This window comes from Phocoena sinus, chromosome X, assembly GCF_008692025.1.
Source record: "Phocoena sinus isolate mPhoSin1 chromosome X, mPhoSin1.pri, whole genome shotgun sequence".
NCBI classification, from domain to species: Eukaryota; Metazoa; Chordata; class Mammalia; order Artiodactyla; family Phocoenidae; genus Phocoena; species Phocoena sinus.
Window position 1 is genome coordinate 43,465,655 of NC_045784.1, and position 112,855 is coordinate 43,578,509.

At 49.2% G+C, this 112,855-nt stretch overlaps 7 protein-coding genes across 21 annotated transcripts; 2 read left to right on the forward strand and 5 right to left on the reverse strand.

Annotated features, from left to right (window-relative positions):
- Nucleotides 1–3,220: 3,220 nt before the first annotated feature.
- KCND1 (potassium voltage-gated channel subfamily D member 1) lies at nucleotides 3,221–8,743 on the reverse strand. Its single transcript, XM_032619913.1, has 6 exons — nucleotides 7,488–8,743; nucleotides 5,607–5,769; nucleotides 5,421–5,504; nucleotides 5,234–5,332; nucleotides 4,712–4,962; nucleotides 3,221–3,628 (listed from the first exon to the last, which is right to left on the reverse strand). Exons 1-6 carry the CDS (start codon nucleotides 8,606–8,608, stop codon nucleotides 3,400–3,402), a joined length of 1,947 nt encoding a protein of 648 aa, XP_032475804.1. The 5' UTR covers nucleotides 8,609–8,743; the 3' UTR covers nucleotides 3,221–3,399.
- Nucleotides 8,744–11,924: 3,181 nt separating this feature from the next.
- On the reverse strand, nucleotides 11,925–32,657 carry GRIPAP1 (GRIP1 associated protein 1). Of its 4 annotated transcripts, none has more exons than XM_032620328.1 (26): nucleotides 32,585–32,657; nucleotides 30,457–30,523; nucleotides 30,254–30,315; nucleotides 29,249–29,275; nucleotides 28,250–28,357; nucleotides 25,524–25,674; nucleotides 24,507–24,691; nucleotides 24,264–24,311; nucleotides 23,528–23,559; nucleotides 23,377–23,424; nucleotides 23,138–23,237; nucleotides 21,752–21,829; nucleotides 21,448–21,540; nucleotides 20,581–20,715; nucleotides 20,100–20,195; nucleotides 19,657–19,869; nucleotides 19,412–19,525; nucleotides 18,557–18,634; nucleotides 18,377–18,472; nucleotides 18,192–18,248; nucleotides 17,986–18,085; nucleotides 15,961–16,091; nucleotides 14,718–14,840; nucleotides 14,467–14,560; nucleotides 13,481–13,635; nucleotides 11,925–12,473 (listed from the first exon to the last, which is right to left on the reverse strand). In XM_032620328.1, exons 1-26 carry the CDS (start codon nucleotides 32,624–32,626, stop codon nucleotides 12,381–12,383), a joined length of 2,526 nt encoding a protein of 841 aa, XP_032476219.1. In that variant the 5' UTR covers nucleotides 32,627–32,657; the 3' UTR covers nucleotides 11,925–12,380. The 4 variants fall into 4 exon arrangements, with proteins under 4 accessions (XP_032476219.1, XP_032476217.1, XP_032476216.1 ...); XM_032620326.1 differs by having other exon boundaries at nucleotides 24,264–24,314; nucleotides 32,585–32,629; XM_032620325.1 differs by having other exon boundaries at nucleotides 32,435–32,594.
- A 16,115-nt stretch (nucleotides 32,658–48,772) lies between these two features.
- On the reverse strand, nucleotides 48,773–60,317 carry TFE3 (transcription factor binding to IGHM enhancer 3). Of its 3 annotated transcripts, none has more exons than XM_032620120.1 (10): nucleotides 59,997–60,317; nucleotides 57,608–57,721; nucleotides 56,330–56,568; nucleotides 55,403–55,648; nucleotides 55,220–55,324; nucleotides 52,903–53,020; nucleotides 52,489–52,545; nucleotides 52,236–52,311; nucleotides 51,100–51,247; nucleotides 48,773–50,615 (listed from the first exon to the last, which is right to left on the reverse strand). In XM_032620120.1, the coding sequence occupies exons 3-10, from the start codon at nucleotides 56,546–56,548 to the stop codon at nucleotides 50,172–50,174; spliced, it is 1,413 nt and encodes a 470-aa protein (XP_032476011.1). In that variant the 5' UTR covers nucleotides 56,549–56,568; nucleotides 57,608–57,721; nucleotides 59,997–60,317; the 3' UTR covers nucleotides 48,773–50,171. The 3 variants fall into 3 exon arrangements, with proteins under 3 accessions (XP_032476011.1, XP_032476009.1, XP_032476010.1); XM_032620118.1 differs by having other exon boundaries at nucleotides 56,330–56,633; XM_032620119.1 differs by having other exon boundaries at nucleotides 56,330–56,633; nucleotides 57,608–57,778.
- Nucleotides 60,318–72,409: 12,092 nt separating this feature from the next.
- CCDC120 (coiled-coil domain containing 120) lies at nucleotides 72,410–87,073 on the forward strand. Of its 8 annotated transcripts, XM_032620884.1 has the most exons (12): nucleotides 72,410–72,638; nucleotides 76,508–76,671; nucleotides 79,932–80,068; nucleotides 80,200–80,290; nucleotides 80,433–80,566; nucleotides 81,232–81,372; nucleotides 81,727–82,030; nucleotides 82,377–82,439; nucleotides 82,740–82,914; nucleotides 83,046–83,144; nucleotides 84,480–85,394; nucleotides 85,895–87,073. In XM_032620884.1, the coding sequence occupies exons 3-12, from the start codon at nucleotides 80,015–80,017 to the stop codon at nucleotides 86,007–86,009; spliced, it is 2,091 nt and encodes a 696-aa protein (XP_032476775.1). In that variant the 5' UTR covers nucleotides 72,410–72,638; nucleotides 76,508–76,671; nucleotides 79,932–80,014; the 3' UTR covers nucleotides 86,010–87,073. The 8 variants fall into 8 exon arrangements, with proteins under 8 accessions (XP_032476775.1, XP_032476771.1, XP_032476769.1 ...); XM_032620880.1 differs by having other exon boundaries at nucleotides 79,932–80,031; nucleotides 84,480–87,073; XM_032620878.1 differs by having other exon boundaries at nucleotides 79,932–79,974; nucleotides 84,480–87,073.
- A 417-nt stretch (nucleotides 87,074–87,490) lies between these two features.
- On the reverse strand, nucleotides 87,491–90,668 carry PRAF2 (PRA1 domain family member 2). The gene is made up of 3 exons (XM_032620487.1): nucleotides 90,138–90,668; nucleotides 88,774–88,991; nucleotides 87,491–88,342 (listed from the first exon to the last, which is right to left on the reverse strand). The coding sequence occupies exons 1-3, from the start codon at nucleotides 90,314–90,316 to the stop codon at nucleotides 88,203–88,205; spliced, it is 537 nt and encodes a 178-aa protein (XP_032476378.1). The 5' UTR covers nucleotides 90,317–90,668; the 3' UTR covers nucleotides 87,491–88,202.
- A 120-nt stretch (nucleotides 90,669–90,788) lies between these two features.
- Nucleotides 90,789–96,018, reverse strand: WDR45 (WD repeat domain 45). 3 transcript variants are annotated; one of them, XM_032620486.1, is made up of 11 exons: nucleotides 95,915–96,018; nucleotides 94,399–94,470; nucleotides 94,196–94,270; nucleotides 94,002–94,106; nucleotides 93,026–93,131; nucleotides 92,808–92,902; nucleotides 92,231–92,310; nucleotides 91,910–92,118; nucleotides 91,731–91,790; nucleotides 91,502–91,647; nucleotides 90,789–91,255 (listed from the first exon to the last, which is right to left on the reverse strand). In XM_032620486.1, exons 2-11 carry the CDS (start codon nucleotides 94,451–94,453, stop codon nucleotides 91,146–91,148), a joined length of 1,041 nt encoding a protein of 346 aa, XP_032476377.1. In that variant the 5' UTR covers nucleotides 94,454–94,470; nucleotides 95,915–96,018; the 3' UTR covers nucleotides 90,789–91,145. The 3 variants fall into 3 exon arrangements, with proteins under 3 accessions (XP_032476377.1, XP_032476375.1, XP_032476376.1); XM_032620484.1 differs by having other exon boundaries at nucleotides 91,731–91,832; XM_032620485.1 differs by having other exon boundaries at nucleotides 91,731–91,832; nucleotides 95,924–96,017.
- Nucleotides 96,019–108,423: 12,405 nt separating this feature from the next.
- LOC116747076 (cytochrome c oxidase subunit NDUFA4-like) lies at nucleotides 108,424–109,993 on the forward strand. The gene is made up of 2 exons (XM_032618902.1): nucleotides 108,424–108,429; nucleotides 109,648–109,993. The coding sequence occupies exons 1-2, from the start codon at nucleotides 108,424–108,426 to the stop codon at nucleotides 109,909–109,911; spliced, it is 270 nt and encodes an 89-aa protein (XP_032474793.1). The 3' UTR covers nucleotides 109,912–109,993.
- Nucleotides 109,994–112,855: the final 2,862 nt, after the last annotated feature.

The window sequence follows — 112,855 nt, forward strand, 5'->3', positions numbered from 1 at the left end:
CTCTGTCAGCAACCAGCGTCTCGCAATAAGGTTGGTAAAATTCCTGCTACTGAACGGATGGAGAGCTACAAGCTAATCCTAGCTGTACCCCTTCTGAGTAATATCTGGCAAGTCATTTAACACCCACCCCATCCTCAATTTCTACTTCTCTGTAAAATGGCAATGATAATCCCAATTTAAGGATCAGAAGTTAATGCTTGCAAAGCGTCTGGTGCTGTGCCCGGCATCTAGTAAGTGCTCAATAAATTAGTCTGCACTGCAGTGCAGTGGAAAGAATCCCAGGCTTTGGAGTCAGGAAGACGTCAGTCCCAGGCACGGTGGACCATTACCAACTGTATGACCTTGAGGAGGTCATTGTGTCTCAAATTTGAGGTTACCCATGTGTAAAACGGGAATGATAATGCCTGCCCAGACTACCTCAGGGAGTAGTTATGGAGTTGAGATGAGCTCATGAACCGAGAAGTTGTTGTGAGAGGTGAGGGCTCCCTGCCAGTCTTAGGAGCCAAGCCATATACAGGCCATCAGAAAGCTCTTCTGAGTGCCACCTAAACTTCTTCCTTCAGATGCCAACCCTAGTTGAAGTTCTTCCCTGAAGGGTGTTGGTAATAAACAGACTATGGTGGTGTTTTCTGCTCATGAGACTTAATGGGAGGAGAAGACTCACGTTTACTGGGCTTATTGTGTTTATGACACTGTGCCAAATGCCTGTGCACATTATCACATTGAATCTTCTCAAGACCATCTCACTTGATCCATGTATCCCACTCCCTACTCAATATTGGTCCAGCACTACACATCTAAAACTGAACTTATGATAATAATTGTAGTTAACCTTCACCAAGTACTTACTATGTGCCTGTTGCTGTGTGCTCAACAGCTTTGATGTTCCCTTTGACAGTGAATGAATGGCACCCCCTCCAGCCTTTGCCCAAGGCAGAAACCTGAGAGTCAACCCTGACTGCTCCCTCTTCCTCAACTCCCACATACCTGTCAATCCTAAATCTTGCCAGTCCTATCTCTGAAATCTCTTGACTTTCCAACTCTTACTGCCACTATCCCGTCTAAGCCACTATCACCTGCCAACTCGGCAACTGCAAAAGCCTCCTCACTGTTCTTCCTGCCTCCAGGACTGGTCCTCTATAACCCACTCCCCACAGCCAGAATAGTCCTTCTGAAATACAAAACTGGCGATGACTTTCCTGTTTATAAGCCTTCAGAGGTCCCCATTATCCTTAGGATGAAGTCCACATCTGTATCATAGCTTCAAAGGCCTTTTGTGATCTGGCCTACTTCTACATCCTCACCCTCGTCACAGTCTCACACTCTCCTCACTAGCTGTGCTGAACCCCTTCAGTTTCCCACGGCCCTGAGCTGGCGCTCTAACCTCCAGGCCATTGCACATGCTATTCCCTCTGCCTAAAACATTTTCACTCTTTTGTCTTTTGCCTGGCTAACTTCAACTCATTGTTCGGCCAGGTTAGGTTCTCTTGCCATCTATATGCTTCTGTAATCCACTAATCTTGGTTCTACTACACTATATTGTAATTGCTTAATTGCCTTCCGTGCTCACCTCTGTAGATCAGAGATGATGTCTACTTTGCCCATTTTTGTACCCCTAGGGCTAGCACATGATATGCAGTTAATAAATATTTGGTGAATGGATGAATGATTATTTCACAGATTAGCAACCTGAGGCAAGAGAAGATAAGTGATTCTCTCACCCAGGGACTGGAATCCAGGTCAACCTGAATCCAAGGTCTGTCTTCTCTGTGCTCCACAGAGCTCAGTTACACTAGTCTAGTATATCCAGTAGTCCAGAAGAGAGAATACAGGTAGGGGACATCCACAGGGAAGGGGAATTCGCCAAACTGAGAGATGCTTTTCATCAGGGTTCAGTTCAGAGCTGTTTGCTGTCAGGAAGCCTGGGTTCAAGTCTCCTCTAACCAAGCGTGTGCTGCTTTGGGTCTCAGTTTCCCCATCTGTGAGTGAGGGGGCTAGAGCAGATTATGTCCATGGGGCATGTCTCAGGACCTCCTAGCCTACCTCACTGGCTGCAGATTCACCTCTTCGACCACCCTCTTTCATTTCTCCTAGATCCCCATCTTCCAAAACACACCAGCAACCATCCACCTCCCATACCTTTCCCCTAACAGCCCTTCTACTAGTTAAAAGGAATTGAAATTGGAGTATTTTCAACCCCTCCAGCCCAACCCAGCCCCCAAACCCACAGAGCCAGGAGGTGCTCATCCTTGTCTCTCCTCTCAGGTTTTATTGACTGATGGAAACTACATCTTTGTCAGCCACCAGCTCCACAGGGACAGTGCTGGGGACAGGGAACCTGAGATGATGCCAGATTTCAGCCTGAGAGCAGACAGAGTTCCTGAAGGTGACCGAAGAGGGAGAAGAGAGAGGGATATGTGAAAAGGCATTGTGGGGGAGGAGGAGGAGATCAAGAAGTTCCTCCTGCCTCCTCCAGCTCCCAGAGCTCAGGAACAACCCAGGCCTCAGCCCCTGCCGCCTCTGGACTCCTGCCCAAGAACATGGAATCAGCCCATGATCTCCAAACACAGCCCAGCTCTCGCCAGCTGCCAGGCTTTTATCTCAGCCAGTCCAGACTCCAGCCCAACCCAGGAAGGAAGCAAGCCAGAGAAGAGAGAAGGAGGAGTAGTTAGAGGTGGCCCCTATGATTAGGGCAGATGTAAATACTGCAGCAAACTGGGCAGAGGCTTTGCATAATGTCACAGCAGCAGCTGCTATTGCTAGAGTTTGCTGGGGGCCCAGTGGAGGACGGGGTTGCGGGGACCCATTTCCAGCAGCCAGGGAACGGGGGTGGTGTTTGTGCTATCTGTGTGTGTTGGGAAAGGCAGCCTGACCCCTGAACCAAGGTCACTGCTGAGGCCACAGCCCACGAAGCCTGTGGTTGCATTCCAAGCTTCGGAATTTGAGAGTTGTTGGGCCCGGTGGAGGGTGGGGACTTCTTCTAGAGGCCAGATCAGAAGTGAGGGTTCTCTTCTATGAACCCCCAAACCTCCGCAGCTCAGCCAGAGAGAAGAGGAAGTTTCACCTCTTCTTCTTGGGCCAGAACTCCTGAGGGGAGGAGCATGCAGGAGGCCCGCTTGGGTAGAGGGGCCAGTCCCAGTGTGCTGGGGCAAGGAGGCTGGGGGCCTGAGGAAGCCCAGTGCTTCACCTCCCACAGGGAAAACTGTCTGGGGTAGGGGAAGTTTCCCTTTCCCTGGCTATTTCCCCACCAGGTGGGCCATTCCATGAAACTCCATTGCATAGTTCTCAGTGGGGGGCAGAAGGGGTCCCCAGGCTGCTCTTCTCTGCATCCCCAAAATATGGCTTTGGAAGGGAGCCCCCAAGAATTGGGAGAGCACTCTGGATGGGCAGGCCCGTCCCTCATAGGGAAGAGATCTTGACAGTCTTGGGAAGGAGGCAAGGGGTACCCAGGCTGGAGTTCCTGAGGGTGCTGCTGGCCCCACTGCCACCACCGCCAGGGGAGGAAGGTTGGCTCTCATCTGGGGTGTTGGCAGGAGGGGTGGGGATACTGATGATGGCAGCCACGAAGTCCCGGCTGTCGCAGTTCAAGTCAAGGCTGTCATGGGGCTTGGCATTGAGGCTTGAGCGGCTGTGGATAAGGGTGGGAAGATGGAAGGTTCTTAAAAAGTCATTTTAATACTTGCCACGGCGATCATGACATTTACTGAGTGCCTACTAGGTCCCTGGCACTGTGCTAAATGCTTCCCCTGCACCCTTAATTATGGTGGTGCAGAGTGAGGGCTCTGGAGTCAAATAGTCCTGATCCCACCTCAACCACTCTAAACCTCTCTTCTCTCATCTGTAGCATGGGAATAACAATGTTTTCTACCTCACAGAGATGTTGTGGAGATTAAATAAGATAATAAATGATACAAAATGCTCAGAGTAGTGTCTGCAACATAATGAGCACACACATAAAAGTGTTATCTATTGTGCTTACTCCTTGCAGTGCCAGAGTCCTCACAGCAGTCTACTGTAAGATCTACACAATCTGGTCCCTGTTCCTTTCTGATTTTACCTCCTACCACTCTCCCCCTCACTCACTCCACTCTACTTACAGAAGCTTCCTGGCTGTGTCTCTAACATGCAGACCCATTCCTGCCTCAGGACCTTTGCACAGGCTGTTTTCTCTGCCTGGAAAGCTCTCCCTCTAGGTATCCACATGGCTCATTCCCTCTCCTTCTTCAGATCTCAGCTCAGATGTCACCTCAGCAAAACCTTCCCCGACTACACTGTTAAAACTGCATCACACACTGTTCTACACTCTCTATCCCCCATCCCTGATTTATTTTTCTCCTTGGCACTTAACACACTGCATCATCTGTGTATTTGTTTTTTAACTGTCTCATCTCACTAGCATAGAAGTTCCATAAGGTCAGGATTTCTGTCTGTTCTATTCACTGCCAAAATTGAACTAAACTCCTAAACTAAAGTGAATTCCAAAATGCCCCAAATTGTGCCTAGCATACAGGAGATGCTCAATAAATGTTTATTGAAAGTACAAATGAAAAATGAGGAGTTCCAGACAAGATAAGCCCAAGCTTCCAGCATGGAGGAGTTTGGGTTTGAGCTTGACTTGCTAGGAGGCCTGGAGTCATGAAATCTCAGACCCCTTGGTCCAAGCTCTGAGCTTCCCCGGGAGAGGGGCTGCACAGCAGGTCAGCATGCTTACCTCTGAGGGGCAGGGCTCCTCTGCAGCCCTGCCAGCGTGTCCAGCTCCTGCATGCTGCCATGGCTGACCGAGGCAGTGGAGTTGGCAAGGCGGATGGCACGGCGCTTGGCTCTGCGGGGGCAGCAAGAGGATAGCAGGCTGCCAGGCCCCACTGGCTGGGAGGACACGGAAGTGCTGCGGCTGGTGCGGCCACCCAGCGAGACAGCGCCCAGGGCCTCACTGAAGGTTAGCTCATCCGTGAACTCGTGGCACTGTGGGCAGAAGGGAGGCATGGTCACAGGGCACCACAAGGAAGCTGACCTCACCCCCAGGCTTTTGCTTAGGCCATTCCTTCCTTTCTGTAAGTCGCTCTCTCTTCCCTTCCCTTGCCCATCCTTCAAGGCTCAGCTCTACTGGGGCCTCTTCCAGGAAGCCCTGTGTGATTTCCACAATTAGTAGTGAGCCTCCCATCCCAGGAGGGAGCTGGCTTGCTGGCAAAGGGACCCCCTTCATTCTGCCACACCACCTCTCATTAGGCCTCACCGTTGTCTTCTCTAGACAATGCAGCAAGTGGTGATGTTGCTGCTCAAAAGCAGAACGGTTCCTGACACACAGCGCCTGTTCTCCCCCACTGCTGCTGTCCTGGAGTGGACAGAGCAGAGGGATGAGGTCAGCACCTTCCCCCTCCCGTCACTGCTCACCTCCCACCCCAATCCAGGCCCCTCTCCACCTCAAGACCCCCGTTCTGCTTGTACTGCAGGAAGGCGTTGGTGGTACCACTCTTTGCCAACCGGATCCTTGCCAAGCGCACCTTCTACAGAGAGAGGAGGAGATAGAAGGTCAGGTAGGCAAACATAAGAGTAGACTGGCTTGGGGTGTGGGGAATAGGAGGTACTCAGATGGAAGGCACAGTTACCTGCTGTGCTCGGCGCTTGTCAGCACGCTGGTTCTGGTGGTAGATGCGGCTAAAGTTGGACACAATGACTGGCACAGGCAGAGCAATGACCAAGACGCCACTGAGTGAGCAGATGGATCCGAAAATCTTGCCAGCAATGGTGCTGGGCACCATGTCTCCGTAGCTGGGGCCGGGGGAGGTAAGCCAAGGTCAGGAAAAATACCCACCCACCCCTCAGTCCCCCACTGCATCCCATCCAACTTGACTCACTCTGCGACCCTGGCCAGGCACTCAAACTCTCTGGTCTCAGTTTCTTGCTCTGCAAAAATTGGGGAATGACCTCTCTGGCCACCAGTGGGGGTCAGATGAGACATGGGCCCTCAGCCCCTACTGTCTGCTGCCCCCATCCAAGCCATGCACCGGGCATCTGAGTCAGCTGGAAATCTATTAATACCAAGCATAGGGGGGAAGGAGGAAGTCAGAGGCAGTAAATATAGCCTCCTGGAGAGAGAGTCCCACCACCACAAGCCAGCTAAGGGGCTCTGAGTCCTGGGAGCAGTGCTCTGTTGGTTTTGCTTGTGTCTGTCTTACCTTCTCTAGGTAGCACCCCGTCTTATTCCCCCAGGGGGAAGCCTTGAAACTGTCCTCATATAAAAAAATAGGGGGGAGCCTTGAAACTCCTCCCTCCCTTCCTCCATACCACCCCCCCTCCCATGGAGATGGAGCAGAGCCAATCTTACCAACTTGTTTGGTTGGGGGTGGGGGGAGTGAAGCTCAGCAAGGTTCCATAACTGATTTGCTCAAAATCACACAGCATACTCTTGTTCTAACCACAGGACCAATCAGATCCCCTCCAAAGAAACGCAGCCTCTGCAGTCTTCAGCCTCTAGGCCTTTGCCCCCACCCCCTGCCCCAGGATGCCTCTTCCTTATTTCTTTACTTTGACTCATTTAAAAGTCTCTCCAACTTGGCCATTTCTGGCTCTGTGATGTATCATCTCTCTCTGTGTCCTCAACTATGAGACATCCTCCCAGGGTTGTTGTGAGAACTGAATAGGATAAAAGGACATCAAAATACCCAGTTCCAACCTGTTCTCAGTGCTCAGTATTTGTCAATACAATCCTGAAACTCCAACCAGAGTTAATTTCTACTTCTTAGAAACCTCAAGTCAATTTTTCTGTTCTACTACTAAGGTCCTGAGTAATCCCAATGTATCCGTTCAACAGATACTGAGCAGCAACTGCATACCTAATCCCAGTGATAGGAATTTAGAAAAGGACCACAGTTATCTGCCCTAGACAGTGTCTTTAAGAACAACATGAGTTTGATGATTTCATTTGATGCGTTTATCCCATTTCCTCTCAAGGACTGGCAGTAAAAAAAAAAAAAAAAATGATGCTGAAAATATCTTGTTCTGGGGAAACATCAAGGAATCACGGAGCCACAGAGGTAGTGCCCCACACAGCAGATGAATCTAAAGGGTTGGGAGACATGGGTCCTCAAGATGGAAAAAGGGGTGATAGAAAGCGAATATCTATTTATCCTGCACCAGAAACATTCAGATAACTTTCATAACCATGATGTCACTGAATCCCCTCTGGATGTTGAAGGGATCATCATTTCTCATTTTGCAGAGGGGAAAACTAGCCCAGAGAAAACAAGGTCAACAGAAAGAGTGCAGCTAAGACCATCGTTGAACCCAAGTCTCCTGACCTGAAACTTAAGGCATTGTCAGAGCTGGGAGGGATTTGGAGATTAATCCAACTCCCTCACTTTTTAAAGATGACCAAATTGAAGTTCAAATAGAGAGAGAGAGATCATTTATCTAACCTTTTTAATTTTACAGAAAAGGTGAGTGTAATTGACTGATCAGGCAGCTCCCCACACAGGGTCTGCACTCACCCAAGTGTGGTCATGGTGACAATGGTATACCAGAAGGCCGCGGGGATGCTAGTAAAGTTGGTCTTGTTTGTGCCCTTCTCGGCATAAAACATAACAGTGGCGAAGATGATGATGGCCATGGTAAGGGAAAAGAGGAGAAAGCCCAGCTCAGAGGCACAGCTCTTGAGTGTGTAGCCCAGAATCCGCAAGCCCTGTGAGTGCCTGGAGAACTTGAAGATACGGAACACCCGGAACACCCGCAGGGTGACAAAGGCGCCCGAGACATCTTCGTTCTTGGGCACGAGGAGCCCAATGTAGTAGGGCAGGATGGCCACCACGTCGATGAGGCTCATTACACTCCGCAGGAAGCGGCAACGGCTAGGGGCCGCGAACAGCCGCAGAAGGTATTCACCTGTGAATATGAGTACACAGGCCGTGTCCATGCAGAAAAAGGCCAGCGGGAAGCGCTCGCCACAGGGCTGCTCCCTCGGGGGCCGCCGTGCAGGGCCGTGGCACGGAATGGTCTCAACCACGTTGGCGATGACCGACACAGCGATGAAAAAGCCGGTAACGTAGTAGAAAACGAGGGCTGCGGTGCTCGTGTGTGGGTTCTCGAAGGCCCGCCAGAGCTGCTGCCGCAAGGAGCTGCCAGCCGGCAGGGATGGGCCGTCCCCGGCCTGCTCGGCCTCCTCGTCCTCCGCCAGGCGCTCGGCGTTCTCCTTCTTGCGGTCCCGGTACTCTTCGAGGCAGCAGTCGCCCACGAGCTCAGGCACCAGGCCATAGAAGGCCAGCTCTTCGTCAAAGGCCTGGATGCACTCCTGCCGTGGGCAGTGCAGTCGGCCCGTGCGGTAGAAGTTGAGCACGTGCCGGAACATGTCTGGGTCGCGATCAAAGAAGTACTCGCCTGAGTCGGCGTCATAGAAGAATTCCTTTTCTGAACTGCCCAGCAGAGTGTCTGGGTAGCGGTCGAGCGTGTTCTTCCAGGTCTCAAAGCGCCGTCCGCTCACGTTCACCACCAGAACCTCATCCCCTCGAGATGCCTTCACCCCCGGCGCGGGGGGCAGGCGCTGCTGGGCCAGGGGCAGCCAGCCCACCGCGGCCGCCCGTGCAAAAGGCAGCCATGTGGCCACGCCTGCTGCCATCCTGCCACGCCCCAGGCCCACGGAGACGTGTGGGGGGGGGGTTGGCCTTTAGGAGAATGTAGCTGTCTCCAGGATGGTGGAGGCTTGGAGAGGCCCTGGGCCACTCGCACAAGGAAACTGGGGGTGTCTAGAGAGGCCAAGAGGAACCGGGAGGAGGACCTAGAGAGATGGGCAAGGGCTTGGGGGCCATGTAGAGGGTCTAAGAGGGACCAGGGCGATGTCTTGAGGGAGTGAGAAGGGGCTAGGGGACATGGAGAGGAGCAGAAGAGGAGTGTCTAGAGGTGCCAAAAAGGATCCGAGGGAGTGTTTAGAGACTGAGATGATTCTAGAGGGGTCAGCACTGCCTGAGAGGTATCTGGGGGTGTCTAGGATGAAGCAAGAAACACTGGGGAGTTGTCCACACTCTCAAGGGTTCTGAGGGAAGGAAGAAGGGACTGGAACCGCTTAGTGGGGTTGGAGAGGGGATCGGGGCATCCGGAGGGGTAGAAATGGAACCAGAGGTGTTTGCAAGAGGCTGAGAGTGTCTGGAGGGGGATTCTGAAGGAACTGAGAGAGGTGAGGAGGGTTGTCCAAACTCTCAAGACTTCTGGGGAGAAGATAAGGGGGTTGGAGCCCCTTCGTGGATCTAGGAAAGGGGTTGGTGCATCTAAGAGGTGGCTACAGAGCCAGGAGTTTGTAAAGAGGCTGAGAGGTGTCTTGGGAGTGCCTAGAGCTGCCAAGAATAGCCTGGGGGTGGAGTGTCCACACTCTACAGGAGTTCTGGGGAAGGAAGGAGAGGTGGGGCCCCCTAGCGGGGCTGGAGAAGGGGGTGGGGTATCTAAAGGGTTAGATATGGGGCCAGGTTATTTTTCAGAGGCTGAGAGGTGTCTGGTAGAGAAGGGTATCCAGGGGGGCTGAGAAAGCCTGGTCCACCCTCTCAAGAGTTCAGGGGGTAGGGATGGGACCTGGAGAACCCCTCAGGGCTGGGACTCAACTGGAAGGAAGTTGGGCATAGCCCCAGAGCATCCAGAGAATCAAAAAAGACTAAGATAAGAGGAAGACGGGGTCCCCCTCAAAATGGGTTGGAGGGCAGGGTGGGGTGTTGAAAGGGAGTTGGGTGTGTCTGCAGGGAGGGGGGCTCCTGGGCCTTACAGGAGCCCAGGAAGGCCGGGATCAGGCTGCGTCCCACTGTTGGGGGCTGGTCTGGGGAAACCACACCCCGAGGGGCTGGTGGTATGTGCTGGGCAGTGGCAGAAGCAGCAGCGGCAGCAGGACGTGAGGAGGAAGAGGAGAAGCAGCCACAGCCAGGCCTGGGAGAGAAGGCAGCACAGGCAGGAGGAGGGGGCTGGGTCCCTGGAAGGAGGCTCTGGAAGGACAAGGTCCAGTAGGACTGTCCCAGGATGGGCTAGGGCCTGGGGGCTGGACCAGGGAAGGACAAGGACAGCACTGTTGGTGGCCCCCTCCCCCTCCCCATAGGGCCGTCCTCACCTGTGTCCCCGCTGCAGCAGCAGCAACAGCGGTGGGGCTGGGGGTACCAAACACCGGAGCTCCTGCCCCACTCTGCAGAGCTGCCCAAGTTCTCCACCTCCTCTGGCTCTCTCTCCCCGCCCCTCTGAGCTTGCCGGGAGATGGAGAGGCAGGGAGGGGCCTCGTGGCTCCCAGAGCCCCCTCCCCTAGGACTGCCTGAGAGGGACCCTGGGGAGAGTCCGCCTCCTACAAAGCTGGTTGGGCCTCAGTCGCGTCATCTGGAAAATGGGGGTGGCAGGGAGCTTTGCCAATTCTCCCCACCTCCTTCCTGGACTCCCCCCTCTTCCTGCCCAGATCCTACCCCCTCTGCCCCCAGGGGCCCCCACCCCCACCCGTCTGAATCAGCAGCACTTAGCAGATCCGATCGATGGGGAGGCGTCTGTTAATGGCCCCAGAGCGGGGAGTGCCACGGGGAATGATGCAGCGATGTGTCCCCTCCCTGCCCCCTAGGCTGGAGAAGGGGGGGTGGGGGAAAACTGGTGGGGGGGTGTTTTTCTAGAGGCCAGGCCCCCAAAGCTGCTCCCCAGTGGTGCTGGAGGGGTTAGAGTCCTGCTCTAACCAAGATTGCTGCCGTGGGACTGGAGCACTGTCCTGTTTGCGGATGTGAAACGTCGGGGGGGGGGGCGGTAAGGGGAGTACAGATGGGGACAAGCCAGGTCCCACCTCCATAGCAGGTTCTCCCCCAGGCAGGCCCCACTCTGAGGTGCAGTCTCCATCATCTGTCCACATCCAGGAGCCTCAAATCATGCCTCCTCCGCTAGAGGGCTCTGCTCCTGGGCAGCAAGAGCACTGGGTACCAAGTACCTCAGGCATGGGTGGGTTCAAGCCCCAGCTGTGCCACTGACTTATGTCCTTGAGCAAGTGACTTGCATTGTTTTTCTCTTTGTCGGATGGAGAGTTACCCCAGCTTGATAGTGTCTTTGGGAGCAATAAATGGAGTGATGTGAGAGGGGCATGGCACACAGAGGATGCCTTACCTTTAACAATTAAAGGTGTGTGGTGATGGGGGAGCAGTAATGCAGGGCCAATTTTTGCCTTTCAGTGGACTTATCCATCCATGTAATCCTCCATTTGCTCATCACACTCCTGATTTGTCCATTTGTCCATCCCTCCTCCCACCCACCACCCACTTATCCATCCATTCTCCCCCTCACACAGCCAATTACTCTGTCCTTCCCTCTAGCCACCCATCTGTCCATTTAGTCATTAATCCACCTACCTATTCACTCATCCATTTGTATATTCACCCCATCTACCCCTACCCATATGGATCCCCCACCACCCAACTATCTGTCCATCTATCCATTGCTCTATCATTTATTCACCTACTCTTTACTCTTCCCATTAGCTCATCCATCTATCTGCCCACTCATCCATCCACACATTCCCCTAGCCATCCATCTATCCATTTATACCCCCACCTATCTATCCTCTACCTATCCACCTAGCAATCCATTTGTCCATTTATTCATCCAGTCACCTATCCATCCATTTATTTCCCAACCTATCCATCACCAATCCATGCAACCTTCTACTTATTTATCAATCAGTCCATCCAACCACTTATCCATCCTCCCATCTATCTACTCATCCATACCCACACCCCATACACATTCACCCACATACATATCTGCAGATATTTCTGCTCCATTCAGTTTGAGAGGCTGGTCAACAGTAACTGGAGACAGGCTGGGTGAGGGTGGGGGAAGGAGAGTAAAGTTGCAGCCAGAGACCACCCTCCCAGTTCCAACGGTATAACCTCCCCACCCCCAGCACATCCCTCATGGTTGGAAAGAATCAGAGCAGACAGTCAGTGGGTGGGCCAGTCTGGCCAGATGGTATTTTGGCTGCACAGCTTTTACACACACACACACGTTGCTAGAACGCTGAACATGGACCGTGCCCCACCCAGCATCCCCAATCCCAAATGCAGAGTAGCCAGGCTTCCAGACATAAATTAAAAAATAAAATAAAATAAAAAAAGAGTTGGTCTCTGGGAGGGAGAGCTCATGCAGAGATGAAGGCAAAGGCCCCTGGGAGCCAGGGCCAAGAAGGAGGAGAATCCCTGCCCCTCCCCTCAGGATTCCCCACTCCCCAGGGGCCTCGGCCCTAAGACAGGGTCACTAACGCCAGCCACCAGGCCTCCAACCCCTTTAATGTCCAGTCTCCCAACCTATCTGATTTTGGCGCTGGCCCCCATTTTCCCACCACAGCCCAAGGGAATGGCGGGTGGGGAAGGGAGGGAGTGGGTGCAGCCTGCAGGTCTTTAGCTGGCTTCTCCCGGCTCTAGGTCTGGGTCGGGGGACCCCACGCACTCCTTGCTGAGCCGCACAATTTCCTGGGACAGAACTTCCATGTCCTAAGAAACAAATGAGCCATCAGGAGTCAGAGAAGGTGGCAGGCGATGGCACGCTCATCAAGCCTGGGTGTCATCCTTCTCATCCCATCAATGCCCAGCTATGTCTAGCCTGAGACAGGAAGGTATTTGGAGCAGCTCCCAGAGCTCCCAGCAGTGGGCTGGGCTCGGAAAAGGTGTGTGTGGTGTGTGTGAGGGGGTGAGGAGTGCCTGGAGCTAGGGATATGGACATGGGAGTGGATCATCTGCTCTGTGTGGTGAGGCTGGAGGACATGACCCCTACCCCTGCCACCTTCTTGTCTCTAAATGGTGAGCTTGCTTCTTAGAGGCAGGGGCCGGACTTGCATCCTTTCTGACTTCCCCCAGAGATGGGGAAATACTTGGGTGGCAGGATGGGTGAGTGGACACGTGGGTGGATGCATGGGAGATCCATGGTAGGCAAATAGGTGGAAAAATGAACTGTTCAGAGGACAGATGGAGGACAACAGGTAAGCAAGCAGGTCGCTGGGTGGGTGGGTAAAAGGTAAGACAAGGGGTGACTGATGAGTAGGTAAGAGAGAGTGATGCATCAGGAAATGGGTGCAGGGGACTTCCCTGGTGGTCCAGTGGTTAAGACTCCACGCTCCCAATGCAGGGGGCCCGGGTTCGATCCCTGGTCAGGGAACTAGATCCCGCATGCTGCAACTAAAGATCCCATGTGCCGCAAAGATCCGGTGCAGCCAAATATTTAAAAAAAAAAAAAGGAGATGGGTGCAAAGGCATGGGCAGATGATTAGACGGGTAGCAGGGCAGATGGACAAATAGTAGGTGGGTTGATGGGAGAGTGGCTGAATGTGTGTATGAATGGATGAGTGGGTGGGTGCAAGGATAGTGAGTAGGTTGACTGGAGGATGGGAAGATGAGGGGGAAGGAGTGCTTGGTGAATGGGGTGTGTGGAGAGGGGACTGACAGATGACCCAGGGGCTATGTGGCTGGAGAGACAAAGGGGTAGACTGGTAGGCCACACTTGCCTTGTGCAAGTGCATATTCTTGGTGAGCTGTTCCTCCAGCATGTTCTGTAACTTCTTGTTCATCTCCCGAAGGTTCTCGTCGCCTGGCTTCACTAGGTCTCTCAGGACGCTGCCCAGCCCACTACGGTCTGTGTGGCCTGCTGCCACAGACACATCTGCAAGGGCCCAGGCTGAGAATCACCCCCTCGGTCGAGCCGAAGGAGAGACAGAGACAGAGCAGGAAAGAGGGAAACAGAGAGTGGGGGAGAAAAATGGGGGGAGAAGCCATCTAATGGAGGAAGCAGAGGCTTTGCCATGTGAGACCTGGCTTCACTTACTAGCTGTGAGGCCCTGAGAAATGGGGTTAGGAACTAACTCATGGAGCTGGAAAAACACATATCTGTATGCAAAGCACAGAGCACACAGTCAGCTCTCAGCAAGCGTCAACTGGTATTATTCTGATTGATGAGGAAAAAACAGGGAGAGGAGAAGATCTGAAAGAAGGGAACAAAAGAAATAAAAATGGGGGATGGAGAAGGAAGAGGAGAAAGGAGGAAAGGGGAGGAAGAGCGGAGAGAAGGACCCTAAAAGGGATATGCATCCAGAGAATGAAAATTTCCAGAGGTGGAACCATTTAGACAGGCAGTAGGAACAGTGAGACAAGATGAAGGGGGGATGGGGCAGAAAGAAGAGAAGGGAGAGAAAGCAGAGGAAGAGACCCAGGGAGGAGAAAGGACAATGGGAATGACGGAGAGACACTAGAGAAAGGAGAGTGGAGAGACGACAGAGACTCAGACAGGAGGGAGGAGCCGAGACAAGAGATGGAATACAGAGCAAGACACACAGGTCCTGGCCTGCCTGGCTCTTCCCTCTAGCACCTGTGGTCTCGGCAGTAACTTTGGTGAGTTCCGTAAGGAGAGGAGAGAAGCCGCAGCTCTGGACACTGGGGAAGGAGGGGGGTAGGTGAGGGGTTGGACGAGGGGTGAGGGCTGGGGAGGGGCACTGACCAATCCGGCTGTCCATGACATAGGTCTCGATGATGGCGCTCTTCCGGCAGAGGTCCTCTGCCATGGACGCACTGCTCACCTCCAGGTGCTTCACCTGCAGGGTGGCCCAGCCCACCTCAGGCCCTCAACTGTGCATGTTCACCCATGAGGAGGGGCCTGGCCAGATATTGCCCCACCCCCACCCCCCACTCCTGCCACCCCGGCCTCCTCCCCAAGGGCAGGCCAAGAGGGGACGAGCAGGCAGACAGCACCTTCTCCTCCAGCATCCACTTCTCCTGCTGCGTCTCTGCCAGGCGCTGAAAGAGCTCAGCCACTTCCTCATCTGACAGCTCTGCTGGCCGCGGGGGCTGGGCCTGTGGGCTGCTGGATAAGGACTGCGGGGAAGAAGGCAGAGAGGCCAGCCCAGGCTTAGTGCCGACACCCCAGATAGGATCAGGGGCTGAGAAGGAGAACCAAGCCGGGGTGGGCTTTGCAACTGGGGCTGCAGACAAACTGCAGAAAAGCCACGGCACCCTCAGAGACTCTGGATCCCCCTTTGCCTTTTAAAGGGGGAGACAGGAACCACCACACCATAGCCTTATTGAGACCATGAAGAGAGAGCCTGTAACAAATGAGCTCTCACTTCCAGTTGACAGGAAAACTAGGGGAGAGAGAAATGAGCTGAATGATACCACTAGGAAGCCAGCAGGGAAATCCCAAAGGTGGGACATTTTCTTCAGGTCAACTGGGCTGGTCTCTTCTACAGGTTGATGTCATGAAAAAAATGGATCACACTAGATTCAAGAGACTTAAGGCACATAAAGCAACCAGATGCAGCAAATGTGCTCTGAAATTGAATGCTGGTTTCCATAAAACCAGCAATAAAGCACATTTTGGGACCAACTAGAGAAATCTGACTAAGGTCAAAGTATTCAAAAAGATGAAAATTTACCAAATTGGGAGGGTAGAGATCAACAGGTTACTTGTAATCTTATTTAGGTTTAAAAAAAAGAGAGAGAGAGGTCTAGAACGGTATGAACTAAGGATTTATAGTGGTGATCTCTGTATGGTGAAGATGTGATTTCTTTGGATTTTTTAAAAAAATCTTTGCTTGTGTTTTTTAAACTTTTCTACAATGTATACATACTACTTACAGAATGATAAAAAGGTCATTTCCAAATAAAAGTGTCTGGCAAGGAAGCTGACACAAACAATAAGTGATAATTATGAGTTGGAAAAAAGGATCTCCCACGTGGATAATGCACCTACTATGAGCCACATATTTTATAGCACCAGGAAAGGTGGAATTAGCCCAAAGATGAAACAGAGGGTCAGAGAGAATAATTTGTCCATCCCCCATTTAGCAATCTGAATCCAAGTTGGTGAGCTTGAGGAAAAGTTGACAAGAAAATGTGTGTGCTGGGCCCAGAGTAGAAGATGGCTGCAGGGGAGGGAAAAAGGAGGGCCCAGAATTTGGGTAGAAGCTGGGGCTGTAGGTTCTTCCCCGCCCCTTACCCTGGCTGGAACAGTCGAGCTCTCCTTCTCCCGCAAGATCTCGCGGTAGCTGAAGGAGGAGATGCTACTGCTGTCCCCAGTCTGGGTCCGGCTTGGTGAATTCATCTCTGATAGAACCAGCTCCTCGAGCCCTGGGCAGAGAGGGAAGAGAAATCTGAGCCCCAATCCCCCAGGGTCCCAGGGCACCGACTGGCAAGAAGAGGCAGAAATAGATTTGACAGAGGTGGAGAGAGGCAAAGAGACACTCAGGCATGGCTAACAGTGGAAGCCGACAGTAGGGTAGGGAAAGGCAGAAACCGAAAAAGAAGCTGCCTCTCTAGGCAAACACACACCAGAAGTGAAACAAAGGTGAAGATGGGGAGAAAGATGGACACACATGGGCATAAAGTGGTGAATGCACTCAGAGTCAGGGTAAAGACAGCTGAAGAGGGCAGAGGGGCACCCCTATGTGCAGAGAGAAGACCCCAGAGAGACAGCAAGCCAGAGCTGATGATAGAGGCAAACAGAGACCCTGGCTAAGGACACTAGTCAGAGCAGAGACAGAGAGAGAAAAGATGGCGGCAGACTCGTAGCCATGCACCTAAACCTGAATTTCACCTAATGCACGGATAGAATGTATGGCACACAATTTGAATCTGTTTGTTGATCTGTACACCAATCTGTAACAGAACAGAAATAAAAGTCCTCCCTTATAAAGAGAGGTAACTTCAGGAGACTGAGTGCCTCAGCGAGACATTGATTTGGTAAGAGATACACCCGTTTTTGCCATGTCACTTGAAACACAGCCACTAAGCTTGTGTCTCTGTTCTTGCAGCTGCTTCTGGGTGTCAGGGAGGGGGGCTGACACCACAAGCCAAGGATCTCCAGCAAGAGCAGGATGGCTGTGGAGGGACAGGGAGCACGTTTTCTCTCGTTTGTGATATGGGAGATGCACCAGAGCCATCACTGCATCTTATTTATTTAAACATATTTAAAGGCCATTTCTTTCTAAAAAAAAGCCCAAGGCAACTCAAATTTTTCTGTTGTGTCTTCTGCCTTAAGTGGCAAAAATAACATGGATTTTAGCTGCATAATGATCACACGGTAGTGTTGCTGCCTGATTGTAAGTCTGTCTCCCTAGCTCAACAGGGAGCTCCTAGGGGACTGAGACTTGGGCGGGCCTCCTACCAGGGACCCTGGATGTGAGCGAGAGGGCTCAGTCCATATTTATAGAATGAGAGAATGGATACAAGAGACTTAGAGACTCTGGGTGAGGTGTGGGAGTATATGATGGATAGTGGGGAGATAAACAGAGACACAGATGAGAGAGAAGAGAGGCAGAGATAAAGGAACAGGGAGAAGAAAAAGGCAGGAGGAGAAAAGGAGAGAACTAGAAAGAGAAAGCCAGGAGAGAAAGGCAGATACAGAGATGACATGAGGAGGCAGAGAGAGACAGAAACAGAGAAGAGACACAGCAAAAAGGAGAGAGAGACACACAGAGAGATAACGCAGAGAGAGATAGAGGAAGGAGGGACTTCCCTGGCGGCGCTGCGGTTAAGAATCCACCTGCCAATGCAGGGGACACGGGTTCGAGCCCTGGTCCTGGAAGATCCCAGAGGCCGCGGGGCAACTAAGCCCATGCACCACAACTACTGAGCCCACGTGCCAAAACTACTGAAGCCTGCGTGCCTAGAGTCCGTGCTCCGCTACAAGAGAAGCCACTGCAATGAGAAGCCACTGCAATGAGAAGCCCGTGGACCGCAACAAAGAGTAGCCGCTGCTCGCCACAACTAGAGAAAGCCCACGTGCAGCAACGAAGACCCAACGCAGCCAAAAATAAATAAATAAATAAATATATTAAAAAGAAAGAAAGAAAGAAACAAAGGTGGCACAGACGCAGAGAAAGGGTAAAAGACAGACAAAGTGCAAGAGGGACAGAAGACACAGGAGAGCCCTGCAGAGTGAAGTATAGGAAGCAGCCCCAGCCTTCAGACCCAAGCTCTGCCTCCCCACACTTCAGCCTCCCCTGCCATCCGGGCCCCTCACCTGAGCGGCTCTTGCTATTGGTGAGGATGTCCTGCAACCGCTCCTGCAGTTTATCCGCCCGTTTCCGCTCCAGGTGCAGCTGCCGTTTGAGGTCCTTGAGCTGTGGGGAGCGGGGGAAAGATAGGGGCTGAGGCCCGGTGGGCCCACAGGTGGGGGTGGCCGCAGGGCAGGAGTGGGCCATGCTTGGACACCTTTCCCCATCGTACCGCAGCACTGCCCTTCTTCTCCAGGATTCGCTGCCCATCCACCGTGTCCTTCACCTCCTGTGGGATAGAGAAAGCACAGCTGGTGGGTGCCAGAATGGCTGCATGCAGTGTGCTCCCTCCCTGCCCCATTACTGCATGCTGAGGCCCAGGGTGTGTTGAGGGACCCGGAGGGACCAGTGGGTGACCTGCTTCAGGCTGCTGATGGTCTTCAGGTGGCAGTCCCGCTCCTCCTGGGCCTGTTGGAGCTGATCCCGCACACCCTGAAGCTCCTCTTCCTTGCTCTGCAAAGCAGAGGGCAGCTCAGGCCGCAGCTTGGGAAACCTCAGTCCTCCCACCAGAGAGGAATGCCATCATGCAATGGGCACCTTCAGCTCGCCGGCGTGCTGCTCCCGACACTGCTTGAGGGCTTCCTCTTGTTCCTGCTGCTGCTGCTGCAGAGATTCCTACAAGACAAGTCCCAGGTCTGGCCACGGCCCCCCCAGAGGACGTCACACCCCCCAGAGGACATCACACCCAGTGAGCGGTGTGAGGGATTGCAGCAGGGCCCCTGCGTATGCAGAGAAGAAACAGAGTGTCACGTTGAGGGCTGCGCCATTCACATCGAAGCCCAACAACATCTGCATTTACATCTTACTTTACTTAATAAAACATAACGTAGCGCTTACTGCACACCAGGAATGTTGTAGGGATTTTATATATATTAACTCAGTTTATATAACCCTCCCATAACACCTAGACAGCCGGTATTATTGTTATCCCTTTTTTTACGGATGTCGAAAACGGGCCACAGGCAAGTTATTTACTTGCCCTGTCTGGGCTAGAAAGCAGCCCAGACAGGATTCAAACCCAGGCAAACAACTGGCTCCAGCATGTGTGCTCTTCACTGCTACGTGACACTGCCTCTTGTGTATTACCATGAGTTTTCCAGAAAATGGTAGTAAAAGTTCTGGTTGCATCAAAATTAGAATTATTATATTATAATAATCTTCCGACAGAAGTACAATTTCAGAAGGAAGAGGTGCCTTTTCAAATTTGCACATCTGACATTCTGCCCTACTGATTGATGGCCATGGCCTGATCCCCTCCAGAGGGCTGCTGTTGAGCCAGGGGGCGCTGTGGGGATGCCCAAGTCCAGAGCCTCAGAAAGTTCCAGGGCCTGACCACTTCCAGTCCCCTGCTTTGACATGCATACCCCCCAACCAGCCTCTGCACCAACTCACCTCAGCCTCCTTCAAGCGCCGTTCAAACCAGCCCTTGGCTCCATCCATGGAGTGTACCTGAGCTTGAAGTTCTTCCACTGTCTGCTGGAGAGTCTCCAGCTCCCGCGTTCGGGCCTGCAAGAGGGCAGAGCAGCAAGGGCCAGGTGGAGGAGCGGGCGCCTCACTCACGCCATCCCCTGGCCCATCAGCAAGGCTACGCTCCCCAGGTTTTAGACGCAGAGAGGCATTATCATCTGCCCACCCACCTTCTCCTCGCGGATCTGCCCGCGCAGCTCCTCCTCCTGCCGCTTCTTGTCTTCATGTAGCTCACGGAGCTCACGCTCGTAGCGGGCGCGCACCCCCAGCACCTCCTTCTCATGCCGTAGTCGGACTGCTCCCAGCTCCTCCTTGTGCTGGGACTTCTCCTGCAGTGTCTCCATGGCTAGCTCATCCAGCATGGCCTTCCGCTTCTCAGCACTCTGGCACCCAGGAGAGGGGGGCAGGAGGAGGTCAGTCAACCTCCTCCCCCGACACCAAACAAGGCCCAAGGAACAAGCCGAAGTCCACCTCCTCCCCATCCCGCCTGAACGGCTAAGTCACTCACCCGTCCTCATGGAACTGGTCACCTTCTGTGCCCTCCCATTCCCGTGGGCTTGCCCACATCACCTGTCCCCCTGCAGACTGGGCCTCCCCCTATGGTGTTGCCCACCTTACGAGCCTCCTGTAGTTCCTGGGTCAATTGCTCCTTCTCCTGCCCGAGTTCCTGAAGTTGTTCCAGCAGCCGACTATTGGCTCGCAATGACTCCTAATGTGGGGACAAAAAGGGTGAGTTTGATAAACAGCCCCCAGGAGGTGCTGCTCACCCAGGACATTTCTGGAAGAACATCTCCCTTAACCCTGGTAAAGTGGGTGATGTTCTGTTTCTAGATGAGAAACATGGCAGAGGCTGCTAGCTGCTCCCCAGCATTCACTCTCCCGCTATTATTCCGGTTTCTATCCTAACTAACTGAAGAGGCTCAGTCTCAAGTGAAATGACTTGGTCGAGGACACACAGGTGCTAATAAGTTCGGGAGTCACACTGGAACCCAGGTCCACCTGACTCCATGGTCTTCCCACAGCACCTCATGGGAAACTCCACTGAGCCAGGACTAGGGAACTAGGAGGAGACAGGTCAAAGCCAGAGGCGTCACCTGGAGCTGGGAGTTGAGGTCATCTTTCTGTCCCATGAGGTCCTCATACTCAGTCTGCCGCTGCTGCAACTCAGCTGTCAGCCCAGCAGTCTGTTCCCGGAGCATATTCAGTTCTTGGGTCTTTGCTGTTTGGATCTGGAGAGAGTGGTGGTGACGGAAAGTGCAGTGAAAGGGGCCCCAGGGGCCAGTCACTGGGTGTTCCAGGGAGACAGGGAGAGAGGTGAAAGGAGAGCCAGGAGTAGAGAGAGAGTATTTCAAAGAGAAAAGCAGTGAGAAAAAGAGATCAACAGGGGATTGGTAAGTGTGGTATATTCATACAATGAAATAGTACACAGAGAAAGTAGAACAGATCAGTGCTACATATGGATAAACCTCACAGATATAACGCTTCAGGAAAGAAGCCAGACATAGATTGGGCGTCTGATTCCATTTACGTGAAGTTGAAAAGCAAGCAAAACTAATCTATGTTGCTAAAGGTCAGAGGAGTGGTTACTTCTGGGGAAGTATTGATTGAGAAGGGGTAAAAGGGACCTTCTGGGGTGCTGAAAATGCTCTATATCTTCATCTGGGTGGTGGCTATATGGAGACAGATAAATATACAGACAGGGATAATTCACTGAGTGTACACCTAAGATTAGTACACTTCTTGCAGTCTACTGGAGAGAAACTAGAATGCAAAAAAAGCAGGGATGGATGACCAGAGAGAAGAGGGGTGGAAGCCAACAGAAAGGAGAAGCTGAGAATGAAACAGAAACAGAGGCAGGAGAACAGCATGAGGTCCAGAGGACGTTGCCCCAATGTGGATCAAAAGCAGAGGGAGACGGGGAGCTGGGGAGGGATCGGCGCAGGCTCCCACGTGTCCTGTACCTGCTCCAGGGCAGCCAGGCTAGTCCTCAAGGCATTGTTCTCAGCCAAAAGTCCTTCCACTTGTTCCTGCGCATCCGCACTCTGGATGGACACCTGGCCCCACCCCCACAACGAGTGAGAGTGGGTCCAGAACAGGAGGACAGGACCTACCCGCAGCCAAGAAAGAAAGGACACACATACACACACCCACGAGAACGACGACCAGGGGAAGCAGGACCCTGGGGCCTTGCCTGCCTGTACAATACCCACTGAGGCTGCCCCCACCCTCACCCCCACCTCCCTGAGCCCGCTCAGTACAATGTACCTGATCTTGTAGGGCTCGCAGAGCTGCCGCATGCTCCAGGAGCTCCCCCTGCCGCTGATCTCTCAGCTCTGCCAAGCTCTGTGGGGACCACGTCAGGGGAGCCCATTCCAGACCTCAGCCTCCCCTGGGGTACATATGACCACACAGACTCCCTCTCTGACCACCTGGCAGCATGCTGCCTAAGTACTTGAGGGCCTTGGACTACCCAGCCATCAGAGATCTCAGGCTCACCCAGACTCTTGGTCATTATCCCCAGGGGCCTCACACACCCCTGTATCCCAGTTCTAAGCACCTCAGAAACCACCTAGGCTCCTGGGGATTTCAAATTCACTCAGCCCCCATCCATAAGATGGTCTCACACTCAGCCAGATTCCAGCTCAGAGGCCCCAGGATTCTCAGACACACTCAACCCCCAGGGACTACAGCTTCACCCAGATTCCTGACCCCAACCCCCAGGGGTTTTAGACACAGGCAACCCCCATGTCTCTAGTTTCCAAGAGTCTAAGACCCACCCAAACTCACCACCCCAGATCCTATAGATTTCAAACTGATACAAGTGTGTAGTTTCCAGCTCCTGGTGAGGTCTCAGACTGATACCACACCTGCCACTCCTGTCCCCAGTCTCTGGGGATCTTCACACCCAGCTTTACCCAGACTTCTGTCCCCAGCTCCTAGGGGCTTTAGTTAGACCCACAAGCCATCATAGCCCCCAATCCAAGGGACCTGAGACTCACTCACTCTAAGGGGAAGGCTGGAGGCTTTAAAGTCACCCAGCCGCCAACCCTTAGGAGCCTCAGACCTACCTAGACTTTTGCTCCAGTCGCTCGATGTCTCAGACTCACCAGTTTTTTATTCACAGCCCCCAGGGACCACCAACTCACATGATCCAACTTCCTAGGTGTCTTAAGACCCAAACCAGCCCCCAACCTCTGAGGGCCTCAAATGCACTCAGACTCCAGGCCCAACTGTCTTACCCTTGAAAGTCTTATATCCACCCAGCCCCCATAGGTCTCAAAGTTACCCAACCTCCAGGGAGTTCAGACTCACTCCAAACTCCTGGCCCCAATCCAGTGACCACAGATTTCTCCAGATTCCTGTCTCTAATCCCCTGGAGTTTCAGATTCATCCAAACCTGTGGCACATAGGCCCCTAGTCCTCAGCCCCGCTGAGATCTTTAATTCATGCAGATTCCTAGTCCAACTCCTAGGGCTCTCGGGGTTCCCTAGTTCCCATTTTCCTAGCTCCTAGGGGGCCCAGGACCCATCCAGTCCCTATATTTCCAACACAGGAAATATCAGACTCCCCAACTAGCCTCTGTAGACCTCAGAGCTCCCCGGACTTCCAGCCCTGTCCCTATCCCAGTGATCTCAGAACCCAACCCCTTACCTGATTGGCAGCCTCAAGTTCCTGCTGCAGCTTCTGAGTTCGAGCCAACTGGGCTTTGAGATCAGCTTCCTTCCGCTGTTGTAACTCCTCAATCTTGTTCCTGGGGGTGATTGGTGGGAGGGAGGGGCACATTGACCACAGACTGAGGCCCAGTCTCCCAGCCCTGCCCCTGTGATCTTCGGTTAATCCTGCTGGGCACTGCCCCATTATCCACCAATATCCCCAACCCTGGTAGTTACCGGCTGTCATTGAATAGCGTCTCCTTTTCTGTCTGCAGACGGCAAAAACTGGGCACAGAAAGACAGACATATATGGGTCCATTCCACAAGTCAATCCCCTCCTTAGTCCCCGCAAACCCCTTCCCCCCAGCTCTGGAAGAAAGAAATTTACCTTTCTTGTTTCTTTTTCAGTTTCTCGGCAAGCTGGAGTGGGGGAGGAGGGTACAGACAAGTGATAAGAATGAGAATAATATTAATAAAGACAAAAATTTACTTCATGTTTACAGACACTTCCTACTAAGTCCTTTATAGAAACTGGAATTTACTTTTGTTACCTCATGGAATCCTCAAAACAGTCCTGAGAAGTGAGCACCACTGGCTTTACAAATGGGAAACTGAGTCTCAGAAGGGTTAAATAATTTGGTTGCACAGCTGGTCGGCAGCAAAAACATGACCTCTACCCAGCTCCTCAGGCTCCAAAGCCCAACATTTATGCCTCCGACCTATCGACCGATGGCCATGTCATAGAATACCTAGGCTGGGAGGCCTGGAAAACAGGATCATGATTGGCTGCCTCACCACTGGGTCTCAAGTTCCTAAGATAAGAGCCAGCAGTCTATAAATGCTTGGATGGATGGACGGACGGATGGATGGATAGATGAATGAAAAAGCAGAGATAGGAGGACCCAGAAGGATGGGATGGGGCCTGCCATGCACAAGACATAGAAGGACCACATTAGCCCATTTCATATTGAAAACAAATCTGAGACATAAATGTGAGTCTCTCCATTTCACAGATGACAAAACTGAGGCTTTGAAGAGATACTCTGCCCCTCTACCCTACCAGGGGAAGCATGGCAGGTGGGGAGTGGGTGGGGCAAAGTCCAGGGAAAGCTCGGCAGCCCCACCTTAGCAAGTTCTTCCTGCAGCCTGGATGTTTCAGCCTGCTTCAAGGTCTGCTGGGAAGGATGAGGGAGGGAGTTGTTATCAGCAAGCGGGGAGGTAAGGCCTGTGCCTTTCCCTGCCCTCCTGCCTTCCTAATCCATCAGCCCACAAGATGGTGATATCACAGATATCTCCGTGGGACCACAGGCAGAGCTAGGGCATCTGCCTGCCTCCTGGCACCCCAGCCCCAACAGACCCAGATTCACCTCCAAGCCTTGCAGTTGCTCCCAGAGCAGTCTCTTTTCCTCCTTCTCCATTTCCCATTTCAGCTCCACTTCTGCCAATGGCATGGGGGTCAGGACAGGGGAAGCTGGGCCCCCCAAGGGATCCCCTTGATCCTCACTGGCAGCTGGGGACCTCCCAGCCTCTTTCCCGTAGCGCTCCTGCAGGGCTGGTGGGTAGAACAGAGACATATGATGGATGAGGTTGTCTCAGAAGACCCCTGACACACCTCAAATAGAAGGAGAACTGGCCTTCAACCCCTTAGGTAGCAGAAACCCTGCCTCAGTGGCCATAAGCCTACAAAACAAAGGTTCGCCCCCACCTCTCACAAATCTTTTAAGCCCCACCAACCACGGAAATCCTGTCTACCATCAAATCAGCCCAAGATAATTTCCCAAGCCCCACTCCCATCCCCAAGCCCCACCCACAGCCCTCCAAGGTGATGCCCACCATCCTCCATTTACAGCTGAATCCTCCTATAACCTCTAATCCCCAGCCACATTCTACGAAGTCTCCTTCCTGATCACCAAACTACCACCCACCACCCCACAAGCCCAGCTGCTCTCCACAAGTCCACACATCAGGACACTCACTCCCACACTTTATCAAACTTTCTTTCAGCTTTCATCCCAGACCCCACTGACAACTTGGGCTCAGAATCTTCCTAACACTCCTTCATTCACTTTCTCCATTTAGCAAACACCTCCTTTCTGATGTTCAATCTGCTTATCAGTAACATTTGCTAGGTACCAGGTGCTGAACTAAGCTCAGAAATATATCACCTCTTATCTCTACTACAATTTTCCAGGTGGTAGACATCACTACATGCACTTCGTAGATGACAAAGCTTTGGCTCAGAGAGGTGAAATGGCTTGTCCAAAATCATACACTGGTTCATGGCAGGGCCAAGCCTGATTCTGAAGCCTTTTTCTTCCCCCAGGGAAGACAACACCTTACTCAAGCCCCAAGGTCCCCACATCCCCAGGAGGGTCTCCATGCACCTGCCACGTTCTTCTGCAAGGCTGTGTTCTCTGCCTGCAGTCTCAGCAGCTCCCCATCCACAAGGCTCCCGGCTTGGGTAGCCCCTGCCCTGGCAGCCCCATCCTTCAGTTGCTGGTTCTCCCGCTCCAGCTGTTCCATCTGGCTACAGAGCTGAGCAGGGGACAAGTGAGGTAGCAGAAGAGCAAAGAATCAGAACAACATTTGCTGAAATATACATAGCATTTGGCCCATGTACTTTACAATTCATTTAATTCCATAACGCCCCTGTGATGTAGAGGCTCTCATTACTCATTATCCCCACTTCACAGATAAGGACACTGAGGCACAGATGTTAAACAACCTCAAACTCAAACACCTGTTAAGTGACAGAGACATGGAAGATGGAGAATACTGAGGACAATTTTCTGCTTGCCCGCTTTCAACCTCACAGTTGCAATCCAAGACCTCAGGCTCCTCTGGAAGTTGCTGGTCCAAGATGTCAGCATCATGGATAGCCCCACTGCCAGCTTTCTTCTGTGGAGGGGTCTGCGTCTGGGAGCCGAGGCACCACAGACAGCTTTCAGAGCATTTCCAGGGTTAGCACTGCCCATGGCTCCCTCTCGTTAGCCCTTGGAGAGCCCGTGGAGAGGAGTACAACGCAAATAAAACTAAGCCAGCCCCCTGCTCAACTCCTGAAGAAAACACAGTTCACACAGCAGACCTGACAAGATCCTTTGTCCCCATTTTCAGATTAGAAGACTGAGGCCCACAGAGAATTTTTATTTTATTGCCTGGGATATTTTCTACCCAGAACACCATTCCTTTCATCCAGTTCTTCACATGACTGACTTTTTTGCATCCTTCAGTGCTCTGCTCAAATGTTACCTTTCAAGTAGTATCCCCCAACACAGAAATTCCAATACTCTCTGTTTGCTTCTTTCTTACCTAGCATGAATTGCAATTAAATTTACCTAACATGTTCTTAGTTTTTTAAATTTCTGAAAATGTTTGGATCATAAATTGTGATTCACAATTAAATTTTATTTCGTAACGTAGGTCATAAGCATAGATTCGGAAGCCAGACTGCTTGGATGTGAATTTCTACTCTGCCATTTCACCTTGGCACAAATTACTTCATCTCTAGGGGGCTCAGTTTTCCCCATCTGTCGAAGAGGGATAGTAATGACATCTCATCGGTTTGCTGTGAGAATTAAATAAGTGAATAATGTAAAGCACATCAAACAGGACCTGGCACACAGTAAACACTATGTAACTGTCAGCTATCAGTGCTATTATTATTATTTGTTTACTATGTTATCATCTTTTCCCCCATCCCACCCCCAGAATATAAGCTACCCAAGAGGGAGGACTATTTTGTACTGCTCACAACTATTTCCAGAACACAGAGCACATAGTGCGGGCTCAATAACTATTTGTTGAAGGAACAATTGAGCTGAAATATCTTGGCAAATAAGTGGTGGAGGCGGGCCTGGAACTCAGGTCTCCCTGTGAGCATTTCTAGCTTCCAGGAGGAGGAGGGGTAGTGCGAAGGAGGTTCTATACCTGGCTCAGTGCCTAGCCCAGGGCAGGTGCTGAGAAACACGAGCTGGGTTTATAGAGGAATAACTGCCCCTGCCTCGCCCAGCAAGAACCATGATACCACTGAGGCCAAAGGCAGGAAGCAGTGAGAAGTGAGGCGATGAGGTCAGCTGTTATGTGAGCACCAGGGGTTCTGAAATTTCGGGGATGAGGACCCACTGGGAGGTGTTGTCTAAAGAAGCAATGTGGTAAGACCTGCGGGTCAGGACAACCGTTATGGCTTGGTCTGGTAAAAGAAGCTAGAAGTGAGGAGACCAGCGAGGACACTGTGGGAATAGAGGTGGTAAGGGCTGAGGCAGGGCAAGGTCACAGGATGGATATAAAACTTTTAAATAGTCAAGAAATATTTTAGAGGGAAAATGAATTAATAAAAGGATACTATCAGTAGCTAACACCTACATAGCTGATACTATGTGCAAGGCTCTGTTCTAAGTGGTTTATAGACATTAACCCATTCAATCCTCACAAAAGCCCTGCCAGGCAGGTACTGTCATTATCATCTTTTCCATTTTAAATATTTGGGAACCAAGAAACAGGAAGCTTAAGTGACTTGCTCAAGGTTACAGTTAGTAAAAGGCAGAGCCAAGAGTTTAATCTAGGCCTCTGGCTCTTAACTACTACTTACTAAATTGCCTCTGGTATTGTACCTACACAAAGGTTGTGTTTTTGGTTTGTTTTCTTTTTTAAGGTTTTGAGCCCTACATTCTCAGGTAGAGCCTTGGAAATACCTTTTTTGTTGCTGTGAGACTTTTTCCCTTACAACACATGAAAAACTTAGAAAAGGGAAGCAGCTCGAACATCTTTCCATCCCATACTAAGCATAAGAATTTTACCTAAGACCTCCCAACAACCTGGGGCTCCATAGCATCAGCCCCAAAATATACACAAGGAGACTTGAAGCTCAAAGGAAAGGAGTGACTTGGTCAGGAACCAGCTGACCTCATGGCTTACAGCCTTCTAATCCCAGCACAGTGGGTGGTCCCATCTGTCAAATCACTGCCCCCCAGCAGAGATCGAGGCCCTGTTTCAGCACCATGGACAGTGACCCAGGGCCAGGCTCTGTCCAACCACCCTCAGCTGCCCTCCAGCTTCAGCCCAGGTGGCCCCTACCCCTTGGACCCCCCTCAACTATCCAGGGCACCAGCACCTTGCTGAACTCGGCCATAAGCGTGCTGTTCTGCAAACGGAAGTCCTCCTCCTGGCTGTGCAGCTTTGCCTGCAGCATCTCATTTTCACTCAGCAGCCCCTCGACTTCCTGCAGTGGCAGATGTGGGCCAGGTCTCCAACAGGGGTAGAAAGGATGGGGCAGCAGGGCAAAGAAACAGAGAGAGGGAGAAAATGACATTGGGGGAGAACATAGGGTACAGAGAATGAGATGGGTGAAATCAGGAGATACAGGGGGAAAGACAGACATAGGAGGGATAAAAGAGGAGATAAGGAGGGAGGAGAGACATGGGGTAGAGAGAAGGGAAGATGTGGAAGGAGAAAGGGATGAGGGGAGACAGTGGGAGGAAAGAGAGGGGTATATAGAAATAGGGAAGAAAGGAAGCAGAGAAAGATGGGGAAAGGGGGTTAGATAGGGAAGGAGAGAGGGATGGGATGGGGGAGAGAGAAAAAAAGAAAAGGTAGGACGGCAGAGAGATAGGAACAGAGAGATCAACAGAGGGAGAACAGAGAGAAGGGGTCAGGGAAAGAAATGAATCAGGAAGAGAAAAAGGAACAGGAGAGAGAGGAACAGGGAGAGAGGAAAAGGGGAGGGAGAAACAAGGAGTCAAGAGAGAGGAAGAAAGGGAAAGAAGAAAAGAGAGAAACGATGGCAGAGATAGGAACAGGTGGGGGAAAGAAAAAAAGAAGGTTGGAAGAGAAACAAGAATCCGAGAGGAACAGAAAGACAGAGACAAAGAGAGACTCAGAGAGGAGGACACAGAGAAAGAAAGGGAGAAGGAAAGACATACAGAGAGAGGTGCAGAGTAAGAGACAAAACAGGAGAACAAAGATAGACACAAAAACACATGGCAGGGAGGTAGTCACAGATGCAAGCACACACACAGAGAAAGAAAGGCCAGTACCAGGAGACCCCAGCATACAGAAATATCCCCTCTAAGACAGTCTCCCAGACACATTTACCCGCCAGGGGTCCCCTTACCTGAGCTTTCTTGCTCTTGCTCAGTGCCTAAAGGTGAGGGAGGTGAGAAGAGAGATAAGGTGACCAGAGATGGACTCCCTCACTAGGGTATGGAGATACTGTGGCAAGTGTCAAGGGGGGACAATGATAACAGGGGGTGAGGGATGGGGGTGTCTTTAACCACAATTTGTAGCCCACAGGAATGATGGAGTGAGTGGGTGAATGAGGAGCACCCTGCTTACATCCTTTCCTCTAAGCTCTTGAGGCTTTTCATGGGTCTTAGTATTTAACCCTTCATAGGCTGGATCTCCGGACTCAGAAATTATGGCTTCACTGTTCCATCTGTCCAAACACATCTATGTGGATCCCTCCCATGCACCGTGGAAACTGCTGTTCCCTTGCTGGGCAGCTGAGGGCATTGCCAGGTTGGGAAATCAGTACCCTACCAAAGAGAAGCCTAGCTTTCTGACTGCCAGACTTTCTGCATTCTGTGTTCCTTCATCTAACAAATATATATGGAGAACATACTGCGTATGACATTGTACTATGCATGGGGACAGAGCAGTGAAGAAAGAGACAAAGAAGGGCCTTGAATGCCTTGAGGGGCCATGATAGGTTATATGCTATCTCATCTTCAAAGGATTTGAGAGGTAGGTTTAGTCTCACTTTACCAACAGGACCAGGACAGGGGTGGGGAATAGGAGCACAAGGCAGGAGTATGAGTGGGGGACAGGAGGCAGGTTCAAGGCAGATTTACTGATAGATTTGATTATTTAGTTAGAAATCAGTGAATGAGAATGAGTAATTGAAATTAAAAATGAATTAAGAGTAAATGAAAATTAATTAATAAATTAAGCAGACCTAGATAAAATTACCAAACAAAGGAGACTTCCATGAGAAATTTTTGAATGACTAGTGACAGCATGTAACATTAGGTCTGGTTCACTGTAGGTGCTCACTGGACAGATGAATGAGTCAGATGGCTACAGGGAACACATGGGTGGGTGAGTAGGTGGAAGGAGGTACCTTCTGAGCTTTGTTGAACTCCTTATCCAGGTAGGCGACCTTCTGTCGAAGACTGGTAAGTTCTGGTGTGGGGAAAGCAGGGAGTCTCAGCCTCAGTCAGTGGTAAGGAGCCGAAAGGTCCTCCTGCCAGGCCTCTGAGATTTTTCCCCCTTGGCCTCTGTCCTCCAAAGCCACCCCCATCTAATGAGACCCTCTTGGCTCACCAACACCATTCTTGCGTAGTTCATCTGAAAGCTGGTAGTTGTTTGTCCGGAGTTCTAGGAGCTGAGCCTTAGGGGGAAGCAGGGAAGGAAATGACTTGGCAGAAATGTGCCCCCTACCCTCATGAGGAGAGAACCAATCCCCTGAGCCCTACAGACCCTGCTGCCCTCCATGCGCCTCTTTAGTCACTCCTACGACCCGTGCCTGCTTCATCCCAAATGAGTCCAGCCACTCAGCCTGTCCCACCTTCTCCAGTTCTACTTATATAAACACAGTCAGCCTCACCTGTCTCCCTGCTGCCTCCATCTCTCCCCTTCCAATCCAACTGTGCCCTCAGGCCATGACTGAGTGCTGACCCAGTCAGTCTCTTGCTCATGTGTGTTCCATGCCCAAAGGATAAAGTCTGCCTCTTCATCTGGACTGGCCTCGTCACACGTTAAACACTGTTCTGTCTTCTGTCAGAGGTGTTCTCTATCCTCTTGGCCAGAGTAGGGGGCAGGGGATTGCCTTCCTCCCTCTTTCCCAAGGGAAGAGAGCCTGGTATTATGACCAATTTCACTGAGTAAAAGGGGGCTTCCCAGGGTCCCCACCCCCAAGGCTCTCAAAATATGTCCAGACCCCTTTCAAGAATTGAGGGAAGGTGACGTATGGGCCATTCCAAACAGCATATCCCTACCTACCAGCCCTGTAGGTGCTGAGGCCAATTCTTCCCAGACCACCATCCCTTACCCCACCAGGACCTTTCCCTCTCTCCCATGGCACCAGCCTCCATCCCTGGGTGGTCTGCTAAAGGTGAGAGGGCCTGGCCTCTACAGAATCTTTCCTGCCCCTGTCCTCTCCCAGACCCAGTGATCTGTCTCCCCCAGTCCTGATCCAGTTGGAACACCCCTGGCATCCACTTACAGTGTCTATCCATCAGAGCCCAATGGTTTTCCCTTCACTCATGACCAGTAGAATCAATCTTCCTCATTCAAGGATCCCCTATACCCCTCAAGATCTCCCCAGTCATAATCCAATGGGATGACGCTATACCCTTCAGGGTTTTTCCCCCACAAGGCCTTGGGTGGGCCAGTTGGATTACTCTTGCTCACATGGAATACTTTGCACAAGTTACAGGGGCCTTCCCCTTTTTTGGTCCAATTATCTCAGTCTTCCACCCTCAGGGTCCCTCACATAGCGACAACTGGTTTCCTTCATTCAAGGATGAATGGATTACCTGCTCTCACTCGGAGTTCCTCCTGTCCTCCCACAGGACCCTACGCAGGGTTTCCCCCTTTCAGAGTCTCCACACAAAATCCAATGGTCTTCCCCAGTAAGGAATTCTCTCAACAAGGACCCACTCTGGCCTTTCATCCATCTCAGAGTCCCCCCAAAAAGAATCAAGTGGTCACAGTACTCAGTCAGGGTACCTCTCCACAGACCGGTGATTTCCCCTCCACGCAGTCCAAGGTATCACTCTTTCACCTCCTCTGGTCCTCTCTCCAACAAGGATTAATCGTATTACCCATTCAGGGCCTTCTTCACCCCACATCTAATGGGATCACCCGTAAGCATCCAATGGTACTGCCCTCTCTTGGGATCCGCTACCACCCCTCGCACAGGAGCTCCACCTCCCAGGAACAATGACATGTGGGGTCTTTCCCCAGTCCCCTGACATAGTGGTATCTCCCACAGAAACGTCCACCTCCCACCGATAATGGTATTGCCCTCTCCAGGGCTCCCCCCACCACGAAGCAAACAGCCCAACACCCGCTTCCTTCCTCTCCAGGCAAAATGGTTTCCCCCTCTCAGGATCTCCTTCCCTCAAAGCCCAGCATTACCGTCGCCCACCCAAGGTGTCCCCGGCATGGGCCCAAAGGTCTCGTCCCCTCCAAGTCTGAGTAAGGTGTCGCCCACGCTAGGACTCTCTCTTCCGCCCACAAGGCTAACAGAATCCATCCCCTCAGAACCCAATTGTATCTCGGAATCCAGTAGTCTCACCGCTCGGAGCCTCAGTTTCCCTTCTCCAGACCAACCCCTTAGGCTCAAGGTCCATCCCACCCAACCCCTGCACAAAGTCGGTGGGACGATCTTTCTCTTCCCCGCCCTCCCGTCGCCTAGCCCGGTGGTCTTTTCCCCGGCGAGCGGCACCTGCATCCGTTGAAACTCCTCCTCAGACAGAGCTTGCGCCATGTTCCTCCCCCCCCACCCCCCCAAGAGCTTTCTGCGCAGACGCAGTTTGTCCCTCCTGTCAGTAGTATTAAGGTCGGACCAAACCACTGGGCAGGAATAGAGGGGGGAGGAGTCTACTCCGGAAGTTCAGCATTTTGGAAAACAAGAGAAGGAAACTGACAGGTTAGGTGAATTGCAATGTAATATTTTACCAGAATCAAGGTAATTTGTTCTGGCTTTTGAGCTCTCATAGACTACTCATTGTGATGCGACACTATGGCATCCCTGTGTCATGGGTGGACTCGTCGCTAGGGATGCGTTTGCCGACCGAAAATCACGCTTCTGTGGTACTCCTTTAAGGAGAATGGTTGGCTTTACCGTAGAAAAGAAAGCGGAAGCTTTCGCACGTCTTGTTCCCGCCCTCCTCCGGGTGACCCCAAAAGGGAATTCCGCCTCTGGTGAAACCGTTGGCGTTTTTTTTTTTGTTTTGTTTTGTTATTAAAGATTTGACGCTGATTTTCTTAACATGATGCTGTTGTTAGATAAAGGGCCTAGCCACAAATAAATTTAAAATACCTGTGAGGAAAGAATGGCAGTGACTCAAACGGGAAAGCTGCATTTAAAAAACAAAAATAGGATGACGAAACACCGGGAACATTCAAATAAGTATTAAAATGCATTATAAGCCTCTCTTGTGCTTACTGGCCACCTCTGCAAACCCTGCCACCCAAACAGTAGTTTTTATGTGGGAAAGAAAAAAATTAGAAAGCATGTTTAGCAGCAACATATCTCTACTAGGATACACCCTATTTTCTTTATTTTTTGGCGGGGAGTGGGGGGGGGAGAAACTTAATTTTGATGCCATTTTAAACGTACAGAAAAACAAGAATGGTACAAGGAAATTCCCTGTACCCTTTTGCCAGATTCATCAATTTTTCACATTTTGCCACCTTTGCTTTATCATTATCTCTCTCTCTGTCTCTAAATATAAAAATTTTGAACCATTGGCTTCAGCATCCATCGATTATTTTCTAACACCAACATTCCTTTGATACTTGTTAGTTACTCTTCTACTGTAAGGAAGAGCTTTCTCTTCTTCCCCATTTATGTGTTTATATCTGTACAGACTCGTGTTCTTATTTTATTCAATACATGATAATCAATCACTATCATTATTTCCTTTGACGCTCAAATTGTCCCAGATTTGGCCAGTGAGAGCTCCTTCAAGCTGACTTTTGTGTCCCTTTGACATGACCCCATCATTTTTTTTTTTTTTTTTTGTGGTACGCGGGCCTCTCACTGCTGTGGCCTCTCCCGTTGCGGAGCACAGGCTCCGGACGCGCAGGCTCAGCGGCCATGGCTCAGCGGCCATGGCTCATGGGCCCAGCCGCTCCGCGGCATGTGGGATCTTCCCGGACCGGGGCACGAACCCGCGTCCCCTGCATCGGCAGGCAGACTCTCAACCACTGCGCCACCAGGGAAGCCCCTATTTTTTTTTTTTATAATGGGACGATTAAAGATGATTAGAGATGATTCCTGCAAAGCACCCAGCCACGTGTTCAGCACAGAGGAGGGCTCAGGAACGATAATAACAAGAGCTGGCGCTTACTGTGCTGAACCCTTTGCCTGAAGTATCACCTTTTAACCCTTATAACCACCTCAACAGGTAGGTGCTGTCAGAGGCTCAGAGAGGCTGAGTAACTTTATTTATTTATTTATTTATTTAGGGCTGTGTAGGGTCTTCGTTTCTGTGCGAGGGCTTTCTCTAGTTGTGGCAAGCGGGGGCCACTCTTCATCGCGGTACGCGTGCCTCTCACTATCGCGGCCTCTCTTGTTGCGGAGCACAGGCTCCAGACGCGCAGGCTCAGTAGTTGTGGCTCACAGGGCTAGTTGCTCCGCGTCATGTGGGATCTTCCCAGACCAGGGCTCGAACCCGTGTCGCCTGCATTAGCAGGCAGATTCTCAACCACTGCGCCACCAGGGAAGCCCCACCATCATTTTTTTTTAATGCACTTCCTTTCTGGCATTACAAGATGCTCCAGACTCAACATTATTCCTTTTCAGCCCCAGTTGAGAAAGTATTCATTGCTACTAGGGTGTAATTGTTTCTAGGCCCTCTCAGTGTACAGAGCTAGAAAATACATGTATATAGTCTAATCCATGTAAACACACATCTATATTTATATATTTTGCTATAGGTATATATACTTTAAAAACATAAGTACACTACTAATACCTTCCATTTCAACACAACAACACAAGATTCATTCTAGTTTCCTCACTTTTCATATTTGTAAATCCCTTCTCAAACAGAAAGAAACCTAGCTCCCAATATCCACAATAAATTTACTTATTTGTGTAATCATATAATACACATTAACTCCAGAATTGCTAACCCACAAGACTGTGAAAAACAAATCTACCAACTACAGGTCAATACTTTTTTACAGCTTCTTTTGTCTTCAGGTTCCTGGTGGTCTGTAGTCAAAATACTGTGTTTAACAAGCCTATTGTAGCTTCAATATTTGATGCAGTTCCTTTTTGTTTTTAATCTGATGGTAGTCAAAATACTGTGTTTAAAAATTACTTGGGGAACTTCCCTGGTGTCGCAGTGGTTAAGAATCCGCCTGCCAATGCAGGGGACATGGGTTCGACCCCTGCTCTGGGAAGATCCCACATGCCACGGAGCATCTAAGCCCGTGCGCCACAACTACTGAGCCTGAGCTCTAGACACTGAGAGCCACAACTACTGAGCCTGAGCTCTAGACCCCGAGAGCCACAACTACTGAGCCTGAGTGCCACAACTACTGAAGCCTGCGTGCCTAGAGCCCGTGCTCCGCAACAAGAGAAGCCACTGCAATGAGAAGCCCGCGCACCGCAACGAAGAGTAGCCCCCGCTCACTGCAACTAGAGAAAGCCTGTGCGCAGCAATGAAGACCCAACGCAGCCAAAAATAAATAAATAAAATTAATTAATTAATTAATTTAAAAAATTACTTGGGTTAGTTCTCCCTCTTCCCACCACCCCCCATGAGGCTGCACGATTCATTTGAAATATTGTTAGGTTCCTTTGTTTTCGTTTGAATTCCATTTTGCCCTCCCCTCCATCCCCTTGTTGAGGTAAACTAATCTATTTAATTTCTGGTTTATCTTTTCTGTTTCTTTTCGCACAAATGAACACATATGAAGGGGAGCAGAAATGCCACACCAAAACATGCCGCTTTGATTTGCATTTCTCTAATAATTAGCTATATTGAGCATCTTTTCATGTACCTGTTGGCCATCTGTATGTCTTCTTTGAAGAAATGTCTACAAAATGTTCCACTTTGGCGTGTGGCTTATTTTAAGCTGAAAACAATCAAGACCCAGCACACTCAAGAAAAACGTTTACCTCTCTTTTAACTGCTTAGAAGAATTTAGATAGGGGTCTGGCCCAGAAAGAGAGCTATATCAGAGATAACTTTTTATCTGAAAGACTTACCCACATGGCAGGGCAAACATTTGACTACCAAACATCTGCTCTTCTCATCATCCTGTGAATTGCCCTCCTCCCATTTGAAACCCCTTTGAAGCCCCTATTCCATTCCTTAGCTCAGGATGGCATATAAGCTTCAATTGCCTAACTACCTTTGGGTCTCATATTTTTATGGGTATCCTGTACATACGAAATTAGTTTTTCTCCTCTTAATCTGTCTTATGTCAATTTAATTATTAAACCAGCAAAGAACCTAGAAGGGTAGAAGGAAAAATTTTTCTGCCCTGACACATACATGTATATTATCTTATTTATCCTACATTAAGGGTAACATCCTATAACTATTCTTTTACACTTTGCATTTTTCATTTGATAATATCTTCTTTCTCCCTCTCTCGGTCTCAGGTACATAGTACCCCATTTTGTAGATGTATCATAATTTAGCCACTCTTCTATGTTTGCCCATGTAGGTGGTTTCCAATATCTTGCAATTATAAACAATGCCAAAAAGAATAACCTTGTATCTATAGGTATTTTTTTATTATCTGAGGTGTATCGTCAGGGTAAATTCATAGAACTGGGATTGCTGCATCAAAAAGTGAATATCTGGATTTAGTTGATACTCCCGAATTCCCTCCCAAAAGGGCTGTTCCAAGTTCATTCCCACTATCGACGTGTTTGAGTGCCTGTGTCCCCACAGACTAGCCAATAGCCTGTGTTGTTGTATTTTTAAATTTTCTCCAATCTCAGAACAAAGAAATGGTATTTCATTGTAGTTTTTTTTCCCCGCTCATTTTCATCAGACCAAATGATCTGCCTGCTGTGGGAAAATGGTTTCAGCCAGGGCTCTTTTTTTTTTTTTTTTCCTTTTTCAACGTATGAACTTTATTGAGATATATTCTCTATCTGTATACCCCTCTACCTATTTTGAGGGTACAATTCAATGAGTTTTGACAAACACATACAAAGATGTAACCACCACCGCAATCAATATATGGAAAAATTCCATTATCCCCAAAAGGTTCCTTAGTGACCCATCCCAACCCTCCACTCCATCTTAGGCAACCACTGATTGGCTTTCTGTCACTGTAGATTATATGTGTTTTTGTAGGGTTTCATACAAATGGAATTAGACAATATATACTCTTGTGTCTAGCATCTTTCACTCAGCATAATGCTTCTGAGATTCATCCAAGTTGTGTGTACCAGTATTTTCTCCTTTTTATTGATAAGTAGAATTCCATACTGTGGATATACCACAATTTGTTTATCCATTCTCTTGGTGTAGTTTTAATTTGTTTTTCTCTAATTATGAGTGAAATTACGCTTTTCATATAAGTTAAGGCCATTTTAATATCCTTTTTTAATCTGTGAATCGCCCACATCTTTTGCCCATTTTTTCTAGTGGCTTTTTGGACTTTTTTCCCCTTAATTTTCAAGAGTTCTTTGTATATTGGAGATATTAACACTATATTGCAATACATGTTGCATATATATTGTCCCACTTTTTCAGTTGTCTTTTGACCATGTTTATGATCCTAGGAGCTAGAAAATCGATGTATGCATGCTAACCCATGTATACACACATATCTATAATTATTTCTGTATCTATTCATGTCTCTCTATATATTTTTAAAATAAATTTATTTATGTATTTGTTTGTTTTTATTTTGGGCTGGGTTGGGTCTTCATTGCTGCGCACGGGCTTTCTCTAGTTGCTGCGAGCAGGGGCTACTCTTGGTTGCGGCACGTGGGCTTCTCATTGCAGTGGCTTCTCTTGTCGCGGAGCACAGGCTCTAGGCACGCAGACTTCAGTAGTTGTGGCACGTGGGCTCAGTAGTTGTGGCCTGCAGGCTCTAGAGCGCAGGCTCAGTAGTTGTGGCACATGGCCTTAGCTGCTCCGCAGCATGTGGGATCTTCCTGGGCCAGGGCTCAGACCCATGTCCCTTGCATTGGCAGTCAGATTCTTAACCACTGTGCCACTAGGGAAGCCCCCATCTATATATTTTAAGATAAACACAAATTCATACTGATATTCCAGTACCACGTAGTACATTCTAGCCTCCCCTTCTTGCTCATCTGTAGCCTTCCATTCCAACAGTGAGAAGCCCAGCTCCAGCCATCCACCACCCATTTACTTAATTGTTTGATCCCAGTGTATATGTATAGCAATATCAGAATTGTTAACCTGTACTCCTGTGGGAAACAACTTTACCAAAGTGGAGTTAAGTGCTTTTCTATGGTTCCCTTTGTCTTTAGCCTTGGAGTTTCCAGTCAAAATACCATTTTCCAAGGTTACTTAGATCAGCATACCTTCTCCCCATGCTCTTCAGCAACATTATGTCATATGTTTATAATAAAGTTAGATTATATTGTCACAGCCTCCATTCCATACTGGGATTCCCTGACCTCCTGGTTGATTTTTAAAGTTTTTCATACATTAAGATGCATTTGTGTGTGTGTGTGCTGTAAAGATCTATGGGATTTTTTATTATTATTATTTTATTTTTTAACATCTTTATTGGAGTATAATTGCTTTACAATAGTGTGTTAGTTTCTGCTTTATAACAAAGTGAATCAGTTATACATAAACATATGTTCCCATATCTCTTCCCTCTTGTGTCTCCCTCCCTCCCACCCTCCCTATCCCACCCCTCCAGGTGGTCACAAAGCACCGAGCTGATCTCCCTGTGCGATGCAGCTGCTTCCCACCAGCTATCTATTTTACGTTTGGTAGTGTATATATGTCCGTGCCACTCTCTCACTTATGTCAATTGACCATATATGTGTGGGTCTATTTCTGTTTTGTTTTTTTTGCGGTACGCGGGCCTCCCACAACAGTGGCCTCTCCCGTTGCGGAGCACAGGCTCCGAACGCGCAGGCTCAGCAGCCATGGCTCACGGGCCCAGCCGCTCCGCGGCATGTGGGATTTTCCCGGACCGGGGCACGAACCCGCGTCCCCTGCATTGGCAGGCGGACTCTCAACCACTGCGCCACCAGGGAAGCCCGTGTGGGTCTATTTCTGGAGTTTCTATTCTCCTTCATTGACATATTTGGTTGTCTCCCCCGCCCCCATTTTTTTTTTTTTTTTTTTTTTTTTGTGGCGGTACGGGGGCCTCTCACTGTTGCGGCCTCTCCCGTTGCAGATCACAGACTCTGGACGCGCGGGCTCAGCGACCATGGCTCACGGGCCCAGCCGCTCCGCGGCATGTGGGATCTTCCCGGACCGGGGCACGAACCTGTGTCCCCTGCATCGGCAGGAGGCAGACTCTTTACCACTGTGCCACCAGGGAAGCCCCGCCCCCAGTTTTATTGAGATATAATTGACATACAACACTGTATAAGTTTAAGGTATGCAGCTTAGTGATTTGACTTACATACATTATGGAATGATTACCACAGGGAGTTTAGTTACCACCCACATCTCATATAGATACAAAAGAAATGATTTTTTTCCCTGTGATGAGAACACTTAAAATCTACTCTCTTTGGGACTTCCCTGGGGGCGCAGTGGTTAAGAATCTGCCTGCCAATGCAGGGGACACGCGTTCGAGCCCTGGTCCAGGAAGATCCCACATGCCGCGGAGCAACTAAGCACGGGCACCACAACTACTGAACCTGAGCTCTAGAGCCCGCGAGCCACAACTACTGAGCCCACGTTCTACAACTCCTGAAGCCCATGTGCCTAGAGCCCGTGCTCCGCAACAAGAGAAGCCACCGCAATGAGAAGCCCGCACACCGCAACGAAGAGTAGCCCCTGCTCGCCGCAACTAGAGAAAGTCCCTGCGCAGCAATGAAGACACAATGCAGCCAAAAATAAATAAATAAAATTAAAAAAAAGAATCTACTCTCTTAACAATTTTCAAGTATATCATACAGCAGTGTTAACTATGGTCATCATGTTGTACGTTACATCCCTAGTACTTATTTATCTTAGTACTTATTTATCTTATAACTGAAAGCTTGTGCCTTTTGACCACCTTCATCCAATTCCTCCCCCCCATTTGGCTGTCGTGATACCAATGCCACAATATCCTAATTATTATAGCTTTACAGTAAGTCTTGACGTCAGGAAGTGCAAGTCCTCCAAATTTGTTCTTGGTTTTCAAAGTTGTTTTGGTCCTTTACATTTCCATATGAATTTTAGAATCTACTTGTCAAGTCTAGAAAGAAAGAAAGGAAGGAAGGAAGGAAGGAAAGAAGGGATGGAGGGAGGAAGGAAAGAAGGAAGGAAGGAAGAGAGAGAGAGAAAAGAAAGAAGGAAAGAAAGGAAGGAAGGAAGGAAGGAAAGAAGGAAGGAAAGGAAGGAAGGAAGAGGGAGAGAGAGAAAGAAAGGAAGGAAGAAAGAAAGGAAGGGAGAAAAAAGGAAAAAAACCTTGCTGGGATTGTATTGAATCTATATATCAATCTTGGGAGAACTGATGTCTTAATAATATTGAGTCTTTTGATCTGGGAACATGTGTATCTCTCCATTTATTTAGATCTTTAACTTCTCTCAGCAAAGTTTTGTACTGCTGAGACCTATACTGTGCATACAGGTCTTGGGCGTGTACTTTCATATTTTTGACTCTATTATGAATGGTATTTTAAAATTTCAATTTTCTATGGGTCATTGCTAGTATCTAGAAATACAGTTAAATGTAGTATATTGATCTTGTATCCTGCAGTCTTGCTAAAGTCACTTATTAGCTCTAGTAGCTTTTTTGTAGACTTCATACGATTTTCTACACAGATGATCATGTCATCTCCGAATAAAGACAGCTTCATTTCTTTCTTGCCAATCTTCATGCCTTTTATTTCTTTCTTGCCTTATTGCACTGGATAGAACCTCTAGTACAACGTTGAACTGAAGGGCTGAGAGTAGACATCCTTGCTTTTTTCCTGATCTTAGGGGGAAAGGCATTCAGTCTTTCACCATTAAGTTTGATGTTATTGTAAATTTTTTCATAAATGCTCTTCATTATGTTGAGGAGATATTACCTTTTATTTCTAGTTTTCTGAGAGTTTTTTTGTTGTTTCTTTCTTTCTTTTTTTTTTTTTTAAGCCAGGAATGGATGGTGGATTTTGTCAAATACTTTTTCTGCATCTTTGAGATAATCACATGTTTTTTCTTGCATGGGGTAAATTCAACTTTGTTTTGATGTATTATCTTTTGTATATACAATTGGATTAGATCTACCAAAATGATTAAAACTTTTGCACCTCTGTTTGTGAAGAATGCTTCCATATGGTTTTCTTATACAATGTTCTTTGGTTTAGTATCAGTGTAATGCTAGTATCATAGAATGAGTTGGGAAGTATCCCCTCCTCTTAAATCTTCTGGGAGAGTTTGTGTAGAACTGATATTATTTCTTCCTCAAGTATTTGGTAGAATTCCCCAAGGAAGCCATCTGGGCCTGGACTTTTCCTTGTGGGAAGATGTTTTATTACATATTCAATTTCTTTAATAGATACAAGGTTATTCAAGTTTTCTGTTTCTTCCTGAGTAGGCATTGGTATTTTGTGTCTTTCATGAAATTTGTTGCCAGAATTATTGTCATAAATATGCTCATAATATTCTATTATTCTCTTTTTAAAATTGTGGTAAAATATGCATAACAGAATTTACCATTTTAACCATTTTTAAGTGTTCAATTCAGTAGCACCGAATACATTCACAGTGTTATGTAACCATCACCATTGTGTATTTCTAGAAGTTTTTCATCATCCAAAACAGAAACTCTGTACCTATTAAGCATGAACTTCCCATTCTCCCCCAACCCCCAACCCCTAGTAACCTCTATTCTACTTTCTGTCTCTGGGAATTTGCCTATTCTAGAGACTTCATAAAAATGGAATCATACAGTATATGTTCTTTTATTTCTGGCTAATTTTGCTTAGCAGAGTGTCCTCAAGGTTCACCCATGTTGCAGCATGTATCAGAATTTCATTCATTTTTATGGCTGAATAATAATCCATTATATGTATATAACATATTTTATTTATTCATTCATCTGTTGATGGACACTTGGGTTGTTTCCACCTTTCAGCTATTGTGAATAATGCTATGAATGTTGGTGTACAAGTATTCCCTATTATCCTTTTAATATATGTAGAACCTGTGATGGTGTCACATTTCTCACTCCTGATACTGATCATTTGTATCTTCTCCCTTTCTATCCTGATCAATCTGGCTAGAAGTTTATCAATTTTACCGATCTTCTCAGTAATATTGGTTTCATTAGTTTTCTTTATTGTTTTTCTGTCTTCTATGTCATTGATTTCCACTCTCATCCTTATTATTTTGTTTCTTTTGCTTATTTTTCTCTTATTTTTCTTTTTCCTTAAGGTGGAAGTTGGGGTATTTGATTTTAGATCTTTCTTGTTTAGTATAAGCATTTTGGTACTATAAATTTTCCTTTAAGTATTGCTTTAGCTGCATCACATAAATTCCGATATGTTTTCATTTTTTTCAGATCATTTTATAATTTCTTCTTAAAATTCTCTTTATAATTTCCCTTTTGATTTCCTCTTTGACCCATGGGTTATTTAGAAATGTATTATTTAGTTTGCAAATATTTGGGGACTTTGTAGATCTACTTTTCTTATTACTTTCTAATTAAAATCCATTGTGGTCAGAGAACACAGTATGACTTGAATCCTTTTAAATTTCTTAAAACTTGCTTTATGGCTCAGAATATGGTCTATCTTGGTAAATATTCTATGTACACCTGAAAAGAATGTGTATTCTGCATTTGTTGATGGAATCGTCTATAAATATCAGTCAGGTCAAATTGGTTCTGATTCAGTCTCCTACATCGTTACTGATTTTCTGACTGATTGTTCTACCATTTATTGAGAGAGGAGTGCTGAAATCTCTGACTTGATTCATGGATTTGTCTACTTCTTGCAATCCTATCAGTTTCTCCTTCATTTATTTTGAATCTCTGTTATTAGATTATTGACATAGTTGGGTTTAAATCTACCATCTTACTATTTGCTTTCTATTTGTCCTATCTGTTCTTTGTTTCCTCTTTTTTGGCCTTCTCATGTATTTATTGAGTGTTTTCTATAATACCATTTTAGCTCCTATGTTGATTTATTAGTTGTAACTCTTTGTCTTACTTTAGTAATAGTTTTAGGGTTTAACTTATTTTAACTCATTATTTATTCATCTTTAACTTTTTTTTTTACAATATGCTGTCCAATGATAGTGTACTATTTCATGTATAGTATAAGAAACTTGTAACAGTGTATTTCCATTTCTCCCTTCCCAATATTTGTGCTATTGCTGGCCATACATTTTATTTCTTTTCTTTTTAAAATAAATTTATTTATTTCATTTTTGGCTGTTTTGGGTCTTTGTTGCAGTCCACGGGCTTCTCACTGTGGTGGCTTCTCTTGCTGCAGAGCACGGGCTGTAGGCACGTGGGCTTCAGTAGTTGTGTAGCAAGGGCTTAGTTGCTCCGCGGCGTGTGGGATCTCCCTGGACCAGGGCTCGAACCCATGTCCCCTGCATTGGCAGGCAGGTTCTTAACCACTGTGCCACCAGGGAAGCACCCCTTTACATTTGGCACTCAAGACAAGTGCCTCACCTGCTTGTCCCTAATCCTAGCTCTGGTTAAGTCCTGCTTTTTATTTTTCTGGCCTTAAAATTCTTGCCTTTAGGGAATTCCCTGGCAGTCCAGTGGTTAGGACTCTGTGCTTTCACTGCTGAGGGCACGGGTTCAATCCTCGGTTGGGGAACTAAGATCCCACAAGCTGTACAGCACAGCCAAAAATAAATAAATTAATTAATTTTAAAAAATCCTTGCCTTTAATGGGAGCTTTTAGTCCATTTACATATTATGGAATTATTGATATGGTCAGATTAAGCTCTATCTGGTTATAATATGTTTTCTATTTGTTCCTTCTGGTTTCTGATCCTCTGTTCCTCCTTTCCCATCTTCTTTTGAGTTAACCAAATATATTTTAATATTCCATTGTGATTCTTCTATTGGCTTTTCATCTGTACCTGTTTTCATTATTTTCTTTAGCAGTTGCCCTGGTGATTACAAAATGCATCCTTAATTTATCCCAGTTGACTCAAAGTTAATATTTTACCATCTCATATGAGATGGAAAAACCTTGCAAAAGTATAGTTTCATTTCCCAAATCCTGTCCTTTGTGTTATGGTTATGTATGCTATAGCTATACACATTTTATGTTACAATTCAGCTTGATCCATTTGAAGCATGTTTTTAGGATATTTTGGAGAAGATCTACAGTAACCCTTACTCTAGGGCTGAAGTAGCCTGCTCTTAAGGCATGGTCTTTCTGGAGTGTCTGTTTCTCAGTGGGGTATTGGGTGAAGATTCTGCACTCAGGCTGGTCAAAATCCCCAGGTCTCCCAGAATTGTGCAAGCATCGATTCAGTTCACATTAGCCCAGGACTGATCTCTGCTTGGCCTCGCAGTGTCTCATTCTAAGGCTGCACAGCCTAGAATTTGGCCAAAGACCTAAAGCAATGCCTTTGGTGACTTCTGGAAGTCTGCCTCTACAAAGCTCTTTTTTCTCCAATACCATGCCTGCTAGACCGAAGTCCCGAAATCTGATCTCTCCCACCCAGCTCAGTTATATTGCTATTCTCTTCCTAGGCTCCACTTCCCTCCAAGGGGCTCCTGAAACTGACCCAGGCAGAAAGAAAGTACAGTCTAGGCTTACTGTGTGCTCACCTTAAAGTTTTGCCCACTAACTTTATTTTATTTTTATTTTAACATTTTTATTGGAGTATAATTGCTTTACAATGGTGTGTTAGTGTCTGCTTTACAGCAAAGTGAATCATATATATATATATATACACACATATATATATATACATACATACATATATCCCCATATCTCCTCCCTCTTGGTCTCCCTCCCACCCTCCATATCCCACCCCTCTAGGTGGTCACAAAGCACCGAGCTGACCTCCCTGTGCTATGCGGCTGCTTCCCACTAGCTATCTCTTTTACACTTGGTAGTGCATACATGTCCATGCCACTCTCTCACTTTGTCACAGCTTACCCTTCCCCCTCCCCATATCCTCAAGTCCATGCTCTAGTAGGTCTGTGTCTTTATTCCCGTCTTACCCCTAGGTTCTTCATGACATTTTTTTTTCTTAAATTCCATATATATGTGTTAGCATACGGTATTTGTCTTTCCCTTTCTGACTTATTTCACTCTGTATGACAGACTCTAGGTCCATCCACCTCACTACAAATAACTCAATTTCGTTTCCTTTTATGGCTGAGTAATATTCCATTGTATATATGTGCCACATCTTCTTTATCCATTCATCTGTCGATGGGCACTTAGGTTGCCTCCATGCCCTGCCTATTGTAAACAGAGCTGCAATGAAAATTGTGGTACATGACTCTTTTTGAATTATGGTTTTCTCAGGGTATAGGCCCAGTAGTGGGATTGCTGAGTCATATTGTAGTTCTATTTTTAGTTTTCTAAGGAACCTCCATACTGTTCTCCATAGTGGCTGTTATCAATTTATACTCCCACCAACAGTGCAAGAGGGTTCCCTTTTCTCCACACCCCCTCCAGCATTTATTGTTTCTAGATTTTTTGATGATGGCCATTCTGACTTGTGTGAGGTGATACCTCATTGTAGTTTTGATTTGCATTCCTCTAATGATTAGTGATGTTGAGCATCCTTTCATGTGTTTGTTGGCCATCTGTATATCTTCTTTGGAGAAATGTCTATTTAGGTCTTCTGCCCATTTTTGGATTGGGTTGTTTGTTTTTTGGATATCGAGCTGCATGAGCTGCTTGTAAATTTTGGAGATTAATCCTTTGTCAGTTGCTTCATTTACAAATATTTTCTCCCATTCTGAGGGTTGTCTTTTGGTCTTGTTTATGGTTTCCTTTGCTGTGCAAAAGCTTTTAAGTTTCATTAGGTCCCATTTGTTTATTTTTGGTTTTATTCCCATTTCTCTAGGAGGTGGGTCAAAAAGGATCTTGCTGTGATTTATGTCAGAGTGTTCTGCATATGTTTTCCTCTAAAAGGTTTATAGTGTCTGGCCTTACACTTAGGTCTTTAATCCATTTGGAGTTTATTTTTGTGTATGGTGTTAGGGAGTGTTCTAATTTCATTCTTTTACATGTAGCTGTCCACTTTTCCCAGCACCACTTATTGAAGAGGCTGTCTTTTCTCCGTTGTATATTCTCACCCCCTTTATCAAAAATAAGGTGATCATATGTGCGTGGGTTTATCTCTTCTGCTCACTAATTTTAACATTTAGCGTTTAGCTGTGGATCCACTCCCCAGTATTACTGTGGTATTCTAATGGTAATTTTCTATTTATCTCATTCCTTCTATATTTATTATTTGGAATTCTAATGCAAGCAAGAGTTGTCCCATCTCCAGCATTTATTTACTTACCCAATTATATCACTGATATATATAAGCATGGAATCATGGATATTTAGTTTTTGGACTACAATACAGCACTATCATTTTTTTGTTGCTCAAATTGCTCCATATTTGGTTATTGGGAGTTCTTTCAGGTTGGCTCCTGCATCTTTATGACACACTCCCATCTTTTTTTGTTTAGATTCTTCCTTACTTTCTGGTACCACACAGTGCTCCAGGCTCATCATGTGTTTCCCTTCCCCGGCCTTAAAATCAGCCATTTCTCCAAGGAGCCCTGGTTCCTTTCATTGGAGAATGGCATTTAGAAACCAAGATGTAGGTACTAGATGTGCTTGTTGCTTCTGGAATAGCACAATGTCTAGGCCTTCTCAATGGGCAGACAGAAACTGTCCGAGGAGACCAAGAAGATGACAGCCCAACCCAATGTGGGAGGGAGCTTCTAAGATGTCCCCCCCAGTGGTCCTACGGCTATTCATGATCTTGTGTAATCCTCTCCCGTGAGTAACTTGCTTATAACCAACAGAATGCCTCAATGGTGAGGGTATGTCACTTCCATGATTAGATTACAAGAGATAGTAACTTCTGTTTTGCTAGCAGACTCTTCTATTGCTGACTTTGATGAAGCAAAGTACATATGCTGTGAGCTGCCTCATGGAAGGAAAGGCACACATGGTAATGACTGAGTGCACCTCCAGCTGACAGCCAGCAAGGAACTGAGGCCCTCTGTTTAACAGGCTGCAGAAAACTGAGAACTGCCCCAAACAGTTGCATGTGAGTGCAAGTATGGAGCAGATTCTTCCCCAGTCTGGCTTTCAGATGAGTCCTCAGTCCTGTCCACACCTCCCCTGATTGTACCTTCTTGAGAGCCACTGGAGTAGAGGAGCCAGCTAAGCCAGCCTGGCTGCCTGACCTGCAAAAATTGGGAGATAATGAATGCATGATTTTTTAGCCACTAAGATTGTGGTAATTCGTTACACAGAAAGAGATAACAAACAGAGTATCCTTATTTGGATCTTAGAACAGAAAAAAGACATTCATGGAAACACCAGTGAAATCCAAATAAAGTCTGGAGTTCCTAGTACTGTGCCGATGTGATTTTCTTAGCCTTAATAAATGTGCCATGGTTATTCAAGCTGTTAACATTAGGGGGAGCTGGATAACAGGTATGAGAACTCTCTACTGTCTTTGCCACACTTCTGTAAATCTAAAATTATTTCAGAATACAAAGTTAAAAAAAAACACTTCTGGGTATTACATGTTATCTTTGTAAAATCAAGAGAATATATCCAATTTGAGGAGAAAAAAAATAAAGCTATCAGGGAGCCACCAGTCTGGTGGTAGAGGTTCAGCAACCAGGCCCTAGGGCTCACAGTATGTTAGGCTAGAAAGGGGCAGGCAGCAAGTGTGGTGGTCACAGCCTGATGGGGGTGACACAGGACCAGGCCTGATACCTGTCCTGGGAGTCAGTTCAGTTGAGAAATTCCAGGAATATTTTTTCCCCAGCCTAAGATACTTGTGTCTGTTCACTTCCATTTAAATTCCCCACAAATGTCAACACCTGTTCCAAAACCGAGTTGTTTGCTTGTTCCTCTACCTTTACGGTTTTTGTCTTTGCCATTTCCACCATCTGGAATAACTCTACTGTCTGCCAGGAGATATCCTCATATACTTCCTTATCAGCTTCAAAAGTGAACTTGCGGGCTTCCCTGGTGGCGCAGTGGTTGAGAGTCCGCCTGCGGATGCAGGGGACACGGGTTCGTGCCCCGGTCCGGGAAGATCCCACATGCCGCGGAGCGGCTAGGCCCGTGAGCCATGGCCGTTGAGCCTGCGCGTCTGGAGCCTGTGCTCCGCAACGGGAGAGGCCACAACAGTGAGAGGCCCGCGTACCGAAAAAAAAAAAAAAAAAGTGAACTTGCACGAAAATCTTCATTGGCCCATCTGTCCTCAATGACATTGTTCAAACCGGAGCCCTCACTTACCTAACTTTACCATTTAGCGCTTCATCCATTTACCAGCTGTATATCGTCAGATAGTTACTTAAACCCTGCTCTATTCGTGTTTCTTCAAACGTGAAATAGGAGTAAGAATCAGTACTTTCTTGATGAATATTCCTTAGAATAATAAATTGGGTAAAACAGTTAGGAGGCTGCCTAGCAGATAGTCAAGGACTGATTGCTTTTGTTTGTACACTGTTTTCTCCAGCCCCTCTATCTAAATCCTTGTACCCATCCCACTCAAATCTGTTTCTTCCAAGAACCTCATGAGCCATGCTCATTGCACAGACAAAAAGCAAGGACAGGAGACTCTTTGCCAAAGTTAAAAGCGCATCAAACACGCCTAGCATTTATTATCTTAATCACAAACCTACAGACCCCTTAGTACACCCTCCTCGGGGCTCGGCCCCAACAATCCAAAGCTGACAACCTTGGGTGTATGGGGTAGGAGGGATGGGGATGGGCAGGGAGTGTCTCTTGATAACTCTGAAATGGGGAAGATTTCTCCAAATGGAGAACAAGGTGGAGGCCAGAGGTTGGGGGTGACCTAGCTTCTGAGTAGGGGGTCAGTAAAAAAATCTGATAAAGAGGGTGTATATATGTTTTTGCAATCCTCCCCCTAAGCCTCTGCCTTGGTGAGACAGGCTTCTACTTGTTCCTGGGCTGGGGAACTCCCTGGAAAGGCCCCTTCCTTTATCTTGTTCCTCTACATGTTGAAAAAGAGTACTGGGGTGCTGGCTCTGGGAACATGGACCCAGTACCCCCTTATCTCCATCACCTCCCCAATCTACCCTTCAAGGAAGGAGGTATAACTCTGCCCAAGTGTGGGGGTCTAACTCTCACTCACTCCTGATCTAGGTCTGGAATGTCAACCCACAAGATTTCAAGATCTGCCCCCTTCTTCAAGGGCCAGGTCGGCTAAGAGCTCTCCTAGGTTAAGTCACAATGGTCCCAGGTTAAGGCGGGGGAGCTTAAGTACCACTCCTCCCTGCAGTGTGGAATGATTGGATGGGATGTTGCTAAGAGACGAGGGCTGTGATCTCCACAGAGTTGCCTGATCTTACTGACTCCTCCACTGAAATACCTGCGCCGGGCTGTTCCTACAGGGAAAGGGCGGGGCCTGACTCCTCCATTGCTAGAAGGCCAGGACTGAGTTCCCAGGTAAAGGGGTTGGCTCTCATCCTCACTTCTGTTCCTTGCCTGCGCAGGGCAGGGTTCATGGGGAAGGGGCAGCGCTTAAACCCCCAGGGTGGGACCTCCATTTTGACTCCTCTTCCTTGCCAGGATAGACTAGACTGTTGGTTCCAAGAGAGGGAATGGAGCAGTATCCTGACACTCTTTATCCCAGGAAACATGGCTAGGACAGTCCCTAGGGGCCAGGGGCTTACCTCATCCCGTCTCCTTCCCTCACCTGGGCAAGGGCGGGTCCCACGGAGCAGGGGTGAGGCTGCGTTCTGCAAGAGACAGGCCCTGATGCCCCTACCTTCTCCATGTCTGAAATACCTGCATTGGCCTGTCCTGTGGGGAAGGGGTGGGGCCTCATCTGATTCCTCCTCCTTGCCTGGTTATAGGGGTGGGGCCTCATCAGTCTCCTCTTCCCCCAGTACACCTGGGCAGGGCAATCTCATGAAAAGGTGGGGGAAAAGGCGGGGCCTCATCCTGACATGTCCTCCTTTCCTGGGTGGGGAAGTCCCAGGGGAGGGGTGAGGCCTGATCAGGACTCCTCCTCCATGCTGAAGCTGCTGCGGCGACTGCTGGCCTTGGAGACTGCAGGGGATACTGAAGAAAGCAGGGGATCGGAGGCAGCCCGCAGTGGGGACAGGGCGCCCCCTGACAGTCCCCCCACCACCCCCTCCTCCTCCTCCATCAGAATGTCCTCCAGCCCCAGGTGGAAGGGGTCCCCCAGATCCCCCAGGTGGTCGCTGGGAAAGTGCAGGTCCAGAAGGGCATCTGAGGGTGGCGCTGGGGGCTGCTGATGGGGAGTACTCTGGGCAGGTCCCCCCGCTGCATGAAATGTTGCTGTGCCTGGCCTGCCCTCCTCTTCAACATCCAGCTGCTCTGGCTTGAGACTGTCAGAGGCTGAAGTTGTGGCCAGTGAGAGCAGCCCTGGGGTGGGAGGCACTGGCAGACCATGGATCTGGGCCTGCAGTTCTAGCTCCTGCAAAACGTAGGGGGGTGGGTGGTGGGGGTGGGATAAGATGGAGTTCAGAGTCCCTCAGAGGCAGAGGATATAACAGTTAAAAGGGTAGGCTGCCTGGGTTCGAATTCAGCCTCTGCCATTCACTAGTTGCGTAACTTCAGGCAAGTTGCTTACCGTCTCTGAGCCTCAGAGTCCCAACCTAGAAAGTGGGTATAATAATGGTCCCTGTCTCACAGGATTGTTGTGAGGATTAACTTAGTAAACGGAGATAAGGCTCTTGTCATAGTGCATGGCACAAGATAAAACACTGTGTCCGTTAACCAATATTCACTATTATTCTTGCTAACGTTATGATTACTACTTAACATCACCATCATCGTGTGAGTCAGGAAGCCTGGGGATCCCCCAAATATGCCAGAAGGAGAAATCCTAGCCTGTTCTCCCTCTGCCTCTGCCTCCAGGAAGCCCCCCTCACCCCTGCCACCGCCTTCTCCTTCCAGACCTGAATTCGGAGCTGCAGGCTGCGGTTGGCTTGCTCCAGGGATCGCTGCCGGCTCTCCAGGTCTTTGGAGCGCTGTTGCTCCTTCTGCAACTTGCGGATGTAATCCACAGAGGCTTTCAGGATGGTGCCCTTGTTCCAGCGCATCTCCCTGTGGGGCCCAAGGGGGAGGAAAGAAGGGAATGCTGCACATGGAGTCTCTCGGGAGCTGAAGGGGGCGATTGCACCAGGTAGATGGAGCACCCCGCCACATGCCTACAACTTGAGGCAGAGGGACATCAAGGGTACGGAATGCTCGGATGAAAACCACCTGCCTGGAACCTTCCAGTGATGCCCCATCACACCCCGAACCCAGAAAGCCCTCTCTGACCTGATCCCATACTGCTCCTCTTACCCATGCCCATCTGATTCATCTCACTGCAGCCACACTGGCTTCTCAATGCTCCTAGAACATGGAAAATCATTCCCACCTCAGGGCCTCCATCCCAGCTCTGCCCTCCACCTTGAACACTCTTCTCTCAGACACCCAGATGGTTCCTGCCTCACCTCTTTAGGCTCTTTATTCAAGTATCTCCTCATCAGTTGAGGCCTGCCCTGTCCCCACCCTCCTCACCCCAAACTGTGACCCTCCCCAATATCCCATCTTCCCTCCGTTCTTGATTCCTCTCCACAACACTCATCATAACCACCGGAGTTTACATATTTATCTTCTTTGCTGTCTGTCTGCCCCCACTAAAACATCAGTTCCATGAGGTCAGGGATTTTTGTGCATTTTGTTCCCTCTGGTATCCTCAGGGCCTAGCATGGTACCTGGCACAAAGCAAAAGCAGCTCAATACATTTTTTGAGTAAATAAAGGAGGTACTAAATAAGCGGAAAACTGTCTATGTCGTACAGGGGGGCAGATGACGTGGACCATAATGTCATGGACCATAATGTCATGCACCTAACATTTTAGATGGGAACACGGTGAGGGGCTGCCACCCTGCTCAGGGTGAGGAAAGCTGGGTGAGAAAGGGGCAAAGGAGCAGGACTGCCTAGGTGGTTCCCACTTAGGGCGGGCCCACCCGGGAATGACTTTCAGGGAGTGGGGCCCCCACCCCACCTTCCACCGGCCTGGGGCTCCTGGCCCAGACTCACGGGTCACTGGACTTGGGGATGAGGGTGCCCAACTCCTTGATCCTGTCGTTAATGTTGAATCGCCTGCGACGTTCAACTTTGAAGGCGGGGGAGAGAAAGAGAAAGTGGGAAAGGGTCGTCAATAGGCTGAGAAGCGAAGAGGAGAAACTGGGGAATTGGGAGGCTGCTGCAGGGAGAGGCCCCCAAGGAAGGCCGGGCGCAGAGTGAGGCTGGGCTGCACAGCACGTGGGCAGGAGCACGCGCTCTCACTCACTCAGGTTGTGATTGTCTTTCTTCTGCCGTTCCTTCAAAAGGGCCTTGGCCTCTGTCTCTGGAAGAGAGTGCAGGAGGTGGTCAGGGCCTCTGGGCCTGGGAAAGATGACAGACGACGGTGGGCAGCATGTGCAGCCACTGGGGTAGGCTTTGGTGGGCGCAGGCAAGGGAAGTGCCACCATTTTTACAGTTTTTAAAGAAGCCATGGTGACAGGCCACTTGTTAAACCCAAGAGGAGAGGGAGTGGAGTGAAAGCAGGACCACGGGCCATATGGACAAAGATGGCAAACAGCCCCCATTTCTGTCTGTTTAAACCCTCTTCCCTTAGAATCAGGCCTGACCCCCAGACCTGGTAGATATGGGGCTCACCCTGGGGTATATGATAATTGCACGGGGCCAAGACCCTAGCCCTTACCAGAGATCTCCCGTTTGATATTCGGCAGCTCAGCTGGACAGGAGTTGCTGACAGTGATGGCTGGCGTGGCCACGCCCTGACTACTGTACACATCAAGCAGATTCCCTGACACAGGCAGCTGCAGGCAGGGAGAGCAGAAAAATGATGGTTGGAAACAGACCCCAGGCTTGGCCCCTTCTTCGACCAGGTTCCTGACCCTCCACACACCCCAAAGATGGGCCCCCTCATGCAAGGATTGGCTGGCCCAGCATGGAAACCCTTCCTTCTCCTTCAAGGGAATTTCACACAGCCACTCAACAGGGAAGACAGGGTCAAGGGGACCTACCCTGCTTTGCTGGGGGACTAGAGCCTGCCTGGCCTGCTCATCGTGTCCCCACAGCCCCTCGAATCCCCCAGTGACTTCTGAAGCCCCTCTCCCAAACCCCGGCACTGGCTCTGAGAAGTACCAGAAAACCACCCTTCTCAGGTCTTTGTCAGCTCCAATGCAACATTTCAGCCCCTCCTAGAGCTACATTCCAACTCAGCATTCTTGGAACACTCCAACCCAGTCTTCTCAGACCTTGGGAAATTGTCATGGCAACATTCCACCCAAAATCTGGCCTTTCGGAGAGCTCCAGCCCAATCTCCAGTCTTTTGCTGTGACTGCGTTGCATATAGTCTCCGGCTGCCATGCACCGAAGTTCTGATCTGGCACCCTCTTGCACATTCCGATCTCTCAGGATTTCTCGTCCAACTACTCAACAAGCACTGTTTTTATGTCAGCCTAGTTTTTTTTTTTCTCTTTCACACTCTCCTGGATACACCCTAGGGCAATGAACTAATCCATAAGTAATCAGTCCCACCTCTTGATGAGTTTTCATCTCCTGAAACCCCCACTAGACTGCTGGATCCATCCAATCTCTAGCTGTGCCCAAATCAATGAAAAATCCTGATAAATTGGTACCATTTTTACATGTGCTTCTATCCTCTTGATAAGTTGGAAAGAAGTAAAGCTATAGGCACTTGGTATGTCCCAAAACGAGTTATGAGACTCTTGGAATGTTCAGAACCAGAATGTTAAAATTCATTGGTGTATCTCCTGCTCTAGAAAGTTTTATCAAGTCTTTACAAGGACCCAGCCTCTCGGCACAGTTCACTTTAAGAGATGTGGTATGTTCTAGTCACTTCAAGGTCCAACCACATCAAATTTGGACACCTTTGGCATATTATGTTCCAATCACTTCATGGTCTGCGTGTGTCTTCATGACCTGAATGTCCTGGTACATTCAAAACGCTACAAGATAATCTGTATAACAGAGAGCTTCTCTGTTAATTTTGGCCTATGTTGTTAGAATTAAGATTATACCTTGCATGTTTAGAATAAGTTTCTGTCCATCTCTGCACTAAAAAATTTAGAGAGTTACAAGCTCGAAAGTGCTATAGAGAAACATCACTTAGGGGAGGAAGGTGGAAGTGTATTTATGTTGGAGTGTAAGCATGTGTGGAAGCCTCGCAGCACCAGGACTTGGCCCTGTTCTTAGAGCATCCTCTATCCATTCTCTACCTGTCCTGCTTCAAGAGTTCCAGCTGGCCTGCTGTGAAGCCAAGAGCTACTTTGGAGTGCTGGCTGCAGGATTAAGCCAATTCTTATGCAACTGACTCAGTTCTTAATGGCCATTTCTTCTAAAAAGTTTCTTTTGTGTGTGGGGGAGGGTGTGGGTCTTGGGATAGGGGTGAATTTGAGGTTTAAAGTTTAAACTAGAAATAAGATGATGTGGTCTGCTTGCTCTCTGTTTAGATAGGCTTTAAGACCAATTGGATTTACATGGCGGCCAGGCCAGAGAATGGTAATCGATGACTTGTGTGCAGACAAGCATTTATCCAGGTTGCATTGTCCAAATTGGTTTTTAAAGCTCCAGGTTACGTTCTTACACAAAGAAAAACATTCAGTAAACGTGAGACAAGTTTAGGAAAACTTAATAAAAAGAAACCTGTCTTATACTCCAAACAAACAAACAAACAAAATGCTACAAGAGTCCCACCTCTTGGTCCCTCCCACAGTGAAGCTTCAGTGCTTCGGTATGCCCTAATAGCTCCATGAAGTCCCCACCGTGTAGATATCAAAATCTACAAGGTTCACCTCTCCATGTAGTGCAACATGGCCCCAGGGCACTGGTGTGCCCCATTCTCAACATACAGCCTCTATCTCTATCTCAGTACAATCCAAGGTGACAGTCTCTTATGTACACAGCTAGCCTGCCCGGGTGTATATAAGATATCCCTCAGTGATAGACAGATGCACTAATTTTTAGACCAACCTCCCATCTCAGGGCCTCACCGTGCTGGGGAGCTGCAGCCCCGTGGTGCCTCCAGGCAGATAGCTGAGCATCTCATCGTTGTAACTGGACTCCAGGCTGATGATCTCATCGATGACATCATCAATCTGGGAGAAGAAATATGGAAGAGCCTTAGAAGAAGCTGGGGCAGGGGGAGCATGGGAGGGTCGTCTGCAGCCACTCACCTCCTTCTCTGAGCTAGACCCGATGGTAAGCAGTGCCATGGGGCTGTTGGGAGCACTGCCAGTGGGGCCAGTAGCATGGGCAGCCTCAGGGGCGGGAAGTGGCTGGGCACTAGCAGCCCCCGGTGGTGGGGTGAGGGCCTGGGACGCCAGCTTGGGCCCAAGTGTGGTGGACAGGTACTGCTTCACCTGCTGCCGGCGCGCCTGCTGCAGGTGATAGCGCGTCGGGTTCTCCAGATGGGTCTGTACCTGTGGAATGTGGGGGAGACAGGATGGGAGGGAACAAGGCAGAACAGGGCTCAGAGGGGTGACCCTGAGCCCCAGCTTGCCCCTCAGAAGTCATCTGTTCCTAGGCTCAAGATGGCAAACCAGGCCCAGAATCTGAGAACCCTCTCCCACACCCAAATACTGATTAAAGTCTCCCCTAGGACCCAAACTCCCTTTCTCAGAGATCCTTCACAGCCCTCAAGATCTACCCATTGGTTTTAAAGCACCCATGGGTGGCAGAATCCTTCACAGTTTCTGGAGCACCCTGTCACAGTCCCCAAGAGGCCCCCCGCAAAACTGGTGACCCCACCTAACAGACATGGGAACTATACATGGCTTCCCAAGACACTCCAATGGCCAAAGAATTCCTAATGCATAACCATATGTGAAGTGCTTCCTACAAAGCCACTTCACAGACTCCAGGGCCCACTCAGGGCACTCATGAGCCTCCATGATCCACCAAGACATCCTATGACCCACAAGAACCCCTCACAACTCCACAAGAACGCCTTGGAAACCCTAAACACAATGGGATACTAGCACAGCCCCCTTTTAACAGTACCTGAGACCTTCCTTAGAGCCCCTAGGACCTCGTCCCAAAGCCACCAGGACCAATCCTCAGTCACCAGGAGCCCCTCCCAGGGCCTCTGGATGTCACCTTACCTTGAGCACCTCCCTGGGCACCTGAGCAGGGGGAGGACGACCCAATGTGTGGCCCCCAGCAGAGACGCCGACCACAGAGATGGCAGGAGAGGCAGGTGCAGGACTAGGGAAGGGAGAGGCTGCAGCCTGTTCCCGACGCTCACGCCTCTCCTGCTCCTGGGCCTGGGCCCGCATTAGCTGCTGCCGCAGCAAGACCCGCGATGAAGAAGACGACGACATGGCAGGGGTCCTGGAGCCCCCTGCAGAAGGTGATGCAGAGAGTGTAGCTGGGGTGGCTGGGGTGGCCTGCAGTGATATTGGGAGGCTGTGGAATGGGAAATACGGGGCCACAGGTAAGCTAAAAGTCTCGGCCCAAGCCTAAGGAGTCACAGTGCGATGAAGCAGACATAGGAACCTGGCCTGTTCTCTGCCTTCAGAAGCCACAATGTGGAGGGGAGATAAAGGAACCAGACCTGGTCACAACCCTCAGGGGTCACAGTCTGGTGGGGGAACTTTAGCCTGCAGTCCTTATGGTGAAGCCTGGATTTGGGCCTGTTCATATATCAAGCGGAGATACCATTGTTCAGCTCTGCGAGCTATTTACAGGAGAGCAGAAGGAAACAGAATTGAGGTTGTGGGAGTAGATACGGACACAGAGGGCTCATTAAGCTCAATTTGGGGCTGGAGATGCTCCCTGAGCTCCTGGGGGTGGGCATCAGGCTATATGGGCAACCGCAGGCCCTTCTTCCTCCCCTGCCTGGGCCTCTGGTCCCAGGAGCTAGTCAGTCTTGAAAATCTCAGAGATTTCACAATCCTCCCTTCCTGCCCCTCTTCCAGGTCCCCTCCCCTCTCTTAGAGCCTAGGCCCATGACTCAGCACATTTAGACTTTCAAGCTTGGGGGAAAGAAGAGACCAGCAGGGGTTCTTCAAGTGCTGGGAGTGGGTGAATTTGTTGAGTTGGGGGGAGGGTGACCAGGGGTTATGGGAACGGCTCCGCCTACTTGGGGGCTGGGCCTGAGCAGGCCACACCCTGTGTCTGGGAACTCCAGGCACGCTGCAATTTTTATCTATGAATGGATGTGCAGGTGGGGGAGGAAGCAGGGGAGATTTTGTCTGAGATACTAGAATCCTAGCTTGGCCTCCTGCTTTCCACATGCTCTTTCTGGCTCTTAATTTTACTATCTGAAAAATTCAGGCTGATGAGAGAATGGGTTGGGCTGGCACTGAGGGCCTCTGCCCGTCAAGAGGGGATGGAGGGGCCTGAGGAATTGGGAGGGGAGTCAGAGAGAGGAGACATACCTTGAGCGTAGCGATAGGGGCTGGCTTTTGAGCTCGTAGAAGCTGTCAGGATCAAGGACGTTTTCTAATTCGATGTCAGCAACAATCCCGGATTCCGGAAGCAAAGAGTTCAGGCTGAGGGTGGGGGGAAGGCAGGGTGACGGTCAGTGATTGTATGGAGACGTCATTCCCCTGAGAGAGACAAGAGACAGAGACAGAAGAGAAAAGAAGAGAAGAGAAGCATACACCAGGAGAGAGGAGAATAGAGTGTATCCCTCACATTCAGCCACTTTGCTGAAACCACCACCATGAATTCCCATGTCTTCTCCCCTCTCCACTCTCTTTTGCTCCGTGTTACCCATAGTTCCTTAAGATTAAAAATAATAAGCGTGAACCCCAGATCCTCGATCTAACAATCACCTGGGTGTACAACCTGGGTTTCAGGAGAATAGAAACGAAGAATTGAGGAATGACAATTCACTTTGTGGGATTCCTGACTTTGCATTCAGAGTTCTCCCAGCCCCCACACCCCCCATTGTTTTCCTGGCTGCTGAATGTGAGACCACATAGGTCCACAGGCATACTGCACGGTAGGGGCTTCCCTCCGCAGAACAGTCCATTGTAACACAAACTGAATGCATCACAAAGAGAACTGGGGTAGCTGATTCACTTTACTGAAGGATCCACTACTTCCCAAAAGAGCTCCCGGCCACCAACCCTGCCCCAGCCAGAGTTTGTGGGATGTGAACACGCATCCAAAAACAAGATGGAAATAACAAAGGCTCCCCTCAGTCCAACAATCTGGATTGACAAGAGGGAGAATTTGGGTGGATGATCTGCTTTATAGGAACATTCTTTTCTTGGTCAGAGGAGCTTACCCAGCACTCTCCAGTTTTTTCGATAGATCAAAACACAAACACACCTCCAATACCAACACCCACTGACACACAAACTAAGAAGCCATGTACACCAGTCCCTTTCAACTATCGCCACTACTGTGATGATCTAGGTTGCTATAAAGGCATCAGGAGATGGTAAATTCATATATTGAAAGGCTCCTGCTCAACCCTCCATGCTGGCTGCAAGACCCTAGTGTGTAGGGGACATTAACATGCAGGCAGATAGATATGCATCCTTGAATTTAGTCAAAGATTTAGAATCCTGAGATTGTCGTTGAATTGCCCCTCCCCAAGAATCTGTCTTCCTCCCTTTCCTCACTCACAGACGGGGCCCTAAAACCACCCCAGGAAGTCGGGAAGAGGAAGCTGGGGAGCCGCTGAGCTCAGCACAATCCCAGGCAGAAAGTAGGCGAAGCCCCCTCCCATGCTCACACTTCCATTGCACAGAAGTTGGAAGAGGTGGGCACTGGAATGAGCAGGGTATGGACAGAGAAGGCTGGGGCTTCCAGGCCCACTGATGGAAGTGAGGCTAAGAGGTCAGAGAGGACCCACCCAGGCAGGGATGGTGCAATTGGTGCTCATTCCAGCTCTAGGGTCAGATTCAAGATTGCCTCCAGGGCCTGAGAGACAGACTGGGAAGGTGAGATAAAAAAAAAAAACACCTCTGTGTCTGTGTGTGTGTAGGGGGTGAAAGGAGCTGGCTGAGAGGCTAGGGCAGGTGGCAACAAGAACAAGACCCTCCTCTGGGTTCCCAAATAAGGTCTGAGGCCTTCTCTGGGCTAAGAGGTAGCACCATCTCCATTGCCTGTCTGTCTGACTGTTTCCCATTCAAGCCCCTATGGGGTGTGGGAAGAGGGCTTTTCCACTACCCAGCTGGATGGGTGGGCAGGCGAAGGGATTATTCTGATCAAGTCTTGATGAATGTTGCTTTTCTTGTTCACTCACACACACTCACAAGGCTGGTCCCACGCAGTATATCCGAGATACCCCCAAATCCCTCCAGAGTCATTTTATCCCCAAACACAGCCTCCAGCAACCAGCCACTGGGAGTCACCAAGCTCCCAAGACAGCACTTCTATCTCCCAGGACGCCTTCTCTGAGGGAAAAAGTCCCTTAAAAATCAGTGCCTCACCTACAGAGTGCCCCCTCAAATTCATTCCCCTCATATCTGACTCAAAGACCCCAAATTCAGCCTCTAGTCAGAGTCTCAGTCCCTGAAGTTCAGCTACCCTAGACTAGTTTTTGGACACAACAGAATCAGCCCCTCGAGACCGAGTCAAGGGCCCCCGCCAAATCTGAACTAGGCCTCCCTTACTGCACTTCCACGACTCCTTTAAGCCTCAGTCCAAGCAAGCCACCGCCAGATTCCTTAGGTGCCCCCCCAAGTCAGGCGCTCAGACGTCCTCCAAGACTAGGCCGGGGCCTCCAATCACAGTCCTGGGCCCCCGCTGCCCCCAGATAAGGCCCCCGGGAATCCCAGTTAGCACTACCGGTCCCAGGCGGTCCCGCACCTGAGCAGCTGGGCCGAGTCGGCCGGCCTGCGCTCCTCCAACAGCACGAACACGGCTCGAGGGCCCTCCGCGCTGGCCTCTACGCCGTCCCGAGCTGGCTCGGCCGCATGAGACATGACGCCCGGCCCCGGGCGAGCCCTGCCAGGCCGGTCGGGCCTCGGCCCGGTCCCCCTAACAAAATAAGAGTCCCCCTCCCCCGCTCGCCACCGCCTCCTCCGCTAAGCCATGGAGCGAGCTCTGCGCGGGCGGGCGGCGTCGGGGAGATGGGATGGGCTGTGAGTCATCCCCCGCCCAGAACGGACCAAACCGCCCCCCCAACCTAACCCCGGACGACCGCCCTCCTCCCCCTCGTCCTCTTCCCCCTCCTCCCTGGGCTGGGGAAACTCCACAGGAAGTGACCGCACTGAGGATAGACAGCTCGCTGGGCCACGCCCTCTGGGTGAGGCGGCCAATCGTTGAGGGGTGGCTCAAGGGCCCGCCCTAAGCTACGCCTCCGAAGCCGAGAGAGAACTAGATTCCGCAGGCCCTTATTCCGAGAAGGGGGCACCGAGGCCACGCCCTCAGAGACAGAGGCAAATCAATGAGAGGTAATTAGATTGAACCACGCCTCCTCCTCTCAAATTATCCCTCCGCAAGATATTAAACCGCTCCTTGGGTCTTCTGCGCCTGCGTACTGATGGCCAGTCTGCGCGCGGAGGGTCTCCAGGACATGCTTCTAGCTTCGGAAACGCGCCCCCTATAGGCCAATATTCATAGTATCCACTCTCTAAACCGCGCTACAACTTTGATCTAGCGGTGCCTCCTCAGCCAAAGCCATAGCCTTGAGGCCTAGGCAGCTACATTCCCGGAAGGTGCGCGCCAGAAACCCCACCCTTTTGGTACCTACAGTCCAGCCGCCCAGCTGGTTTTCCTGGAAGCGGTCCGCCTACTCTATGTCATTTAGAGCGGTTGTTGTACTAGGTCGTTGCGCTGCACTGTAGGTGCTTAGTGAATCCTTGGCAGATGGATGCATGAGTGGAAGGATGGAAATTAGATCTGGCCCCTTCTGTGGTTGACTTCTGGAATTATAAAGACCAAGGTTTGAATATGGGCAAGGGACTTCCCCTCTCTGAGCCTCAGCTTTACTGGTCTGTCAAATGGGGGTCATAATACCTGTTTGACAGGGTTGTTATGAGGATTGGAGGTTATTTTTGAATAGTGCTAGCAGGTTGTTTGACATACAATAATCTCTCCAAAAACTGATTCACTCATTTGAGCACTGATTTAACATTTATTGAGCTCCTCTGTGTGCTAGATACATGCAAGCCGGCTTGCACACAGCAGAGGGTCCCACCCATACGTTCAGATGCACAGTCAGCTCACAAAATACCCAGACCTACAACCTTCCCTTTATCCCTCCCAACATCCCGAGATCATGCTCATCAGTTGGACCACTGGGAACTTCGCTGAGCGCCCATTTGCCTTGCACCTTCCTGTATTGGCACCCTTATTTCCCAAGTTGGCTTGGTAAACACGCACATCCCCATATGCTCACACACAAACATTACCCACATAATAAAGACAATTCTTCCCAAAATTAATCTTTAAAAAATCAACACATTACCAATAAAATTTGCAAAATGAAACTTGTAGACCTGATGTTAAAATTCCTACGGTGCCTTAAATACATAAGAATATCTAATTTTATAAAAGAAAAAGAAAGAGGAGGGCGTCATCTTACCAGATTCAAAATATCTGACAAAGCTCTAGTTATTAAAACATTGTGGGACTTCCCTGGAGGTCCAGTGGTTAGGACTCCGCGCTTCCACTGCAGGGGGAGCGGGTGGATCCCTGGTCGGGGAATTAAGATCCCGTGTGCTGAGCAGCCAAAAATAATAAAATAAAATAAAATAAAGTAAGCACAGGGAAATACAACCATAAAAAGAAACATCGTGATATGGGAGTAGGAATAGAAAACTAGATCAATGATACAGAAAAAAAAATCCAAAAATCCACCTAGGTATTGTGGGAATTCATAAATGACAAAAGTGATATTTCAAGTCACTAGGAGAGAGATGAACTATTTACTAAAGTAGTTTGGGGAGAAATGAGTGTCTTTTGGGGGGAGTAAATTAGATTCCTAATTTACTCAATTCAGAAAAATTAATTCCAGATTGGCTAAAGACCTAACCATTAAAAAAGAACCTATAAAAAATATCAGAACAGGGCTTCCCTGGTGGCCGCAGTGGTTGACAGTCCGCCTGCTGATGCAGGGGACACGGGTTCGTGCCCCGGTCCGGGAAGATCCCACATGCCGTGGAGCGGCTGGGTCCGTGAGCCATCGCCGCTGAGCCTGCGCGTCCAGAGCCTGTGCTCCGCAACGGGAGAGACCACAACAGTGAGAGGCCCGCGTACCGCAAAAAAAAATATATATATATATATATATCAGAACAAAATATATTTGGAGACTATGTTTAAGTCTTTGGCAAAAAAGTAGGCCTTCTTAAACAGGATACAAAAAGCGAAAGCTATAAAGAAAAGTAACAATAAGCAACATTTATCGGTCATTCTTGGCATTTTATCTGTATTCATTCATTTTAATCCTCACAACAGACCTCTGAGGAGGGTTCCATTTATTTTCCCAACCTACAGATTAGGAAACCAAGGTACAGCAAAGTTAAGTCACTTGCCCTAGGTCACACCAGTTTATAAAACCTGGGATTGGAACCCAGGCACACTTTTTAAAAAAAAAATTTTTTTTTGTATTTTTCTTAGTTTGAATGAGGCTGCCATCTTCTTTTTTTTTTTTTTTTTTTGTGGTACACGGGCCTCTCACTGTTGTGGCCTCTCCCGTCGCAGAGCACAGGCTCCGGACGCGCAGGCCCAGCGGCCATGGCTCACGGGCCCAGCCGCTCCGCGGCATGTGGGATCTTCCCCGACCGGGGCACGAACCTGCCTCCTCTGCATCGGCAGGCGGACTCTCAACAACTGCGCCACCAGGGAAGCCCGAGGCTGCCATCTTTTTTTCCATTTATTTATTTATTTTATTTATTTATTTTTGGCTGCATTGGGTCTTCATTGCTGCGTGCTCTCTGTCTCTGTCTCTCTCTGGAAGCTGGGGTTTCTTTGCAACGCAACTGAGGAGCGGGGTGAATGGGAGATATGTAGGGAGAAGAGAGGGCAGTTGGATGGTGAAATTGGGGATGTTTATAGAGAGATATGAGGGGTGATTGAGGGTGGTTTGGGGTCTATTACAGGACAGTTGGCACACCACTAAAGGACCACCACGTCTTCAAGAGGAATGGGGCTGTCAGAGGACAGGTTTTTTTTTTTTTTTTTTTTTTGCGGTAGGCGGGCCTCTCACTGTTGTGGCCTCTCCCGTTGCGGAGCACAGGCTCCGGACGCGCAGGCTCAGCGGCCATGGCTCACGGACCCAGCCGCTCCGCGGCATGTGGGATCTTCCCAGACCGGGGCACGAACCCGTGTCCCCTGCATCGGCAGGCAGACTCTCAACCACTGCGCCAGCAGGGAAGCCCCAGAGGACAGTTTAAGAGTGCAGGTGGCAGCTATTGGAGGGTAAATTGGGAATACTCTCCGGGGGATTGGAAGATGGTTTGAGATGCAGTTGGAGGGACTATGGAAGGTTAGTGTGTGGTCTTTTGTAATTTAAGGAGTTGTTAATAGAACTGTTAACTGTCACAGGATAGTGTGGTAGCCTAATGCCCCCCCCAAAAGATATCCATGTCCTAATCCCTGGAACCTGTAAATGTTAGCTTATACGTCAAAAAAAAAAAATGGTTTGCACATGTGATTAAATTAAGGATTTTCAGATAGAGAGATTATCCTGGATTATCTGAATGGAACCTAATATCTAATTGTAATATCTAATTGTAAGCCCTTATAAGAAGAAAGAAGAGAGACAGATTTGACAAACCATAAAGGAGAAGGCATTGTGACCACAGAAGCAGAGATTGTAGTGATATGGCCACAAGCCAAGGAATGCCAGCAGCCACCAGAAGCTGGAAGAGGCAACAGATTCTCCCCTAGAGCCTCCAGGGAGAGTATGGCCCTGCTGACTCCTTGATTTTGCCCAGTGGAATTGATTTTGGACTTCTGGCCCCCAGAACCATGAAAGAGTAGATTTCTTTCTTTTTTTTTTTAATTTTTGGCCGTGCCACGCAGCATGTGGGATCTTAGTTCCCCAGCCAGGGATCAAATGCACTCCTCCTGCATTGAAAGTGTGGAGTCTTAACCACTGGACTGCCAGGGAAGTCCCATAGATTTCTTATATATTTTTTTTTTTTTTTTTTTTTGCGGTACGCGGGCCCCTCACTGCCGTGGCCCCTCCCGCCGCGGGGCACAGGCTCCGGATGCGCAGGCTCAGCGGCCATGGCTCACGGGCCCAGCCGCTCCGCGGCACGTGGGATCCTCCCGGACCGGGGCACGAACCCGCGTCCCCCGCATCGGCAGGCGGACTCCCAACCACTGCGCCACCAGGGAAGCCCCGATTTCTTATATTTTTAATCCACCAAATTTGTGGTAATTAGTTACAGCAGCCACAGGAAACTAATATAGATTTTGGTACCTGGATATGTGATGCTGCTGTGTCTTAGTCTGCTTGGGCTGTCATAACAGAATACCACAGACTGTAGTATTAAACAACAGAAATTTATTTTCTCACAGTTCTGGAGGCTAGAAGTCCAAGATCAAGGTGCCATCTGAGTTGATTTCTGATGAGAGCCGTCTTCCTGACTTGCGGATGACTGATATTTGCTGTGTCCTCACGTGGTCTTTCCGTTGTGCATGTGCACTCCTGGTGTCTCTTCCTCTTCTCATAATGACACCATTCCTATTGGATAAGGGCTCCACCCTTATGACCCCATTCAACCTTAATCATCTGCTTAAAAACCCTATTTCCAAATACAATCATTTGGGGGGTTAGGGCTTCAACAAATGAATGGGGGGGTTGAACACAATTAATTCCATAACGTGTTGCAACAAATACCTAAAAAAATTGAAGTGGCTTTGGAATTGGATAGTGGGTAGAGGCTGGAAGAATTTTGAGGCACATGATAGAAAAAGCCTAGATTGCCTTGAATAGACTGCTAGGAAAAATATGAATGTTAAAAGCACTGCTGGTGAAGGCTCAGAAGGAAATGAGGAGCACAGTAGAGAAAGCATACATTGTCTCAGAGAATACGTATATCATCATAAACAGAATATTGGTAGAAATATTAATGTTACAGGTGCTGCTGTTAACAGGGCTCAAGGAAATGAGGAACATGTTATTGGAAACTGGAGAAAAGAAAATCCTTATTATATAAGGCAGAAAACTTAGCTGAATTGTGTCCTACAGTTGTGTGGAAAGCAGAGCTTGTAAGTGATGGACTTGAATATTTAGCTGAGGAGATTTCCAACGAAAATGTTGAGGTACTGCCTGGTTTCTTCTTGCTGCTTATAGTAAAATGTGAAAGGAAAGAGATAAATTGAGGGAAGAACTGTTAAGCAAAATGGATCCAGGATTTAATAATTTGGAAAATTCTCAGGCTGTCCAGATTGTAAAAGACATAAAATTTAGGAGATTCACTGTCAGGAAAGTATGCTCTGGAGAGAAAGCCAAGGGTGTGGCTGGACAGCCTTTTGCTAGTACTAAAGAGATTTTGTGTGTGACTCATGGATCCTCTCAACCATCTCAGTAGAAGTCAGGAATAGAGATGGGATTATCCATGAAAAATTTGAGGAGGACCCTCTTGTCTAATGATGTGAATCCTTGTGCCTTCCATGGGAGATCCAAAAGATTTTTCAGAATGTTATACTGACAGAAACACTGCCTGATTGGCTTTAAAAAAAAAAAGAGATAGGATGAAATTAAGGAAGGATTTTGGACTCCCAAAATTTTACTGGAAGGATACAGGCTAAAACTACTCAGCAGCAAACATGTGCTACCCTTCAAGGGAAAGAAAGAATGACTCTTAGGACACAGCCTTGAGCCCAGAGGTAGAGCATCAAGCCACAGAGGATTTATTATTCCCAGGCCTTGAAACTGAATGAAACTTGCCCTGCTGGATTTCACCATTTCCTGGGACCAGTGACACTTTTGTTCCTCCCGTTTTCTCCCTTTTGGAATAGGAATGTCTATAACTCTCATCCTATGCCTGTCCCACCACTGTGTTTTGGGAACAGATAACTTGTTTTCTAGTTCCACAAGTCCAGAGCTGGAGAGTAATTTTGCCTCAGGGTGGATCATACCCAGAGGCTCACTCATACCTGATTTAGATTATTTAGATGATGAGATTTGAAACTTCTGAGCTGATGATATTAAAGTCAGATTTTGAACTTGAGTTGATGCTGTAATGGGTTGAAATTTTGGGAGTATTGGGATAAGGTACATGTGTTTTTCACATAGAGTGGATGTGCATCTTTGGAGGCCAAATGGTGTACTGTTGTAGGCTGAATGATGCCACCACCAAAGATATGCACATCCTGATTCCTGGAACCTTTGAATGTAACTTAGATGGAAGAAAGAGAAGAAAAGAAAAAGAAAAGGGACTTTGCAGTTTGTAGATGTGATTAAGGTAAGAATTTTGAGATGGGGAGATTATCTTGGATTATCCAGGTGACTCTAATCGTAACCATAGTGTCCTCGTAAGAGGGAGGCGGAAGCAGATTTGACAGAAAAGAAGGCAATGTGACAATCAAGCAGAGATTGTAGTGATGTGGCCACAAGCCAAAGAATGCTGATAGCCACCAAAAGAGGAAGAGGCAACAAGCAAATTCTCTCCTAGAGCCTCTGAAGGGAACATGACCTGGCTGACACCTTGATTTTGGTCTTTTGGCCCCCAGAACTGAGAGAATAAATTTCTTATGTTGTTTAAAATTTTTCTTATGTTTTAAACCACCAAATTTGTGGTAATTCATCACAGCAGCCACAGGAAGCTAATATAGATGGCTTAGGGGTAGATTTGGGGTTGTTGGAGGGACTTAGGGGTATGCTTGGAGGTGATTGAGGGCAGTTTGAGGGTATAATTGGGGCATTTGAAAGTGTTTGGGTACAGTTGGAGCCATCAAAGGGAAGACTGAGGTGGGGTTGGGGGAGTCACCAGAGTGTGGTTTGGAGGTATGGTTCTTGAAGGGTGGTTTGGGTGGTACGATTGGAGAAAATTGGAAGATGTTTTGTGGTTATAGTTGCATGTCCCTTAGAATCCATGGGGAGATTGGTTCCAGGACACCCCCATGTGTGAATACCAAAATCCAAGGATGTGCAAGTCCCTTATATAAAATAGCATAGTACAGTTAGCCATCCGTATCCCTGGATGTGGGATCACTGGATATGGAGGCCAACTGTTATTTAAGACAGCTATAGCCGTCATTGAAGAGTGGTTTGGAGGTATAGTTTGAGGCTGTAGCTGTGGGACCAAGGGAAGGTAGTTAAGGGGTATTTAGAGGCAGAGTTGGGGGCTCTCGGAAGGGAAATTGGGGGGGCGAGATTTGTAATTATTGGAGAGTAGTTTGGGATTAGAGTTGGGTATCACTGAAAGGGCACTTTGGGGATATTCTTGGGATTTAGAGGGCAGTTTGAGGGTAAAGTAGGGTCAGTTGGAAGGTTTGGGGATGAAGGTGAGGACCTGGTTGGGTAGTTTAGTGAGGAAGTTTGAGGATCAATAGTGTGGTTTGGGGATATAGTTGAAGGTTGGTGGGTACAGTCTGGGATGTAGTTCAGCGGCCTGTTTGGAGGTCTGGATGTCAGAGGGATTTTATGCGTTATAGTTGAGGAGCTATTAGTAGGTGATTTGGGGGGCAGTGAAAGATCATTGGAATACTATTCTCAGCAATAAAAGGAACAAACTGCTGATACATGCTACAACATGACTGAACCTCAAAAACATTATGCTAAGTGAAAGAAGCCAAATACCAAAAATCCACATATTGGATTTAAAAGGCAAATCTATAGAGACAGAAAGTAGATTAGCAGTTGCCTGGGAGTGGGAATGGGAACAGAGATTTTTTGTTTCTTTTTTTAACATCTTTATTGGGGTATAATTGCTTTACAATGGTGTGTTAGTTTCTGCTTTATAACAAAGTGAATCAGTTATACATATACATATGTTCCCATATGTCTTCCCTCTTGCATCTCCCTCCCTCCCACCCTCCCTATCCCACCCCTCCAGGCTGTCACAAAGCACCGAGCCAATATCCCTGTGCCATGCGGCTGCTTCCCACTAGCTATCTACCTTACTACGTTTGTTAGTGTGTATATGTCCATGACTCTCTCTCGCCCTGTCACAGCTCACCCTTCCCCCTCCCCATATCCTCAAGTCCGTTCTCCAGTAGGTCTGCATCTTTATTCCTGTCTTACCTCTAGGTTCTTCATGACATTTTTAAAAAAATTCCATATATATGTGTTAGCATACAGTATTTGTCTTTTTCTTTCTGACTTACTTCACTCTGTATGACAGACTTTAGGTCTATCCACCTCATTACAAATAGCTCAATTTCGTTTCTTTTTATGGCTGAGTAATATTCCATTGTATATATGTGCCACATCTTCTTTATCCATTCATCTGTCGATGGGCACTTAGGTTGTTTCCATCTCCGGGCTATTGTAAATAGAGCTGCAATGAACATTTTGGTACATAACTCTTTTTGAATTTTGGTTTTCTCAGGGTATATGCCCAGTAGTGGGATTGCTGGGTCATATGGTAGTTCTATTTGTAGTTTTTTAAGGAACCTCCATACTGTTCTCCATAGTGGCTGAACCAATTCACATTCCCACCAGCAGTGCAAGAGTGTTCCCTTTACTCCACACCCTCTCCAGCATTTACTGTTTCTAGATTTTTTGATGATGGCCATTCTGACTGGTGTGAGATGATATCTCATTGTAGTTTTGATTTGCATTTCTCTAATGATTAATGATGTTGAGCATTCTTTCATGTGTTTGTTGGCAGTCTGTATATCTTCTTTGGAGAAATGTCTATTTAGGTCTTCTGCCCATTTTTGGATTGGGTTGTTTGTTTTTTTGTTATTGAGCTGCATGAGCTGCTTGTAAATTTTGGAGATTAATCCTTTGTCAGTTGCTTCATTTGCAAATATTTTCTCCCATTCTGAGGGTTGTCTTTTGGTCTTGGTTATGGTTTCCTTTGCTGTGCAAAAGCTTTGAAGTTTAATTAGGTCCCATTTGTTTATTTTTGTTTTTATTTCCATTACTCTAGGAGGTGGGTCAGAGAGGATCTTGCTGTGATTTATGTCATAGAGTGTTCTGCCTATGTTTTCCTCTAAGAGTTTGATAGTTTCTGGCCTTACATTTAGGTCTTTAATCCATTTTGAGCTTATTTTTGTGTATGGTGTTAGGGAGTGATCTAATCTCATACTTTTACATGTACCTGTCCAGTTTTCCCAGCACCACTTATTGAAGAGGCTGTCCTTTCTCCACTGTACATTCCTGCCACCTTTATCAAAGATAAGGTGTCCATATGTGCGTGGGTTTATCTCTGGGCTTTCTATCCTGTTCCATTGATCTATCTTTCTGTTTTTTTTGTTTTTTTTTTTTTTTTTTTTGCGGTATGCAGGCCTCTCACTGCTGTGGCCTCTCCCGTTACGGAGCACAGGCTCCGGACGCGCAGGCTCAGCGGCCATGGCTCACGGGCCCAGCCACTCCGCGGCATGTGGGATCCTCCCGGACTGGGGCACGAACCCGTGTCCCCTGCATCGGCAGGCGGACTCCCAACCACCGCGCCACCAGGGAAGCCCTATCTTTCTGTTTTTGTGCCAGTACCATACTGTCTTGATTACTGTAGCTTTGTAGTTTGGTCTGAAGTCAGGGAGCCTGATTCCTCCAGCTCCTTTTTCCGTTCTCAAGATTGCTTTGGCTATTCGGGGTCTTTTGTGTTTCCATACAAATTGTGAAATTTTTTGTTCTAGTTCTGTGAAAAATGCCAGTGGTAGTTTGATAGGGATTGCATTGAATCTATAGATTGCTTTGGGTAGTAGAGTCATTTTCACAATGTTGATTCTTCCAATCCAAGAACATGGTATATCTCTCCATCTATTTGTATCATCTTCAATTTCTTTCATCAGTGTCTTATAATTTTCTGCATACACGTCTTTTGTCTCCTTAGGTAGGTTTATTCCTAGATATTTTATTCTTTTTGTTGCAATGGTAAATGGGAGTGCTTTCTTTATTTCACTTTCAGCTTTTTCATCATTAGTATATAGGAATGCCAGAGATTTCTGTGCATTAATTTTGTATCCTGCTACTTTACCAAATTCATTGATTAGCTCTAGTAGTTTTCTGGTAGCATCTTTAGTATTCTCTATGTATAGTATCATGTCATCTGCAAACAGTGACATCTTTACTTCTTCTTTTCCGATTTGGATTCCTTTTATTTCCTTTTCTTCTCTGATTGCTGTGGCTAAAACTTCCAAAACTATGTTGAATAACAGTGGCGAGAGTGGGCAACCTTGTCTTGTTCCTGATCTTAGTGGAAATGCTTTCAGTTTTTCACCATTGAGGATGGTGTTGGCTGTGAGCTTGTCATATATGGCCTTTATTATGTTGAGGAAAGGGGAACAGAGATTAAATGTATTTGGTGCTGCAACTAAGACCCGATGCAACCAAATTAATTAATTTAAAAAAGGTATTTGGGGGCTTCCCTGGTGGCACAGTGTTTGAGAGTCTGCCTGCCGATGCAGGGGACGCGGGTTCGTGCCCCGGTCCGGGAGCATCCCACATGCCGCGGAGCGGCTGGGCCCGTGAGCTATGGCCGCTGAGCCTGCGCGTTCGGAGCCTATGCTCTGCAATGGGAGAGGCCACAACAGTGAGAGGCCCGCGTACCGCCAGAAACAACAACAACAACAACAAAAACAAACAAACAAACCAAAACCAAAAACAACAACAAAAAAAAGGTATTTGGGCATGAGGGATCTTATAGGGATAATGAAAATGCTCTAAAACTGGATTGTGGTGATTGCTGCACACTTTGGTAACTTACTAAAATAATTGAATTGAATTGCATGCTTAAAATGAGTGACATTTATGATACGCAAATTATACCTCAATTAAGTTGTTTTAAGAAAAGATCATTGTCACAACAAGGTGAATGTACTTAATGCCACTGAACTGTACCCTTAAAAATGGTTAAAACGGTAAATTTTATGTTGTAGATATTTTACCACAATAAAGAAAAATGTAATAACTGCAAAAAAAAAGATTGTTTGAGGATGCTTTGTAATATATTAGAGTCACTGAAGAATGAATTAGGGTGTGGATAAGAGTCATTGGAGGGCTTGAGGGACACATTTGGGGTCACTGGAGTATGATTTGGAGGTTCAGTTGGGTAACTACAGAAAGTTAGTGGTTATGGAGGTTTGTTGAGGACTTTTGGAGAGTCCCTCAACTTCGGGGTTGGAGTTTGGATCAGTGGAATGTGGTTTGGAGGTGGAGAGGGTGTTGGAGGGTAGTTTGAAGTGCGGCTGGGGGATCCACCTTGAGTAGTTGGGAGGTCATGGGAGTTTTGCCAGGAGTGGGGTCGGTCAGTGGAAGGTTTGGTGGTGGTGGTGGTGGTGGTGGTGGGAGTTCATGGACCATGGTTTGGAGTTAGAGCACGTGACTGTTGGAATTGATCTGGTGTGCAGGTGGGGGCCACTCCAAAGGTAGTTGAGAATGTTTGGGGTGGTGTTGAGGGCTCTTTAGTGCCATTTGGGGATCAATAGAGTATGGTTAGGACGGTACATGGAGAGTGGTTTAGGGTCATGGAGGGTGTTTTGGGTGCATATTGGGGGTAGAGGGAGGGTAATTTGGAAGTGATCTTCGGAGGTTAACAGTTTCAGGGCTGATTGTAGATGGTTTGGGGGAACAACTTGGGGGTATTGGAGAGTAGCTTATTTGTACATTTTGGGTGTCCAAGGAAGGCAGATTGGGGGTACTGCTTTGGGATCAATGGACGATAGTTTGGGGATACAATTTGGGAGATGATGGAGTGTGGTTTGGAGAGCATTTGGGGCACCGGAGGGTAGTTGGGGGAATTTAGAAGTGTGGTGGTGGCTGATAGAAGGCAGTCTGTGGGTAATTCTTGGGTGCTCATTGCGGGGTGAATTGGGGTGAGGGGCGCTAGTCTGATCACTGAGGGGGCGTGGCCTCGGTAGGGGACAGCTCCACGGCCCTCGAGAAAGCGTGTGCGCAAGCGCTCCGAACTGGTTCGCTCTTGGCGCTCCCAGGGCAGGGAAAAAAAAAAAAAAAGAAAAAAAGAAAAGGAAAAAAAAAAAAACAAAAAAAGAAGATCCGAACTGGCGCCTGCGCACTTGGTCTCCGCCGCTGCTGTGGTCTCGCGCCCCGCCCCCTGTCTCTCCCCCCCCACCCCGCCCCTCCAGGCTCGCGCTCAGCGGCGGGGGTGGCGGTGCCGCTGGGAGCGGACAGACCTGAGTTGAAGGTGGGGGGCCGGGGTCCACTGCCCTCGGCCGAGCGGCTGCTACCCTCCCACCCTCCCCGCGCCCCCCGTCTGGCCCCCAGGGTTAATAGTCGCACGGCCGAACGCGGCCCACAGGCAGGGCGCGGAAGGGTAGTAGGCACGAGCCCGGGAACGAGCTGGGGGCAGCGAGGGAGGGGCGCTCCCACCACTCTTTCAGGCCTGCACCGACCCCGCCTACGCCGCGGGGCGAGGACCCTCGGTGAGTAACGCCCGCTTGGGGTTGGAAGGGAGGAGACGGCGGGGTGAAGGCCCGGAAACACTGACCTGGGATGTACCTGCTCGTGCACCCCCGACCTCTGACCCCGTGGTCTCCCCCTCGACCCCTGCCTTACCTGGCTACATCTTTTTTTAACCTCGAACCCCGGCCAATCTTGGCCCCAGGAGCTCTGGTCTGACCCCTGACCTAACCATATTTTGGCCTGGTGTGATCCTCAACCCCTGTTTTGTACCTCTAAATCCAGTCCTGACCCCAAACCCCATCCAGTTATGTTCTCAGCATCCTTGACCTGACCCCAGATCCTTGCCTGACCCTGTTCCATCTCTGAAGCTCATCGTGCCTTGTCTTGATCTCCCCAGTTTCTGTCCTGATGCTTGACCTGCCTATTCTCTTGTCCAGTCCCTGAACTCCTTCCAGTCATGTCCTGTACCCCTAACCCCAGTCTGATCCAGGTCTGTCCCAATTCCTGACCTCTGACTTATGTACTTTCTCCCCACCCAGTACGATCCCCCGGGTCCCCCTCCTGTCTCCTGAACTCCATCCTGGCCCACCACCTTTAGACTGTCCCTCTTGCCTCCTGCCATGTCCCTGCCCCCAAACCTATGCTGTTTTCCCTTGTCTTCTCTTGGCCCATCACTGTCCTCGTTCCTATCCTCATTCTGTCGTGGTCTTTTCCTGTTCCTTACCTCCACCCTGAACCTGCTCTTTTCCCTATCCTCTTCCTTGAACCGCTGTCTTGGCCTGTCCCCCATCATGTCTTCTGACTACCGTTTTATACTGATCCTGATCCCTGCCCTCCTCTTTTGTCCCCTACTGTCCCCTACTTTTTCTCTGGCCTTTGTCCATCCTAGCCCCAGGCCAGTGTCCTGGATTCTTCTCTGTCTTATCTTTTGACCTCCATCCTACAACTCTGATTCTGTTTTGTCCCTTATACCCCTTCCTGTCCTGAGTCTTCATTCTGCCCCAACCCCAGGCCCCTGTTTTGCCCCTTCCCATGCCCCTCCACGCTGTTCAGATCTACCTCCTTCGTAACACCCACTTTCCATCTCCTCTGAGCCCAGAAGGACAGGGGTTCCATTATACCCTGGCCATGAACTTGGAGGTTCCACTGTACCTATTATCTCTGAAATTCATCCCAAATGCTTCTCTTAGCATGTGATTTCCCCCACCCAGTGATCTCACACAGAGCTTGCATTTCTCTCCCTGCCCCAGGAGGGCATGGAACTCTTCCTGTGCCCCCTACTCTCTCCACGTGTGAAAGAACACCCTAAATTATTCAATGACTCTCTGGGAGTCTTTGAGGTCTGGGTCATGTTTCCAGCCTTGCTAGGTTGGGGGCTGCCCCATGTAGGGGTGGGGGACTCAGGGGTATGTGTGAGTCTTCTAGATCACGTTACCCCCGTCTCCTGGTCTTGATCCCAGGTGCAGTGATCCCTGCTTTCCTGGCCTGGAAAAAAGTCCGTCCTAGGCCAGAGGCTTCAGGGCTTGGTAGGGGTAGGATGGGGGCAGGAGTTTATCCTCCTCCTGTCAGCAGTGAGCAGTACAAATCTTGATGCTGAGTCCATCCTACCTCTGTGGGCAGGTCTGTGTGTATTGGGGGGCCTCTGTTAGAATCAGGCCCATCCAGTAGTGACAATAACAACAACAAGAAAAATAAGAAGTTCTCTTACTGTCTGAATCACCTTGATTTTGAGGACAGACAGGGAAAATTTGAATAGGAAGTAACATGTCATTCAATTATGTTTTATTACCGTATTTCTCACAGAGAATAGTGAGAGTTTGAATAATGAAATATCAGACCTGTTTCATTTATCCAAAACAGGTATCCAAGCCTATTAATAACAGCACACACATCCCTCACTGTCCCAGTATATTTGGTACACAAGTTCTGAGAGGGAGAGTTTGGATAGTTCAGACAGTGAAAGATATTAAGTTATCTGAAGTTATTTTGTTTTTGCATTTTGCAGAGTGAGAAATGTAGGGAGAATTCAGATAACGAGGGGTAATGGCTCTAACTCAGAAATGTATTCAAATCTGTTCATTTTCCTGTGCTCCAGTGGCAAGAGTTGGGATAGTAAGGGTACCGCATTTTATAAATGTATTTGGTTCCTCTATTTTGCCTGGTGAGTAAGGAAAGCTCAGAGAGTGAGGGATACCAGTCCTATCTCAAAAATGTATCCAAATCCATTCAGTTCCTGTATTTGGATAGTGAGAGTTCAGACAATTTTTCTGAATATATTTGGTTCCTGCATTTTTGATGTTGAGGAGGGAGAGGTTGGATAATGAGGGAAAACAGCTCTGTTTCAAATATGTCTGGTTTGGCAAGTAAGGAGGGTTCTATATCTGGGCGGCAAGTGGGGAGGGTTTCGAGGCTGAGGGATACCAGCTGTGTCTCAAAGTGTGTGTGTGTGTGTGTGTGTGTGTGTGTGTGTGTGTGTGTGAGTGTTTGATTCCTGAGTTCGGACTGGGAGGAATACTTGTAATTATGTGTGACATATTACATATACCTATTGAGCACTTACCGTGGGCCAGGCACTGTCCTAAGCAATCTTTGAATGTCTTAGCTCCTGTCATGCTCCCAACCCCCCTGTGAGTTTTATACTGCTGTCAGCACCCCTATTTTACAGATGAAGACATTGAGGCACAGAGAAGTTGAGTGACTTGTTCAAGCAGTCACACAGCCGGGAAGTGGCAGAGCTGGGTTGAATCTCAGACCCACCACTTGCTAGCCCTATGGGAGGCCACAGGAGGCTCAGGTCCCCGCTGGGGTGGGGCTTAGAGGTGGTTGTCTTCCAGACTGTTAAAAGCTGTGGACCAGGGCAATGATGTGTGTGGGTGACTCCGCCTTGCCTGGCCCAAGAGACCCAGTTACCTGCTCTTCCCTCCTTACTCTCACCCCAGCCCACCTCTGCCCGAGTTTATTATTGTAGTTATTAACAGTTGTTAATGATGTGGTATGAGTTTTCTTGCACTTTGAAATGTCTTCCAAAGTTACTTTGGCCTCCGTTGGCTCTGTTAGCACCGTTTCCAAATGCAGAAATCTAAGCCTTGAGACTCAATCTGCATTGCTGGCCAGATACACTTGTCCCTCTCGGCTCTGATTTTTTTTTTTTTGGCCGTGCCACACGGCTTGCAGGATCTTAGTCCCCCGACCAGGGATCGAACCCGTGCCCCCTGCAGTGGAAGTGCAGAGTTCTAACCACTTGACCACCAGGGAATTCAGCTCTGATTTTATAAACATCCCCCTTCCCAGCCTCCTTGGTGTCCCACAAGAGGTGGGAGAGGCCATGGCTGAGAGGACACTCCCCACCAACACCCAGCTGCCCACCTTGTGGCTGCTGCCTCCATCAGCCCCAGGCAGTGAAGGGAAGGAGAAGGGGGGTGATGAAAGGGGCCTTTGGGTCCCGTGCCGGAAATCTCACACCCAGGAAGAAAGGTGGGCAGGGTGGCGGGAAGCCTCAGTAACACGTACACTGGGGTACACTGGGCATTGCTGATACAGAGCAAGTTCCTCTCCAGGCTTGGCCCACCTGCCAATTGGAGAGGGAGCTTTCCTCACTCTGCTCTATCACATCTTGGCGTGGACTGCTGTCGGGGCCCGGGTTGGGCTTGGGCCCTGAGGTCACAGAGCAGATGGTCCCAAATGGAGCTCAAGATGTGTGGTGTGTGCCGGGGCAGGCCCAAAGCCCAGGTGGTGGTGTGAGGGAAACAGTACATCGCAGAGACTCAGAGCCCTCCATTTCCTTGACTCCTGACCAGAAATGCCCCAGGAGGTCGGGGGAGGAACTGGGGAGACCCAGCCTGGATGTGAAGAAGCATGAGCCCCGTTTCCCACTCCTCCTCCCGTGCAGGAGTTGCCTCTGTCAACTTGCAACCCAGGACCCAGCCCCCTGAGTTCTGATTCTACCTGCTCTCATGACTCTGTGATCAGAATTGGGCCTCTTCACTTCTGCGAGCCCCAGATTTCATCTCTCCAAGCTGGCTATGAGGAGCTGGGTCTGTGCCATCCTCCCAGGTTTGTAGGGGTCAGGAGGGGTTAAACCACCAGTGTGTTTCTTCCATTTGCTAGGATGATTTCTTCTGAAGCTGCAGAAGGTGGTAGGGTCTTGAGACATGGTCTCTCCTTAGAAAAGTGGACCTTGTCTGTCCCAACTTGGGAAACTATTACCCCAGTGAGGGTGGGAATTGCCCTAAGACCTTCTCCTACCCCTGCCTTGCCCTGGGAGGAAAGGGTAGGGGTGTCAGGAGCGTGGAGTGCTGCCAAGAGACGCATACCCGAGGTACCCCAAGTCCTCTCCTGTGCTTACAACTCCCCAGCCCTCCATCCCTTGGCTCCCAGGTAGTACCCTAGGGTGGGCAGGGTCTGATCTGGGTACTTGGACAGCACCAGAGGCAGTCGCCACTCCCACGACCTTTAGCCCTTCTTCCTCAGTCCTCTGTTAGGTGTATGGGGTGAGGGGGGAGGTCCACGTTCTCTTCTTGGCCGTGCTGGACACCCTGAGGGGACTTGGCTCCAAGACAGCTCCTAAGGGTGGCCGGAGCCCTGGTGTCAGGCAGGCAAGGGTTAAAAGGTATGGGCCGGCCCAGTCCCTGGCCAGGTAGGCTGGGCCATTGCCTAGTGGGAGGCGCCCTAGGCATCCGCCACTGCGCTCACCCACTTATTGCCACTACCAGCCGGAGCAGGGCCTGGTCGATACAACTATTTTTTTTGAGGTACCTGAGGCCACTCCACAGCACCTCTCTGCTCTGGCATTGGTGAGCACCTGGGAACAATGGACCCAGGGGCGAGGGGTGGGGGGAGAAGGGCACAGGGTGTGCTGAAGTTCCCTGCGGGAGAGAGCCAGGTCTATGTGAGAGGCACAGCGAGGAAGGAGGGCCTGGCTAGAGGGGCGAAGCCTAAAATGTCCAATTTCCTTTCCTGGCATGAAGCTGATTCCTTGCCGGAAGTGGACGAGGGGAAGGGATGGGGGAGAAGAGAAGCCAGCGTCCCCCTTCTCTTCTCCCCGCTACTTCCTCTCCCCCTTCCTCCCCTGCAGGGGTAGCCTCTGCCCTCCTTCAACCTGGGGCCTAGCCCTCTAGGAAAGCCCAGACTGGGCTGTTGAGAAACTACTTCCCAGCACCTGCCTGGTCCTCCACACTGTTCCCGTAGAGTGAGGGCAGTAGGGGAGGACCTCTGGGGCGGTGTGGGGAACAGTCCCAGACACTGGGAGTTTGTATTTGCTCCGAAGGTGGCGGGATGTGGAAATGGGGGTCCCACTGAGGTGTTGGGGTGCCACCCAGGTGAGGTGTCTTACTTGTAAACAGTCATTACAGCCAGGAATTTCTTTCTCGGCTGTGGTGTCAGAAGGGCAGACCTGAAAAACCTGCTGGGCCCGCCTCTGGGTGTGGGGGGTGCCCTCTGCAGCTATCTTGCTGCAGCCCATCCTGGGACGGGACAGGGACACAGGGTCACTAGTAGGGAGACCCAGGGGCTGGTGTGGGGGTGTGTTGGGGAGGGGACTGCTGGGATTCCCCTTTCTCACCATCTTTGGGTGGGAACCAGGCAGTCCCAGGACCCCAGGCCAATATGCAGAGGGTAGGTGAGCAGAGGCAGAGGCTTGGGAGCAGGTGTGAGCGTGTTGGGGGTGTGGAGCGTGGACCCTGCCCGATGACCCCATGACTCAGGCCCTAGCTATGTCCCCGAGGTCAGGCTGACAGGGTGGAGTCAGTGTTCCTGCCTGTACCCCATGCGGACTTCCAGGATGCCACGAGCTCCCAGGGAAGGAAGGCTCGAGGCATCCCAGTATGGGATGTGGGACCAATCCTGGTGAACGGGCCCACTGGGGAGGAGTTGAGGTTCCTGTTGAGGTGGAGGAAGGTTTAGAGTTCCTCAAACCCAAATGGGGGCTGGGGAAGAAGGAACCCCGGGAGCTGAGGGGCAGAGGAGGCTAAGCTGGGACCTCAAGGAAAGCCTGCCGTGCCGCCAATGTCAGACCTTGGAGGCGGGTGGTGAGGGCATGTGAGCACCTCTGCAGAGCACATGCTGCTGCCTGGATGTGCAAAAAGGCTTTAGGGACTGACCCTGCCCCTGCTGTTGAGGACAAGGAACCCCTGCTTTGTGGGAGGGGCACAGACCCCATGGGGTGGGTGGGAGGACTGCTGATAAGCTGGTGGCACCCTATTAGCAGCTTGGCCACACCCCCAATGCATAGATGGGGAAGGGGCTTGAACCCATCCCTCCGTGGCTGCCTGGGTCTTCACACCTGGCCACCATGTCACGACAAAGTGCGGGGCAGGTGGGGATGGGACTTCTCTGGCCTCATGAGGTCCTCCCAATCGCCTGCCACTGAGGTCAGGCCAGGTGGTGGGAGGTGATGTCACCTGGCTGCCCAGCTGGGGACTGAGCAGGCTGTGGGACAGAGGGAGCAAACTCCAGAGGAAGGGATGAGGGCAGGGCTGGCAGCCAGCCAAGGCCGGCTCCATGGTCAGCCAGGGTGTCTGGGGGCAGAGGAGGAGGCAGGAGGCAGTCAGCTTGTTATCTGTAGCTGTGGGCTCTGCCACTCCCAGTCCCAGCAGGCTGACTTCCCTGTGCCGGGTGCAGGACAGGCTGGCGTGTGGGGAGGGGCTGGAGGGGTCCTGAGGCCAAGTGAATGCTCTCCCTGCCACACCAGGGCCGCGGGATAGAGTTGGGACAAGTAGCGACCCACAGACCACAGTCATTCTTTTATTCACCCAGCAGACTTTCATTGAGCACTTGATGTGTGCACAGAAGTGTTCTGAGTGCCAGAGATACTGATACATTTTCCGTCCTCCTAAATGTACAAGGGAGGCACCGTCTTGTTTGACAGCAGTTGTGAGGGGACAAAATGTGGGGGCCCACCTCTGGAAGTGACACTGAAGCCCCAGAATGTAAGAGAGAACCAGGGGCTGGAGTGGCGAGAGGTGAAAAGTGCACTCCGGACAGCAGCGGCAGCCTGCACAAAGGCCTGGAGGCCTGATGGGCTGGGAGCTTATGAGGGATTGGTGGGGTTCGGCACCTCTAGTAAGGGGGAGTGTTGGACCGGAGGGGTGGGCCTGGCTGCATCTGTAGCCAAGGGCAGCTTATTTCATCTCTTTGTGTCTTACTCTCCTCATCTCTAAAATGGGGGTAATAATAATCACGGAACGGCCATCACAGGGTGGTTGTGAAGATTAAATGTGGCATAGAACGTAACTGTTCCAGGCACCCAGGTGCTTAATAAATGCCTACTGTTCTTGTAGTTGGCTGAATCTGTACCATTAATTCTCCCTTCCCAGGCAAGACTCCTGACTGTGGCCCATGGGCCTCTGAGGAGGCATTGTAAGTCCGCCCAGCTCCCCACTTGCTGTGCTCCCACTCAATGGGAAGGGAACCAAGGTACCAGGGCCTTGACATTGACACTGATTCTGAGAGGGCAGGCCAAGCAGTTGGGCGGGGTCAGGGTACCCCTTATTCCCAGCTGGCGTGTGGGAACCTGGGTAGAGGCGGAAGTTGGCAGTGCACACCGGATGTGCTTCCTCAGTGGCTCCCGTGCATCACTGCTAGGCCTTGTCCAGCCATCAGCCACAGCCTCTTGACAACGCCAGGATGGAAGTCAAAGGTCAGCTGATCAGCTCTCCCACCTTCAGTGCCTCAGGTTAGTATCTGGTTCCCCCTCCTGCTGCCTCCTCCCCTGCTCTGAGTCACCACCTGCCCACTGGGGAACGGTTGGTCCCTGGCCCCACAGCTGCCACAGGCTGCCCTGATTGCCCCCCGATCTTTGCTCCCTCTGTGTCCAGCTGCCCTGTTTGGAGAGGCTGCCCCCCAGGTGAAGTCAGAGCGTCTGCGGGGGCTGCTCGACCGTCAGCGGACTCTGCAGGAGGCCCTGAGCCTGAAACTTCAGGAGCTACGAAAAGTGTGTCTCCAGGAGGCGGTGAGGGCCGTACCCTAAGGGTGTCGGTGGGGGGTGAGGAGCAGGCATGAGGTAGGCAGACTGCGGTGGTGATGGCTGAGCCACTTGTCCGAGGTATAGATTCCCCAAAGCTCAGCTTGCATGTCTGAGAATCAGTAAAATATGGTGATATTTTGCCACCATCCCCTATCAACAGTTTGAAATCCAAAAAACCTCAGAAACAAAACAAAACAAGTTATTTCCAAAACTTGGCAGTGAAACCTGACCTGAACTGACATGGGGTGATTTACAGTTTCGATTTACCCCCCTTGCCGTGAATGTCCACACCGTTTGCCAGAAATAATAATGCAGTTCAGAGCATGCAGCCCAGGCCCTGAATGGAATGTCATATAATATGCAGTGTACAGATGGTGTCACCTTTATAAAAACTATGAAATTCTGTATTCCAGAGCAGGTCTCCCTGCCTCTCGTGCCCACTGCCCTGGGGACTTGGGCCATTGAGGGGCTGAGAGTCTCTGCTGCACAGCCACCTGGTGGAGAATTGGGAGGAGGAAGAGAAATAACAGGCACGGGTGCTGAGCAGGGCTGGGCTCCTAGTAGGACTTCTGTACCTTCGGGGGTCGTTACTGCTTTGCCACATCCCCCCAACTAACCCTTGGTAGTCTCTGACCCCTGCCCCCACCCAGGAGCTGACTGGCCAGCTGCCACCCGAGTGCCCACTGGAGCCTGGTGAACGGCCCCAGTTGGTCCGCCGGCGGCCGCCTGCAGCCCGCGCCTACCCTCCACCGCACCCCAATCCAGCACACCACTCCTTGTGCCCTGCCAAGGTGAGCAGATGGGCGTGCAGAGCAACATGGGGGTGGGACAGGAGCCCGGAGGAAGCCGAGAGCGGGTTGCAGCCAGGGGAAGAAGAGGCTAAGGTGAGGAGGGAAGGAGCTTGAGGGAGGTGGGTTCCAGGTCTGAGAGAGGATGCTGGTCCCTGTCAGGATAGGCCTCTCACCCCCAGGAAGATGAAGAGGCCCAGCCCTAATCCACAGAGGCCCTGCCCCCAGAGGGAGAATAGGCCACTCCCAGGAGGGGCAGGCCCCGCCTCCAGCGTAGCTGGGCTCTGCCACCACTTGGTCCTGGTGCTTGGCCATTTCCCTTTCCAACATTCGGTCCTGTCCCACCCTCTCGGGTAGGCCCCGCAGGAGCTGGCGCTCGAGGCCCTGGAGCGCGAAGTGTCAGTGCAGCAGCAGATTGCGGCAGCTGCCCGCCGCCTGGCCTTGGCCCCTGAGCTCAGCGCCGAGCAGCGCCGACGTCGGCGCCAGGTCCAGGCAGATGCTTTGCGGAGGCTGCATGAGCTGGAGGAGCAGCTCGGGGACGTCCGGGCCCACCTGGGTCTCCCGGGGATCCCGCCACCCCAGCCCCTGCCGCTGTCCACTGGGGCAGTTATCGTTGCCCAGGGAGTCTGCCTGGGCACGCGCCTCGCTCAGCTCAGCCAAGGTGAGCCAGGCCCTGTCACCCCACCAATGAAAGCGGGAAGGTGGGCATTGGCTAAGGGACATGGTAGAGGTGGAGTGGGTGAGCAGCCAGTGAAAAGTGGGAGGTAGGTAGAACTTAAGGGGCCCTATGAGTAAGACGAATTGTGTAAACTGGCTCCTGGGCAAGGGTGGGGCCATTGGGAATAGGCATCAGGAAAGTGAGGGACCAAGCCTCTGGTGGTCTTGGATTTAGGTAAAGGTGGATGCTTGGGAAGTGTACGGGATGGGGAGGAGACGGCCCAGTGGTGTAAGGGGATGGTGCCCAGACCTTGCATTGATAGGCCGGGGTCTCCCCTTCTTATCTGTAGAGGACGTAGTCCTGCACTCGGAGAGCAGCTCCCTCTCAGAGTCTGGGGCCAGCCATGATAATGGTGAGGACCCCTCTCCCCCAAATCTGCCCATTTTTTGATGCTTAGCCCCCACCCTCCCTCTTCAGCTCCTCTTTAGCCATGACCCATCCTCCAATGGAGCCCCCATTTTCTTTGCTTCAGTCCCCCCACCCCACCCCATCAGCCCCAGTTCCTGCCTCATCCCTTAGCTCTTCCTCAGCCTGTCCTACCTGCTTAGCCCTCTGCCCCTCCCTACCTCCCTAGCCCCTGCCCTTTGCTGTGCCCACAACCCTTCAGGCACCCTCCCATTGAATTCTCCCCCACTTTCTCCCTTCCACTCAGAGGAGCCCCGTGGCTGCTTCCCTCTGGCTGACCGCCCTTCACCACCAAAGGCCTGGGACCAGCTGCGGGCAGTATCTGGGGGCAGCCCTGAGCGGCGAACCCCATGGAAACCACCCCCGTCAGATCTTTATGGGGATCTGAAGAGCCGGCGGAACTCTGTGGCCAGCCCCACCAGGTGAGGGTGAGCCCCTCCCCTCCTTCCCCAGGAGCCAGGAGTGGGAGCTGAGCCTGGGCTGGCAGGAGGGCCTGCTGCTAGGTACAGTCTCTAACCTGGACCCCCACCTGTGCCTGCTCGTCTCTGTCTAGCCCCACACGCTCGCTGCCCAGGAGTGCCTCCAGTTTTGAGGGGCGAAGTGTGCCTGCCACCCCTGTCCTCACCCGGGGTGCTGGCCCCCAGCTCTGCAAGTAAGTGGACTCTGAGGGTGAGATTGAAGACCAGAGGAGGGAACCGGTAGTTCTAACTGGGCGTGTTGGGGAGAGCATTATCAAAGGGTGTGGGACATGAAAGACTGGGCTTTGAGTCTATCAGTTTTATTCTGATCTTCTATGTAGGTTGTATGAAAATGCAAGAATTTTATTTTTGTTTCAGAACTTTTTTTCATAATGCACCCTATTGCATGATAAAGAAATATAGGTAAAATATCTTTTGGAATATGTCATGTGTATATGTGTAATATCACATTATAAATAAAAATTTTTTAATTGACCAAAAAAAAAAAAGAGAGAAGAAAAGAAAGGCTGGGTTTTGAAAGGTGAATAGGAGTTGTCTTGGTGGAGAAGGGGGTGGGGATCTGGGGCAGAAGCACCAAAGTTTGAGAATGAGCTTTTCTGTGCATTTTGGGCAAGTCATTTCCCTTCTCTGAATCTTTGTCTCCTCATTTGTGAAATGGGGATAATAATATCTGCCTGTGGAAGATACTGTAGGCATAAATGAGTTCTGGTTAACATGTACCGCGTACCTACCATCTGCTAGGAATCAGTGCTTTACTTGGTATCAAACTCATTTAATTGTCACAACATCCCTGTGAGGTAGGTGCTATTATTATTCCCATTTTAGAGATGATGAAACTGAGACACAGAGAGGTTAAGTAACTTGCTAGTAAACTGAAGACCTGGTATTTGAACCCAGGCAAGTTTGACTCAAGAGTCCATGCTTTTAACCATGGTACTCTACTACTTCTTAAACAAATATGTACTAAGTGCCTACTTTTTCCGGGCTGTGAACAAAACAAAGTCCCCATTCTTGTGACACTTGCATTCTATGAATAGTGGCTGTTGGGATGATAGTTTTGGGTGGTTCATACACATGATGGGACAGAGGATTCAGGAAGGGTCTTGAATTCCTGGCCTAAGGTTTAGGCCCTCATGTTAGAGGAGGCGGGGAGCCCTGAGAAGCACCTTAGCAGGGAATGAGGGGTCAGATGTGTTAGGAAGAGCCCTCCGCCCTCCCCTGCTAGCATTTCCTCTTGAGCCCTACACACACTTACATCTCCCTCGGAGCTAACAGTCCCAGGCACCCCCGTACATTTTTAACCCCTCGGCTCCCCAGTCTGTGGCAGAACCTCTGCTGCTCTTTACAGGCCACTACCTTTCACCTTTATACACACAGCTTCTAATCCTGGGCCCATTTTGGAGGTGTGGAAGTGAAGGCTCAGAGAGAGACAGGATAGGGAGGGCACTCATCCCATCTCCCTGATATTTCTGACCCTTCTCCCATCACCCCCACCTCTGCGCCCCCAGACCTGAAGGCCTCCATTCTCGCCAGTGGTCCGGCAGCCAGGACTCCCAGATGGGCTTCCCCCGGGCGGACCCTGTCTCCGACCGTGCCTCCCTCTTCGCAGCTCGCACCCGCCGCAGCAATAGCTCCGAGGCCCTGCTGGTGGACCGGGCAGCTAGTGGGGGAGCTGGCTCCCCGCCTGCACCTCTGGTTCCCCCTGCCACTGGTCCCCCAGCCTGCAAGAGCAGTGAGGTGCTATATGAGCGCCCCCAACCAACTCCTGCCTTCTCCTCTCGCACGGCTGGCCCCCCAGACCCTCCCCGGGCTGCCCGGCCCAGCTCAGCCGCCCCTGCCTCCCGCGGGGTGCCCCGGCTCCCGCCTGTGTGTGGGGACTTCCTCTTGGACTACTCCCTGGACCGGGGCCTGCCCCGCGGTGGCGGCGGGACAGGCTGGGGGGAGCTGCTGCCCACAGCTGAGGTCCCAGGACCCCTCTCTCGCCGGGATGGGCTCCTCACCATGCTCCCAGGCCCACCACCTGTGTATGCAGCTGACGGCAGCAGCCCCCTCCTCCGCAGCAAGGACCCCCACAGCCGTGCCACCCGCACCAAGCCCTGTGGCCTGCCCCTGGAGGCCGCTGAGGGCCCAGAGGTGCATCCCAACCCTCTGCTGTGGATGCCCCCACCCGCCCGTATCCCCCCAGCTGGTGAGCGCAGCGGCCACAAGAACCTTGCCCTGGAGGGGCTGCGGGACTGGTACATCCGGAACTCGGGACTGGCCACAGGGCCCCAGCGCCGGCCTGGGCTCCCCCACATGGGCCCGCAGCACCCGCCCTTCCTCCATGCCCGCTGCTATGAGGTGGGCCAGGCGCTGTATGGGGCCCCCAGCCAGGCGCCACTCCCGCACTCAAGGAGTTTCACAGCGCCCCCTGTCTCCGGCAGGTATGGGGGGTGCTTTTACTGATGGGTAGGGGTCTCTTGAGGCAGATGGCAAAGGTGTCCAGGCCAGGGAGCCAGCTAGTCATGGTAGCTAATGACATGGACCACGAGAGAAGTAGCTGCAGCCTTGGCCCGGGGTCACTGGGCCCTGCCTGACTCGCATTAGTCCGTGGGATCTCGGTGGAGGGGTATCTTGGGTCCTGGCAGCAGCAGTTCTTCACCAAGCTAATACAAGAATTTTAATATTTGAACAACCAGTGCATGTCAGCTGAAAATGAGCCTTGAAACTAGGGTGCTGGGAGGAAGGGACGTCCTGTGCCCCTTGCCTTTTTCTTCCTCTTTTCACCACGCCCCACGCTTGCGAGCCTAAAGGTGCTGTCCTGTGCCTGCCTCCACCTCTTTAACGAGCCTCTTTTCCTCTCTCTTTCTGTGTCTTGTCCGTCTTTTCCTCTCTCCTCTGTCTTCCCACCCTGTCCTCCGGATTCCTGCTACCCCTTCTAAAGATACTACGCGGACTTCCTGTACCCCCCGGAGCTGAGCGCTCGTTTAAGTGACCTGACGCTAGAGGGGGAGCAGTCCTCCGGTTCTGACCCCCAGACCCCGGGGACACTGGTCTGACCCCTTCTCATATGCCCCTTGTTGGCCTGGGTATGACTTCAGTCTGGGGAGCACACAGCTAACCTCGCTGAGCCCTGGGGTGTGGCTGCTCTCGGTCCTGGGGGGCACCAATGTGATCTTCCAAGGCCCCTGGCTCCCCGTGGGCCCACGAAGGTGTCTGACACCCTGTGTCTCCTCTCATGCTGTGCTGGGGACTGGGGGCCCTCCGCCAGCTTAAAAGAGAGGAGAGGGGATGATGTAATGGGAACTCCAAGCCCCTTCCTCCATTTCTGTTTACAGTTGTGATCTAGGTATTCACTGTCTTCCCTCAACACTAGACATTTTATAAAAAAGGAAACTGTGATCTCGTCCTGGTTGGGTTCATTCCTGTCCCCATGACCAGCCTGTTGCATTCAGGAGCCCCCTCCACAAAACGAACCATATAGGGTCTCAGGGCCCACTTTGGGGCAGCCAGGAGACTCCGGTGTGAACAGAACTCCCTGCCACCCCCCACTGGGGCAGTTTTTCTTGGGGAGGTGCCCACATTTGGAAGGAATGAAGTCTCTGCCCACATTTGGAAGGACTGAAGTCTGGGTGGGGGGCTTGTGTTCATTTTCTCTCCCCCAGGGTGCCTGAAGGCGCCCCAGTCCCTGTCTGCCTGTCTGTGCCCGCTGCCTCTGCCCACAGAGTGAGACGACCCAGCCTTTGGCGGCAGCCTCCTCTGCCCCGACTATCCCCAATCAGGAGGCCCCGCAGGAGGACCAAAGGGCAGAACCATTGGGTGTGTTGTGTCCTGGGATGTGGCGGTGGTGGAACCTGGCGTCTGGTAGATGCCAGTGAAATCCTCAAGTGACGTCTCGCCACGGGTTATGTCACACCTTCCTTGGCTTTCCTTCCATCCACCACTTTTTAAACAAATCCACACGAGCTGTGTTTTCTATGATACCTGTCTGTGGCTTTCTGGAGCTGGGGGTTCCCCTACCCCCTTTACCTAGTGTTAAACTTTTCTTTTTGTACTAATGGATCTGGGCCCAAGACACTACCCACACTGGAAGGGGATTTCTATAATAAATGTGTAAACTGAACCCATGCATTGCTTCCCTGTCTGCCTTGCCTTGGGGGCCCACATCTTTACCTAAGACTAGGTAATGTATTTTTACAAGAAAAAAATATACAGCATCATGGAAACAGCCTGTGATAATGTCATCTGCTTTGGTTTTACTTGCTTTGTGATGTGGGGCAACTTCTTTGCCTGTCCGTGCTCAGATTCCTAGCCAAGAGCCCTGAGTAATACAAATGCTGGCAGCAAACACTCCGTGCCCTTAACTCCCTTGTGTGTTAATGCCACCCTAGAGGTAATAGGTTCAAGGAAGGAACTGAGAGCTCCTCCTTCAGCCCACATATTTGACAGGGACCCAATCAGAAAGTCTCTGGTAGAATTGAAAAGCAGGTCACTTCTGGCCATTGAAACACACAGACTTTACCCAGGAGGCCCAAATGGGCTTGAGCAATGCAACAGCCTTTATTGTTGTAGCAACACTGATATATATGCCCCATTCCTGGTCAGGGCTACCCCCACCCCACCCCACCCCATCCCACCCCTTGGTCCTTGTCACTGTGGAACTTTGTGGGGGGTGGGCTGAGGAGTGGCAGAATCCCTAAGCAGAGCTGGAGGGAGGCAAGTGGGACTGGTGAGTGTTGGGGTCACCTGGGACCAAGGGTTCAACTGGGTCAGGATACCTGAATCCTCCACCCAGATGGGGGCTGAGAACACTTGGATCCTGGGTTCAAAGCTGGGGTGGGGTCTGGAAAAGCCTTGGTCCAGGGTTCAAGATCTGAGAATTGCCTTGGTCCCAGTCCCCAGCTTTGGGGCTGAGCGTGGGAGATAGGTGGATCCCAGATTGGGGTTGAGGGGGAGTGTCTCTGGGCCCAGAGTTTGAGGTTGGCCATGGATGCTCTGGTCTCCAAGCCCCAGTTTTGGGCTGGACGTGGGTGTCTCTGGTTCCCAAGTTCAGGGTTGGGAAGACTCTGGTTTCCTAAACTGGGGGCATGGGTATGAGGGAACATCCCAGTTTGGGACCTGGGGGAAGGGTTGCAGTTGTCCTGTTTTTTGAACTGGTCAGGGGCTCCTATTTTGAGGACTGGGAAAGGGCTCTGGGTCTGGGCCAGGGTGGGGATGGCATTCTCCATGTCTTAGGTACAGATCCCAGGGCCCTAGGATCCAGCCTCCTGTTCTTGTCCCAGCGCCTCCAGCAGCAACCCCATTGGCGTCCGCTTGAGACCAATGCTCTCGATCTGGTTCTCAATCTTGTTCTTGAGGTTGCGCAGGCGCAGTGACGCGTGCACCAGGATCACTGTGGGCAATACCGAGAGGAGCGGGGTCAGTGGGATGGGACATCAGCCTTTAGCTAATGGGGGCCCAGAGAAGGGAACTGGAGCACAGGCAGACCAATGGCGTGGTCGGTAGCCAGGACGCCTCTGAACCCTGCTAGTGTGGCGGAGTAATGAGCTTCGCAACAGGGGCGTGGCCAGAGGGTGCCCAGTAATGGGGACGTGGCCGGTGGAAGGCACTTCATACTAGCAGTGACGCCCAGAAGGGCGGTTGTAAGAGGGGCGTTCCCAGGGAGGGGAGCAAAGCCAGGGAAGGCGCTTTGTAAAGGAGGTGTGGCCTTGCCCGCCGGGTGTCCCAGCCCCCTCTCAGCCCAGGAACCAGGGTAGGGCGGGCCTGGCGCCGTTTGCGAGCGGTGGCCGTCTTTCCGGCCATCTCAGGGTAGTGGAGACTCACGAAGCACGGGCCCGGCGATGCTGAGCAGGAAGGTGCAAGCGCCGCCCGCGGCCCAGAGAACGAGGAGGCCGACGGCAAGCACTGCGGCCAGGCAGGCGGCTGGGTGGCTGCGACGGCAGCGGCGCACGGCTGCTCGAGTCTCAGCCGCCCACACCAGCATGCCAAGGGCCACCGCCACTACCAGCGTGCTTAGGAGGGTGTGCAGCGGGCGCACGTACCTGCGGGGACAATGGAACTAAGCTAGCCGGGCAGGCGGGGAGAGGGCCGCCTGGCCCCCGTGCCTCCCAGACCACCGTCCACCAGAGTCTGTGCCCCAAGAGCTTTGGTTCCCACCCCCACCCCCACCCCCCGCCCCCGCTCCGGACCCTCCAGCCCGGCAAATACTCCCGTCAGCCCTGTCTCCAACAGGTCCACCCTTCAGGGATTCCAACTCCCAGGAGCCCTGGGCTCCCCTGTGGACCCTCATTTATTTCTTGTCAATCCTACAGTCCCATCTTCCTGAGATCTCCTGCTTCAGGCCCTCCCATTCCGCTAGGCCCCAGGGCTCACAGCCTTTCCCTTCTCTTTCCTTCCGACCTTACCCCTGCAGGACCCACTCCAGCCGGCCCCCCATCCCAACGTGCCCCAAAACCCACTCTTTGCAAAGGCCCGGCCCTTGCAAATTCCTCTTCCAGTCCTTCTGTTTCCATACATTTCCCTCTCCCCAGGCCCAGAGTCCCTTCCAGACTTCCCTTCAAATTCCCCCTCCAGATTCCCATTTCCTATAGATTCCTCCCTCCATCATTACTAGAACCCCTTCCAGGCTTTCAGTGCCACTTAACTTCCAGTCCTGCCCAAGTCCCTCTTCCAGGTTCTCCATCCCTCCCTCGTCTCGGGCCTTCCATCCCCAGGTCCTCCCTCTAGACTCAAGTTCCCCAACAGGTACCTGCTCCTGGAGCATTCCAATTATAGCCAGGCCCCTCTCCAAGCCCAGATCCTCCACAAGTCCACCCTTCAACTTGACCACGTCCTGTCCCTGTCGTAAGTCCTCCAAGGCCACATTAATCTGGCCCCATCACCCCTCAGGCACAGTCGTGTCCCACTTTCGGGCCCTCCTTATCTTCAGGTCCACACTTCCCCCTACCCCCGCAGGACCCACTCCAGCCGGCCCCCCCCCATCCCAACCTGCCCCTAAACCCACCCTTTGCAAAGGCCAATCCTTTCAGATTCCTCTTCCAGGCCTTCTGTCTCCCAGTTTCCCCTTCAGTTTCACACTCTACTGAATTCGCCCTTCAAGGTCTTGCAGCCCCCTCAAAATCCTGCGGGTCCACCCTCCATGCCCAGCGGGCGCCCCCGGCCAACCTGCGCCTCCCTCCCTCCCTCACCCGGCCAGAGCGAGACCGAGGCCGAAGCAGATAAGGTAGTTGGTTTGATAGTAGAGAAGGTTGTTGATGACGCGGTGGCACCATCGCTGCGGGTCGCGTGGATCCGGGGCCGCCAGACGCGCCGACCCCAGAACGAAGTCGTCCAGGGCGCGTAGCGGTGGCAGCCGCACCTCCGACATCCTGCCGGTCGATGTAGCTGGACCAGTCAGAGGAGCGGCCGGACTACAACACCCGTTCTACACCGCGCCACCGTGGGGCACACCGGGAAACGGAGTCTGGGCCCTGCAACCACTACCCTGACGACCTAGTGGACTGAGCAGGCGCAGCAGCACACGTGACCGAATATACCAACAACACGCCGGAACTGTAAGGTAGCAGGGGCCGCTGGGAAATTAAGTCTCCGCCGCGGGGCGAGGCATTCCTGTCCACCCCCAGGCGGAGGCGCCACAGGGACGGTTCTGGGCAGTGCTGGCGTCTCTGGCACACAGTGGCCAGACATTAGAGGACATGCAGAGACTGTCAGAAGGACCCGAGCAGGATCCCACTTCCTTCCTGTCAGGGTCCAAGAGGTTCACACCTTTCCAGGAAACTCCTGCAGGGCTTTTTCAGCCTCATCTCCTCCAGGGCCCACTCCCGAGGTCCAGCCATAAATACTATTAAGGGCCTTTTATTCATATTCATCATATCAGAGATCGTCTCTTTCTGGGAAGTCTTTTAAAAATCCCCACAGGTTGGATTAGGGCACCCACTCTGGGTCCCTAGCAGTCTTCTCCAGGCTGGGAGCCCCAGGGGGGCCGCTGTCTCTCTGAGTCCCTGGCCTGGCTCTGCGGGCACACAGTCATCAAGAAGTGCTTGGGGCGACTGAGCTGTTTAGGCATTGCTCTTAAGAGTGGAAAGTGGGCACCTGCTCTATTAATGTTTGCTGGCTGGTGGCTTCCACAGCACTCCCACCCCTGCACAGGCTTTGCAGTCTGCCACTGCAGGTCCCTAGCACAACCCACAGGGTCCTTAAAAGTCATCGTCATCACAGATGTCAAGGTACACATCGAAAGCCTCTCTGTTGCAGTTTCCATCGGGAGTGAAGACATATTTGTGGAAGGTCCCATCTACACAGATGGCTGGAGGAGGGGGGAGGATTGGAAAAGGTTAGATGCTGCCAAAGCCACACACTCCAGTCCTCTCAGGTGTCCCGTGGCTCAGGGTCTATCTCCAGGTCTTTGCCACGTGCCATCTCCCTTAGTGATGGTGGAAGTGAACCACCCGTTTGGCTCCCTCAGGCCTCCCATGCCCTAAAATTCTTTCAGGTCCAATTTGTAGGCCTTTGCCCATGCAGTACCCCCCAGTCAAGGGCTATTCCCACTCACCAATGACAGAGTTGACATTCTTGGAAGTGTTGCGACCAAAAGCACAGATGCAGGCTGACTCAGCAGGCACGGTGAAGCTCGCCAGGCTCCACTGAGAGTCCACATACTGCCCAATCATCGGCCCCACCTTGCCCACGCGAGCCAGCCTGCAGGCAACACTGGCTAAGCCCCGGTGTGATATATGGGCAGGGGGATGGGGGTGAGGCAGGGTGGGGCAGGAGGCACTCACGCAGAGCGGCGGTTGAGGCGGGTGTCCTTGAGAGCAAAGATGTGGACTGTGCCCTTATCACTGGATGCACACAGGAAGGAAGAATCATGGCTGAAGTTGATGCTGAAAGACAGACCAGCGGTGATGCCCACGTCATGTGGTGTGAGGTCAGGAGCCCACCAGGCATACCCTGTGCTCACCAGTAGAGGGTGGCGGGGTCAGTGCCTCGGCGCAGCTCCACCAGCTTCTCCTTGGACTGCGTGTCAAAAAGGCGAATAAGGGTGCCCTTCTGAGAGGCCGAGGCCACTACCGTGCCTGGCTGGTTCAGAGACACGCAGGCCACGTCGCTCTGATGTGCGTTGATGGTAAACGGAGCAGATGAGGTGCCGGGCTTTGTGCTTGCCAGGTCCTACGGTAGAAGGAGCAGTTTGGGCTTGGGGTAGGTGGTAAGGAGGTAAGTTGCCAAGAGTCCACAGGGAGAGCCAGCCCACCTACCCACCCCTGCCCACTGGACAGCTCACCACAAGTTGCAGGCTCCCGCACTTGTGTCCTGGGAACACTAGCAGTTGTTTCTCCAGGCTGGGGCAGAGGTCACAGAGCCCTAGGGTGGGGTGGGGGGCTGGTAAAGAGGACGTTGGGGCCAGGCAGGGTCTCAGGATGGACAGAGCTAGATAAGGGCCGGACTTCAACCTTCCATGATACATGTTACCCACAGAACCCACAGGGGGCTTGTCCTCAGGTGTGCTCCCCACCATCAAGGCAGATTCCCTGCCTCCCTATGCAGCTGTGGCAGCCCCAGGAGGCCCAGGAGTCCCTAGCATACCCATTAATGTCCTTAATGAGCCTTTCTGCTCTGCTATCTGAGGTAGCCAGGGGTGAGGCGGGGCTGAGAGTAGAGAGAAAGAACTGGCTGAGGATGGGAAAATGGATAGAATGGGAGTACGGGCATCTCAGCCCATTGGAGCATCTCTATGCAAAGACTCTCTCCCTGCCTCTCTTTCCCAGTTACTCTCTGTGTGCCCCTTTCTATCTCTCTTCTGCCCCTCTGCCCCATCCACTGCCTCCTGCCACTACACCTGCATCTCTGGGTCCTCTCACCCTTGGGGTTGTCCCGGGTGTCAAACTCAAACAGCTTTCGGGGATTGTCAGGGAAGGAGTACACATAGATGCGGTTCTTCAGCACGATCACGATTCTGTGGGCATCACACAACACAGGATGGTCGTGAGGGGAGGGCAGGGTGCCCATGCAGGACTAACCCTCTAGCCTGCTGTGGGGACCACCGACCTCCCCCACCCCCAGCCCACCTCAGGCTCACTTGTCATGGCGCATGCGCACAGCCAGCACTGGCTTGGTGAAGGTGAACTCCAGCACCAGCTTGTCCTTGGAGTCCTTGCCCTCCCGGGCATCGTCCCAGATCAGCACTGCGGGGCAGGTGGGTGTGTTGTCGGGGCCAAGGTTTAGGGTGAGGGGCAGCCCTGGTGACACAAGACCTACCCCTACTCCCCATGGGACCTCAACCCACTTGCTTAACCTTTTGCTAACACGCAATATGACCTCACACAGCATGAGCACTTGTAGATGTGATTCCTGAGAAGACAGGTTCTAGAACCATTATACTCATTTACAGATGAGGAAGCTGAGGCTCGAAGGGGTTTTCTATCTAGCCAAGGACCTCACAACCCATCAGCAACCAAGCAGGGACTCACATCCAGGCCTGTAACTTCTCATCAGTAACTATTTCTGCCTCCAGGGTCCCAGCTCATACCCCCCAGAAGATTTCTGTGAGGAATCCTAGGGCATCTTTTGCCATGTCCCAGTGGGATCAACAAAAGCCCTTAAAATAAGATGGTGCTTGAGACTCAAAGCAAGAGGGCACCAGGGAGACAGCCCCAAGATTTTAAAACCTATTAGTTGTGTCACCTTGGATAAATCACTTAACCTCTTTGGGCCTCAGTTTCTTCATCTGCAAAAATGGGGATGATGATACTTCCTACCACACAGAGTCACTGTGAGGATTAAATGAGTTAATACATGTAAAATGGTAACAACAGCACCAGGCTCACGGCAAGCGCTCCATAGGTAAGGACATGGCATACAGGAGGCATTCAACAAGTGTCTGTTAAATGAAGACAAAACACCAGGCTTCTCAAGTGATAAGATCCAGGACTTGTAAGACGTAGGCCTCACTGTGTGACTCTGAGTTACTCTGACATCTTCATTTGCCAGAGCCTCCGGGAGGCCAGGATTCCGGGGAATCTGGGCCAAGGGTGGGACCGGATGAGGACACTTACCTGAGATCTCTGAGAACTTGGGGCTGCTACCACCGCCCACCAGGGCCAGCAGGTTGGAGCGGTGCAGCATTTCCACCAGGCCCACGCTGCCCACCTGCTCATGGTCTGGACAAGGACCAGGGTGTCAGTAGGGGTGGGTGCCAATGCCCAGCCCAGCCCTTCTGCCCATTGCCCCTCCCCCACTGACAGCTCACCCAGATGCCCCTTCTCCATCAATGGCTCCACGTTGTAGATGCGCACACCTGTCTCCATAGCGCAGCAAAAGCAGCCTGGGGACGGGAGGAATCCGGGCTGCCTCAAAGGATGTCCAGGTGGGAAGCTAGGGGTTTAACACCCACCTCTGGCCATTCTCTCCCTCCCTCCCTCCCAAAAGGGCACAGGCACAAGCCTCTCTCACTTTGATCTTGGTTGAAACGCAGACTGGTCACTCCTCGAAGTGGCTGCTGAGTCATGGTCCAGGATTGCTTCCCTGGACACAAATGGGGGTAGGGTTGGGAAGAGTCCTGGGGTCTGTTCTCTGAGTCCTAGAACTCCTGTCCCCAACTGATTTCTTCTTCCTCCTCCCACTCTGCTACCTAACCCCAGCAGGACTGCAAAGAAGACAAAATCAGGGGGAGAATCCTAGGGTTTCCACTCTAAGCTCCCAAGACCCCAAAGAGCATGGACAGGAATATTCACATCTTCTTACACTTGGTTGACTCCAGCTCTCTTGGCCTACCCTGACCTGGACATCCCCACCTCCTCCTTACTCCCTCCCTGACTGACTGCTTATCAAGAGATAATGGGGTAGGGGGTATCCCAGTGATATCTCCTCTCTACCCTCAGCCAATCCTGGCCCCAGTGCCCAACATGGCCTGGAACCACCCCCTACCCACTTCTCATCTTTACACCTGGACCCAGCACCTAAGTCTGCCTGTCAATAAATGGGGAAAGGGGGCTCAAACATCCACCTCTTCCTGCACCTCCCTGACCTGGCCCTGAGACCTGCTACAGTTGGTCCACCGCTCACAGGAACTCCCCCGCCACGTCCTTCTACTCCAACCTATTCTACCACTCCAGAGCTCTCTCACACCTTCCTTCCCCACAGGCTTCCTGAAATCCCTTCAGGATCCCATTCCCACTTCCACACAACCCCTTCTCATGACATGCTAACTTCTGTCCAACCATGGACAACCTGGACCTTCCCCCAGACCCCTGTATGCCCTAAAGACCCTACCTCAGGATTCCCTTATCACTCCAAATCCCCCACCCCTGGGACATACACTTCCATATGTTCTGCTGTCCCTGACTCTGACATGGGTTGGCTTGGACGTACCCTCAGGAATTGCATCCCCCTAAGGTTCCTCCTCCAGACCCCCTATCGTCTCCCCAAGACCCTGCTCCAGGGCACCCCAACCCCTCAAAACCCTTGCCCAGGACACACACTTCCCAAAACCCCTACCTGGGACAACTCAATCCCCCCCACAAGACACCTGCCCTAGACCCCCCCTAATATTCTTGTCCCAGAGTCCCCATACTCCCTTCAAACCCCCATCTCCCCAAAACCTTTGCCCAGGCACACCCCTTCCCACTCTCCAAACGCCCTCCCTTCCCCCCTGTACCACCTCCACCGGACTGCCTCGCCCCCAAAGACCCATTCTTTAGACAGCCCCACCTTCCAAGATCCCTTTTTTGGGACCCCCATTCCAAAGACACTTGCCACCCAGGAACCCTGCCCAGGGATGCCTCACACATCGCTACCACCACTGATGTCCAAGACCACCCTCATACTCCGTCCAGTGCCAGCACCTACTCAAGATCCCTGTCCTAGATACACCCCCATCCACCAAGACCCTTGCTCAAAAGACCCCTCCGTCCCCCAGATCGCAACCAATTCTTGCACCATGCCCCAGCTCCCTGCCGCCTGCACTGACCTGACTGACCTCTGCGCGTCCCCTGCTCTCGGTGCAGCCCACTGCCCGGCGTTCTGACCTCCCGGGCCTTAAAGCCCCACTCCCTTGTTTACATCAGGCCTTACTTCCGGGGGAGGGAGTCTGTGACCGGAAATGACTCACCCTCCCTGGAAAGCGCGGCTGCAGTCTTTCTAAACCAGTTTCTGGGTCTTTGGAGCAAAGAGAGGGAGCGCGGCGTTCTCTCAGGAGAGCGCGGGGAGCAGAGGACCCTCCGCCACGGCATGACTGTCTGAAGGAACCGAAGACAGGTGGGAGAGAGAGAGCCTTCCCCTCGCTGAGCGGAAAAGGGCGAGAATTCCGTAACTGGGTCCTGCTCGGAGAGCTAGCGGCGTTACCTTCTGGGCTAACAAGACTTGGACCTCCGAGGTCCAAGAGGGGCCGCCCCTGTTAGCTATTTGTAGTTCTCCCAGACTTCTAGGGAGGCGACCGGGGAGCCTCGAGGCGGGGGTGAGCCTGGAGACCTTCAAAGCTGAGTCTATCCCCGTAGCCAGGGGAAGCCAGGGTGGGATTCCCCACCCCACCCATGCTTCGTTTTATTTACAAAGTGAAAAAGTATTTTTGATGGCAAGAGGTATAAGTGTTCAGTGTGGGAGGAAAAAAGACCCCAATTATGTACATACTGGAAATATTTTTGTATTCAACTTATAAATTTTGAGATGTGGACTCACGTGTAGTTTTGAGAAATAATACAGAGAAATCCCATGTGCTTTAACGCTTACTCCTGAAGGTAACATGTTGTACAGTAAAATACTACACTCAGAATGTTGACACAGGTGTGATACTAAGTATCACACAGTTGTGACACTGAGTATCACACAGTTGTGATATTGACACAATCCACCCATCCTTTACTTTTTTTCAAATATTGTTTTGATGCTTTAAAAAATTATTAATATATAATGGGCATGTTTTATTCATCCTTTTTAATTGATTCATGATATTCCATGGAATAAATGCCTAACTGTTCAGCTGTTCCCCTACTGATGGCCATCTAGGTTGTTTGATGTACTGTGTTGTCAACATCCACAGACATATTTACTTGTGAATTTTGGCCCCATGTGCTACCCTAGGCGTGACTCCATTGCTGTGCTCCTCAGCAAAGCCAATCTTCTGGCTTTCTTCGGTCTCTACTTCCTCACATCCCAGAGCATATTTAGCTTTTTTTTTTTTCTTGGCCACGGCATGGGATCTTAGTTACCCGACCCGGGATTGAACCTGGACCCTCGGCAGTGAGAGGGCCAAGTCCTACCCACTGGACCACCAGGGAATTCCCAGAGCATATTTAACTTAATTCAGTTTGGCTTTTGTCACTTCCATGTCTCTGAGACTGCTCTTAACCAGATCACTGATGAGTAACAATCTTCCCAAACCAGCAGTCACTTCTCTACACCTTCCTGTAACCACCCAGCATATTCCACAGTTTCTTGCTCTCACTCTCTTTGTTTTCTCCTATATCTCTGGCTACTCCTCCATCTTTATCCAATTTCCAAATACTGTGGTATCCTTGGGTATGATCCTGGCCGCCTTACTTTTGTAGTCAGTATTCTCTCCCTAGGTGACTTCATGTTGTCTCATAGCCTTAATTTTTGCAAATATTTGGAAGATCCACTAATTTAGGCCTCTAGCCTAGACCTCTTTCCTGAACACCAGACTCATATGCTACGGCCTGTTTGACGTGTTCACGTGGATGTCTCATAAGGCATCTCACATTTAACGCATCCAAACAGATCTCTTGAATTTCCCTGGCTCAACCAACCTCCTGTCTCCCTCATCTCAGCCAATGGCACCATAACACCCAGTTTGTCACTTGAGCCAAACAGCAGATATATCATGGTTGATTCTCCTTATTTGTCATTGGCAAATTCTGTTGGTCCTACTGTCCAAGTGGTATCACAAATACAACCCCTGGCTCATGCACTTTTAGTCAAGATGGAGTAACAGGGACCAAATTTGTCCTCTCACATGAAACAACCAACCACTGCCCCCCCCAAAAGGAAGAATACATGAAACAATGGTTTTTAAGACATACACATCAGACAGTGAAGGACAGTGATCCCTGAGAAATGCGAAAGAAGATGAGCCCGAAACTGCCCCAAGTTACCACTTGGAGAGTTTTTTTGTTTTTTTTTTTTTCATTTTAACATCTTTATTGGAGTATGATTGCTTTACAATAGTATGTTAGTTTCAGCTTCACAACAAAATGAATCAGTTATATATATACATATGTTCCCATATCTCTTCCCGCTTGCGTCTCCCTCCCTCCCACCCTCCCTATCCCACCCCTCCAGGCGGTCACAAAGCACCGAGCTGATCTCCCGGTGCTATGTGGCTGCTTCCCACTAGCTATCTACGTTACGTTTGGTAGTGTATATATGTCCATGCCTCGCTCTCGCTTTGTCACAGTTTACCCTTACCCCTCCCCATATCCTCAAGTCCATTCTCTAGTAAGTCTGTGTCTTTATTCCTGTTTCACCCCTAGGTTTTTCATGACATTTTTTCCCTTAAATTCCATATATATGTGTTAGCATACGGTATTTGTCTCTCTCTTTCTGACTTACTTCACTCTGTATGACAGACTCTAGGTCTATCCACCTCATTACAAATAGCTCAATTTCATTTCTTTTTATGGCTGAGTAACATTCCATTGTATATATATACCACATCTTCTTTATCCATTCCTCCGATGATGGACACTTAGGTTGTTTCCATCTCCGGGCTATTGTAAATAGAGCTGCAATGAACATTTTGGTACATGACTCTTTTTGAATTATGGTTTTCTCAGGGTATATGCCCAGTAGTAGGATTGCTGGGTCATATGGTAGTTCTATTTGTACTTTTTTAAGGAACCTCCATACTGTTCTCCACAGTGGCTGTATCAATTTACATTCCCACCAACAGTGTAAGAGGGTTCCCTTTTCTCCACACCCTCTCCAGCATTTATTGTTTCTAGATTTTTTGATGATGGCCATTCTGACTGGTGTGAGGTGATACCTCATTGTAGTTTTGATTTGCATTCCTCTAATGATTAATGATGTTGAGCATTCTTTCATGTGTTTGTTGGCAGTCTGTATATCTTCTTTGGAGAAATGTCTATTTAGGTCTTCTGCCCATTTTTGGATTGGGTTGTTTGTTTTTTTGTTATTAAGCTGCATGAGCTGCTTATAAATTTTGGAGATTAATCCTTTGTCAGTTGCTTCATTTGCAAATATTTTCTCCCATTCTGAGGGTTGTCTTTTAGTCTTGTTTATGGTTTCCTTTGCTGTGCAAAAGCTTTGAAGTTTCATTAGGTCCCATTTGTTTATTTTTATTTTTATTTCCATTTCTCTAGGAGGTGGGTCAAAAAGGGCCTTGCTGTGATTTATGTCATAGAGTGTCCTGCCTATGTTTTCCTCTAAGAGTTTGATAGTGTCTCGCCTTACATTTAGGTCTTTAATCCATTTTGAGCTTATTTTTGTGTATGGTGTTAGGGAGTGATCTAATCTCATACCTTTACATGTACCTGTCCAGTTTTCCCAGCACCACTTATTGAAGAGGCTGTCCTTTCTCCCCTGTACATTCCTGCCTCCTTTATCAAATATAAGGTGACCATATGTGCGTGGGTTTATCTCTGGGCTTTCTATCCTGTTCCATTGATCTATATTTCTGTTTTTGTGCCAGTACCATACTGTCTTGATTACTGTAGCTTTGTAGTATAGTCTGAAGTCAGGAAGCCTTATTCCTCCAGCTCCGTTTTTCGTTCTCAAGACTGCTTTGGCTATTCGGGTTCTTTTGTGTTTCCATACAAATCCTGAAATTATTTGTTCTAGTTCTGTGAAAAATGCCAGTGGTAGTTTGATAGGGATTGCATTGAATCTGTAGATTGCTTTGGGTGGTAGAGTCATTTTCACAAATTTGACTCTTCCAATCCAAGAACGTGGTATATCTCTCCATCTATTTGTATCATCTTCAATTTCTTTCATCAGTGTCTTATAATTTTCTGCATACAGGTCTTTTGTCTACTTAGGTAGGTTTATTCCTAGATATTTTATTCTTTTTGTTGCAGTGGTAAATGGGAGTGTTTTCTTGATTTCACTTTCAGATTTTTCATCATTAGTGTATAGGAATGCCTGAGATTTCTGTGCATTAATTTGTATCCTGCTACTTTACCAAATTCATTGATTAGCTCTAGTAGTTTTCTGGTAGCATCTTTAGTATTCTCTATGTATAGTATCATGTTATCTGCAAACAGTGACAGCTTTACTTCTTCTTTTCCGATTTGTATTCCTTTTATTTCCTTTTCTCCTCTGATTGCTGTGGCTAAAACTTCCAAAACTATGTTGAATAAGAGTGGTGAGCGTGGGCAACCTTGTCTTTTTCATGACCTTAGTGGAAATGCTTTCAGTTTTTCACCATTGAGGACGATGTTGGCTGTGGGTTTGTCATATATGGCCTTTATTATGTTGAGGAAAGATCCCTCTATGCCTACTTTCTGCAGGGTTTTTATCATAAATGGGTGTTGAATTTTGTCAAAAGCTTTCTCTGCATCTATTGAGATGATCATATAGTTTTTCTTCTTCAATTTGTTAATATGGTGTATCACGTTGATTGATTTGCGTATATTGAAGAATCCTTGCATTCCTGGAATAAACCCCACTTGATCATGGTGTATGATCCGTTCAATATGCTGTTGGATTCTGTTTGCTAGTATTTTGTTGAGGATTTTTGCATCTATGTTCATCAGTGATATTGGCCTGTAGTTTTCTTTCTTTGTGACATCCTTGTCTGGTTTTGGTATCAGGGTGATGGTGGCCTCGTAGAATGAGTTGGGGAGTGTTCCTCCCTCTGCTATATTTTGGAAGAGTTTGAGAAGGATAGGTGATAGCTCTTCTCTAAATGTTTGATAGAATTCGCCTGTGAAGCCATCTGGTCCTGGGCTTTTGCTTGTTGGAAGATTTTTAATCACAGTTTCAATTTCAGTGCTTCTGATTGGTCTGTTCATATTTTCTATTTCTTCCTGATTCAGTCTTGGCAGGCTGTGCCTTTCTAAGAATTTGTCCATTTCTTCCAGGTTGTCCATTTTATTGGAATAGAGTTGCTTGTAGTAATCTCTCATGATCTTTTTTATTTCTGCAGTGTCAGTTGTTACTTCTCCTTTTTCATTTCTAATTCTATTGATTTCAGTCTTCTCCCTTTTTTTCTTGATGAGTCTGGCTAATGGTTTATCAATTTTGTTTATCCTTTCAAAGAACCAGCTTTTAGTTTTATTGAGCTTTGCTATCATTTCCTTCATTTCTTTTTCATTTATTTCTGATCTGATTTTTATGATTTCTTTCCTTCTGCTAACTTTGGGTTTTTTTGTTCTTCTTTCTCTAATTGCTTTAGGTGCAAGGTTAGGTTGTTTATTCGAGATGTTTCCTGTTTCTTAAGGTAGGATTGTATTGCTATAAACTTCCCTCTTAGAACTGCTTTTGCTGCATCCCATAGATTTTGAGTCGTTGTGTCTCTGTTGTCATTTGTTTCTAGGTATTTTTTGATTTCCTCTTTGATTTCTTCAGTGATCACTTCATTATTAAGTAGTGTATTGTTTAGCCTCCATGTGTTTGTATTTTTTACAGATCTTTTCCTATAATTGATATCTAGTCTCATAGCGTTGTGATCAATAAAGATACTTGATACAATTTCAATATTCTTAAGTTTACCAAGGCTTGATTTGTGACCCAAGATATGCTCTATCCTGGAGAATGTTCCATGAGCACTTGAGAAAAATGTGTATTCTGTTGTTTTTGGATGGAGTGTCCTATAAATATCAATTAAGTCCATCTTGTTTAATGTATCATTTAAAGCTTGTGTTTCCTTATTTATTTTCATTTTGGATGATCTGTCCATTGGTGAAAGTGGGGTGTTAAAGTCCCCTACTATGAATGTGTTACTGTCGATTTCCACTTTTATGGCTGTTAGTATTTGCCTTATGTATTGAGGTGCTCCTATGTTGGGTGCATAAATATTTACAATTGTTATATCTTCTTCTTGGATCGATCCTTTGATCATTATGTAGTGTCCTTCTTTGTCTCTTCTAATAGTCTTTATTTTAAAGTCTACTTTGTCTGATATGAGAATTGCTACTCCAGCTTTCTTTTGGTTTCCATTTGCATGAATTACCTTTTTCCATCCCCTTACTTTCAGTCTGTATGTGTCTCTAGGTCTGAAGTGCGTCTCCTTGGATTTATCCTGTATGGGACTTTCTGTGCTTCCTGGACTTGATTAACTATTTCCTTTCCCGTATTAGGGAAGTTTTCAACTATAATGTCTTCAAATATTTTCTCAGTCCCTTTCTTTTTCTCTTCTTCTTCTGGAACCCCTATAATTCGAATGTTGGTGCGTTTAATGTTGTCCCAGAGGTCTCTGAGACTGTCCTCAGTTCTTTTCATTCTTTTTTCTTTATTCTGCTCTGCATTAGTTATTTCCACTATTTTATCTTCCAGGTCACTTATCCGTTCTTCTGCCTCAGTTATTCTGCTATTGATCCCATCTAGAGTATTTTTCATGTCATTTATTGTGTTGTTCATCACTGTTTGTTTCATCTTTAGTTCTTCTAGGTCCTTGTTAAATGTTTCTTGCATTTTCGCTATTCTATTTCCAAGATTTTGGATCATCTTTACTATCATTATTCTGAATTCTTTTTCAGGTAGACTACCTATTTCCTCTTCATTTGTTAGGTCTGGTGGGTTTTTATCTTGCTCTTTCATCTGCTGTGTGTTTTTCTGTCTTTTCATTTTGCTTATCTTACTGTGTTTGGTGTCTCCTTTTTGCAGGCTGAAGGTTCGCAGTTCCTGTTGTTTTTAGTGTCTGTCCCCAGTGGCTAAGGTTGGTTCAGTGGGTTGTGTAGGCTTCCTGGTGGAGGGTACTAGTGCCTGTGTTCTGGTGGATGAGGCTGGATCTTGTCTTTCTGGTGGGCAGGTCCACGTCTGGTGGTGTGTTTTGGGGTGTCTGTAGACTTATTATGATTTTGGGCAGCCTCTCTGCTAATGGGTGGGGTTGTGTTCCTGTCTTGCTAGGTGTTTGGCATAGGATGTCCAGCACTGTAGGTTGCTGGTCGTTGAGTGAAGCTGGTTGCTGGCGTTGAGATGGAGATCTCTGGGAGATTTTCGCCGTTTGCTATTATGTGCAGCTGGGAGGCGTCTTGTGGACCAGTGTCCTGAAGTTGGCTCTCCCACCTCAGAGGCACAGCACTAACTCCTGGCTGCAGCACCAAGAGCCTTTCATCCACACGGCTCCTTAATTTGGGATGATTCGTTGTCTATTCAGGTATTCCACAGATGCAGGGTACATCAAGTTGATTGTGGAGCTTTAATCCGCTGCTTCTGAGGCTGCTGGGAGAGATTTCCCTTTCTCTTCTTTGTTCTCACAGCTCCCAGGGGCTCAGCTTTGGATTTGGCCCCGCTTGTGTGTGTAGGTCGCCGGAGGGCTTCTGTTCTTTGCTCAGACAGGACGGGGTTAAAGGAGCCGCTGATTCGGAGGCTCTGGCTCACTCAGGCCGGGGGTAGGGAGGGTCACGGAGTGCAGGGCGAGCCTGCGGCGGCAGAGGCCGGAGTGACGTTGCGCCAGCCTGAGGCGCGCCGTGCGTTCTCCCAGGGAAGTTGTCCCTGGATCCCGGGACCCTGGCAGTGGCGGGCTGCACAGGCTCCCCGGAAGGGGGGTGTGGATAGTGACCTGTGTTCCCACACAGGCTTCTTGGTGGCGTCAGCAGCGGCCTTAGCATCTCATGTCTGTCTCTGGGGTCCGCGCTTTTAGCCACGGATCGCGCCTGTCTCTGGAGCTCCTTTAAGCAGCGTTCTTAATCTCCTCTCCTCGCGCACCAGAAATAAAGAGGGAAGAAAAAGTCTCTTGCCTCTTCGGCAGGTGCAGACTTTTCCCCGGACTCCCTCCCGGCTAGCCGCGGTGCACTAACGCCCTGCAGGCTGTGTTCATGCCGCCAACCCCAGTCCTCTCCCGGCGCTCCGACTGAAGCCCGAGCCTCAGCCCGCCCCGGCGGGTGAGCAGACAAGTCTCTCGGCTAGTGAGTGGCGGTCGGCCCTGATCCTCTGTTTTGGAATCTCTCCGCTTTGCCCTCCGCACCCCTGTTGCTGTGCTCTCCTCCTCGGCTCCGAAGCTCCCCACCTCTGCCACCCGCAGTCACCGCCCGCGAAGGGGCTTCCTAGTGTGTGGACACTTTTCCTCCTTCACAGCTCCCTCCCGCTGGTGCAGGACCTGTCCCTATCCTTTTGTCTCTGTTTATGTTTTTCTTTTGTGTTACCCAGGTACGTGGGGTTTTTTCTGCCTTTTGGGAGGTCTGAGGTCTTCTGCCAGCGTTCAGTAGGTGTTCTGTAGGAGTTTTTCCACGTGTAGATGTATTTCTGGTGTATCTGTGGGGAGGACTTGGAGAGTTTTCGTGCTGTGGCACAGAAAGGGGAGAAGGTAGAGCCTGGTGGCCTCCCTAAATTAAAATAATCCAGAGAGACAAGGACAGCTAGAGTTCGAAGGGCAGAATATCAGGAGAGAGCTTCACAGAGAGAGAACCAAAGAGATCTGCAAAGAGTCCCCAGTGAATATTCAGCAGAGTACTGATAAGTGCATGCATATGAAGAAACTACCCAAGTCCAGGGAAAGAACCATCCAACTGGATTAGAACTAGGCCTGGCACATAGGTCAATTGGAAAAACATAATTCAAAGGCATAGAATACAGAGGAAGGTTGTGGGGAATAATTAGCCCTGGACTAAGTACCAGTGCAGACCCAATTAACAAATCATAAAAGGAAGACCCTGAAAGATCAAATTGTTTCCAAGTAACTTAACTATCTCAGTACAAAGATCAGGAAGATTTCTAGGAATACTAATAATAAAACCCTAGCACCTAAGGTAAAATTCACAATGTCTGTTATCCAAACAAAGATGATTAGGCATAAAAAGAAGCAAGAGGTACATACCACAATATGGAATAACCTTGAAAAACGTATGTCAAGTGAAAGGAGCCAGTCACAAAGGACCGCATATTGTATGATCCCATTTATAGACAATGTCCAGAATAGGCAAGTCCATAGAGACAAAGTAGGTTAGTAGGTCTGGTGGGGTGGGGGAGGAAGGTAACTGGGGAAAAAAAGGCAATGACTGCTAAGGGGTGTGGGATTGCTTTTTGGTGTGTTGAAAATGTTCTGAAACTGACTGTGGTAATGGTTGCAGAACTCTGTAAGTATACTAAAAATAAACATTTAACTGTACACTTTATTTTTTAAATGAATTTATTTTATTTTTGGCTGCATTGGGTCTTTGTTGATGTGCGCGGGTTTTCTCTAGCTGCAGCGAGCGAGGGCTGCATTTCGTCGTGGTGCGTGGGCTTCTCATTGCGGTGGCTTCTCTTGTTGTGGAGCATGGGCTCTAGGTGCATGGGCTTCAGTAGTTGTGGCACGCAGGCTCAGTAGTTGTGGCTCGTGGGCTCTAGAGCTTGGACTCAGTAGTTGTGGCACACGGGCTTAGTTGCTCCACGGCACGTGGGATCTTCCTGGACCAGGGATTGAACCCATGTCCCCTGCATTGGCAGGCAGATTCTTAACCACTGCGCCACGAGGGAAGTCCTAACTGTACACTTTAAATGGTGTGTTGTGTGGTATGTGAACTATATCTCAATAAAAGAGTGTTGGGTTTTTTTAAGCAGGAAAACATGAACCATAATGATCAATCAATGGAAACTAACACAGAATGGACACAGATGTTAGAATTAGGAGACAATGATGCTAAAAAAGTTATTAAAGCTACACTGCATATGTTAAAAAAGTTGAGCAGAGACATGGAATATATATAAGTACCCACAATGAAATCCTAAAGATGAAAAATACACCAGATGGAATTAATGACTAGACATTGCAGAAGAAAAACATCAGTAGTTTAAATCATAGCAGTAGAAACTGAGAAAATGGAACAGAGGAAAAACGAATCCCCAAAAAATGAAAATAGAAAAAAGCATAAATGAGCTGTGGGACAATTTCATGTGGCCTAATATGCAGGAAATAGAATCCCCAAAGGAGAGGAAGGGGGACAGAAAAAGTACGTGAAGAAGTAAAGTCCTGAAACTTTCCGAAATTAATAAAAGATATAAACTCACAGATCCAAGAAGTTCAATGAACACCAGCAAAAGGTAGATGAAAAATACTACACAAAGGCACATTGTGGGAATTCCCTGGCCATCAAGTGGTTAGGACTCTGTGCTCTCACTGCCGAGGGCCCGGGTTGGGGAACTAAAATCCCACAAGCCACGTGCTGTGGCCTAAAAACAAACAAACAAAGGCACATTGTTATAAAACTGCTCCAAACCAATGATACAGAGAAAATCTTTTTTGTTTATTTTTTCTTCCAATTTTATTGAGATATAATCAACTTACAGCACTGTATAAGTTTGAAGTGTACAGCGTAATGACTTGACTTACATACATCATGAAATGATTATCACAATAAGTTTAGTGAACATCCATCATCCCATATAGATACAAAATTAAGGAAATAGAAAAAAAGTTTTTCCTTGTGATCCTCTTAGGATTTACTCTCTTTTATATATAACACAGCAGTGTTAATTATATTTATCATGTTGTACATTACATTCCTAGTAGTTATTTATCTTATACCTGGAAATTTGTACCTTCTGACTGCCTTCATCCAATTTCCCCTCCTCCACCCCCACCTCTGGTAAACACAAATCTGATCTCTTTTTCTACGAGTTTGTTTTTGAAGTATAATTGGCCTTCAACCTTCCTGGTGCTGTTATAACTTCTGGTTATAGAAGTATCACCCCACCTTCACCTCCACAATGAGTGTTTTACCTCACCTTTTCTCCTGGAACAAATAGGACTTAACATCTTTTTTTTTTTTTTAATTTTTGGCCAGGCTGCGCAGCATGCAGGATCTCAGTTCTGTGACCAGAGGTCGAACCCGCACCCCCTGTATTGGAATCGTGGAGTCTTAACCACTGGACCGCCAGGGAAGTCCCTAGGATTTAACATCTTATTTGAATTAAGATGGGTTCCTAAGTCTTTAAATCCTTTTTAGTTTGCTTTTCAAACCAGTGGTCTGGTTATTTACTTAGTGCTGTATATTAATAGGACAGTCACCAGAGAATGAATGATGCACATGCCTGTCATACAAAGTTGTCATGAGGAAGGGTGTCAGGATTGAAAAGGACCAAGATCTAATGACTGAGTAACCTGTGGAAGAAATCCAAACTTGGATGAACGTTTAGGCATTCCAGATTTGTGGGAATGAGTTGTAAGTATCTATGTCTCAGTAAAAATCTTTCTCAAAACATAAATCTTGAAGTTAAGCATGGCTCTGCTCAGACCCGGTTGGGTCAACTTTAATATTAGAATTGCTCCTTGGAACATTTCACCTTCTTTTGTGGATGTGGCTCAATGAAGTAATTTTCTCTAATGCATCCTGGAAAATGGATTGTTTGTAGATTGAGAAATTGGTTAAGTTTTGCTCTGATGTCTTGAAAAGTAGCATACTAATCTCCTTCATTTAACAACTAATTATTGAACATTCATTCATTCATTTATCCAATATATATTGAGTGCCTCCAACACACCAGGCACACTGTACTAAATTTGGGGGATCAAACAGTAAACAGAGCAATGTCCTTGGAGGAGAAAGGTGATGAATGAATGAATATACATATACATATATTTATATATAAATTAGAGGTAAGATGGATTAGGAGAGAGGAAGAGTTGAGGTAAGGGTAGGAAGTTGTATATTATTTGGGATGATCAAAGAAACTTCTGTGATAAGGTGACATTGGAGCAGAAGCCTGAAGGGAGTGAGGGAATGAACCCTGTGGAAATTTGGGGGAAGAGCATTCTCGGCAGAAGGAACAAGGATATCAGCGCAGCTTGAGCAGATGAGTCACAGAGGGGTGGAGTGGGGGCAGAATGTGCAGGGCCTTGTAGGCCATTAAAATGCTTTGGCTAATTGTGAACATGTGGTTTCCCAAACCTGAGTAACCTTCTCACATCCCTCTGTTGTTCCCTACTATCCCTTGGCCACATCCTCTGGATAACTTGTACCAATTCCTGAAGGCTTAGTTTTTGCATTATACTTTCTTGAGAGAGTCTTTACTAATATAAAAGTTGGATTAAAAATTCCTCCCCCATGGTGCTCTGCACCCCCCACAATGTTACAAGGTACAGAGTTGACTTGCTATGCTTGAGACTTCTCCAAGGGCAGATGTTATATATCCCCAGTGCCCCTCATCAAACCTAATACTTAGTAGATGCTCAAGAAAATGTTTGTTGAACCAAATAAATGTACAATTCATAAAAAAATGCTTTGGCTACTATTCTGAGTGGGATAGGGAGCCATTTGGAGGGTTTGGAGCACAGGAGAGAGACACAACCAGACTTGCCTTTTCAAAATAGCACTGGCTTCTGTGTGTGGACTAAAGCAGGGAGCAGGAGAAGGTAAAGCAAGGATGGCAGTTAGGAGGCTATTTCAGTAAATCAGGCAATGGTTTTTGGTGGTTTGGACACTGGGAAGTGGAGGAGATAAGATGTATTCTGGAATTATTTTGAAGGTAGAGCTGCTGGGATATGTTGATGGGTTAGATATAGGGTGTGTGGATAATAGGAGTTAAGAATGACTCTGAAGGTTTTAGTTAAGCTGAGAGTCAGCTGGAGGAACAGATTAAGAGGGGGAATTGGGAGTTTTGTATTATTTTTGTGAACTCTGAAATGTTTATGAAATGTTTATGAAATATCACATAGAGATGTTGGGTAGGTGATTGGATATAACTGAAGGTCAGGAGTGAGGTACAGGCTGGAGATAATAAATTTAGGAGGCATCAGTATATCAAAGTCATTTAAAGTCAGGAGACAGAGGAGATCACCTAGGGAGTGAAAGTAGGTGGGGGGAGGTTAGAAGCCTAAGCCCTGAAGCATTTCCAAGGTACAAAGATCAGGGGAAAGAGGAGGAACTGGCAAAAGATTGAGTAGGAGCAGCCAGTGAGGCAGGAACAGAACCAAGAAAGGATTTCTGGAAGTCAAGAGAAAAGGCATTTCAAGAAGGGAGTCAAATGGTGCTGAGAGGGAGGAATTCCCTGGTGGCGCAGTGGTTAAGAACCTGCCTGCCAATGCAGGGGACATGGGTTTGAGCCCTGGTCCAGGAAGATTCCACATGCCGCGGAGCAACTAAGCCCGTGTGCCATAACTATGGAGCCTGTGCTCTAGAGCCCGTGAGCCACGACTACTGAAGCCCGCGTGCCTAGAGCCCGTGCTCCTCAACAAGAGAAGCCGCTGCAATGAGAAGCCTGCGCACCACAATGAAGAGCAGCCTCCACTCGCTGCAACGAAGACCCAACGCAGCCAAAAATAAATAAATAAATAAATTTAAAAAGTTGCTGAGAGGGAAGATGAGGAGTATTCATGATATGCAGGCACTGGGTGTACAAAGGTGAATCAGAATGCCAGGCACATAGTAGGTGTCCATGTACTTTTAATTGTAACAAAGTATACATAACATAAAATTTACCACCTTAACCATTTTTGAATGTACAGTTCAGGAATGTTAAGAATATTCACATTGTTGTGAAACAGATCTCCAGAACTTTTTCATCTTGCAAAACTGAAACTCTGCTCGGCGCAGAGACTGTTTAGTCCTGGGTCTTGCAAGTTTATTGTTCTCTCCGTCTGGACTCGAGGCTTCTGTCACAACCATCCTCCGCCTAATCATCGGTCAGGCCAAGAAGCATCTTAGCTTGATCCCCCTCTTCATATTTATTGAAGCGGGAGGTACTGGAGCAACACTGTATGTCTTGCGCCTGGCATTGTTCAATCCAGATGTCAGTTGGGACAAAAAGAGTAACCCAGAACCCTGGAAAAAACTGGGTCCCAATGATCAGTACAAGTTCTACTCAGTGAATGTAGATTACAGCAAATTGAAGAAAGAAGGTCCAGACTTCTAAATGAAATGTTTCATTATAAAGCTGCTTAGAATGAAGGTCTTCCAGAAGCCATCTGCACAATTTTCCACTTAACCAGGAAACATTTCCCCTCTAAATGCACGAAATCAGGGACTTCCCTAGTGGTCCAGAGGTTAAGACTTGGCACTTCCACTGCAGGGGGCGCCGGTTCGATCCCTGGTTGGGGAACTAAGATCCCACATGCTGCGTGGTACGGCCAAAAAGTAAAAAATAAATAAATAAACGCACGAAATCATGTTGGTGTATTGTGTTGGGGTTTACACTGCTTAATAAATAGTCTGAAACTTGAAAATAAACCCCTGAAACTCTAGACCCATTAAACATCTCCCCATTTCCCCCTCCCCCAGCCCTTGGCAACCACCTTTCTACTTTATGTTTCTATGAATTTGACTCCTTTATTTTATTTATTTATTGGCTGTATTGGGTCTTAGTTGAGGCACGCGGGATCTTTCGCTGCAGCGCACGGGCTTCTCTCTAGTTATGGCACATGGGCTTCAGAGCATGTGGGCTCTGTAGTTGCAGCACGCGGGCTCTCTAGTTGTGGTGCACAGGCTTAGTTGCCCCGTGGCATGTGGGATCTTAGTTCCCTGACCAGGGATTGAACCGGTGTCCCCTGCATTGCAAGACCGATTCTTACCCACTGGACCACCAGCGAAGTCCCAATTTGACTCCTTTAGATACATCATATAAGTGGAATCATACAGTATTTGTTTTCTTATGACTGGCTTATTTCACTTAGCATAACATCCTCAAGGTTCATCCATGTTGAAGCATGTGTCAGAATTTCCTTCCCTTTAAAGGCTGAATAATATTCTATTGTATGAATATACCACGTTTTGCTTATCAATTCATTTATCGATGGACACTTGGATTGCTTCCACCTTTTGGCTATTGGGAATAATGCTGCTATGAACATGGGTGTGCAAAGTCTCTTTGATACTGTGCTTTCAATTAATTTGGATATTTGTCCAGAAGTGGAATTGCTGGATCATATGGTAATTGTTTTTTTAATTTTGGGGGGAACTGTTTTCCGTAGCAGCTGCACCATTTTATATTCCTACCAGTAGTGTGCAAAGGTTCTAATTTTCTCCACATCCCAACCAACACTTCTTTTCTTTCTTTTTTTTTATAGTAACCATTCTAATGGGTGGGAGGCCCAGAAATTGTCATTCTTGACCTGTATAGCAGTTCCCTGGAAACCTTCACTTATAGGGCTTGTCTTTATTTGACCTGATTCAGAGCTCTCTCAGGTCAAATAGCCTTTTAAAAAATAACTGGTGAAAACTGTTTAACATCACAGTTGCCCGAGGTGGTGCTAACAGCTGGAGAAAACAAGTTGACCAAAAATCATGAAAAACTGGGAATAAGATATCCAGAGGGACCTTGAAAATCTCTGACATACTTCTGGGAGTCTGGAGGGCCATATGCATGTGCAAGTGCTGGGCTGCAAGCATGCCAAGGAAAGAACTGAGAAGGCCCTAAGCTTTCAACTCTGGGTGATTTTTTTTTTTTAATCGGAGTATAGTTGATTTACAGTGTTGTGTTAGTTTCAGGTGTACAGCAGAGTGAATCAGTTATACATATACATATATCCACTCTTTTTAAGATTCTTTTCCCATATAGGCCATCACAGAGTACTGAGTAGAGTTCCCTGTGCTATACAGTAGGTCTTTTTTTAAATTTATTTTTGGCTGCGTTGGGTCTTCATTGCTGCGCGTGGGCTTTCTCTAGTTGCGGGGAGCAGGGACTACTCTTTGTTGCAGTGCACAGGCTTCTCATTGCGATGGCTTCTCTTGTTGCAGAGCACAGGCTCTAGGCGCGTGGGCTTCAGTATTTGTGGCTCGTGGGCTCAGTAGTTGTGGCGTGCGGGCTCTAGAGCACAGGCTCAGTAGTTGTTGTGCACCAGCTTAGTTGCTCCGTGTCATGTGGGATCTTCCCGGACCAGGGCTCAAACCCGTGTCCTCTGCATTGGCAGGCAGATTCTCAACCACTGCGCCACCAGGGAAGCCCTACAGTAGGTCCTTATTTGTTATGTATTTTATATATAGTAGTGTGTATATGTTAATCCCAATCTCCTAATTTATCATTTCCCCCCACGTTTTCCCTTTGGTCACCATAAGTTTGATTTCAAGATCTGTGAGTCTGTTTCTGTTTTGTAAATAAGTTCATTTGTATAATTTTAAATTAGATTCCACATATAAGCAATACTGTATATTTGTCTTTCTCTGTCTGACTTACTTCGCTTAGTATGATAATCTCTAGGTCTATCCATGTTGCTGCAGATGGCATTATTTCCACCTCTGGGTGATCTTGAAGCTCTGTGGAGAACTCTGCTAAGGCAGAGTTGTAAACTACCTTGCTGGAGTGTTCAAGCATGCTCCAACACACACAGAGAAACCCTAGGCAAAGGTTGAAGACTTATTGGTTCAAAGGATTTGAAGAAATCTCTCTCTAACCATTAGCTGACCACTAAGTTAATGAAGCAGAGACTTTGGTGACCACACGTATCAAAGAATACAGACTATAAAACTAGTTCAGAAAAGTCACTAAACAGACAGCAGAAACAATAAAGCCTGGGGTGGAGAGAATCTGAATTCCAGAGCTGCTGCATTATTTAAAATATCCAGATTTTAAAATTGCAATGAAAATAGAAAGTATGAACCATACACAGGGCAAAAAAAAAGCACTAAGTAGAAACTATCCCTAAGGAAGCCCAAACCTCGGATGTACTAGACAAAGATTTTAGGGTTTTTTTGAAGTATAGCTGATTTACAATGTTGTGTTGGTTTCTGGTGTACAGTATAAGTGATTAAGAATATACATATTCTCTCTCTCTTTTTTTTTTTCTGGCCATGCCTCGTGGCATGCAGGATCTTAGCTCCCTGACCAGGTGTCAAACCCGTACCCCCTGCAGTGGAAGCACAGA

Excerpts from the sequence above, each read along its gene's own strand:
- KCND1 (XM_032619913.1), bottom strand. The coding sequence starts at position 8,608 with ATGGCAGCAGGCGTGGCCACATGGCTGCCTTTTGCACGGGCGGCCGCG. Across the intron at positions 5,770-7,487 it reads GTCACCATGACCACACTTGG|CTACGGAGACATGGTGCCCA; the intron begins GTGAGTGCAGAC and ends CCCCGGCCCCAG. Across the intron at positions 4,963-5,233 it reads ATTGTCTAGAGAAGACAACG|TGCCACGAGTTCACGGATGA; the intron begins GTGAGGCCTAAT and ends TTCTGCCCACAG.
- GRIPAP1 (XM_032620325.1), bottom strand. The coding sequence starts at position 32,590 with ATGCAGGTGCCGCTCGCCGGGGAAAAGACCACCGGGCTAGGCGACGGG. Across the intron at positions 18,635-19,411 it reads GGCGCTTGAAGGAGGCTGAG|GAATCTCTGCAGCAGCAGCA; the intron begins GTGAGTTGGTGC and ends CTTGTCTTGTAG. Across the intron at positions 13,636-14,466 it reads TGTCATGGACAGCCGGATTG|ATGTGTCTGTGGCAGCAGGC; the intron begins GTCAGTGCCCCT and ends GGGCCCTTGCAG.
- TFE3 (XM_032620118.1), bottom strand. The coding sequence starts at position 60,112 with ATGTCTCATGCGGCCGAGCCAGCTCGGGACGGCGTAGAGGCCAGCGCG. Across the intron at positions 52,546-52,902 it reads TATCAAACGGGAGATCTCTG|AGACAGAGGCCAAGGCCCTT; the intron begins GTAAGGGCTAGG and ends ACTCTCTTCCAG. Across the intron at positions 51,248-52,235 it reads ATCCCCAAGTCCAGTGACCC|GGAGATGCGCTGGAACAAGG; the intron begins GTGAGTCTGGGC and ends TGGGCCCCACAG.
- CCDC120 (XM_032620884.1), top strand. The coding sequence starts at position 80,015 with ATGGGAAGGGAACCAAGGTACCAGGGCCTTGACATTGACACTGATTCT. Across the intron at positions 80,069-80,199 it reads TTGACACTGATTCTGAGAGG|GCCTTGTCCAGCCATCAGCC; the intron begins GCAGGCCAAGCA and ends CATCACTGCTAG. Across the intron at positions 80,291-80,432 it reads TCCCACCTTCAGTGCCTCAG|CTGCCCTGTTTGGAGAGGCT; the intron begins GTTAGTATCTGG and ends CTCTGTGTCCAG.
- PRAF2 (XM_032620487.1), bottom strand. The coding sequence starts at position 90,316 with ATGTCGGAGGTGCGGCTGCCACCGCTACGCGCCCTGGACGACTTCGTT. Across the intron at positions 88,992-90,137 it reads CTCGGTCTCGCTCTGGCCGG|GTACGTGCGCCCGCTGCACA; the intron begins GTGAGGGAGGGA and ends TTGTCCCCGCAG. Across the intron at positions 88,343-88,773 it reads CATCGCCGGGCCCGTGCTTC|TGATCCTGGTGCACGCGTCA; the intron begins GTGAGTCTCCAC and ends TATTGCCCACAG.
- WDR45 (XM_032620484.1), bottom strand. The coding sequence starts at position 94,453 with ATGACTCAGCAGCCACTTCGAGGAGTGACCAGTCTGCGTTTCAACCAA. Across the intron at positions 92,311-92,807 it reads CACCCGGGACAACCCCAAGG|GGCTCTGTGACCTCTGCCCC; the intron begins GTGAGAGGACCC and ends ACCCCACCCTAG. Across the intron at positions 92,119-92,230 it reads GCGGGAGCCTGCAACTTGTG|GACCTGGCAAGCACAAAGCC; the intron begins GTGAGCTGTCCA and ends CTTCTACCGTAG.